Source organism: Mixophyes fleayi, chromosome 6 (assembly GCF_038048845.1).
Source record: "Mixophyes fleayi isolate aMixFle1 chromosome 6, aMixFle1.hap1, whole genome shotgun sequence".
Classification (NCBI taxonomy): Eukaryota; Metazoa; Chordata; class Amphibia; order Anura; family Limnodynastidae; genus Mixophyes; species Mixophyes fleayi.
This window is the reverse complement of record NC_134407.1, coordinates 125,487,540-125,631,718: the sequence shown is the minus strand read 5'-3', so window position 1 is coordinate 125,631,718 and position 144,179 is coordinate 125,487,540. Positions and strand designations below refer to the sequence as shown.

Genomic DNA, 144,179 nt, shown 5'->3' with positions numbered 1-144,179 from the left:
TGGCAGAGGAGGGTGACAGGGAGCAGAGGAGGGTGACAGAGAGCAGAAGAGGAGGGTAGATGGCAGAGGAGGGGGACAGATGGCAGAGGAGGGGGACAGATGGCAGAGGAGGGTGACAGATGGCAAAGGAGGGCAGAGGAGGGGCGCAGATGGCAGAGGAGGGGCGCAGATGGCAGAGGAGGGGCGACAGAGAGCAGAGGAGGGGCGACAGAGAGCAGAGGAGGAGGGCAGATGGCAGAGGAGGGTGACAGAGAGCAGAGGAGGGTGACAGAGAGCAGAGGAGGGTGACAGAGAGAAGAGGAGGGGGACAGAGAGCAGAGGAGGGGGACAGAGAGCAGAGGAGGAGGGCAGATGGCAGAAGAGGAGGGCAGATGGCAGAGGAGGGGGACAGAGAGCAGAGGAGGATGGCAGAGGAAGGGCGACAGAGAGCATAGGAGGGTGACAGAGAGCAGAGGAGGAGGGCAGATGGCAGAGGGTGACAGATGGCAGAGGAGGGGGACAGAGGGCAGAGGAGGGTGACAGAGAGCAGAGGAGGGTGACAGAGAGCAGAGTAGGGTGACAGAGAGCAGAGGAGGAGGGCGCAGAGGGCAGAGGAGGGGGACATGCGGATGAGATACGGTTTATAGCGGCGGCTCCCAGGGGTGCCGCGGCACTGTCACTGGGGTGCCGCGGGCCAGCCCTAGAAAAAAGAAAGCAAACAGAAGCTTACCAATCCGCGCGGTGCTAGGACCCAGCAGCCTCCTCTCTCCCGCAGCTGTCACTGAATATCGACGTCAGTGACAGCTGCGCGAGAGAGGAGGCTGCAGGGTCCTAGCGCCGCGCGGATTAGTAAGTTTCTGTTTGCTTTCTTTTTTTCTATAGCTGGCGCCTGGCGCGGGGCAGAGGAGGGGGACGGAGGGCAGAGGGCAGAGAGCAGAAGAGGGGGACAGAGAGCAGAGGAGGAGGGCAGATGGCAGAGGAGGGCAGAGAGCAGAGGAGGGGGACAGAGGGCAGATGAGGAGGGCAGATGGCAGAGGAGGGGGACAGATGGCAGAGGAGGGGGACAGATGGCAGAGGAGGAGGGCAGATGGCAGAGGAGGGTGACAGATGGCAGAGGAGGGGCGCAGATGGCAGAGGAGGGGAGATGGCAGAGGAGGAGGGAAGATGGCAGAGGAGGGGCGCAGATGGCAGAGGAGGGGCGCAGATGGCAGAGGAGGGTGACAGGGAGCAGAGGAGGGTGACAGAGAGCAGAAGAGGAGGGTAGATGGCAGAGGAGGGGGACAGATGGCAGAGGAGGGGGACAGATGGCAGAGGAGGGTGACAGATGGCAAAGGAGAGCAGAGGAGGGGCGCAGATGGCAGAGGAGGGGCGCAGATGGCAGAGGAGGGGCGACAGAGAGCAGAGGAGGGGCGACAGAGAGCAGAGGAGGAGGGCAGATGGCAGAGGAGGGTGACAGAGAGCAGAGGAGGGTGACAGAGAGCAGAGGAGGGTGACAGAGAGAAGAGGAGGGGGACAGAGAGCAGAGGAGGGGGACAGAGAGCAGAGGAGGAGGGCAGATGGCAGAAGAGGAGGGCAGATGGCAGAGGAGGGGGACAGAGAGCAGAGGAGGATGGCAGAGGAGGGGCGACAGAGAGCATAGGAGGGTGACAGAGAGCAGAGGAGGAGGGCAGATGGCAGAGGAGGGTGACAGATGGCAGAGGAGGGGGACAGAGGGCAGAGGAGGGTGACAGAGAGCAGAGGAGGGTGACAGAGAGCAGAGTAGGGTGACAGAGAGCAGAGGAGGAGGGCGCAGAGGGCAGAGGAGGGGGACATGCGGATGAGATGCGGTTTATACCGACGGCTCCCAGGGGTGCCGCGGCGCTGTCACTGGGGTGCCGCGGGCCAGCCCTAGAAAAAAGAAAGCAAACAGAAGCTTACCAATCCGCGCGGTGCTAGGACCCAGCAGCCTCCTCTCTCCCGCAGCTGTCACTGAATATCGACGTCAGTGACAGCTGCGCGAGAGAGGAGGCTGCAGGGTCCTAGCGCTGCGCGGATTAGTAAGTTTCTGTTTGCTTTCTTTTTTTCTATAGCTGGCGCCTGGCGCGGGGCAGAGGAGGGGGACGGAGGGCAGAGGGCAGAGAGCAGAAGAGGGGGACAGAGAGCAGAGGAGGAGGGCAGATGGCAGAGGAGGGCAGAGAGCAGAGGAAGGGGACAGAGGGCAGAGGAGGAGGGCAGATGGCAGAGGAGGGGGACAGATGGCAGAGGAGGGGGACAGATGGCAGAGGAGGAGGGCAGATGGCAGAGGAGGGTGACAGATGGCAGAGGAGGGGCGCAGATGGCAGAGGAGGGGAGATGGCAGAGGAGGAGGGAAGATGGCAGAGGAGGGGCGCAGATGGCAGAGGAGGGGCGCAGATGGAAGAGGAGGGTGACAGGGAGCAGAGGAGGGTGACAGAGAGCAGAGGAGGAGGGCAGATGGCAGAGGAGGGGGACAGATGGCAGAGGAGGGGGACAGATAACAGAGGAGGGTGACAGATGGCAGAGGAGGGCAGAGGAGGGGCGCAGATGGCAGAGGAGGGGCGCAGATGGCAGAGGAGGGGCGACAGAGAGCAGAGGAGGGGCGACAGAGAGCAGAGGAGGAGGGCAGATGGCAGAGGAGGGTGACAGAGAGCAGAGGAGGGTGACAGAGAGCAGAGGAGGGTGACAGAGAGAAGAGGAGGGGGACAAAGAGCAGAGGAGGGGGACAGAGAGCAGAGGAGGAGGGCAGATGGCAGAAGAGGAGGGCAGATGGCAGAGGAGGGGCGACAGAGAGCAGAGGAGGGTGACAGAGAGCAGAGGAGGAGGGCAGATGGCAGAGGAGGGTGACAGATGGCAGAGGAGAGGGACAGAGGGCAGAGGAGGGTGACAGAGAGCAGAGGAGGGTGACAGAGAGCAGAGGAGGAGGGCGCAGAGGGCAGAGGAGGGGGACAGAGGGCAGAGGAGGGGGACAGAGGGCAGAGGAGGAGGGCAGATGGCAAAGGAGGGGCGCAGATGGCAGAGGAGGGTGACAGAGAGCAGAGGAGGGTGACAGAGAGCAGAGGAGGAGGGCAGAGGGCAGAGGAGGGGTACAGAGGGCAGAGGAGGGGGACAGAGGGCAGAGGAGGGAGACAGAGAGCAGAGGAGGGTGACAGAGAGCAGAGGAGGAGGGCAGATGGCAGAGGAGGGGCGACAGAGAGCAGAGGAGGGGCGACAGAGAGCAGAGGAGGAGGGCAGATGGCAGAGGAGGGTGACAGAGAGCAGAGGAGGGTGACAGAGAGCAGAGGAGGGTGACAGAGAGAAGAGGAGGGGGACAAAGAGCAGAGGAGGGGGACAGAGAGCAGAGGAGGAGGGCAGATTGCAGAAGAGGAGGGCAGATGGCAGAGGAGGGGCGACAGAGAGCAGAGGAGGGTGACAGAGAGCAGAGGAGGAGGGCAGATGGCAGAGGAGGGTGACAGATGGCAGAGGAGAGGGACAGAGGGCAGAGGAGGGTGACAGAGAGCAGAGGAGGGTGACAGAGAGCAGAGGAGGAGGGCACAGAGGGCAGAGGAGGGGGACAGATGGCAGAGGAGCGGGTCAGATGGCAGAGGAGGGGGTCAGATGGCAGAGGAGGGGGACAGATGGCAGAGGAGGGGGACAGTTGGCAGAGGAGGAGGGCAGATGGCAGAGGAGGGTGACGGCGTGAGAGAGGGCAGAGGAGGGTGACGGCGTGAGAGAGGGCAGAGGAGGGTGACAGCGTGACAGAGAGCAGAGGAGGGGACAGAGGGGGCAACGTGAGAGAGGGCAGTGTGCCTGGTTGCAGAGGGGGCAGTGTGCCTGGTTGCAGAGGGGGCAGTGTGCCTGGTTGCAGAGGGGGCAGTGTGCCTGGATGCAGAGGGAAAAGAGTGTCTGGATGCAGAGGGGCATTTTTGCATACAACTAAATAAGTATTTCTGTCGTAACCTAAATACTTATTACAATTTTTTTACCCAACTACTTCTAAAACAGGACTGCTTAGTAATTATTTTGGAAGAGTGCCTTGACTTTGTTTGAGAATAAGCTGCAACTTGTATTTTACACCTTTATATTGGGTGTTATAGTACAGCATTTGTTTCCTGGTTTATTCTCCACTGGTGTTTCCGGTCCTACTGTGGGTTCTTGTGTGATCCCAATATTATACCAATATACTACACTATTGTGCGTCTCTTCCTCCATTTTTCTTTTATAGGTCATTTCCATGCTATACCGCTTGGTAAAAAGGATTGGCAGCCACCTGCACATGGGGAGTGTTTATTGAGAAGAAGATAGACTTTATACTGGACTATTGGTGATTTGTTACAAGTGCCATTTGTTGTATCGTGTAATTTTTAAATATATATATATATATATATATATATATATATATATAAAAAAATATATATATATATATATATATATATATATATATATATATATATATATATATACATTGTCACGGGCACTAGGAGTCTTTACCCAGGGATCACCAGGTGATAGGCTTACCAGAGCAGTATAGGTGGTAATATGGTACTCTGGTAGCAGGGTGATCACGGAACAGGAAATAGCAGATGATGAGATGCTCAGGAAAGTCTATGACTAGCAGCACTGGCAATATGGAGGTAGTAATACACGAGGAACTGTATGGACAAAGGACACGTGAAGGTAGTCAGTGGTCTGCGTTAGCAAGTTGTACCACTGCTATGTGAGAGGATACTGGAACAGGTGAAACTGGAAACAGGGATCAGTGGTCTGCCACTAGCAAGTTGTACCACTGAATATATATGTGGGGAGGTGCACGGGGAGAGACTGCAACACAAGATATACACGGGCACCTTGACTTTGATCCACAGTAATATGCACAATATAAATGTATAGATGACTGAACAACACTGCCAATATAGAAAGTCTCTTGAAGTAATCCAGCACGAGATAACACAGTCAAGGATGGCAATAGACTCAGCGGATAGCACACTCCAGAGGAGAACCAACACAGTCCAGCAAGGTATGCAATACACAGCACAGTCAATGAGAAGTATGCATACCGTGGTTCAGGAGAAGGCAGTCAGACAGGAGTGCAGAGATACCTGAACGGCAGGAGGCCGGCAGGATGTGAAGTCCCTGGATGGGTGAAGCGGTGGTCTAGTAGGTGCAGCGCACAGGTAGGTAGACCAGCAGGGAACACAGGAAAGCGTGGAGAGCGGATCAGCAGTAGATGGATGAGTAGCGCTGAGGAGTAGCAGCAGCGGGTCTCTGCGGGAACACGGAGGTAGCCAATAGCAACCAGCAGGTGCAGTAACGATGGCACACGGGAGAGCAGAGTTGAACTGGAACTGTTGATCACGGAGAGTAGCGGGTAGCAATAGTGGCAGAAGACTCAAGGAAACACGGGAGAGTTGACAAGGACTGAAGACTGAAGCGCATAGAGGCAGCGGATAGGAATCAGCCAAACAGTCACGATGAGACACAGACGGGTTGCAGGTTGAAGACTGTAGTGCACGGAGGCAGCGGATAGGAATCAGCTAGCAGTCACGATGATGAAACACAGACGAGTTGCAGGTTGAAGACTGTAGTGCACGGAGGCAGCGGATAGGAATCAGCTAGCAGTCACGATGATGAAACACAGACGAGTTGCAGGTTGAAGCCTGTAGTGCACGGAGGCAGCGGATAGGAATCAGCTGGCAGTCACAATCATGAACAGGTGAGTGGATGTGAATGAAAGACTGTAGTGCACGGAGACAGCGGATAGGCATCAGCTAACAGTCCCAATGATACATGGTAGAGTTGAAGTGGTTAGAAGACTGTAGTGCACGGAGGCAGCGGATAGGAATCAGCTCACAGTCACGATGATACAGTAGATGGTAGAAGTGGTATGGGAACCACAGTAGTAGAAGTGGTTTGGAAACCACAGAGGTAGAAGTGGTTTGGAAACCACAGAAATCAGCTGGGCTGAATAAACGAGGAAACACAGGAACACCTTCAGAGACTCATGGGGAATGAGACTCCAAGATCATGCAACGTGGTGTTGACCACAGGTGCTTAATATAGGGAGGTTGCCTGATCTGCCAATTAAGTTAAAGGAACATACACTGAAGGTTTAGAAAGGGCTGCGCATGCGCAGACCCTCAGGATGGAGGACGGCCACGGTTCCTAAATGTCCGGGAAGAAGCACTCACAGTCCGGTGAGTGACAGTACCCCCCCTTTTAAAGGTGGGCACAGAACGCCTGGAACCGGGCTTGTCCGGATTTTTGGAATAAAACTTCTTCAGAAGGGCAGGAGCATTAAGATCTTCAGCTTTGATCCATGAACGCTCTTCAGGACCAAAGCCCTTCCAATGAACGAGGAAACGGAGGACTCCTCGCGAAATTTTTGCATCCAATACCTCAGTAATCTCGAAATCCTCCTCCTGATGAACTTGAACTGGCTGCGGTGCTGAGGGAGGAGCCGAGAAACGGTTGATAATGAGAGGTTTGAGCAAGGACACATGGAAGGCATTGGAAATCCGAAGATTCTTAGGAAGAAGAAGTTTAACACATACTGGATTGATAACTTGAATGATCCTATATGGACCAATAAAACGAGGGGCGAATTTCATAGATGGAACCTTCAAACGAATATTTTTGGTAGATAACCAGACATGATCTCCAATTTTTAGTGGTGGAATAGCCCGCCTCTTCTTATCTGCGAAAGACTTATATTTGTTAGATGTCTTCTTTAAACAGGTTTTGACCTGAGACCAGATATTTTTGAAGGTCTGACAAGCAGTCTCCACAGCAGGAACTTGGGTGGGCGGGAGGGCAGGAAATTCCGGAAAAGACGGATGGTGACCGTAGACCACAAAGAATGGAGTTTTGGATGATGACTCATGGTACATGTTGTTATGGGCGAATTCAGCCCAAGGGAGCAATTCTACCCAGTTGTCTTGGTTGGCTGAAGAGAACATCCTAATAAAAGTCTCAAGATCTTGATTGACTCGTTCCGTTTGTCCGTTAGATTGCGGATGGTAAGACGATGAGAGTGCTAATCGTATGCCCAAGGTTTTACAAAGGGACCGCCAGAATCTGGAAACGAATTGTACTCCTCTATCTGACACAATCTCAGACGGACATCCATGGATGCGGAAGATTTCTTTAATGAAATGTTCAGCCAGAGTAGACGAGGAAGGTAAACCGGACAGAGGGACGAAATGAGCCATCTTCGAAAATCTGTCTACCACTACCCAAATAGTATTGTGATTCTTACTAGGTGGCAAATCAGTAACGAAATCCATACTAATATGGGTCCAAGGCTTGGACGGAATGGGTAGTGGTCGCAGCAACCCTGCTGGAGTTCTGCGGGAGGATTTGAACTGAGAACATAAATCACAGGAAGCAATAAACTCTTTGACGTCTCTCCTCATTGAAGGCCACCAGTAACTTCGAGAGAGAATCTCAAAGGTCTTATGTTCACCGGCGTGTCCAGAAAAACGAGAGGCATGGAACCACGAAAGGATTTTCCTCCTCAGAGTAGGAGGCACGAGGGTCTTCCCAAATGGTAGCGTTTTGGTGGATGAAGCAGCCAGAGAAATACATTTGGGGTCTAGAATAGCATGGTTGGGAACCTCTTCTACATCAGAGGACGTCACAAAAGCTCGAGATAGAGCGTCAGCTTTCTTGTTCTTAGCGGCTGGTTTGAAGGTTATAATTAATTCAAAACGGGAAAAGAAAAGAGACCATCTTGCTTGACGAGGGTTCAAGCATTGAGCAGATTGCAAATATGACAAGTTCTTATGATCCGTGAAGATCGTCACCGGATGGCGAGCTCCTTCCAACAAGTATCTCCATTCCTCTAAAGCAGCTTTGATGGCCAGCAACTCCTTGTCCCCGATAGTATAATTTTTCTCTGCGGGCAGAAGACCCCGAGAGTAGAAGGCACAAGGATGTAATTTTTGTTGCTCCGAGCGTTGGGAGAGAATGGCTCCTAAGCCCACATTAGAGGCATCTACTTCTAGGAAGAAGGGGAGTGTCACATCAGGCTGTCGAAGAATGGGAGCAGACGAGAAGGACTCTTTGAGAATTTGAAAGGCTTGGAGAGCCTCAGATGACCATTGCTTAGTATTAGCCCCTTTCCGAGTTAGGGCCACAATAGGAGATGCAATGGATGAAAAGTCTTGAATGAAGCGTCTATAGTAATTGGCAAAACCTAAAAAACGCTGGATGGCACGAAGAGTAGTTGGCTGAGGCCAATGTAGTACAGCATTTACTTTGTCTGGATCCATCTTCAGGCCAACTCCGGAAACTATATACCCCAAGAATGGAATCTGGGGTAACTCGAATGAACATTTTTCCAATTTACAGAACAATGAGTTTTTCCGTAGTCTGGAGAGGACCTCTGCCACATGTTGGTGATGAGAAGGCAGGTCCTGTGAGAAGATCAATATGTCGTCCAAGTAGACAACGACACATACATATAATAAGTCCCGAAAGATCTCATTGATGAAACCCTGGAAAACAGCGGGGGCATTACACAGCCCGAAGGGCATTACTAAATATTCGTAATGCCCATCTCTGGTGTTGAACGCGGTCTTCCATTCGTCACCGGAACGGATTCTAATTAAATTGTAGGCACCACGAAGATCCAACTTAGTAAATATCCGGGCTCCCTTGATGCGATCAAATAGCTCAGTGATCAGCGGAATGGGATACCGATTCTTGATAGTAATGGCGTTGAGTCCACGAAAATCTATACAAGGGCGTAATGATCCATCCTTCTTTTTGACGAAGAAGAACCCAGCTCCAGCGGGAGAGGTGGAAGGTCGAATGAACCCACGCTGGAGATTCTCCTGTATGTACTCAGATGTAGCTTGAGTTTCAGGTAACGAGAGAGGATAGACCCGACCCCTGGGAGGAGTCTTGCCAGGTAGAAGGTCGATCGGACAATCCCAAGAACGATGAGGAGGAAGACGTTCAGACTGAGCTTTATCAAACACATCGGCAAATGAAGCATACTGAGGAGGGAGTCCCGGGGAGGAAGATGAGATGGAAGATTGCTGTACTTTAAGAGGAATAACTTGAGAAAGACAACGATGGTGACATTCAGACCCCCAAGACGTAACTTGAGGGGTGCGCCAGTCAATCTGGGGAGAGTGACACTGAAGCCATGGAAGGCCTAAGACAATCGGACTTGTCGTAACTGGAAGAATTAAAAACGAAATTTCTTCATGGTGTAGTACACCAATCTGAAGGGTTACTGGATACGTACTCTGGGTGATGAGACCATTGATGAGACGTGATCCATCTATAGCCGTCACAGTAATGGGTGTTTTTAAAGTGATCACTGGTAGGGACCATTGATTCACTAGTGATTTAGAAATGAAATTTCCTGCTGCTCCGGAATCAATCAATGCCTGTGACTCAAAGGATTTGGTAGCAAAGGAGATCGTAACATCAAAAGCGCAGACTTTAGATTTCATGGACAATGGAGAGGACTCCAGGGACCCTAACTTCACCTCTCCAGAACTAGTTAGGGCCTGGCATTTCCCAATCTCTTAGGGCAAGAGCTGAGCATATGCGTGGAATCAGCACAATAGATACAGAGTCTATTCTTTACTCTTCGTTTCCTCTCCTCTGAAGATAATTTGGAACGTCCTATCTCCATGGGAATCACAGAGGATGGAGCTGGACGAAATTGAGGGTTTGAACGAAGAGGTGCTTTGACAGCCGTTGTTTTCTCAGACTCTCTTTCACGAAATCTCATATCTACACGATGGCAAAGAGAGATCAAATCTTCTAGTGACGAAGGAAGCTCTTGGGTAGTCAGTGCATCTTTAATTTTATCGGAGAGCCCCTGCCAGAAGGCGGCAACTAATGCTTCAGTGTTCCACTGAAGTTCAGAGGCTAAGATCCTAAATTGAATGACATACTGTCCTACTGTATGGGAGCTTTGTCGCAAACGAAGAATGCTGGAAGCAGCGGAGGTCACACGACCTGGTTCATCGAACACACTTCGGAACGTGGAAATGAATTTGGCACTATCTTGTAGAATTGGATCGTTTCTTTCCCACAGAGGGGAGGCCCAAGCCAGGGCTTGTCCAGAAAACAATGAAATAAGATAGGCCACTCTGGAACGATGGGTAGAAAAATTTTGAGGTTGGAGTTCAAAATGGACTGAGCATTGGTTAAGGAAACCTCTACAAGTTTTGGGGTCCCCGTCATATTTTAACGGAGTAGGCAGGTGAAGCGTAGGAGCTGTAGACACCTGGGATGGCACTGGGGAAACGGAGGAAAGCACAGGAGCTTCAATATTAGCTGTAACAGTCTGTCCAGATGTTCCTTGGGAGGTTAACGATTGGTAACATTGAAGTAACAGCTGTTGGCGAGCATCCTGTTGCTCCACACGGCTGACCAGATGCTGCAGCATCTCTTTAGCGGTAGGTTCCGTATCTGGGTCTGTCATGGCCTGATCTTACTGTCACGGGCACTAGGAGTCTTTACCCAGGGATCACCAGGTGATAGGCTTACCAGAGCAGTATAGGTGGTAATATGGTACTCTGGTAGCAGGGTGATCACGGAACAGGAAATAGCAGATGATGAGATGCTCAGGAAAGTCTATGACTAGCAGCACTGGCAATATGGAGGTAGTAATACACGAGGAACTGTATGGACAAAGGACACGTGAAGGTAGTCAGTGGTCTGCGGTAGCAAATTGTACCACTGCTATAGTGAGGAGGAATGTCCAACAGAAACGAGGGGGTGATGAGAGTCAGCGGTCTGCGGATAGCAAGTTGTACCGCTGTCTGAGTGAAGGAATAGAATCCAAGTGGAGGTATCCGGGGAGTCAGTGGTCTGCGTTAGCAAGTTGTACCACTGCTATGTGAGAGGATACTGGAACAGGTGAAACTGGAAACAGGGATCAGTGGTCTGCCACTAGCAAGTTGTACCACTGAATATATATGTGGGGAGGTGCACGGGGAGAGACTGCAACACAAGATATACACGGGCACCTTGACTTTGATCCACAGTAATATGCACAATATAAATGTATAGATGACTGAACAACACTGCCAATATAGAAAGTCTCTTGAAGTAATCCAGCACGAGATAACACAGTCAAGGATGGCAATAGACTCAGCGGATAGCACACTCCAGAGGAGAACCAACACAGTCCAGCAAGGTATGCAATACACAGCACAGTCAATGAGAAGTATGCATACCGTGGTTCAGGAGAAGGCAGTCAGACAGGAGTGCAGAGATACCTGAACGGCAGGAGGCCGGCAGGATGTGAAGTCCCTGGATGGGTGAAGCGGTGGTCTAGTAGGTGCAGCGCACAGGTAGGTAGACCAGCAGGGAACACAGGAAAGCGTGGAGAGCGGATCAGCAGTAGATGGATGAGTAGCGCTGAGGAGTAGCAGCAGCGGGTCTCTGCGGGAACACGGAGGTAGCCAATAGCAACCAGCAGGTGCAGTAACGATGGCACATGGGAGAGCAGAGTTGAACTGGAACTGTTGATCACGGAGAGTAGCGGGTAGCAATAGTGGCAGAAGACTCAAGGAAACACGGGAGAGTTGACAAGGACTGAAGACTGAAGCGCATAGAGGCAGCGGATAGGAATCAGCCAAACAGTCACGATGAAACACAGACGGGTTGCAGGTTGAAGACTGTAGTGCACGGAGGCAGCGGAGAGGAATCAGCTAGCAGTCACGATGATGAAACACAGACGAGTTGCAGGTTGAAGACTGTAGTGCACGGAGGCAGCGGATAGGAATCAGCTAGCAGTCACGATGATGAAACACAGACGAGTTGCAGGTTGAAGCCTGTAGTGCACGGAGGCAGCGGATAGGAATCAGCTGGCAGTCACAATCATGAACAGGTGAGTGGATGTGAATGAAAGACTGTAGTGCACGGAGACAGCGGATAGGCATCAGCTAACAGTCCCAATGATACATGGTAGAGTTGAAGTGGTTAGAAGACTGTAGTGCACGGAGGCAGCGGATAGGAATCAGCTCACAGTCACGATGATACAGTAGATGGTAGAAGTGGTATGGGAACCACAGTAGTAGAAGTGGTTTGGAAACCACAGAGGTAGAAGTGGTTTGGAAACCACAGAAATCAGCTGGGCTGAATAAACGAGGAAACACAGGAACACCTTCAGAGACTCATGGGGAATGAGACTCCAAGATCAGGCAACGTGGTGTTGACCACAGGTGCTTAATATAGGGAGGTTGCCTGATCTGCCAATTAAGTTAAAGGAACATACACTGAAGGTTTAGAAAGGGCTGCGCATGCGCAGACCCTCAGGATGGAGGACGGCCACGGTTCCTAAATGTCCGGGAAGAAGCACTCACAGTCCGGTGAGTGACATACATGTATATATGTATATGCAAACATATATATATATATACATATATATATATATATATATATATATATATATATATATTCTGTTTTTTGGGGGAGAGCGTAACTGCTGTATAGGAGGATTTAGGACTTGGTGTATGTTTTATTAGACAGCTATTGGGGCTGAGGAGTGCCTTTGATTGGTGACAACATTGAGAAACTTATAGTTTTTTTACAATTTGGTAAAATATGCCCCATTTTAAAGATAGTGGATTTCACAGAATTTCATAACGTTGCGCATGTCAGATAGAGGTGTGTGCTGGGTGTACTCAGAGTGGCTTCACTTGCGAGTACAAATATAGCTTTGTTTTCCCCCACATAACGATTTAGTTTTGTAAACTGCAGATAAATTAGACATCTTTGTTGACTGTAGATAGGCTAATTAGTGTTTTGGGTCTTAGGGGGGGCACATTGTATCATTATTGGCCCTGGCAGTGCTCTCATTTAAAAGTTTAATACCTCAGAGCGGTGTCAGAGGCGGCTGTTAGGGAATCCATGTTAAACCTCCCGTCCCCTCAGTGAGGTCAGATAATTTATTCATTGCACTGAGCTGGGGGCGAGAGATTTAAAACTGCTTCTATGCTGCTAAAACACTTATCATAGGGAATAGGAGCTGGATAGAGTTGCTGGTTATAGCGTAAGAAAAACACATTAAATACCTAAGCAATGTTGCCAGCTTAAGTTAAATATAACCACATAATTATCTAACACCATGAGAAAATGAGGCATACTACATTTCTGGCTCCGAGGACAGTGGCAGGTGGGGAGTTTGACTGGGGAGGTACACCTGTCAAACCATAACGCAGGTGTCCTAAGGCGAGCTCAGGGAGGACAGAAACCTCCCATGGAGCAGAAGGGCATTTCTGCCCTTCTGGAGCATTTCTGGCAAGGCAATGCAAGGCAAGGAGGAAGCATAGAACCCAAAAAAAATTCCCGTCCAAACTAGCTCTTCTACAGCATTATGTACATGGTCCTGTGTTAATCCTTGACTAATGCCTATGGTCAGCCTAGCACTCAGGGGCGGTGCAAGGGTTCTCGGCGCCCTAGGCAAGCCGCCCCCGCCCGCGCCCCCCGAACACACTAAATAAAAAAAAAATTAGATTTCACTTACCTTTTCTTCCTCTAGCTGCTCCTCGCGATGCATGCTGAGAGGGAAGAGGAGGGGGGAATAACTTTATTCACACTGTCTGTCAGTGACAGACAGTGTGATACCTCAGAGGCGCCGGACAGACTATCACATGATCACTGACTGACGTCAGTGATCATGCGGACATTAAAAAACAGCGGCGGCCGCCCCGCCGCCGCTGCTGTGCATCTCTCTCGTGCCGCTGAACCGCTGACTAGATTAGAAAATCTAGTCAGCGGCGCCCTGCAGGTCCCGGCGCCCTAGGCAACTGCCTAAGGTTGCCTAATGGGAGCGCCGGGCCTGCTAGCACTACTTGTGAAGTATTGCCACTATAATTTACATGATGACCCGAGCCCCCGCATTCTCCCTGCACTGTCCTGGGTAGTCCTCACAGCAGTCCGCGCTCTGGCGGCAGTAGGTATTGCAGTAACATGTGATAGTCCCAGTTGAACTGACAGCGCTACAAGCATTATTCCTTCCCGGACAACACCTGACATGTCTGCGTCTAGCAGAAACACACTGACCACCCAGAAATGGAGCAGAGCAGCAGCCACAACCCAGAACTCCAGAGCTGCATTCTGGGACATCCAGAATCAGGAGGTGACGATGAGGTAAATATGGTGACACAGGGACCTGTACATTGGACAGTCAGCTTATGGATAGATGATATAAGAATCTAAGCTGGCCAGGGTTAAGTGTGTGCCGATCATTTATATGATTTCTAGATTCGGAGTATAGGGCAGATGGTATAGATAGCAGTGCCTGTACTCCTGAGTTACAGATCTGGTCATACAAGGTCAGTGCTGTCTGACCGCCACCGCTGTACAGCTGAACAAACAACATCTCTTCTGGGAGGTTACGTATATAGCCGACAGAGTGCTCTTTAGAACCCCTTTGTCCAGCCCAGCACTCTGATTGATGTCCTAAATGACCAGCCCTGTGACTCCCACCGTCTCCCAGTGTAAAACAAAATCTGGTTTAGAAGAGATAAGTATTGTATTCAGACAAGAATGTTTGTTCCTGATATATTAGACTGGTTAAAGATGAGCCCTTCATTTGTGTGTCTGGAAGGAGCATACATGCTGTCAAATTACTCTGCAGAAACTTCTGCCACTGTGGGCCAGCTGGGAATAGATTATTATATATTATTTATGCTGTTGGGGTGGTTATGTGAGAAGAGATAATAGGGATGATAGAGATTATTGAGGTGCATGCATCAGACAATAAAATTAAGAAACATATACATGTATGTGAGAGTATATATTGTAAATTACATATATTTCATTACAACTGATACTATATGTTGCTTGGAACAGTATGTAAAGTTTATTAAAAGTAAATATTGATGGGATCTATACATAGTTGTTTAAAACAAAAACGAATCCACATTTTTAAATTTATCAAATTACAATTTAGAATGCAATTATTTGCTGTGCTCTACCTGCTTTAAACTTTGTTCAGATCATACCTGAGCTTTTTGAATGGACTCATCATAGACCATCAAACCCACATATATTTCTGTGTTAGGAGGTGAGTGGACGTAGCCTGTGAAATCGTCCACGGGTAAAGTCTCTAGCGGTAGTGTTGTGCTGCGAAGCGTTGAGAAATAGTCTGTTCTCACAATGGGTGCTAAGCAAATGCTAGAGATGGTTAATGAGGTGCTGCCTAAGGAAGGATCGATTGGTTCGGCGAGGTTTCTTATGTTTAAGAAATATGGTGCGTACGCAACACGTGGCAAGGGAGAGCGTGCACAGCGAAAGTAGGCATGGCGCAAAGCGCGCACACAACTGAAGTGAGCGTTGCAAAGCGTGGAGGACTGAGCGCAAGCGTGCCGGCTCTGCAAAATGCGGTTGGGGTCGTAAGTACAGTCGATACCAAAAATGTTAAAAATGTAACCAGTAACCTGTATGTTGTATTAAGTCATGTTAAGTGTAGTGTTCCAGAAGAAGAAAATGAACCCACCGTCATTTCAACCATTGCCCATGCCAGTAACATGCGAGAGGCATCACACGGACATGGAAAAGGAACGTTCCCACCAGCAGGGGCAGCGGCTGAAATTGGTGAGAATAATATAGAAATTAATAGAAAGGGGAACATTCATTGTACTGCAACAGTAATTCCAGCAAGTAGTCCAGAATATAGTGATTTAGTAGGTTTACATCCTGTCCGCACAACAGCAGTTCCCAATGGAAAGGCGGACAAAGATGATGTAGTTCCCATAACACATGTAGAAATGCATTGTCCATGGACTAGATCTGAGATGTTTTCAATTATATCTGATTTCCCTGATCCTAGAAAAGATTTGGCCAAGTGTCAGAAGTTTATTAGATATTTTGGTAACTAATAAAAATTGGTGATTTGTGTTAAGGGCCTGTCTTCCTCTCAATACTGATATACAAAAGTGCATGTTTTTATATTTTTTTCACCATTAGACAGACATGTACTGGATACTGTTATATTTGAAGAAAGTGTTATAGAGATAGACCCCTTTGCCCTGCTCACTTAGCCAAGTAGCTAAATGTGTGGGATTGAAAATGGCATGTGAGTTGGCAGAGGGAAAATCAATTGATATACATTGGTCTTGTCACTCACCGGACCGTGAGTGCCTCTGTGCTGGTGTGTGGTTCTCTATCCTTCCTGCCGGCGCCTGTCCTGAGCCGCGGCCGTCCGCCATCTTGATGGACTGCGCATGCGCAGCATCCATGAACTCTTATGACCTTGCTTTCAACCTAATTGGTGGATCAATCACCTCTCCCTATTTAAGGCACCTGTGGCCATGGTATCGTTGCCTGATCTTGAGTCTCATTCCCTGTGAGTCTCTGAAGGTGTCTCCTGTGCCCTGCTCGTATCTTCAGCTGTCTGCTGGATTACCTGCTCTGCTCATCGGCGGTTCCCATACCCGCTACTGACTCCTGTGTCCTGCTCGTGTCTTCAGCTGTCTGCTGGATTACCTGCTCTGCTCACCTGCGGTTCCCATACCCGCTACAGTCTCTCAGCTCTCCTGCTGTGCCTGCATATCCTCGTTGGACAAGCTTCTCTACTCAGCAGCGGTATGCATACTTGTTATTGACTATCAGCTGTTATCCTGCATATCCGCTTTGGACAAGCTTCTCTACTCAGCAGCGGTATCCATATCCGCTATAGACTATTAGCCGTTACGCTGCATATCTGTTTGAACAAGCTTCTCTACTCAGCAGCGATATGCATACTTGTTATTGACTATCAGTTGTTATCCTGCATATCCGCTTTGGACAAGCCTCTCTACTCAGCAGCGGTATACATACCCGCTATAGACTATTCGCTGGGACGCTGCATATCTGTTTGGGACTAGCTCCTTTGCTCTCCAATTGTATTTATACAGTTATAGACTCTTATCACTCCTCCACTTATCCGCACTTGGACAAGTCCTCACCTCATCACAGCAGTGGTACAACTTGCTATACGCAGACCACTGACTCTCCCGCTACCTACCTACACCTGGACAAGTCTTCCCTTCACAGCAGTGGTACAACTTGCTATACACAGACCACTGACTCTCCCGCTACCTACCTGCACCTGGACAAGTCTTCTCATCACAGCAGTGGTACAACTTGCTATCCGCAGACCACTGACTCTCCCGTTACCTTCCTTCACCTGTTCACGTCCACTCTCCTCTCCTACCAGTACAGCTGCAAGTCGCTGACTCTCCTACCAGTATAGCTGCAAGTCACTGACTCTTATCTATTCCATTGGCATTCTCTCTCCATCTGCTGTTATATACGTTCCTACTGCCCAGAGGTCCGCTGTTTAAACCTCGCCCCTCTGGTAAGCATTGTCAGTACAAAAGTAGGACATTACATGGAGGACTTGTGACAGTGACACAGTTACCAACTGAAGTAGCTGTAAGTTAAGTTCACACTTACACACATAACTGTACATGACTGTCACACCAGGGTGGTCATAGCTGTCAAATAGACAGCAGAGTTTTACGTGACAGCTGACAAATCTATGTTTTGTTTTGTTTTTCATTGTATTGTTTTAAATTGCGCGCACACACACACACACACACACACACACAAATTAGTTAATTATGAGATTTGTGTTACCTGAAGAATAAACAGTCTGGAAGGTGAAGGCAGGTGGTCAGGAGTCTTCTGGACCCTGGAGAGATGGACAAGGTTGACCAGTAGCTCCCAGAGTGTATCTTCCAGACCTAACAGAGGCAGTACATGGTCTGGTTCAGCTGGGTACAGAAGATATGTGCAAGCGGGTAAGAGTATTTTGGGATGCACCAGACGTTTCTTCTCAAGCTAGTAGGAAGGCAATGTCCTGTCTTGATTGAGAGAGTGTCAGGAAGACGATACCAATAGAGACATCCCATACCCCTCCTACAGATGGACTTTCTCCAGGTAAAACAAATCCACGTCATTCAATTACCACCTTGCAGGATCCTCAAGTATGCACTGGTGTACCGATGAAATATATCTGGGTAAAGGTGTATTGAAATGTTTCTAATGTATTGCTGTGTCATGCTCAGGACTTTTGCTATTTGATGTGGTATCCCTAGAGTTATAAAAGATGATAGGTTATTCATGTTATTGGTAATAACTGTATAATGTATGAGCAGTCATAGTGAGTTACATACTTTTGATTAGCCACAAACCAGTGGGAAAATAAAGTAACGGTACTAGCTAGAACGAACTGAATAGAATGAGGGTTGAAACTTAATTGGAGTGGCTGGTAGTTTTGGCCACTAGTCCTCCCCACTATCAAAATCACTCCTAAACTGCCTCTTAACCTGTTGTCTTTTGAAATGTTTTTGACTTTTTTTGTGATGAGTTTGTAACGGAGAAACTGTTCTAGACCTGGAGAGGAAAAACAAATATTGAGACAGCAACCGAGAACCTTCGAAACACTGTCTCCCGAGGTGTTACACTAACGGTTATGATGTTGGACTGGGAGAGTGTCACGAGCCGCGGCGGTAAGCCGCATCCTGGTGTGATCTAGCAGCCAGGCGCGTGCTCTATTTCTATGCTCTGTTTTTATTCTTTGGGATTATCCTTGTTGCATAGATGCAGGAGGGTGTAGGGACATCCTCCAACTCCAGGGGGAGCTCTCATATTATTTAAACTGGTTCATTTATATTTTTATACATGCTTCCTGTTTAGGTTATTACATATGCCAGTTCTAGCTAGTGATTAATTAGCAGCCTCCTGAGGCTGATTGTCAGCCCTGTTCTCCTCTGTCCTGATTGGCTCTCAGTACTATTTAAGGCAGTGAGGTCTGAGCTTCACTGCCGGTTATAGTTCAGTGCTCCTGTGCCTAGCCTGCTCCTGTGCCTCAGTGGTGTATTACCTTTGGAATTCTGAATACCCGTGTATGACCCCTTGCCTGTTTACTGGATTTTGCTGTCTCGCTTGTGTCCCTGATCTTTTGGCCTGTACCCCGGATTCTGCTGACCTGCTCGTGACACTGACCTTTTGGCGTGTTTCTGACTATCCCTTTCTGCAAGTGACCCCTGACCTCGAAACGTTATCTGGAAATACGGTCTGCCATAACACTCCGTTCCTGGGTTCTCCGCAAGCCAGTGCCCATCTCACGACCCTCCGTTGTCTGCGGCCAAGTCTGTCCCCACCACTAGGGGCAACAGTGAACACCAGACTTTCGGAGTAGACTCCGGGTTTTGTGGTACTGGCTGCTGGGGTTCCTAACATTATAACCGGCCAGTGAAACTGGGACACGCTTCCCATGGATGAAAGCGGAACAAACCTTTCTCCAGCTCAGGTTTTGGCGGGCAAAATTCAAACATTGTCTCAGATGGTCCAGGGTCTGTCACATAGGTTGTCTGCGCAAGAGGAATCTGCCAGAACCTCACAAGTCCAGCAAGCTCCCAAATTGAATCTACCGGATCGGTTCTCCGGAAATAGAACCTTATTCCGCAACTTTAAGGAAAGTTGTAAGTTGTATTTTCGCCTCAGGCCTCGGTCTTCAGGATCGGAAATCCAAAGGGTCGGCATTATTATATCTCTCCTGGAGGGTGACCCGCAATCCTGGGCATTTAGCCTGGCACCCACAAGTCCTCCTCTCCAAACTGTGGATGCGTTCTTTGATGCCCTAGGACTCCTGTATGATGATCCTGATAGAGTAGCCTCGGCTGAGACACACCTCAGGGCCCTGAAACAGGGTCGCCGCACGGCGGAGGAATACTGCGCGGAGTTCAGGCGCTGGTCCACAGACAGCGAGTGGAATGACTCGGCACTCCGTAGTCAGTTCGGTTTGGGCCTTTCTGAACAAATAAAAGATTCTCTGGTACAATATCCAGTACCAACTACACTGGAGAATCTCATGCAGCTGGTCATCAAAATTGACCGCAGATTCAAAGAAAGGAAGGCCGAGAAGGACACCTATTTTCCCTCAAGTTCTTTCTTTGTTCCTCCTGCTGCACATTATGAAGCAGCTGAGCCCATGCAGCTGGGTGCGTACCGTCTCACTTCCGAAGAAAAAACCCGGAGACATACCTTAGGCCTTTGTCTGTATTGTGGCCACAGGGGCCACCTCCTTCGTGCTTGTCCAAACAAAGCAGACAAATCGGGAAAAGAGCAAGCCTAGAGAATGTGGAAGAGGTTCGTCTAGGGTTACAAATCATATCTTCCAAAAACGCACTCCTGGTTCCGGCAGTTATCTCCTTTGGAGCACAATCCGCTCCTGTCTCGGCCTTCCTAGATAGTGGCGCCGCTGGAAACTTCCTGGATCTAGACCTGGCTCATTCCTTGGGGATACCCATCATCAAGCTTGAATCACCCATCACTGTCTGTGGTTTGGATGGAGGTCCTCTACCAGGTGGGAAAGTGTGTTCTCGGACGCCACTATTACAACTAACCGTGGGGGCGCTACATTCCGAAGCCTTGTCTTTTTTCCTTATTAGGTGCTCTTCCGTTCCTGTGATCCTGGGACATTCTTGGCTACAGCTCCACAATCCGGTCATTGATTGGAACAAGGGAGACATTATCCACTGGAGTCCATCTTGTTCTTCGTCCTGTTTGTCTACGCCTGTTCGTTTGCTCCAGGTCTCCTTGGATCAGCTGCCGGCACCTTACCATGAGTTTCAAGATGTATTCTCTAAACAGGCAGCTGAGACGTTACCTCCCCATCGTGATTACGATTGTGCTATTGACCTTGTCCCTGACTCTAAACTTCCTAAGGGGAGACTGTACTCTCTCTTGATTCCAGAAACTCAGGCCATGGAGGAGTACATTAAAGAAAATCTGAAAAAAGGCTTCATTAGACCTTCCAGATCCCTGGTAGGAGCCAGTTTCTTCTTTGTGTCTAAGAAGGACGGCTCACTTAGACCCTGTATTGATTTTCGTGGGTTAAATAAGATAATTATCAGGAATACCTACCCACTTCCACTCATATCGGTCCTGTTTGATCAACTTAGAAGTGCCTCCATATTCACCAAGATTGATCTACGAGGAGCGTATAACCTTATACGCATCAAGAGCGGAGATGAATGGAAGACCGCATTCAATACCTATACAGGCCACTATGAGTACCTGATCATGCCTTTTGGTCTATGCAACGCACCTGCTGTCTTCCAGGATTTAATTAATGATGTGCTACAAGAATTCCTGGGGCACTTTGTCGTAGTATACCTGGATGATATCCTCATATATTCTTCATCCTTGGAACAGCACTGTCTCCATGTGAAACAGGTCCTTACTAAACTTTGACAACATCAACTCTTCGCCAAGTTAGAGAAGTGCGAGTTCGATGTCCAAAAAGTCTCGTTTTTAGGATATATTATTTCTCCGGAGGGTTTTTTATGGATCTCAGCAAGGTTCAAGCAGTCTTAGATTGGGTATGCCCAACCAATCTGAAGGCCCTACAAAGATTCTTGGGCTTTGCGAATTATTAAATTATTAATGCAGATTTATTAATTCCTTCTCCGATATTGTGGCTCCTCTTACGGCCCTAACTCAGAAAGGGGCTGATGCTACTAATTGGACCTCGGATGCTATTGCCTCTTTTGAAGCCCTGAAGTCTGCATTTGCCTCCGCTCCAGTCTTAAGACATCCCAATCCTGAATTGTCGTTTGTCGTCGAAGTGGATGCCTCTGATAGAGGTGCTGGTGCCGTCTTATCCCAGAAGGATCCCAGGCATCATAAACTGCACCCATGTGCTTATTTCTCACGAAAATTCTCGGCTGCTGAGAGAAATTATAATGTAGGTAACTGGGAACTTTTGGCTATTAAATGGGCATTTGAGGAATGGCGACATTGACTGGAGGTGCTGTTCATGTCATCTCTGTGCTCACAGACCACAAAAACTTGCTGTTTATTGAATCGACCAAACGTCTTAACTCCAGACAGGCACGTTGGGCCTTGTTCTTTACTCGCTTTAACTTTACTATTTCGTACAGGCCATGTTCAAAAAATGTTAAAGCGGATTCACTCTCCCGCAGCTTTGTGTCCTCTCATGCTCCTTCCATTATGCCGCTTCCTATTGTGCCCTCATCCACCATTCATTCAGGATTGACCCAGGATCTGGGTGCTGTTCTCCAAAGGTTCCAAAGAATCGCTCCTTCTGAGACTCCGTCAGGTAAATTTTTTGTACCAGTCCACCTCAGGAAGGCTGTACTGTCTGAGGCTCATAACAACAAGGTTGCTGGACATCCTGGGACATTCAAGACCACTGAAAGCCTCCTACGCACAGTTTGGTGGCCCTCCTTGACCGCTAATGTTAAAGAATTTGTTCTCTCATGTAAAGAGTGTGCTAAAACCAAGACTCCCAGAAATTCTCTATCGGGTCTACTCATGCCGTTACCCGTTCCTAGTAAACCTTGGTCGCATTTATCGATGGATTTTATTGTAGATTTACCTTGGTCATCCGGTCACAATACGATCTGGGTGGTGGTTGATCGTTTTAGTAAAATGGCTCACTTTATCGCTTTGGCAGGGCTACCCAACGCTCAAACTCTCGCATCATTATCATTATCATCATCATCTCCACGGTTTGCCCGAAGATATTGTCTCTGATCGTGGCTCTCAATTCATTTCTCAGTTCTGGAGATCCTTCTGCAATCACCTTGGCATCAACATCAGTCTATCCTCTGCTTACCACCCACAGTCAAATGGACAAACAGAGAGAGTCAACCAGTCATTAGAACAATTTCTGCGATTCTACATTTCCAAGTTCCATAACAATTGGTCGTCTTTACTCCCCTGGGCCGAATTCGCCTACAATAACTCTTGCCATTTTTCCACCTGCACATCTCCCTTCTTTTGCAACTACGGCCTTCATCCCAGGTCTAATTCTTTTGCTGTTATCAACCCCTCTGCATCTCCTGGGGTACGTCAAACAGCTTCTCATCTCAGAATCATCTGGAAAAAATTCCATGCTGCCTTGCTTCAGGCCTCTGCCCGGTCCAAATTGTTTGCAGATCGTCATCGCAGGAACTGTTCTCTTAAGGTGGGAGACAAAGTCTGGCTGTCCATCCGGCTCAAACAACCCTGCAGAAAATTGGGACCTAGGTTCATTGGACCCTTTTCTATTATTAAAAAAGTCAATCCTGTTGCCTTCAGGTTGAAGATTCCATCTTCCTTGAGAATGCCTAATACGTTTCACTGTTCCCTCCTGAAACCTGTTGTCTTGTCCTCTAAGTTTGAGACTGCTGAACAACCCAAACCTCGACCAGTTAACTTGCATGGTTCCAAGGAATTTATTGTAGAGAAAATTCTTGACTGCAAGAGGGTTCAGGGTCAAACCCATTCTCTTCTACATTGGCGGGGCTACGGCCCAGAAGAACGTTCTTGGGTTCCCCAGAGACGCCTACATGCCAACAAACTTCTCAAGGAATTCTTTAAACGGTTCCCTGGGAAACCGGGATGTCGGGGTTCCTTGACCCCTCCTCAAGTGGGGGCTACTGTCACGAGCCGCGGGGGTAAGCCGCATTCTGGTGTGATCTAGCAGCCAGGCGCGTGCTCTATTTCTATGCTCTGTTTTTATTCTTTGGGATTATCCTTGTTGCATAGATGCAGGAGGGTGTAGTGACATCCTCCAACTCCAGGGGGAGTTTTCATATTATTTAAACTGGTTCATTTATATTTTTATATATGCTTCCTGGTTAGGTTATTACATATGCCAGTTCTAGCTAGCGATTAATTAGCAGCCTCCTGAGGCTGATTGTCAGCCCTGTTCTCCTCTGTCCTGATTGGCTCTCAGTACTATTTAAGGAAGTGAGGTCTGAGCTTCACTGCCGGTTATAGTTCAGTACTCCTGTACCTAGCCTGCTCCTGTGCCTCAGTGGTGTATTACCTTTGGAATTCTGAATAACCGTGTATGACCCCTTGCCTGTTTACTGGATTTTGCTGTCTTGCTTGTATCCCTGATCTTTTGGCCTGTACCCTGGATTCTGCTGACCTGCTCGTGACCCTGACCTTTTGGCATGTTTTTGACTATCCCTTTCTGCAAGTGACCCCTGACCTCGGCTCGTTATCTGGAAATACGGTCTGCCATAACACTCCGTTCCTGGGTTCTCCGCAAGCCAGTGCCCATCTCACAACCCTCCGTTGTCTGCGGCCAAGTCTGTCCCCACCACTAGGGGCAACAGTGAACACCAGACTTTCGGAGTAGACTCCGGGTTTTGTGGTACTGGCTGCTGGTGTTCCTAACAGAGACTAAGTTGTGGAACTGTAATTTCCTATGCTCAGGTTGTTTGACAGACAGGTACCAAGTGTTGATGACCAGCATCATGTCCTTAGGGGTAGCAGAGCGACACTTGTACCCATTCCATCCACTACAGAGAAGTCGACAGCCGAAGAAGGTTCCAATTACACTCGTGAATCTGTTCTGGGAAACCCCAAATGCAGTTAACAACACCTGAGCCGAAGACTTGTGCAAAGACAGTTGTTCTGCATGAAGTAGTAGTTTTTCCTGTTTTTCCTGTTCTGTGTTTGTCTCTCTCATTCTTTTTTCAGGACAGTCAATTCTTTCAATTATGAACGAGTGACAGAGAATGGTTCAGGTAGTTCATATTGAGGAGTTGGGGATGAAGGCGAAGGTGTTAGCACAATCAGTCCAGCCAATTTCTCTATTCAATTCAGGGGTAGAAGGAAAATTTGGAAACCTGGGAGCTTGGAGAAAGTGCGGGGGGCTATTGTCAGAGGAGTATTACGTCCGTAAGTACGTTGACCCCATAGTTGAAGAGAGGTGCATCCAGAGATGCCAGTCCAGTAATATTCGGACTTGAGCAGGCATCCTTGAGAATGATTATCATTCTTGGGTGGGTAAGGTTGTAGACCAAGTAGTGCTGGGTGTGCTCTCAAATGCCTCAGAGATTATATCAAGTAGGACTAGTTCTCTTTCCTCTAAATATTTCTGAGGTACCCTAATTATGGGGTGGGAGATCACTAGGGAAAATGTAAGACAGCTAGGTCCCTTAGTTTGGAGTCTCCCAATATTTGGCAGGCCAATCTCTGTTTCACGTACAAAGAAACTTGAGTATTGGGAAACTGGGAAGAACGAACAGACAATAGCCCGCCCCACAAGTGTTGATGAAAAGAACTGTTGACATTATTAGAGTGTATATACTAACTCAAGCTGAAGAAGATTGTATCTGACATTGTTGATAGACATAGGATGATGTTATTGGTGAACATGCATTATTTAAATGTTGTCTGAGCTAAAAGACATGCTTTTGACAGATGAACATGTTAGGAATGAAGAATTCTTGTAGGATATTCTATATTGTTGATACATGCTCTATCGCACCCTTGTAGGGCATACAAAAGGTTATCTCCAAGCTCCAGAGGTATATGTTCTATAGTTAAAGAAAAATTGTTTCTAGGATTATGACTCTCTTTCATGGTAACCTGTCTGAGATCTACAGACAGCGTGGTCATACACAAAGGGGGACTTACATTACAGAGCAATGAAACGTGGTACTGAGATCCTGCATATAAAATCTTTAAGGTGATAGTTTAGTGTATTATCAAAGGGTGGAGCTGTCAAAGTCGTATAATTGGATGAAAGAAAGTATATTGATTAATATTGTTTTACCGTGCGATTGCGATCAGCACGCCATGTGTTACATGTCATGGCGCAATCGCACGATAAAGTACGCACGCATACACTCGCACTTTCACATTCATTTATATATATATTTCATGTTTATAATGGTTCCACTCCACAGTCGTTTAGGAGCAGATGTTGTTTGGTTTATATTTATATATTATAAGGTTAAATGTACACTTTAGTGATATTTTAAGTTCAGGTCACGGGAAGCATGTCATGTTTGGTATCATTCTAATCCCCTATTTTTCCGCAGTTGTCCGGTTCATTCCCCGAAAGTATCGCACATTGTGTGCGCTAGTTATCGATGATAGGGAATAAATGATTGGACTGATATTGTCTATGTAATGCTAATAGACCAGTTTGAACCAGTTCTTGATGGGAAAACTAAGTATGCATCATCTGGAGAGCAGACCCTCACCCTTGCAATGCTGAACTGACCTATGGACTGTTTGAATTGACCTATGGACTGCTCCTGGAGCCTGAACCTATGGAAACTTGCCAAGTCACCTTTATTGTCTTCACTGTATCACTAAATATATATATATACAGCTCCCTGGAACCAGCTAAACAGTCACACTGACCCCAGTCTTCTGGACTGAAGGACTGTCTAGCTTTATCCAGCAGAGAGCGCAGCGGGTGCAGCATATGTATGTATGTATCAGGTATTGGCTGTGCTGTACTTAATTATTGAACTGCTAAACTTTTGCTTTTGTTAAATAAATTGATTGTGCTTTGGAACCACACAAATCGCATAGACAATGCTTATTGGAAAACGTTGAAATTACTTTAATAATACATACATACATACATACATACATATTGCATGGCACCACTGCCTGCCAGAACATTCATGCATAGATACTGCACACCACCACTGCCTGCCAGAACATATATATATATATATATATATACATACTGCATGCCACTGCTTCCTACCACAATATATATACATACTGCCTGCCACAACATATATACATACATACTGCATGCCACAACATATATACCTATTGCATGGCACCACTGCCTGCCAGAACAGACATACATACTGCAAGTCACCACTGCCTGCCACAACTCACATACACATTGTATGGCAATTGGTCAATCGAAATTTAATAGGTACAATCGAAAGTGTGGAAAATCTGTTAAAGTGTAAAACCAGGAAATGTAAATTGGAGTTTGGCTGTATTATTTTAAACATGAAATTACATTAGAAATAGGTCAAATTACTTTTAATGGAGTATTTCACACCATTTTACTCTGAAGTCTTACCACTCGGCTAATGAATTTAGATTGTAGTGTTCTCTATTTTTCATATGTTTGATGTGCTTTCCATGAATAAATGTGTAGATGTGTATCTTTCTGTTTAAAATGTAATACTTCACAAAAGAACTATTATAAGGGTATACTGCACACTTGGATTTGTTTTTGGCTCTAGTTCATACCATATTTATTATGAGAAAGGTAGAAAAAAAAAGCTACATTTCCGTGGCCTTTCCTCTTTTGTACTTCACGCGCCTGTAATTAAATCAATTTTGAGTGGCTCTTAATGATCATCTGACACTGTTTAATTGTTTTGTATAACATATAATTATTAGTATCTGACAAGGTGATAAGACCCCTGAAACTTTGTGTCATTCAACCTGCTTCACAGAACTAGAGCTTGTAGCACATCCTAGTGTGCATAATACCCTCATTATTAGGATTGTCTTATCTGAGGTAAAATAGAGAAACCATCTGAGGACAGCAAAAAAATTTAAATACGATACATATGTATGTGTCATGATTATGGCCTAATCAGGAGTTAAGAATGTAAAATATGAATGTAGTCATAAGCACTCTTACAGATATGATTTTTTTGTAACTTGTCAACTCTCTCTGTGTGCAGGTGCACCAGTGGTTAACTGTGATAAAAATCCTGTAGCAAATTGCATAGTGCCTATATTCTAAATAATCAGAGCAACAAGCTTCATCAAATGTGTCAACTATAAGTTGTAGTCAGAGAATTTAGGCAAATAACATGACTTCCTAAGGTTTTATAGTTTATAATGCTGTGTGATATGTATTTGTGCAGAAAACGATAGATATCACTACTAAAATTGTGTGTGAATACAGAGCATACATACTACATGCCACCACTACCAGCCAGAACAGACATACATACATACTGCACACCACTACTGCCTGCCAAAACATACATACATGCTGCACACCACCACTGCCTGCCAAAACATACATACATACTGCACGCCACCACTGCCTGCCAAAACATGCATACTGCAAACCACCACTGCCTGCCAAAACATACATACATACTGCACGTCACTACTGCTTGCCAAAACATACCTACATACATATATACTGGACTCCACCACTGCCTGCCAGAACATAAGTATGTACATAAGTATGTAACATAAGTATGTATGTACTGCAACCTTCTCCTTACTGGCCTCCCCCACTCTCATCTCGCTCCCCTTCGATCTGTACTTAACACAGCTGCTAGACTTATCTTCCTTTCTCGCCGCTCCTCTTCTGTCTCTCCCCTCTACCAAGCGCTTCACTGGCTCCCATTCCCCTACAGAATACTGTTTAAGCTCCTCACTGTCACATACAAGGCCCTCGCCAACTCCACTGCTCCCTACATCTCCAACCTCATCTCTATTCACGCTCCATCCCGTTCTCTCCAGTCTGCCAATGACCGTTGCCTATCCTCCCCTCTGATTACCTCCTCCCACGCGCGTATCCAAGACTTCTCCCACGCTGCCCCCCTCCACTGGAACAAGCTCCCTCCCTCCATCATAACATCCCCCAATCTGTCCAGTTTCAAACGGGCTTTAAAAACCCATCTCTTTCTCAAAGCCTTCCAGTCTCCCACTTAACTTCCTACCTTTTCTTCTCCCTCTCCCCCTTCTTCCCCCTCCCTTGAATTTGCCTCCGTTCCCCCTTCTCTCCCTCTCACCCCTGTGTCTCTCTGTCTGTCTACCCCTCCCCTTAGATTATACGCTCCCTTGAGCAGGGCCATCTCTCCTCCTGTTTCCTCCACTTCTAACTCTGCTCTCTAGCTACCTATACCCCACCCCTCTGGGGGTCTCTCCGTCATCCGCACCCTCCCTCTTGGGCTCCGGCGTTTGCGGATCTCCCCTCCCCCCTCTCTCTAGCTGTGCTTTGAGCTTATTGAGTTACTGTGCTTATTGTTTACTGTACTGTGCCGTCTCACCTCGTATTGTAATTGTTTGTCCCTGTACGGCGCTACGGACACCTAGTGGCACCCTATAAATAAAAATTAATAATAATAATACAGTCATGGCCTGAAGTTTTGAGAATGACACAAGTATTGGTTTTCACAAAGTTTGCTGCTTCAGTGTTTTTAGACCATTTTGTCAGATGGTTCTGTGATATACGGAAGTAAAATTACAAGCTTTTTATAAGTGTCAAAGGCTTTCATTGACAATTACATTAAATTTATGCAAAGAGTCAATATTTGCAGCGTTGACCCTTATTTTTGAAGACCTCTGCAATTCGTCCTGGCATGCTGCCAATCAACTTCTGAGCCACATACTGACTGATAGCCACCCATTCTTGCCTAATCAATGCTTGGAGTTTGTCAGAATTTATGGGGCTTTGTTTGTCCACCTGCCTCTTGAGGATTGACCACAAGTTCTCAATGGGATTAAGGTCTGGGGAGTTTCCTGGCCATGGACCCAAAATATTGATGTTTTGATTCCCGAGCCACTTGGTTATCACTTTTGCCTTATGGCAAGGTGCTCCATCATGCTGGAAAAGGCATTGTTCTGTACCCCACCACAACCTGTCAGAACATACGAAGATACCTCACCATTGCCTACTAGAACAGACATACATGTTGCATCCCACCACTGCCTGACAGAAAATACATACATACTGTATGACACCACTGCCTGCCAGAAGATACATACATACTGTACGCCACCACTGCTTGCCAGAACATACATACCTACTGCACCTGACCACTGCCTGCCAATACATACATACTTCACCACTGCCTGCCTTAACATACATACTTCACCACTGCCTGTCTTAACATGCATACAGCACCACTGCCTGCCATATATACTGCACCCCACTACTGCCGACCAAAACATACATACTGCACCCTACCACTGCCAGCCAGAACATACAAACATACATACTGTACGCCACCCCTACCTACCAGAACATACATACAGAACGCACCACTTTCTGCCAGAGCAAACATACTTATAGCACTCCACCACTACCTGCCAGAAGAAACATACATACTGCACCCCACCACTGCCTGCCATATCATACATACTGAACCTCACCACTGCCTGCCAGAACATATATACAGACTGCACCAATTCCTGCCAGAGCAAACATACATAATTCACCACTACCTGCCAGAACATACATACATACATACATACTGCACCCCACCACTGCCTGCCAGAACATACATACATTCTGTACCCCACCACAACCTGCCAGAACATACGTAGATACCTCACCATTGCCTACTAGAACAGACATACATGTTGCATCCCACCACTGCCTGGCAGAACATATATACATGTGTGATATGTGACAAAAGCTGGTGCACAGGGGGTCATGGCCGGATTAAGGGAGGGGCACATGCCCCGGGCCCCCCTCTCTTCAAGGGCCCCCCGCCGCCCGCATACCCTCACCTGCTGCTAGCAGCCGCGGTGCTTCTGACAGAGAGTGGATGCATGCGTCAGTGGGGACCCCGCCGGCCGCCGCATCTGACAGCTGTCAGTTGTTGTCTGACAGATGTCAGTTGTTGTCTGACAGCTGTCAGATGCGGCGGCCGGCGGGGTCCCCACTGATGCATGCATCCACTCTCTGTCAGCAGCACCGCGGCTGCTGGACCATCTAAAATGGGCGAAATGGAGCTGCTGCGCATGTGCAGCAGCTCCCCCTTCACATGAAGGAGAGTCCCCATAGAACAAAAAGAAAATCATATATAAATAAATATGCCATTCACTATGAAGGGTCTTCTTAAACAAGTATATACATATTATTATTTATTTTATCTATATACATATTTATATTATTGAACCATAACTGATAAAATAAATAATGATATGTATATACATATTTAAGAAGACCCTTTATAGCTTGATTATTACTTGACTGTTTGATTAAATATGTAGCCACCTACAGCAGTAAGAGTGTGTATATGTGTGTGTGTATATATATATATATATATATATATATATATATATCAGGCTACATTTGACATATTTAATCAAGCAATAAAGTAATAATCCTGCTATGAAGGGTCTTCTTCAATATGTATATACATATTATTATTTATTTTAGCAGTTATGTGTCAATAAATATACATTGAACATTAATATTAGACTGGTAGCGCCAATGCCCGATTTTATATATATATATATATATATATATATATATAAATATATATATATACACATACATACAGACACACATAAATATGTTTATATAAATAAATAAATAATCTAGATAAATAATCTAATTAAAGCTTTAATATAAGTGGCAGGATTCGATAATTACTTTAATAATGATTAATAAAATAGAGGGTCCTACATGATATATACTACATAGCTGCACACACACACACACACATACACACACACATATATATATATATATATATATATATATATATATATATATATATATATATAGACATATATAGTCAAAATTGGTGTTATGTTATCAATGTTTATTTTTTATGTTAGTTTTAATGTGTGGTATCATTGCTAGTTTTAATGTGCATTATCAATGGTATTTTTAAAGTGCGGTATCAATGCTAGTTTTAGCGTGCAGTATCAGTGCTAGTTTTAGCTTGCGGTATCAGTGCTAGTTTTAGCTTGCGGTATCAGTGCTAGTTTTAGCTTGCGGTATTATTGCTAGTTTTAGTGTACGTTATCATTGCTATTTTTAATGTGCGGTTTCAATGCTAGTTTTAATGTGTGGTGTCAATACCCCTTTTAATGTGGGCCTTTGATGATTGTTTTAATGTACAGTATTTTAGTTTGTGGAAGCAATGATTTGGCTTATGCAGACAACCTAGGCGAGCCCTCTGGGAGAGCTGTAAGTGATGTAATGCAGGATGTGTCAATGCCTATAGCCTTATACCCAATGGCGTTATTTTACATGCGTTTTATACAGAAGTGCTTGTACAATTTACAAGTACCTGTACTAATATTAATATATATATCACGCCCGACATTCAGTGAGCAGTGGCAAGGAGAGAGGATGCTGGGTCCCAGGCTCCGCCGAATTGGTAAGAAGAAAGAAGAAAAGACCGAAGATATAGAAGAAAGAAGGTCAAGTATGGTAAGTAAAGAAATGGAGGGGAATGGTGATAGGAAACGGGAATGGTGATAGGAAACGGGAATGGTGATAGGAAACAACAATGGAGGGGCATAAGAATGAAGGAGGGGGCAGAGTGAGGATGCAGAGGGGCACAGAGTGTGTGGAGGCGATGCAGGGGCACAAAGTGTGTGGAGATGATGCAGGGGCACAGAGTGTGGCGATGCAGGGGCACAGAGTGTGTGGAGATGATGCAGGGGCACACAGTGTGTGGAGATGATGCATGGGCACAGAGTGTGTGGAGGCGATGCAGGGGCACAGAGTGTGTGGAGGCGATGCAGGGGCACAGAGTGTGTGGAGGCGATGCAGGGGCACAGAGTGTGTGTATGATGATGCAGGGGCACAGAGAGTGTGGAGATGATGCAGGGGCACAGAGTGTGTGGATGCGATGCAGGGGCACAGTGTGTGGAGGCGATGCAGGGGCACAGAGTGTGTGGAGGCGATGCAGGGGCACAGAGTGTGTGGAGGCGATGCAGGGGCACAGAGTGTGTGGAGGCGATGCAGGGGCACAGAGTGTGTGGAGGCGATGCAGGGGCACAGATTGTGTGGATGTGATGCAGGGGCACAGAGTGTGGAGGCGATGCAGGGGCACAGAGTGTGTGGAGGCGATGCAGGGGCACACAGTGTGTGGAGGCGATGCAGAGGCACACAGTGTGTGGATGCAGAGGGGCACAGAGTGTGTGGAGGCGATGCAGGGGTACAGAGTGTGTGGATGATGATGCAGGGGCACAGAGTGTGTGGATGACTCTAAGGATGCCGCAAACTGCAAAAGTTTGGGAACCACTGCCTTAATTTTAGATCTTAGGGGCCCCCCTGTCTTAAGTGCCCTGGGCCCCCCAAAGCCTTAATCCAGCTCTGCAGGGGGTGATGTTTGAAAGAAATGTTGATGCGAAGAGAGTGACAAGTGAAAATAGAGCTTGTGCGCAGGAAAGTTACATGTGAAAGTAAAGCTGATAAGAATGGGCTGTCATGTGAGAGAGACTGGTACTCAGGAAGTGACGTGGAAAAAAAGCTGGTACACTTGGTGGTGGCATATGTGCATGCGATCACAAAGCAGGTGGGCAGTGGGGTATGTGCGAGAGAAAGACATGCACTGGAAATGCAGAGTATTAGGTTTAGAGGAAATCTGATGAAAAATTAATTTACCAAAATGTTAGTAGACAGGTGGGATAGGCATTCAACGGAGGTGGTATAGGGTAATATAAAAGAGCAATTTTAACACGCTTGTTTATTAGGGATTAAAAAAATAGTGGAAACTAGATGGGCCAAGTGATTCTTAACTGCAATGAAATTCTAGGTTTATTAATATTTTCACTTGCAAAAAAACATGAAATTCCATAGACAAAAAGCCTTACGGTTTAACATGTCCGATTAAGGTTTCTTACACTTATACACAATTTAAAATTTAAGAAAACGTTTGAAACTCTTCCACTCAAACTTCAGGTCTTGCTCTATCTACACTCAATGTACAATTGTCTGCATTCAGTGTGCTTCTAGATACCAAGTTAGCTTCAAAAGATTTGATCTCCTTAGATTACCCTATTACCACCCTCTACACAGCTAACACAAGACAACGACCCTCTGACAAACATTGCCACACACACAGCCCACTCAGTACTTTTACCTTTGCATTCTAGCTGGTCGATTGTGCAATATGATGTAGCACATGCCCTTGTGTTTCAAACTCCCATTGTCCTATAGATTGTAAGCTTGCAATCTTCCAAGCAGTGAAGAGGATTAATTTCTCTGTTAGGGCTTCAGTGTCTCCATGGGACCTCAATTGAGTGATCACTAACCTGATGTTTAACCACTTTGAACTAGTGCAAGAAGTTTCTTAGAGATGGATGACACTAAAGATGTATAATTACAAGAGCTGTGGTACAAGGAGGTTGTACTGTCATCCTTCTGTCCACAGACTAGTAATGAAAAGGAGACACAACTGCACTTATTGGACTTAAGGGCAATTTCCATTTATTTACCCAGGAGGATTTAGGTACACAGAACACTTGTCCTTTCTAAGCAAACCGTTTCCAGACGTATAACAGAGGAATTACACACATGCAGCCTGATTTAGACAGATTTGGCATCCTGAATGTATGCATATAATTGCAACCTTATGTATGTATTTTAAGATACGTCCAACAGAAACTGGAGCGTTATTTCTTCATCAGGCGTTCAAATACATCTAGCATATACTTACTCCAATTCCAACAAAACTGTGGAGATGTACCTACAGTAGATGCACCTGAAGGACAAATACAGCTGATATAGAGTGCCACGTATATGTGCAAGGTATTTAGAGTTGAGCATAACTTGCATTTCTTATTAAGGAACACTCACTGTAAATACACTATTCTCCTTTGTGTATATGACACTTCATTACATGATATTGAGCACAAATACGGGTAATGTTAAATTAACAGTATTTAAGATTTGTGTACTGCAACTACCATTAACAATTAACACTGTTTACCTGTGTGTATTAATACATTACAAATCTGTATAACTTGTGTTCTGTGCCTTTCCACTTAATAACTAACACAGTAAATACAATCATTTATATTTATATTCCCTACATTAACAGTGTGAATGGGTTCTGTATTGTGAATTTCCTATAAAGGGCTCACCGTGTATGTCCCCATGACCTTCACAACAACCTTAAAATTCTTAACCATTTATATCAAATAAACACACGGAGTCATGTAAAAGTTTGCTAAAAAATGGAGGACATATTTTATTATTATATTAGTATTAAACTAAACCTATGGTGGCGGAGAAAGGGCACTGCGGGACAGCTCCCAAGCTGATATAACCAGATGACGTGTGAACTGGCGAAACCGCCGTACATCCACTAACCATGGGGAACACATCCCAAACTATCATGCGCTGAATTGGCGTCAGAGTGACTGCCCCCCTTCTAAACTCACGCTGCCCCCCCGCACTGAGCCGGACAGGGGACCCTCCTCACCGAAGGACCAAAAAGGTGTTACTGATGCCTCTAAGGGGACAGTGACCTGCTGCCAACTACCTTTAGCGCCCACTAATCAGCCGCTGAACGCAGTGCCTTCCTAGCCCGCCACCAACTAACCGAGAACAGCCGACACTCCCCCGAAGATCCTATCAACGAATAGACCCATTCCTTCCTCCGTTAAGTGCATGCCGTCCCCTCTAAACAACCGCTGTGACCCCACCCCTATTCCCGGGTGATCAACAACTATCCCACCTAACGACCGCACAATCTTCCGAATAGCACTATTCAATTTTCTAACCATCATCGTCATTGTTTTAACGGGGATAACTGTTCTCCACACTAGCCGGGGAATTAGTGCCGATCAGCCAATGATGATGTCCGGCCAAGTCACATGAATCCGACACAGGTCCTTCCGAATCTCAATAATGAGCTCCAAAGATTTTCCCTTTCCGCAGGTCATTACCTCCCGCATGCACTATCAAAATGTCTGGTGGGTTGTGTTGATTAATGAGCCGCACCAACCATGGCATAAGATCAGGCCAACCTAAGCCCCGTCTACCCCACCATCTTATCTCAGTGCCGTTGTGATTTGGGATTAACTTTGCCCTAGGGTAGCCAGCGGCCCAGAAAACGAAGGAGTGACCTATGATCCACACACGCTTAGCCGAAACACCTTCATCTGTAGGTAGAAAACCAGTGTCAGAACAGTATACCCATATGTTTGAAGACAGGTTAAGTTTAGATAAAAGCTTCCGAGAAGGATAGTGCATTCCAATCGATCACACAGGAAGGGGTAAGGGAAGGAGACACATAGGGGGAGCAGATAATGGTATAGAAGGAGTCGTTGCAGCGCTACTGGGTTTTCTGTTAACCAAAAATACAGAGAAAAAAGATTTGCTATTTTATAACTTAAAGATGACAAGCTATTCCAAATTCACCATCAAAAAATACATTAAAATAATAAAGAATCAAATAAAATACAGAAGACTTGACTGGGCATTTAAGCAACTACTGACTTCAAATGGTAGTCGTATTCTTCACACGCTAAATGAGATTTTTCAAGTTGAAAATCCCATTGCGCCCTCGCGTAAAAGCGAGGAGCGGAGGAGCCCAGGGTAGCCCACCAACTGGAGGGAGTAGATGGGGTGGGGGAGGGGGACGTGGGGTTGGTTGGGGTAACCAGAAAAGAATGGAAAATAGAAGAAAAGAAAAACTGTGAGGATGAAAAACAACACTTTATTAGGCATAACATCATTCAACAATCAACACCGTCAATCCTAACATATGACTTGTATGCAGTGGATTTCCATCGGCACAGAGCTTTAATGGTCTCCGTAGATGACCTGGCTATGGCGGCTGATGTAGCTGCCCCAATCCTGAAAGAGTGGGTGCCGTACAATGAACTGTCCAAATTAAGGGACTGCAGCGCCCGCTTCATAATGGTTGCAAACTGATATTTTGTTGTACCGTCACTGTGACTAAGAAACAAACAGGCCTCGGGTCTTACATTTACAAATTGCGATGTTAATCTAATTAGGCAAATCTGATTATTCTGTTGTGATGTTAATTGCACCCATGTACCTTTACCGCTCTGGTCAGTTTTTTACCTACATTTTTTACAAGCAAAGGTCCTATCACGGAAAATGACATGTTCCGCTCGTAAACCAGACTCGTAATGCCCCCTAGATCTAACCACTAGCTCCGTAACCCGAAAAGCTCCAAAAAACGCAATGGAAAAAGCTGTACTAAATAAAAGTCTTTCGTAATCGTCTGCTGTGATCTGCCCTAAATTCCTTAGCAGCCTGTCTAGGATGTTGATGGTAATTGGCATTCTAGCATCCGCATGTGTAGGCCGCACCTTCGCCCAACCTTTTAGAGCCTTGCTGACATCAGGTGACCCGTGTAGTTGTGCCATAAATGAGATCCCTGCCAGGGTAGAGAACATGCTGGTTTTGGAATCCCGTCTCAAGAACCTATCCCACATGAAAGCCAACATAGCGTCTCTCTGACCTGCTTCCGATTGCTCTCTCTGGCTGATGAAATGTGACCACTGCTTCCAGGCCGTCTGATATGTTTGCAGGGTGCAGGGTGGAGGGAGCTACAGCCTGTACCATGAGCCGTACCATGATCTGCCAAACACAAGAGGGACACGGAATGCCAACACTATCTGCCTGGGGGGCCAAGCTACGAAACTTGCTCCATAGGAAGCGAGACAACGCGTCGGCCAACCTATTCTATACTCCTGGAACATGCTTTGCTTTTAATGATATATCATTATGCAGACAGCGAAGAATAAGGTGACGCAGCAGAGATATCGCGTGATGAGCCGTGGCACTCTGTTTGTTAATGGATTGAACCACTCCCAGATTGTCGCACCAAAAGACTATGTGTTTAACCCGCAATGCGGGTGCCCACAGCTCCATTGCCACCACAATCGGAAATAGTTCAAGGACCAGCAAGTTCTTAGTAACGCCTGCCCTATGCCAACTATCCGGCCACCGTTCTGCGCACCAATGCCTGTCCAAAATAAGCCCCAAAGCCACATGCTCCGGACGCATCCGTAAATAGGTTAATTCTGAAGTTTGCTACAGGTGGGGATGGCCAAATTTGCCTGCCGTTAAATTCCCTGAGGAAGATAAGCCAGATCTGCAAATCTTCCCTGATCTCTATGGATAAACGAATAGCCGCGTGCGGCCTACTCCTACCCACGGTGGCTCTCTGTAATTTCCTGCAGAACAATCTCCCCATGGGAATCACCCGGCAGGCAAAATTGAACCGACCCAATAAGGACTGAACCTCTCTCAATGAACTTGAGCTGGCACCTAACACTGCCACAATGGCGTCATACATTTTACTGACTTTGTCGGCAGGGAGTCTGCAGAGCCCTGCTAATGTATCGATCTCAATGCCTAGGAATTACATACGCACAGTGGGGCCCTCTGTTTTGTCCACTGCAATGGGGACACCTAGAACCCTAAATAAGGCCTGGATGGAAAACAAAGTATCTTGACAACATGTGGAATCCGGTGGTCCGATAACCAAGAAGTCATCGAGAGTGCGCAATCCACGTGCACTCCGTTCCCGCCTGGATACACCAGTGGAAGAAACTGCTAAACTTTTCGAATAGCGCACAAGAAATCGAACAACCCATAGGTGGACAGCGATCGATATAGTATCCACCGCGATGTCGAAAACCCATGTATTGATACAAATCCGGGTGAAGGGGCAACAGCCGGAACGCCGATTTAATATCAATTTTAGCTAACAGGGACCCCTTCCCACATTCTTGCACCAGTGCCAGTGCGGACTCGAATGACTGGTAACTAACCGAACTAAGGGAAGTGTCAATGGCGTTGTTTACAGATTGGCCAGCGCGGTAGGAAAGGTGTTGAATAAGCCTGAATTTACCCTCCGCCTTCTTGGGGACTACCCCTACCCCGGGGGGAGAAAACCAGATTGGGAATGGGAGGTTGGTGAAATGGTCCTACCATGCTGCCCAAACTAAATTTTTTCCCTATCTTCTCATCAAAACTTCGGGGAGGGCGAGTGCTGATTTTAAATTAACCGGAACTGCTGTGGATATGTTGCCCTGAACTGGAAGCCTAAAGCCAAAGTGAAAACTGTCATGAAGCAGCGCAGCGGTGTCCCTATCATTGAACATTGAGAGCCATTTGTCCAATTCCGCCACATTAATTGGCGATGGACCCTTGACCAGGCATAGTTGCATTTGCGCCTCTTCCCCTACCCCCACTACCGCGGGACCGGACGCATTCTGCGGCTGGGTGATGTCCGCCGCACGACGCACAGGTGTGCCTAAATCTGCAGGCTGCTCCTCCCTGACAAGCTCCTGCATTGAAGTTGTAGCATCTTCCTTTCGCGGAGAGGGCGGTTTGAGCCCTCCCCAGCCATTGAAACCTCCGGCCTGTGCCGCCATCCGCCACTTGGCTACTTGCCCTCATCAATTCTAACCAGGTATCAATGTCTTTTGATCCCAGTGGCAATTTCTCCCGCCCACTCATGCGCTTCCTGAACAGCTCGTCGTACGCTCTCCAAATGACTGGGCCGTCTTTTACGAACATCCCGCTAATATGGTGCATATACCTCCAAACCTTCGCCTGCATTAACCCACCTGGTAAACGACCAGTATCTCTCCTTTCCCATGCCTGATCTCTTGCACGCTGCCACCAAGACTTTTTTTTATCCTCGCCGGTCAGTGCAAACATGTCAACATACTTTCCCCGCTCGGTCTAATACCATGAGTTACCTCTATATTTTCCACCTGACCTAAACCGCTTCTTACCATTGAATCCTCCGGGCTCCCTGACCTTGTTGCTTGCTTACTACGTTTTCCTAATAACTCATTCTCCAATATTCTGATCAGCTTCCTAGGTCTATCCTCTGAGTCCGACGACTCACCGCTAGTAGTGTACAATGGCGAACCTAGCTGCTGTCATTGGTGCGTAATTAAAGTAGAAGACTCACCCACGGGCACTGGATTCCCTGCACCGGAGGCCGTGTCCTCACTCGTCCCTGCCGCAGGTGCACCCCCGCAACTGGCTGAAGCGACCTGTCTGCCTGAACTGACCGGAGTCGACTCCTCGATGTCCTTTGAAGGCCTCCGTCCCCGTGTGTGTGACCTGGGCCGATCCTGGCTGCTCGCCATCGCCTCCTGTACCTCAACCCCTGGTTCTGAAAAAGAATATGGGAGAGCTGTGCCCTAGAAGAGTAATCGCGTCGCCATCGCCGCCGCGCCAATATCCTGACCACTGAGGTCCCGATGCCTCGCTGAATAGCGGCCTAAACCGGAGTACCCCTTAGCCTCCTCGCACCGTTGCGGGGCGGCGCTGACGTACCCTGCCCGGTACAGTTCCCCTATATAACCGCTCGGGGGAACGCCCTCTCTCGATGGTAGTGACCATTTTGATGTATTACCGCTGCTAGCGTGGTTATAATCAATCACTATGTTATCTTGCACATCACCTTGACTCGCAAAGCCACCGCCCTGTACAGCACCCACCGGGGAGTATACCCGCCGTGACCGATATGTCCTGTCCGTTGGCGGCGACAAGGCTTGACGATAGAAAGAGCGCCTCAAAGGCGACTCACCACTTACCCCAACACTGCTTGCGCCCCCGCTGTTCCCCGTGTCCACCCCCAGGCGTTGCTGTTCGCTCGTGGACCATGGCAACGCAGCTGACTGTGACCAAGACTGATACCGTCCCCTTCTCGCTGGCAGGGGATCCCCCCTAAATTGAGCCCCCCACAATGAGCCGCTACTACTGTGTGGCAAAAAGGGGCTTGGAGGAAAGTGCAGCTGATGCAAAGCTGGGGGATTGTTAGTAACTGCACCCCAACTGAATGAAGCTGCGGGGGGAGTCTGGGGGCACTCTGTAAAACTCCCCATGGCACCCAATCCACCCACCCCCTCTAGTATGCTGCCGCTATAGAGTCCCCCCTCCCCCCGGAGCTAGCTTCAGGGGGGTCATGCATATTCCCTGCGCTGTCAGCGCCTCGTTAGCCACATCTGGAGCCGCTAAATACATGGCCTCTCTCTCCCCACTGACTCTGGCGCAGGAAAGCACTGTTCCCCGCGACGGAGCCCTGGTCCTGCGCATGCGCAGTCCGGACGTCGGCTCAGGCAGAGCCGCCCGGCCGCGCGCTGCTCGTCTGCCCCTGACCCCTCCTGCCCCGCCAACACGAAAGGAGCTGCCTGGCCTAATGAACCCTGGCGGGACCCGCCGAGCCCCTGCCCGACGAGCAGGGTCCTTACTATGATGTTGGGCAAAATGGTGCCCAGCGCTGGAGGGGGAGGTGGACCTAAACCGCTGGGCGGACATGTGAGCGTTTAGGACAGGGCATATCTCAGGTCTATGGAAGCAGGGGGAGATGAGGAAGAGAAATAAGGGATATAAGGGGGGCAAAAGGGGGGAAGAAAGACAGGACAAAGGAAAGCTGAATGAAGGGGAGAGGGGGGGGGGAGGGGAGAGGGTGAATGAAGGAATAAAAAAAGGAAGGAAAAGGCAGTTACACGGAGGTACAGGCTTTAAAAATATCTCACACAATAACAGTACTATACAATGCAATATGAGAGAAAATTAGCAGTGAAAGAAAAAACAGTATGGATACTTATCCCTGTTCGATTCCCCAGCTGCAGGCTGCACTGGATCTCTGGATCTCGTGCTGAAGAGCGAGGCAACCAGGAAGTGCCATCTGCTATATTCAAACCAGGACCCTCCCACAGGAGCTACCATTGGTCGGGCCCCACCTGATGTTAACCCTTCAACTAAGTGTTTAGCCTGTTACAAACCCTGTCGCCCTTTAAGTGCATTCACCCTAAAAGCCTCACTTATCATTAGTAACTAAGCTGTAAAAATGCAATTATGTCTTGTGTATTAATACTAGAGATGTTCACTGACTCCCGTGATTTGGTTTTGGATCTGTATTTCTTAGAAAAAAATAGCTAAAATATGCTAAAATCACATAATTTTGCTCTTTTTTTGTTCCTACATTATTATTAACATCAATAACACTAATTTCCATTCATTCCCAGCCAATTTTGAACACCTCACAGGTCACAATAATATATATATATTTTTTTTTTGTTCTTTATTTTTCAATGCGAGTAAACAAAAGGTATTACACAGTTGCGCATAAGAAAAAACCACTAGAAAGAGTATAAAGCCAATACATGACATTTGAATCAAATGGACAACCACTTATTTTATACGTTAACGTGTCTTACTATGCAAAAATTTTGAATTTAGTAATAAAACACAAACTCAAGAACACTCCCCAAAGAGCAGGGAGACATAAAGAGGACATCAAGAAGATAGGGGGGAAGAGGGACACATAAGGAGAACGGGGGAAAGGGGGGGAGGAGCTAACAAGAGCTAAGCAGATGAGGAGCATACAATCTTAAATTCGTCTGAGTTTTTAAACTCAATCCAGGAAAACCACGTGGCCAAAAACTCCGCAGATTTATCATTGGCTGAAAGAATAATGTCCTCCATAGACATATAGTAGTCAATTCTATTGAACCAGACCATAATCGAAGAAGGCGTTTGGGATCTCCAACTAGTGGGTACTACTGCCCTGGCTGCATTTTTGAGATGTTATATTTTAGAGATTTTTTATATTTGGAGGGTTGAATCGAGGAGAATGAAAGAAGCCAGAAGCCGGGGTCTTTGGGTACCTCATGCCCCACAATAATACTGGATAGTCTAATGACTTCGATCCAAAATGGAACGATAAGTGGACACTCCCACCAGATGTATATTAATGATCCCGGGAAGCGGAAGCATCTCCAGCAGGAGGAGGATACCTGGGAGTTGAATTTGTGTAACATTGTGGGGCATCTATACCACCTGGTCAAAAGTTTATAGTGAGTTTCTATCACAGAGATGCTTAACGAACAGGAGTGTGTATTTATAAATATTTTTTGCCATGAGGCTGGAGTTATATGTGGAGCTAGGTCTAGTTCCCATGACCCGCCAAATGGAGGCGGAGCACTGCACTGATCCTCTATCAAAATTTTGTAAATCTCAGATATGATATGGACTGGAGCAGATTTGGATAAGCAGAGGTTTTCAAATGGGGTTGGAGATCTGTTAAGAGATCTGGTACCTCCAATAGAACTAATGTAATGTAAAACCTGAACATATTTCCAGTATTCAGTAGAGGGTAGAGAAAAAGATGCCTGAAGGTCCATGAAAGAAAGAGGTCTACCACTCACCACCAGCTGGCCGAGGCCCTTGATTCCCGCTCGAGACCACTCTAAAGACAGTACCCGATAGACCCGGCGGAAATTCTGGATTGAACACGAAGGGGGTGATAGGTGATGGATAGATTGAGAAGCTTTTTCCAAAACGGATTTTCTTCCAAGCCTTTAGGGTTGGACTAATAGTTGGGTGTTGGATTCTGGGTATCTTAGATAGCCATGGTAAAACATTCAGCGGGGTTGTATTAAATTCGTTTTCAATAACCACCCATTGTTTAAAATCACCACCCCTGGTCCAATCCACAATCCTGCTGAGATAGACTGCCTGAAGGTAACACTGGAACATCGGTAACTGCGCCCCGCCTTGATGTTTTCGCCTATAAAGGATAGCATGTTTGAATCGGGGTCTCCTAAGTCGCGTATCATATGTTGGAGACTATCAATGAATCTCTGAGGAATTACAATCGGAAGTGCTTGCATAATGTAGAGAATTTTGGGAAGAACATTCATTTTTAGGAGGAGAGAGGCTGCTCTCTCCTATGGCGGCCTCTCTTTCACCCACTCCACAGGCCAAACGAGCGGCCAGGTGGGGGAGTGGGCCTCCTCCTATCCCCTAACTGCACCTTTTGGGTCATACCCACTTTACCTTCCCTCTCCTTCTCCTCCTTTGAAGTCCACTCCATTCGGCTCTTCTCCCCCATCAACCTCCGCATCTCCGTCATCTACCGTCCCCCTGGTCCTACCTCTCTTTTTCTTGACAACTTCGTCGCCTGGCTGCCCCACGATCTTTCCTCTGACCTGCCCTCCATCATACTGGGTGACTTTAACATCCCTATTGACAACCGTTCTGACCCAGCCACCATCAAACTTCTCACTCTTTCCTCCTCCCTTGGCCTCACTCCGTGGACCTCCTCCCCCACCCACTGTCTTGGTCACTCCCTCGACCTCGTCTTCTCTCACCTCTGTGATCTCTCTGACTTCTCCAACTCTCCCTTCCCTCTCTCTGACCACCATCTCCTCTCCTTCACTCTATCCTCCGCCCCTGCTCCCACCCCACCTATAGCCACCCTCACCAGGCGCAACCTTGACGCCATCGACCCCATCTCCTTCTTCTCCTCTCTGGATACTTTCCTATCACCCCTTCTCTCTCTGGCCTGCCCTGATTAGGCATCCTCTCTCTACAACTTATCTCTCGCTACTGCCCTGGACACCGTTGCCCCGGGCCTCTTCTATCCGCCGTTGTCGCCTTATTCCCCAACCCTGGCACTCCAAACTCACCCGCTCCCTCCAAAAGTGCTCTCGCACAGCTGAACGACTCTGGAGGAAATCGTGCTCCCTGGCTGACTTCCTTCACTTCAAATTTATCCTCTCCTCTTTCTGCTCTGCCCTGTCCCACGCTAAACAATCCTTCTTTAAGTCCCTTATCTCTTCTCAGTCCTTTAATCCCTGCCGCCTCTTTGCCACATTCAACTCACTCCTCTCCCCCCCTCCCACTGTTCCACCCTCCCTCTCTGCTTCTGACTTTGCCTCCTTTTTCTCTTCCAAAATTGAAGTCATCAGACGGAACATCTCCTCCTCCCACTGCTCTCCCGCCCCCCTCACCAAGTCACCTCCCGCCATTAACCAGCTGTGGTCATCCTTCATCCCCACTTCAGGTGAAGAAGTTCGCTCCCTTATTCTCTCCTCTCCACCCTCTACCTGTCCTCTTGATCCCATCCCCTCCCACCTCCTTCGCTCTCTCTCTCCTACTGCCTGCTCTTACCTCGCTCACCTCTTCAACCTATCACTCTCCTCAGGCGTTGTCCCATCCTCACTCAAACACGCTCTTATCTCCCCTATCCTCAAGAAACCCAATCTTGATTCCACCTCTCTTGCTAACTACCGCCCTATCTCTCTTCTCCCTTATGCCTCCAAATTACTTGAGCGGATTGTCTGCAGCCGCCTCACCAGACACCTCTCTGACAACTCACTCCTTGACCCTCTCCAATCCGGCTACTGCCCCCTCCCCTCCACTCCACCGAAACAGCCCTGGCTAAAGTTACTAATGATCTCCTATCAGCCAAATCCAAGGGTCACTACTCCATACTCATCCTCCTCGACCTCTCCGCGGCCTTCGACACCGTGGACCACCCCCTCCTGCTGCATACTCTTCTCTCTCTCGGCCTCTCTAGCCCTGTTCATGCCTGGTTCACCTCATGGCCCTTTACTCTTTTCGCTCTATACTTCCTCCCTTGGAGCTCTCATCTCTTCGTTCGGTCTTCAGTATCACCTATATGCTGATGATATTCAACTCTACATCTCTTCTCCTGATCTTTCATCCTCCCTCCTCTCTCGTGTAACTGACTGCCTCTCAGCCATCTCCTCCTGGATGTCTTCACGCTTTCTTAAAATTAACATCTCCAAAACTGAACTCATTGTCTTTTCCCCACCCAGACTCCCTTTCCACCATGACCTCTCTATAATTGTTATCAACTCCACTATCTCCTCTGTCACCCAACTCCGCTGCCTAGGAGTCACTCTTGACTCCTCTTTCTCTTTTGCCCCCCACATTCAATCCCTTGCCAAAGCCTGTCGCTTCCAACTCCGTAACATTGCCCGCATCCGTCCTTTCCTCTCTCAAGATGCCACCAAAACTGTCATCCATGCTCTCATCATCTCCCGTCTCGACTACTGCAACCTCCTCTTTACTGGCCTCCCCTGCTCCCACCTCGCCCCCCTCCGCTCTATACTCAATGCAGCTGCGAGACTCATCTTTCTCTCACGCCGCTCCTCCTCTGCCTCCCCTCTTTGTCTTGCCTTACACTGGCTTCCCTTCCCCTACAGAATCCTTTTCAAACTCCTCACCACCACTTACAAGGCTCTCTCCCAGTCTACTGCCCCTTATATCTCTAACCTCCTTTCCATTCACACTCCCGCCCGCTCCCTGCGCTCAGCCAATGATCGTCGTCTCTCCTCCACTCTGATTACCTCGTCTCACTCTAGAGTACAAGACTTCTCCCGAGCTGCCCCCCTTCACTGGAACGACCTCCCTCGCTCCATCCGTCTCTCACCCAATCTGTGCTCCTTCAAGCGGGCTCTTAAAACTCACCTGTTCCTTAAGGCCTACCAACAATCCACTTAACCTCTCACCCTTCTGTTTCTCCCCTGGCTCCTTTTTACTCTCCCCTTTGCTTCACTGGCTCCCTCTTGTGCCTGATTTTGTCTACCCTCCCTTAGGATGTAAGCTCGTATGAGCAGGGCCCCTCTCCCCTCCTGTCTCCACACCTGTTCTTCCACTTCGTCTTTACAGTATTTGCCTGCCTGGAGTTTCTGAAGTTCTGCTACTTTGTGTTTATTGTTCTGTATTGTTTTACCCTGTATAGTCTACTGTTGGTACCATGTACAGCGCTGCGGATACCTTGTGGCGCCTAACAAATAAACGATAATAATAATAATAATAATAATGATATTCATTTTGCCCAACCACGAGAATTTAGAGGATGACCAAATTGCCAAGTCCCTTTTAATTTTAGATATAAGAGGTGGTAAATTCAATTGGAATAGTTGGTCATCGGACCTTGCAAAAGATACCCAAAGATAGCGAATGTGCGAAGACTGCCATTTAAAAGGGAAAGCTGACTTGAGGCCCTTTATCGTTTGCTCTGATGCTGAAATATTGAGTGCATTTGACTTTGAGAAATTTATTTTACAGTTGGAGAGAGTACCGAATTTGGAAAATTCTGACATCAGATTGGGTAGTGATGTAATGGGGTTTGTAATAATCGCAAGCAAGTCATCAGCAAATAAAGCCAAATGGTAGTTCTCTTTGCCGATCTGGAGACCTGTGATATTAGGGTTGGATCGGATCGCTCTGGCTAAAGCTTCCATACAAAGAACGAATATCAGTGGAGATAGTGGACAGCCTTGACGAATGCCATTAAAGATGACAAAGGGGTCAGATAAGATGCCATTTGCCCTAACCTTAGCAGTGGGAAATTTATACAATGCCATCATTTTTTGGAAACAGGAGGGGCCAAGTCCCATATGGAGAAGCACCCCCTTCATGAAGCCCCAGTCCACCCTGTCAAACGCCTTCTCAGCGTCAGTTTACAGGAGGACCGTGGGAAGGTTAACAGAGGAGGCATAATGTATTAGATTAACAATTTTGGTGGTGTTCTCTTTTGCTTCTCTACCTGGTATGAATCCTACCTGATCATTAGTAATTAATTCCGGGAGAAATTTCTTTAATCTATTTGAAATGATTTTCGCATAAAGTTTAATATCTACCTTCAAAAGAGAAATTGGTCGGTAACTAGGGCATAATGCTGGATCCTTGCCCTTTTTAGGGATAACTGTTATATGCGCCTCAAGTGACTGTGGCGTAAATCCCTTTGTGTCCGACACTTCATTGAAAGCATCAAACAGAATAGGACATAGCTTTTCCATAAATGTTTTGTAATATGATATGGAAAACCTGTCTGGGCCAGGACTTTTTCCAAGGGGGGAAGATTTAATAGCTTCCTTTAGTTCTGTAAGAGAGAAGGGAGAGTCCAGGAGATCTTTTGCCTCCTGTGAGATTTTGGGGAAATCAATACCTCGTAGATAATCTCCTATTGCTTTCTCGGCCAGGGCACTATCGCTTTCAGAAACTTGGGATCGGATGTGATACAGATTAGCATAATAGGAACGGAAAGCTTCCGCGATAGCCTTATCTGTGTGCCTAGTGGTGCCTCCGGTGTCCTGGATGCTATGTATATAGGAGCGGTTACGTTGGGAACGTAAGGCTCTGCGAGAAAGTGACTCGGCTTATCCCCCCATTGGTAAAATTTGTTTTTACAGCACCGCCAAGCCTTTTTCATGCGATCATTTAGCAGAGAATTTAATGTTGATCGCTTATTATGTAGTTCCACCTGGGTCTCCGGGGATAAAGTGCTCTTATGGTTGGTTTCTAAATTCTGAATGTCAGATAAGAGTGCTTTATGGACCTCATCTTTCTGCTTCTTAAGAAATGAACCTAGTTGGATACATTTCCCCCGTAATACACACTTGTGGGCTTCCCAAACTGACAATTTGGACGTCTCTCCATTGTCGTTAATAGACAAATATTCATCAATCGCATCGTTCAATTGTGAATTACAATATGGATCTTGCATCAGCAATTCATTGAGTCTCCAAGACCACTGCCTGGGGGGAGGAGAGACCAACCTAATAGACAAATAAATTGGGGCGTGGTCCGAATCAGTTATTTGACCTATCCAGGAGTCATCAACAAGGTCTAAATATTTATGTTTTATAAAAAGGTAGTCTATGCACGAGTAGGAGGAGTGCGGGTATGAGAAGAAAGTATAATCTCTTTCTGAGGGCAGAAATATTCTCCAGGCATCGGCCAGCTGGTGATCATGAAACTCCCTCCTAACTTTACGGGCGTCTCGAAGAGAAGACCTAGGAGCTCCAGTCGAGGAGTCAATTTGGGGAAGAAAGGACCAATTCAGGTTTCCGCCTAAAACTACCACTCCTTTTAATTGGTCTTCGATCTGTGTTAAAATTTTTGTAAAGAAAGCAACCTGAGAGTTGTTAGGGGCATATATGTTTACTAGAGAGAATTGATGGTCAAAAATCTTAACTTTAATAAGCAGGACCTTACCTTCCACTATCACCGAAGTGGAGATATCAGAAAGGCGTAGGTGTTTTGCAAAAAGAATCGCGACCCCCCTAGATTTAGATAACGGGTAATTGCTAAAGAAACCTGTGGGGTAATAGTGGTTAGAGAGCGAAGGAGCATTATTCTTTTTAAAATGGGTTTCCTGGACAAATGCGATATCTACCTTGTCTATATGTAATGTATGTAAAAGGCGTGAGCGTTTCTGTGGGACATTTAGACCTCTAACATTGGTAGAAATAAATTTCAACTTATCCATTGAAGAAGAGAACGGCGACGTCGGACCCATCCATAACGTCTGGAATATCTAGGAACGGACCAAGGGGCAGGTTTCAAAGTATCCGACTTGTAGGCACTAAAAGAGCTCCAAGAGAGGGGAAAGATAGGGTAAGACAGAAGGGAAGGGGAAGAGAGAGAAAAAAGGAAATAACAAAATACATACAAAAAAAGAGAGATCAATAACAATCGATACAAAAAAGGTAACATTTTAAGTAACCGTCACAAAGACCAGGGGGGGCAGTAACCCCTGGGCAAATCTAACAGGACGGAGAAACCAAGGGTGTGCTGGGGATGTCGGGAATCCCCCGACCAGGAATAAGGAGCTGGACTAGAATAATTAGTTTGAACTACAAATGATGTATCAAAGTGAACCAAGGGATTTTATAGGGAATGGTTCATACGTGGTCTTCTGTGGACCGAACCAAACATTTAACATTAACAGTATTAGTGGTAGTATTAATATGTGTAACAGGGAGAATGGAATTGTGCATATGTTTATTATTAGACGTGTCCAGTAATAGTATAGCAAATGGGAACAAAGGAAAATGATAAGTTACGTGACAATCCTAACAAGGAACAGTAAGCGCAATCTGCATCAGACAATGAAGGTATATAATAGAAAGAGGTAAACAAAACAAGCAAAACTTCAAGTTCAGGTCCCACTCTGAGCACCGACTGAATTCATTGGGCGTGGTCTTCTGTTGTTTCTTGAGACCTTCTGCCAACTCTCCCTATTAGATGTAGGAAATGGGAGTTGCGTTGTGGCAAGATTGTCCCAATCTGGAATCTGCAATTTAGGCAGGTTAAGGTTTTCACAAAAAGTTCCAACATCCGAGTGGCTGTGGAGATACACTGTTTTCCCTTCATGGTTGACCTGAATACTCAACGGAAATCCCCAACGGAACCGAATGGACCGCTGTTTGAGCTCATCCGCAAGGGGTTTCAAAACTCGTCTTTGCTGTAACGTATACCAAGACAAGTCCTGAAATATTTGAATTTCATGGCCGTTGAAATCTATGCCAGACACTCCTCTTGCCTTCCTGAGGATCGCTTCTTTAACTGAGAAGTAATGCAACATGCATATAATGCCGCGCGGATTATCAGGTTGAGAGCTTTTGGGTTATAGGACTCTGTGCGCCCTGTCGAAGATGATTTGATTGTCCGTATCCGCTTCCAAAAGCTCGTTAAATATCTTGGTAAGAGTGCCCATGATCCCAGGGGAGGGATATCTTCTGGAACACCTCTTATTCTCAAATTGTTGCGACGGCCTCTATTGTCAAGGTCGTCCAATCTTCTACGAAATTCACCGAATTGTTGAGTGACCATACTCTGGAGATTGTCAATTTGCGAATCAACCATTTCTGAGTGATCCTCTATGGAAACAATTTTTTCTGACATCTGAGAAAGTTCTGACTTAATTGAAGCAATTTGAGAATGTAAGGTCTCTTGTATCCGAGAATCAAGAGCTTGGAAGTTCGTTTCAGTTGGAAGTGTTTTTAGATGGGATAAGATTTCCCCTAAGTCCCCTTTCTCTGGTATGGTGACAGAAGATATAGACGTTGTGGATTGTGGTGAAACTGAAGAATCTCGAGCAGGCGATTGTGATGTTGACAGTGAGGGTGTTGTAGAAGCGTTAGAAGCAAAGAGTTGTTGGAAAGCACCTCGCGGAGTGGAATCTCTAGTTTTCTTCTGCGCTTTTTGTGCAGGAGTTTTTTTGTCTCTCCCCATTTAGCCAACAGTTACATACATATCATCATCCTTGGATACAAGTGTTGTCCCATATGAAAAGACCTGGTCAGGAGACTCCCGAGTCCGCACCCCGGGGGGCGTTCGCTAGCCAGACATATTCAGGATTACATCAGCATGGATATGCTTGTGGTGATAATTAGGTTCAAGATGATGGTTTGCCAGGAAATCAGATTATAAGAAAGGCCTAAGAAAATCAGGCTGAATTTCCTGCTTGAGACACTAGGTGGCAGGGTTGCTCTTAGTAATGCTGGATTACAAACAATGAGATACTTAAAACTTCACGGTCTAATATGACCTGATAGTGTTTATTCAGTAGTAGAGATATAAAATTTCTGTTAAAGATGTTCACACAGCAAAATGTTGTAGCTTCTGTGAGTGTTGGGGATTGACTTTGTAGGTCTTCCTCTTAGAGGCTGGGACCTCACTTCAAATTATCCACTTAACCCCTCTTTCAAAAACACCAGCCATTAATGTAATCAGCTAGAAGTGTAGATGAAATAAAACTCACGGTTGTCTGGAAGCCTCAAGAGTGTTGGATCTCTGGGGTTTTTTGTCAGGAGATCCAGACCTCAGTCAGACCTCACCCAGCATTCCCGGAAATCAGGGCAGCCGGTAGAGAAGCAGGACAATGGAGGACCGCACTTCCGGCGCTGCAAATACTGATAATTGATTGCAGTTGCTGGTTCCTCAGTACTCCCTTCGGCTGAAGCAGGATTCCCTCCAAGGCACAATTCGCCTGACACGGACCCCGGGATGTCTGCAAGTGGTAATGTGCGCAGTAACCCTCCGGCGCTTGTCACTTCTGACACTATCAGGTATGGCCAGGTTAATAAATATTTACCGAGTGCGCTGTATCTTCGCTGAGTACAGCGCTCCCTCTTTTTGTCACTTCCCTATATTGTGTCCTGGGTCGCGGAGGCAGGCAGTCAGGTTTTCCCTGTTGCCCAAGCCGGCTGGAACAACGGGTTAATGGTGCGCTCCTTTCGCGCCAAAACTTGTTCTGCGCTGTGTCCGCGCCAAGCAGCTACCCGGGAGGGCCTCTTTTGTCTCTTTTCCCTTCACCAGGGGTCTGTGGACAGGATGGGTGACTCTGGGGAGTTCTCACAGGGGGCTAGCTCCGCGAACGGGACAGAATAGTTAACATCCGACAGGAGCCGATCTCAGGAGCCGCCGTCCATGTTGGCTGCCAAGCCATGCCCCCCAGGTCACAATAATATTTTCATACACTTTCGGACAAAGACTGCAGCAAGCTGGCTGGAAGCTAAGTGACAGAGCAACGACACAAGCACACGGCAGTTCATAACACACCTAGGAAACATTGCCACACAGCAGTGACAGAAAAGAAAAGTGGTGCAAGATGGAATTGTCCTTGGGCTCTTCCACCCACCCTTATGTAAGATATTGAAAAGGACATGTACAGATTAACAAAGCAAGTGCTCCAGCAACAAGGAGCGCAACTTTTATGGCTGAAGTGTTTGGATTGTATGGGCCTCCACAAAACAAGCTAACAATGGGCTTAAGGCACCTAAGCAAACAATGCTGTTAATGAACTCTACTGTGTCAAGTCATGCACCAGTGGAAGCAGTTCTTGCCAGTGATAAAAAGAAGGCCTTTGTCATGCCTGGGCATAAGACTAAAAAATCCAACTTTATGTGTGGAATTATTTTTACACAAATCCTGACAACAGTTGTCTAGCCATTTGTAGCATAGTAAAGCCACCTTCAGTAGAGGTAGGGACCTTAACCATCTAGGAACCTCATCCATGTTACGCCATTTGAAGCGAGCTCATGGAAAGCTTTTGTGAAAATCAGAAACTTATGCTAAGAAATAACAACAAGCAGTCCACCATCACCTACCTCCCTTCTCTCAGCTAGATCGCAGCACCTGCAATCTACACCCCCAATAACTTCATCATCAGTATCCTCACAAGTGATCAGAGTAAGTCCTGCATCCAAGTTTCTAAGGCGAGACGACTCCTCCCCTATCCAGGACTCCTCAGAAGAATCCTTGAGCGTTAGGCCCACTGCTGCTCTTGCTGCTGGGGGTGGATCTTCAACCCAGAAGCAGATCAAGAAGAAGACTACTAGTAGTTTACAACAATTGACTGTTAAACAATCCTTTGCAAGAGGAAGAAAGTATGGCAACTGTCAACCAGTCGCACAGCGGATCCCAGGCGCCATGGCGACTATACTGGTATTTGATCTGCGTCCAATATCCACCATTAATGCAGCCGGAATAAGATGCTTAATTGAGGTTCTGTGTCCCCACTACCAAACTCCATCTCAACACTATTTTACTAGACAAGCAATTCCTCACCTGCACCAGGAGGTTACAAAAAAGAAAATTATTGGGCTACAAAATGCCATTCTACCCACTGTACACTTAACCACAGATATGAAGATAAGCGGAACTGGGAAAAGTAAAGATTATATGATTGTGACAGCCCACTGGGTTGGTAAATCGCCTTCAGCAGCAACAACAGCAGAAGCATCTAACAAACAAAGCCTGATCTTTCAGAGGCAGCCTACTCTGTGTATCATCTGCTTCACTAAGAAGCATATTATTATTATTAATATCGTAGATTTGTAAGGCACCACAATGCTCCACAGCGTTGTACAGTAGGGAAGACAAGGACATACATAAAACAGGACATACGCAAAACAATACTGCTTATTAGAGAGCTTACATTCTAAAGGGAAGAGGACACAGCTGAAACAAGAGGAGCGAGTGTGGCTTAGAGTGGAGATTGGGATAGTTGTGAGGGTGCATTAGTGTGAAAAGTGTTATCGAGGATAAGGTCACCTCTAAAAAGAGATGTGTTTTCAAAGAGCATATAAATATTTGAAGGCTGTGGGAAAGTCTGATTGAGCGTGGTAGGGAAGTGGGGAGTAGCACGGGAGAAGTCTTGTAGGCGGGAGTGAGAGGTGGTTATCAGAGACGAGACAAGGCGCAGGTCAGAGGTAACACCGCTGACAACCTGTTTGGAAAACTAAGTGATGTCATTGCAACATGGCTTATCCTGCTTGGACTCTCCTGAGGATATGTGATTTTTGATAATGCCACCAATATTGTTAGAGCATTACAGCAGGGGGAATTCCATCGCATTCCCTGTTTTGCTGACACAATCAGCTTGGTGGTACAGAACTTTTTAAAAAATGACAGTGACAAGGAGGAGATGCTGTCTGTGTGCCGAAATATTTCGGTTAATTTTCAGCATTCGGCAATAGCATGTAGGAGAATGCAGCAGCTGCAAGAAGAATATAATTTGAGTGGGAAATATTAAAGTAATTTTATCGTTTTCTATTAAGCATTGTCTAAGCGATTTCTTGTGTTTCCAAAGCACAAACAATTTGTTTAGCAGATGCAAAAGTTTTAGCAATTCAATACATAATTATAATACAGTACAGCCGATACCAAAGATACATACATACCGCTGTGCCCGCCTGCGCTAGCTGCGCTCCGCTGGTACAAGCTACAGCACTTCACTCCAGAATACTGTGGTCAGAGAATGACTGGGCTAGTACCAGCAAAGCTGTATTTTATACGTTCAGTGTTTCAGAGAAAACAATGCAGATGATGTGGCTTGCTTCTATTGGTCCAGGCTTCAGGAAGGTCCAGTGTACTGCAGGTCATAGGTCAGTTCAAACCAAAATATCCAAAGGTGGGGGTCATCTCTCCAGGGGATGTGCTCCGAAATTCCAGCCAAGAATCCAGTTTCAACTAGTCTATTTGCATTTTACAGTCTGTATCACTTTAAGCATTTCATCATCATCAACATTTATTTATATAGTGCCAGCAAATTTCGTAGCACTTTACAATTGGGAACAAACATTAATAAGACAATACTGGGTAGTACATACAGACAGAGAGGTAAGAGAACCCTGCTTGCAAGCTTACAATCTATAGGACAATGGGAGTTTGAAACACAAGAGCATGTGCTACATCATATTGCACAATGGACCAGCTAGAATGCAAAGGTAAAAGTATTGACTGGGCTGTGTGTGTGGCAATGTTGGTCAGAGGGTTGTTGTCTTGCGTTAGCTGTGTAGAGGGTGGTAATACGGTAATCTAGGGAGATTAAGATGGTGGTTGAGGAATATCATAAGCTTGTCTGAAGAGGTGGGTTTTCAGAGAACGCTTGAAGCTTTGAAGACTAGAGGAAAGTCTTACTGTGCGAAGGAGGGAATTCCACAAAGTGGGTGCAGCCCGGAAAAAGTCCTGCAACCGGGAATGGGAGGATGTGATGAGAGTGGAAGAGAGACATAGATCTTGTGCAGAACGGAGGTGTCGAGTAGGGAGGTATTTCGAGACCAGTGAGGAGATGTATCTCGGTGCAATTTTGTTGATGGCCTTGTATGTTAGTAGAAGAATTTTATATTGGATTCGTTGAAATACAGGCAGCCAATGTAGAGACTGACAGAGTGGCTCAGCGGAGGAAAAATGGTTAGTAAGGAAAATCAATCTAGCCGCTGCGTGCAAAATAGATTGTAGGGGTTCGAGTCTGACTTTGGGAAGACCAGTAAGGAGGGAATTGCAATAGTCGATGCCGGAGATTATGAGTGCATGAATTAATGTTTTTGCAGTGTCTTGTGTGAGATATGTGCGTATTCTGGAAATGTTCTTTAGGTGTATGTAACATGATTTATATATAGAGCTGATGTGGGGAATAAACGACAGTTGTTAGTCAAGGATTACACTTAGGCAACAAGCTTGCGGGGTGGGATTTATAGTCATGTTATCAACAGAAATAGAAATGCCAGGCATGAAGCTTTTGGTTTTGGGTGGAAATATTATTAATTCAGTTTTTGAAAGATTGAGTTTGAGTTGGCGAGAAGACATCCAAGATGAAATGGCAGAAAGACAGACACTAACGCGAGACAACACAGATGGTGAAAGATCAGGAGAGGATAGATAGATTTGTGTATCATCCACATAAGAATGATACTGAAATCCAAAGGAGCTTATTAGTTTTCCAAGAGAAATGGTGTAGATAGAGAATAGCAGAGGACCTAGGACTGAGCCTTGTGGTACTTCTACTGATAAAGAAAGCGGAGCAGAGGTGGATCCAGAGAAATTAACACTGACAGAGCGATTAGATAGGTAGGATGAGAACCAGGATAGGACAGTGCCTTCACGACCTAGGGATTGTAGCGTTTGTATGAGGAGAGAATGGTCAACAGTGTCAAATGCAGCAGAGAGATCCAGGAGAATTAGAAGAGAGTAATGGTTATTACTTTTTGCTGTGATCAAATCATTGACAACCTTGGTCAGCGCAGTCTCTGTGGAGTGTTGAGAGCGAAAGCCTGACTGAAGAGGATCCAAAAGGTTGTTTGCTGTAAGAAAGTGGGTGAGGCGTGTGTAGGCAATTCTCTCGAGAAGCTTGGAGGGGCATGGGAGCTGAGAGATGGGGCGGTAATTTGCGAGAGAGTTAGGGTCAGAATTTAGTTTTTTTAAAATGGGAGTAATCACTGCATGCTTGAATAGTGATGGAAAAATACCAGTAGAAAGAGAGAGATTACAGATTTTAGATAGAGGGGGAAGGAGCACAGGAGACGGGGACATACCAATTTGTGAGGGAATATATCAAAAGGACAGGAGGTAGAATAGGAAGATGAGAAGAGAGTAGAAACTTCCTCTTCATTTGTGGAATCAAATGAAGAGAGAGTGGCAGAGGGTGCTACAAAGAAATTGAGCCGAGTGCTTGTCAATGAAGATGATATCATTCAAGTCTGATCTTATCAATTTTGTCCTTGAAACAGCAAGCAAGATCCTGGGCACTGAGAGTAGTTGGAGGATTTGGGGCAGGAGGATTCAGAAGAGAGTTAAATGTGTTAAAGAGGCATTTGGGGTTTGAAGCCTGAGCATAGAGGAGATATTGGAAGTAGGTTTGTTTAGCAGTGTCCAGAGCATTTCTATAGGAGTGGTAGATATCAGTATATGTGATGAAATCATTAGAGGTACAAGATTTACGCCAGTGACATTCTGCTTTACGAGAAAGTTTTTGTAGAGTTCGTGTTACTGTAGTGTGCCACGGTTGGCAACGAAGTCTACGCAAAGTATGTAGTGTCGCTGGAACCACTTGATCCAGGGCAGTTGCCTGGGTCTGGTGAAAATGGGGTTCTGCCCGATCATGGGAGGAGAATGTAGAAATTGGGGAGAGAAGGTGTTGGAGAGAGGTGGAAAACTGTTGAAGATCAATAGAGTTGAAATTCCTGCATTTGTGAGTAGGCTTGGAAGAGTTTGACACTAGGGAGAGTAAAGAACTGGGGGTGAGCGAGTAGCTAATAAAGTGATGATCCGAGAAGGGGAAAGGAGTGTTAAGGAAATGAGAAACTGAGCATAGTCTAGAGAAAACAAGATCAAGACAGTGGCCATCCTGATGAGTAGCGGATTCAATCCACTGGGAGAGGTCAAGTGTAGAGGTTAGAGAGAGTAGTTTGTAAGCAGCATTGGAACGTGGATTAAAAAATAGGGATGTTGAAATCACCCATGATGATAGTGGGGATGTCAGAGGATAAGGAGTGAGGGAGCCATGCAGAGAAGTGTTCAAGAAATTGTTTGTGTGGACCAGGGGGGCAATAGATGACAGCAACACGCATAGAGAACGGGTTAAAAATCCTAACAGCATGTACTTCAAAAGATGTGAATGTGAGTGATGGGACATCTGGTAGAACTGTGAACGTTCACTGTGGGGAGAGAAGTAGTCCAACCCCCTCCTTCTCTGCCTCCTGGTCTGGGGGTGTGGGTGAAATGGAGACCACCATGTGAAAGGGCTGTAGGTGAGGCAGTGTCTGAATGTGTGAGCCATGTTTCTGTTATTGTTAGAAGGTTGAGGTTGTTTGAGAGGAAGAGATCATGTACGGAGGTAAGTTTGTTACAAATAGAGTGTGCATTCCAAAGGGCACATTTAAAGGACTTTGGAAGAGAGGGAAGACAGGTGATGTGTTTGAGGTTTGCCAGATTTCTTTAGTGTTCAGATATATGTGTGTGGGAGAATTGAGGGGAACCTGGATTAGGTGATATATCACCAGCTAATAGAAGCAGGGAGGAAGAAAGGTAGGAAAGATGATTGTAAGATGTGTGTCTTTTTAGTTTCTGGCGGCAGGGTGAGGCTGTTAAAGTTATTTAATTTAAATAGGAAAAGAGTTCATGAGTGTTCACTAGAGGTGAGTGAAGTAATGAAGGGGCAATGTGGACAGAGGTGTGTGTTGCAGGATGGGTGAGGGATGATATAGTCCTAAAGATAATGCCATGAAAAGAGATAAAGAAAAATATTTTGGCAAGCATTGGGATTATTAGTCAAATAGCAAAAATGAGGAATTAAAGGAATTACCTAGTTGCAATGTCCAGTGTAATCAGATAAATAGTGCAGAGCTAGGCTGCAGCAAATGTAGTGTATTCCTAGATGTCTGGATAGTATAGAGTAATGATGTGGGGAACCATGTGGGGGAGTGGGTGGAAGTGTTGAATGGAGAGTAATAAAGAGCAGGTAATTGAATAACTGAGTTTTTGCAGAGTCATGAGAGAGGAGAGTGGTTGAAAGACAGTATAATTTCTTCCTACTTGTGATGGGAGACAAAGCTTAAATAGGATTGAAAGTACAGTGCTGAGGTAGGGAACTGAAATGACTGTAGCATGGGTAGGGAGTGGTTCAGCAAGTAGTACAGCAGTCTGATTAAACAGAGTGGATTTTGCAGCGAAAACAAACTGACAAATTAAACAAACTTTCATGAGATGAAAAGAAAATAAGATCAGAGTCCAAAACAGTCCTCATGCTGCATATAGCTTGTAGCCAGGGAGAGTTGAAAACATCAGAGGTAGAATATGGAGTTTCAGGTGAATACTGACTGTTGTCCTTGTGTAGCTGTGTTAATAGGCAGAATGTTCTCCTGTTTCCTCCTGTGTAACTCCGGTATAACTCTGAATTATGCTATTTACATTTTTAACACTTGTAACTGACACACTTAGAACTAGACACACACTAACTATGCAAGCATTTATTCCCTAACATTGCTAACTAGAGTATGCAATGTGCGATCTCTTCGGTGTATGAACCGGGCAACTGCTGATGAATAGGGGATTAAAATGATAATAAACATGACACAGTTCCTGCAACCTGAACCTTAAATATCACTAAGGTGTACATATAATATATATATTACTATAAACTAAATACCATCTGCTCATAAATCACTATGGAATGGAACCCTTATAAATATGAAATATATAAATAACTAAATGTGAGAGTGCGAGTGTATGCATGCGTATTTTACCGTGTTATCGGGCCGTGCCACGTGTTACGTTGCGTACTGATCGCAATTGCACGGTAAAACAATATTAACCAATATACTTTCGTTCATCCAATTATACGACTTCGACACAATGTACTTTAGTTCAGCGAAGTAGTCACCAGTGAAGAGTGTGCAGACACTGTTAGCTTGAGTCAAGTGATTCCCCTAATTAGAATTTTTGAGAAGCAGCTAGAGAAATTGAAGGAGGAATTGAAAAAAAGCAAATCCGCTAACTGTATTGGAATTGTAGATTAAGTACTTAATTTGCATCGCCAGGGTGAGCTAACAGAATCTTAAAATTGGATCACTACATTGTGGCAACTGTGCTTGATCATAGGTTTAAGAGCTATGTCTTCTCTTTCTTTCCAATTGACCCAGATCTCAAGATATGCAATGAGCTAATGGTCAGCAGCCTGACAGCTAAAGTGGTATATGACACAACGACGTCTCCTCCTTCAGTTTCTCTGGAAACTGCTTCTAGAAAAAAAATAAGCTTTTCCAAGACACCCAGTGGTGATGCAGATGAGTCAGCATAACATTTTGACATTTGGACTGGTCTGAAATGATTGCCCAAAAATCATGACAGCTCTGTCATAAAATGCACTACAATTTCCATGAGGAAGGCCATTACCGGCAATTACATCAAAGTACACAGACTTCTGTGATGGTGGATTCCAGCGGGATGAATTAGTATTGTTTGAGGATGATGTACAAACTGATGAGAGTGAATATGATGACAGTGTAGATTGCAGGTGCTGAAATCTAGCTGAAAGAAGGGAGCTAGCTGATGTTGTCATGCTTGGTAATATTTTGGGTAGAATGGCATCTTGGCAATTTTTTTTTTCTACTGTAAACTTTCACCTTTATTAGAGAGGTTTTTTTTTTTTAAAAAAAAAAGGTACAAGCTTTTTATTTACATTTTTGTTTCCCTAACTTAAAACCACTATACAAATGAACATAGACCTCACATGAGTTAGAGGGACTAGCATCATCATGACTGAGACTGGAAAGTGACAAGAACAATGCCACCCCTTCTGTTCTGTATGAGCTATGGCACATTAGAATGTCACTGGAGACGTTTAAGAACACTGACAGCCCTATTATTGCAATTTCTGTTTCAGCACTGAACCCTGCCACCTCTCCTGTTTCTGAGTGAGCTATGGTACAGTAAAATGTAACTGCAGATTTAGACCAAGTCTGCCAGCCCTAGTATTTCTATTTCAGCAATGACAATTAGCAATGGAGCAATGGAGCTCTACTCTTTGAGTAAAACCTATATAACACCGTACAATTTGACTGCAAATTCAGAAGACCAAACCTGCCAGCCGTAGTATTTGTATTTCAGCAATGACAATTAGCAATGGAGCAATGGAGTTCTCCTCTTTGTGTGTAACTTATATAACACCGTACAATTTGACTGCAAATTCAAAAGACCAAGCCTGTCAGCCCTAGTATTTGTATTTCAGCAATAACAATTAGCAATGGAGCAATGGAGCTCTTCTCTTTGTGTGTTACCCATATAACACAGTACAATGTAACTGCATATTTACACCAAGCCTGCCAGCCCCAGTATTTGTTTTTCAGCAATGACAATTAGCAATGGAGCTCTCCTGAATGTCACTGCAGACTTTGAAAAACACTGCTATCCCCTCCTGTTTTTATTCTACCTGTGATGCTGCCCAACTGCTCTACAGACTACCAAGAACTGTGCTACCCCTTCTGTGTCCCGCTGTGGATCCCCGGGGAGGGCGGGACTTATATAATCCAAAATCGCGAGATCCGTGGTTCGACGACGTAACAAAGACGTTTTGCCATGTTTTCAATTCCAAGGATGCGTGAAAGCACCGCGCCAGCTTGGCTCGGTACTCAGATCTGCTAAGTTCGGGTGTGTTCGGTTCTTGGGAAATCGAGCGTGAGCATCTCTAGTGTATAGTCATGGGCAAAAAATTTTTATGTCAGATGTTGCTATGGTAAACTGAAGAAAAATTACAAGCATTTCATAAGTGTCAAAGGCTTTTATTGACAATTACTTTAAGTTTATGCAAAAAGTCAATATTTGCAGTGTTGACCCTTCTTTTGGAAGACCTCTGCACTTTGCCCTGGCATGCTGTCAATCAACTTCTGGGCCACATATTGACTAATGGTCTGCCCATTCTTGCCTAATCAATGCTTGGAGTTTGCCAGAATTTGTGGGTTTTGCTTGTCCACCCGCCTTTTGAGGATCGACCACAAGTTCTCAATGGGATTAAGGTCTTGAGAGTCTCCTGGCAATGGACAGAAAAGTTTGATGTTTTGATCCCCGAACCAAATACTTATCACTTTTGCTTTATAGCAAGGTGCTCCATCATGCTGGAAAAGGCACTGTTCACCACCAAACTGTTCTTGGGTGGTTGGGTGAAGATGCTCTTGGATGATGTTTTGGTATTCTTATTCATGGCTGTGTTCTTAGGCAGTATTGTGAGTGAGTCCACTCCCTTGGCTGAGAAGCAACCCCACACATGAATGGCCTCAGGATGCTTTACTGTTGGCATAAAACAGGACTGATGGTAGCGCACACCTTTCCTTCTCCAGACAACCATTATTCCATTCTTCCAGATGCCCCAAACAATCTGAAAGGAGATTCATTAGAGAAAATGACTTTACCCCAGTCCTCAGCAGTCCAATCTCTGTTCCTTTTGCAGAATATCAGTCTGTCCCTTTATTTTTTTCCTGGAGAGAAGTGGCTTCTTTTCTGCCCTTCTTGACACCAGGCCATCCTCCAATGTCTTCGCCTCACTTTGCGTGCAGATGTACTCACACCTGTCTGCTGCCATTCCTGAGAAAGCTCTGCACTGATGGTGCCCTGATCCAGCAGCTGAATCAACTTTAGGAGATGGTCCTGGTGCTTGTTCAACATTCTTGGGCACCCTAAAGTCTGTTTTACAACTATTGAACCTCTCTCCTTGACGTTCCTGATGATCCGATAAATGGTTGATTTCGGTGCAATCTTACTAGCAGCAATATACTTGCCTGTGAAGCCCTTTTTGTGCAAAGCAATGATGACTGCATGTGTTTCCTTGCAGATAACCATGGTTAACAGAGGAAGAACAGAGATTTCAAGCACCACCACCCTTTTAAAGCTTCCAGTCTGTTTTCCTAACTCAATCAGCATGACAGAGTGAGCTCCAGCCTTGTCCTTGTCAACACTCTCACATGTGTGTCACGGTTGGCTTACTGGAAATAGATCCCTAGGCTCTGCTGAACATGGCTAGGCCCACCCAAAAGGTAGGTGGTTTTCACCAGGAACCCCCGCGGCACCAAACCTGCTGGTCGCAGAATAAGTACTCTGCAGTGTAACAATGAGAGAACAGGAGCTATCACATTGGTGTACTCAGGAGTAGATAGTAGAGGTACTGGAACAGCAAAAGTTCCACACTGGGCATGAGCTGAAAGCAGACTGGAGTAGTGGAGTTAACTCGGGCCAACAGCTGATGAGTCACAGCCGTAGTAACAGCTCTGGGAGGCAGCAGTGAGAGAATAGAGGCTGTCACGATGAAGTACTTTGGAGATGGTAATAGATGTACTGGAGTAGCTAAGGTTCAACACGGCCACAGGCTGAGAGCAGGCGGAATAGCGGAGGTAACTCTAAATAACAGCTGATGAGTCACAGGTGTAGTAGCGGCTCTGAGTGCTAGCGATGAGAGAACTGGAGCTGTCATGATGAAGTAAACTGGAGATGGTAAGGGAGGTACTGGAGCAGCGATAGTTCAGCACAGGGCACGACCTGAGAGCAGGCTGGAATAGCGGAGGTAACTCAGAATAACAGCTGATGAGTCACAGGTGAACTAGCGGCTCTGAGTTGTAGCGATGAGAGAACCGGAGCTGTCACGATGAAGTACACTGGAGATGGTAAGAGAGGTACTGGAGCAGCGATAGTTCAACTCAGGCCACGAACTGAGAGCAGGCTGGAATAGACGCAAACAACAAGGAGAACAGGAACCAGAAACACAGGCTGCAGGAAGTAAGCTTGAAGAACAGGCATCAGACAGGTGAATCCAGGAGGTTTAAATAGTGCTCCAGAAATGCTTAGCCAATGAAAAGTGGGAGGAGACCCTGAAGTGCAATAGACTTGCACCTGCGCAGATCTGATAATAGCTGAATGAATGAATAGTGTCTGACGCTGAAACATGGCAGTTTCCAGATCAATGAGATGCAGGTAACGAGACAGATACCCGTGTGCGGGACCGGAGCTTTACACTGTGTTAACGAGAGAATCACTGACATGATGTCAGCTGGTCCTTTAGTGGCAGGGCTGAACTGAAATGCGGTGAAAATGTTGTTCTTGGGATAAAGTTCATTGTCGTGGCAAAGAGGAACTTTGAAATTCATTTCAATTCATCTGATCAATCTTCATGACATTCTGGAGTATGTGCAAATTTCCATCATAAAAAGTTTGGCAGCAGACTTTGTGAAAAATAATATTGGTGTCATTCTCAAAACTTTTGGCCATGACTGTATTTATACATACTGTATATATACACACACCACAGCACAGTGCACATGCCACTTTAACACAATGTATAGATGTATAGATGTCAGCTGGCATTAGTCCAGTAAAGGCTCTTGAACAGTTTCATTTGATTCCTGGCCCTATAATCTCTCACTTCTTTGTGTTAAAAGAGGAAGAGTTGAGCTCAGTGCAGGAGGAATTCTGGAAATCCCAGAAACTCTTTTACTTTAAGGGGAATATGTTACAGATAGCCTACCAACCATCTACTTAACCCCCATCTCCTCCCTTTAGCTCGTCCTCCCTTCTCTCCTCTTGCCTCAACTAGCTCCTCTTGTGCCTGATCTGTTTACCCTCCCTTAGGGCCCCCTCCCCTCCTGTCTCCATACCTGTTCTTCCGCTCCGTCTTTACTGCATATGACTGGCCGGAGTTTCTGAAGTATTGGTACTTTTTGTTCATTGTTCTGTATGGTTTCACCTTGTATAGTCTACTGTTAGTACTGTGTGCGGCGCTGCGGATACCTTGTGGCGCCTAACAAATAAATGATCATAATAATAATTATAATACAGATCAATTATATACAATAACATACTCAGGGGTACTTTTACTAATCTGCGGGTTTGAAAAAGTAGAGATGTTGTTTATAGCAACCAATTAGATTCTAGCTGGCATTCTGTAGAATGTGCAAATTTAATGATAGCTAGAATCTATGGCAACATCTCCATTTTTTTTTCAAACCTGCAGTTTAGCAAATATACCCCTCAATGTCTTAATGTCATCCTGTAGTCTACCTGCTATTTATCGCAATTATTGGGGGAAAAAACACACCTAAATGGCCCATGGGGTGAAATGCTGCTTCAATTGTTAATCAACACTAGTGGTGGGTCAGCAGACACATGATTAATTATCATCAAGGTTCCTTGCCAGCCCCATTTTGCTCCAACAAACAGGCAATTCTCTGTATATCGCAAACCTAAATGAAGAGTCATTCTCTAAAGCAACTGCTTAATACACTGTGATTCAAAGCTTAAAAATATTGATCATATACAGCGCTTCATACAATTGCAGCAAGAAAAATGCCTTCAAAAACTGTCCAGAAGTTTATAAATAAATAATGATATAAATAGGGAGAAAGACAATTTCTGCGCTATTGGTTCTCAGTCACTCAGAACTTCTAACCACTCGAATATTCCGTCAATGATGTAAAATCACAAGAATATGTCCCCGATCAATCTACTGTCCACTTCACCAGCGCGTTTAGACTGTAATGAGTCTTTCTCAAGGTGTGAGTTCCGGAACTTTGCAATCTTTCCATGCGATTTTTTCTCAATTATCCGGTACGGGTAACCGAATCTCCTGCTGTATTTGGATGTTTTAAATAAATGTTCTAACATACTACACTAGATATCTTATTTTTCTCCTTATGAACATTGTCCGCTGTTTAATTGCGATTTGTGAGAGGCAATTGAAGCATCTATCCTGCTTATTATAATCTGATGACTAACATATGTGGAACGTGGGCGGATAAGATCTGAACCTCCGTTACAAGTACCTGCTACACAAACGCGGGTTTATATGAATTGTAAGTTCACGTCCTATTGTGGGGATTTAAAATCCTGAAGTCATGAACTATTTACATTGATTATGGTATTGTGATACTATTAATACACTGTGATCATAAATGTTTGAAAAATATGACAGGCATTCCAGATGGTAACCTGGCAACAGAACAGTGTAGAACATTTTTTCTGAAATGTTTCTCCAATCGCTTTAGTAAATATGGAAATTAATATATTCCGTATCCCAAAACCTATTTATTGTCTTTCTTGTCAGAGGAACACTCAAACACCTATTTCAATGGTAATAACAAATATAATGCCAAATATCCACAGGACAAAACTTCTCCCTCTCTTTGTGCTTAAAGTGTAGCCCCAAAGTACACATGCATTACACCTATGACATCCCATGTGCAAGTCTTTTGGCACTGCCCACAGTCCCACTCCGGTTATGTGAAACCCAGTAGTCACGTTCTCACTGCATTCACCCTGTAACAAACTTTCCAGCCGTGCTCTTTAGAAATGCGCTTATTGGTAGATCCACACACAGGTGGGGCCACTAATGTCAGACCAGCTCCATAGACTATAATTTCGGTTTCGGACCTGTATTGTGTCCCATTAGGACCCTGTCCTAAATACTGTATGTGATATATGATGTGAAAAAAGGCAGGCACTGGGCACATCTAATCAATGTTAATCCTATTTGGAAGCCCCTTTCATATGGTGCAAGGGAGCTTACCTACTATTTTAAATATCCATGGGGGTAGTAACCATTTGTAATACAATGTATGTTGTTTCTGTGAATGTGTGATACCCAACTTCAGTGTCTGTTTAAGCAGATTTTAAAAAGGAGGAGGGAGGGTTTCATATCTAGTTCTTAATTTTAAACTTGGCGTTTAATTACATTGTTGTTGATAAGTATACCGAATATGAAATATGGAATTGGGAATTTGTACAAAATTATATTAAACATTTTTATTAGTATATATTGTGGAGACCTGACTTACATGGCATTGTGACCTGGCCAACAGAATTCAGAGCGACTATAAGGCTAAAGAGGAAAACATGGCATATTATATGACTATTTCTTGTATTTAGAGACATGCACTTACATCTTGGCAGAGTTACTGATAAAAATATTTACAAAGTACATTTTACTGATCAGAGTTACAAACACTACACTACAAACACCACTTTATTCCAAACCATTCCATCAGTTAGTCTGTATGGTAGATTATGGTGTATCAAGAGTCCAAAAATATGGCATAGATACATGGGGTAGGATTAAGAAAACATAGGTACTGCATACCAGAAGTCTGGCAATGTTGGCTTTGCTGCCATTGGGGCCACAATGCTGTGTATTTTCTTGTTTACCAACCATTCATTATATATGGTTATTTATTAAAATAGTATTGTTAATTTTGGACACTGGATTACTAGATCATGTAGTCTATATTTCCCTTTAAAGATAAAGCATTGTAGTATTGGACTACATATTGTTAAAAAAAATCTATTTATAAGATTTCTGGAGCTGAACAATATAACAGGAGAGTATAACGGTAAAAAATGGTTGCCAACATATTGTAGGGCTATGCTGGAGATATAATACTGCTTTCCCCCCTCAGATTTACATGTGGCAGATTAATTATGTTCCTGTTGCTCTTGTAGTAGCTTGCTGTTTGAAAATCCTTTACCTTCCATCTACTTAATATAATGTACAATGTGATCTCTTGCTCCTTGGCCAAATGACTACAACTGCCAAATCTCAAGTCATGTTTAAACATTTTGGCTCCTGTAGGAAAGAGGTTGTTCTTAGGAAAACAGGTTACTTCAGGTTCTATTGGTAAGAAAACATTTGCTGGGGTAGGGCATGTCCTAGATTAACTTTAAATGTCAGTGTACAGATAAAGCTATCAAGTATTTGTGTGCTACATGAAAAGCAGCCAGTATTTTCCTTACATGCAAAATAATAAACTAATTTGCACCCCTTGCAACGTAACATGGTTTTGTGATATGAGAAATTCAGTTTTATTTCTCGCTTCATATTTATGCACTCATGTGACTCTGGGCGAGGAGTTTTAAAATTCCCTGCACTTTATAAGATCAGGTTGCTAACACCTGCTTCTGGCTCCCGCTGTGCTTCTTTTGGTTACCTAGGTCCTTGTGCATTATTCCTGGCTTATCTGACTACGATTCCTGCTTAACCCTTTACCACGCTTCAGTGTATCCGACCTGGCTCATTCTTTGACCACGACTCCTGGCTTATCACTAGTTCTTCACTTTCTCTGTGTACCAAACTCGGCATCTTCACTGACCTCGCTTCCAGGATTATCCTTTGTACTGAGTTCCTGTGTGTTTCCTGAGTATTGGAATCAACTCCTCTCCTATCCTCTCACTGATAGTTTCCTGTTTGCAGTAGTCCTTTGGGTTATTTGCCATTTCCTTGTGGATCATTTGGGACGCAGTGTATTCACTCTGCAGTTCCGGATTACCTCTCCCGTGTATCCAGTAGCATCCATCCATCTACCTCTGTTACATTAGGATGCTAACCTAAGGGCTGAGAAATGCGGTCTCTAGGCTGCAAAATCTATCCAACTGCCTTGCGGCAGTTCTTGGTGAAGAATGGGGGAGTCCGTTAGACTCCGTGCTTTGGGAAGGCCTGCATAAATCCTGATTGATAGTCACCCTCTGTGACCGTAACACCATTTGACAATAGATTTAATAGTCTGCCTTTAGTTTCTTCACATTATTCCCTTGCTTCTTCTCTAATCCCCTTTTTATAATTATCACTGCGTCTTGTTCCACTAAGCATACTTTTTTTTACGCATTAAATTATCCCCTACTCTTCAAGGCTTCAAGCTTACCCTTAAAACACAGTTTTTTATTCAAACCTATGATCCCTCCTCCTAACTCCTTTGTCTCTGCTATTACCTCTATTCCCACATTTGGGCCCACCCTATTTGTGTCTTCCCCTATCCTTTACGATGTATGGCCTGTTTCCCTAGCCCTGTGTTCTTGAGTCCAGACCTACTTCTCAAAGGACATTACCATCACTCTTACTGACTGTCCTGTAAATAATTTGATCTGCATTACCAAGTTATATGTGAGTAAATTGTTAATTAGTAGATATCTGGTCTTTGTATAATTATGTTAGGTTTAATAATGTATTCTGTAATGTATTGTAAACTACTGTAAATGTCATGTATGGCGCTGTTTACCTTTTGTGTCACCTTATAAATAGAGATGAGCGGCTTCGGATTTCTGAAATCCGAACACCCCCGAACAGTGCAGATCCGAGCCGGATCCGAGCACTGTTCGGGGATTCCCGCCCGACGCAAAACTCAGAACGAGGCAAAGTATCATCATCCCGCCGTCGGATCTTGCGAGATCCGGATTCCTATTATTCCCCGCTCCACTGCAAGTGAACAAGTGAATTGTTTTAATTTTACATATGCACATCAATGCTTCTGGTTCCCTCTCCCATTTTGGATAATGAGACTGAGGAGAGAAGCTAGGCTCTGGAGGAAAAAGCTGACTTTTAGAGTCTAGATTTGTCCAACTTTCCCGTTGTATGGACGAAGTCCACGGGCAGGGTACCCAGGAGAAACAGGTAAGAGTTTAAAATGGTAAACAAATGACAGAATATTGTTGTGTGGACACACGGGTCTTTAGTATCAGTGGTAAAGGAGGATCATCCATAGAAGGATACTGTAGGTATCAGAGAAATGTGGGGACATCATCTGTTATAACTTTCATCCATGCATTATTATTATTATTATTATTATTATTAATTTTTATTTATAGGGCGCCACTAGGTTTCCGTAGCGCCGTACAGGCACAGACAGAAACACGATACAGGGTGAGACAGCACGGTACAGTTAACAAAAAGCACAGTATCTCAGAAGCTCAATGTACAGCTAGATGAGAGGTGAGAGCCCCCAGCGGGGTAGAGAAGGGGGTAGAAGGGTAGGAGGACCTCACGGAAGAGACAAGGAGCTGGAGAGCAGAGTTAAGGTGGTGGAGAACAGAAGGAGAGGAGACCCTGCTCGAAGGAGTGTACAATCTAAGGGGAGGGTAGGACGGATAGACACGCAGTGGTAGGAGGAGGGAATGGGGAGAAGGGAGGCTGAGACGGAGAGGAGGGGAGAGGAGAAAGAAAAGGAGGGAGGCAAGAGGGGGACAGGAGTGAGGGCAGGAGTAGGAGGGGGTTAGGGGGACACCGGGAGGAGGTCAATTAGGTGGGGGACTGGAGGGCTTTAAGGAAAAGGTGGGTTTTTAAGGCCCGTTTGAAGCTGGACAAGTTGGGGGAAGTTCTGATGGAGCGGGGGAGCTGGTTCCAGTGGAGAGGGGCAGCGCGGGAGAAGTCTTGGATGTGAGCATGGGAGGAGGTAACCAGGGGGGAAGAGAGGCGGCGGTCGTTAGCCAAACGCAGAGGGCGGGATGGAGCGTAAATGGAGATTAGGTTGGAGAGGTAGGGAGCAGTGGAGTTGGAGAGGGCCTTGAAAGTAAGAGTGAGGAGCTTGAACATGATTCTGTAGGGGATGGGGAGCCAGTGGAGGGATTGGTAGAGGGGGGAGACAGAAGAGGAGCGGCGAGAAAGGAAAATGAGCCGAGCAGCAGCATTGAGTACGGAGCGAAGGGGAGTGAGATGAGAGCGGGGGAGGCCAGTAAGGAGGAGGTTACAGTAGTCCAAGCGGGAGATAATAAGAGAGTGGACAAGAGCTTTAATGGCATCTTGGGAGAGGAAGGGCCGAATGCGTGCGATGTTGCGCAGCTGGAAGCGGCAGGATTTAGTGAGAGAGAGGATATGAGGGGCAAAGGAGAGAGAGGAGTCCAGGGTGACGCTGAGACAGCGAAGTTGAGAAACAGGGGAAATAGAGGAGTTGAGAACGGTGATAGAAAGGTCGGAAAGGGAGGGGGAATGAGCAGGGGGAAAGACAATAAGTTTGGTTTTAGTGAGATTAAGTTTGAGGAATCTAGAGGACATACAGGAGGAGATGGCGGAGAGGTAGGCGGACACCCTGGAGAGGAGGGAGGGAGAGAGATCGGGAGAGGAAAGGTAGAGTTGCATAAAGGTGGTACTTGAGACCAAAGGAGCTGATGAGTTCACCCAGGGAAGAGGTGTAAAGAGAGAAAAGTAGGGGTCCAAGAACAGAGCCTTGGGAGACCCATACTGGAAGGGAGGAGGGGGGGAGATAGATCCAGAGGTGGAGACGGAGAAGGTACGGTCAGCAAGGTAAGAGGTGAACCAGGACAAGGCGTTGCCGGAGAGGCTAAAGGAATGAAGGGTGTGGAGCAAGAGCGGGGTGTCAATAGTGTCAAAGGCTGCTGAGAGATCCAAGAGAATGAGAAGGGAGAAGTGGCCCCTAGCTTTGGCAGAGAGGAGATTGTTGGTGACTATAGCCAGGGCAGTTTCAGTGGAGTGGAGGGGGCGAAAGCCAGATTGAAGAGGATCAAGGAGGGAGTGATCAGAGAGGTAGGTGGAGAGGCGGCTGCAGATGAGCCTCTCAAGTATTTTGGAGGCAAATGGGAGAAGAGAGATGGGGCGATAGTTGGAGAGAGAGGTGGGGTCGAGATGAGCTTTCTTAAGAATGGGGGATGCAAGAGCATGTTTGAAGGAGGAGGGGAAGATGCCGGTGGAGAGGGAGAGGTTGAAGAGGTGGGCGAGGTGGGAGCAGGTGGCGGCGGAAAGGGAGCGAAGGAGGTGGGAGGGGATGGGGTCCAAGGGACAGGAAGATGGAGGAGAGGATGAAATGAGAGAGTGGACTTCATCTCCCGTAGTGGGGCGGAAGGAGAAGAGGGAGTGGTGGCTAGAGGGAGAGTGAGGGAGGGTGGGGGGGCGGGCGGCGGAGGGGAGGAGGAGATTTCAAGACGGATGGCCTCGATTTTAGAGGAGAAGAAGGAGGCAAAGTCAGTGGCGGTCAGGAAGGAGGGGAGAGGAAGGGCGGGGGGGGACAGGAGGGTGTTGAAGGTGGCGAAGAGGCGGTGGGGGTTGGAGGACTGGGAGGAGATAAGGGATTTAAAGAAAGATTGTTTGGCGAGAGAGAGAGCTAAGCCATAGGAAGTGAGGATGAACTTGAAGTGGAGAAAATCAGCCAGGGAACGGGATTTTCTCCAGTGACGTTCAGCCGTACGGGAGCATTTTTGGAGGGAGCGGGTGAATTTGGAGTGCCAAGGTTGGGGTTTGGAGCAACAGGGTTTGACAGAGAGGGTGGGGGTGATGGCATCAAGAGCAGAGGTGGGAGGAAAGGGGAGAAAGGAGAGTGTCAAGAGTAGAGGACAGAGTAGCAGGATCGAGGGCGTCAAGGTTGCGCCTGGAGTGAGTAGAAGTGGGCATGGAAAGGGGAGCGGGAGTGGAGGACAGAGAGAAAGAGAGATAGAGGAAAGCGAGAGATTGAGAAGTCAGAGAGATTACAAAGGTAGGAGAAGACTAGGTCGAGGGAGTGACCAAGCCAGTGGTTAGAGGAGGAGGTCCATTGAGTGAGGCCAAGGAAGGAGGAGAGGGTGAGCAGTTTAATGGACGCAGGGTCAGTGGGGTTGTCGATAGGGAAGTTAAAGTCGCCAAGGATGATGGAGGGGAGGTCAGAGGAGAGGTGGTGAGGAAGCCAGGCGGCGAAGTTGTCGATGAAGAGGGAGGTGGGACCAGGGGGGCGGTAGATGACAGTGACACGGAGGTGGATGGGGTAGAAGAGACGGATAGTGTGGGCTTCAAAAGAGGAGAAGGAAAGGGAGGGTTCAGGGGGGATGACACGAAAGGTACAGGCGGGGGAAAGGAGGAAGCCCACACCACCGCCTGGACGGGCTCCGGGTCTGGCGGAGTGGGTGAAGGAGAGGCCACGATAGGAGAGGGCAGCGGGGGAGACAGTGTCAGAGTCGGAGTGCCAGGTTTCCGTAATGGCAAGAAGGTTAAAAGAGTTAGACAAGAAGAGATCATGGATGGCGGTGAGTTTGTTGCGGACAGATCTGGCATTCCACAGGGCACAGGAGAAGGGGAAGGAGGGAAGAGGAGAGATAGGGATGAGGTTGGCAAGGTGGGCAGAGTGCTGGGGAGAGCGGGGGCACGAGGGTGAGGTGTAGCCCCGGGAGAGGATGGGAGTGACACGTGGACAGGCGGCCATAGTGAGGGGAGAGAGAGACGCAGAGGAGAGAGGGCAGGGAGGAGCGAGGGAGTGAAACAGAGAACAATGGAGTGAATAACAGAGAATAATGGAGACAAAATAATGGAGAGAATTACAGTGGAAAGTGGAGACAAAAACAGTCAGTAATGAGGCTTAAAAGTGGAAGGGAGAAAGTTGTGGCAAAGAAAACAAGGCAGGAGGGCATAAGGAAAACAGTGAACAATGGAGTGAGTAGCAGTGAATAGTGGGGACAAAATAATGGAGTGAATTACAGTGGATAATGGAGACAAAAGTGAATTACAGAGGATAATGGAGACGATTAAATTGGATAATTGGATAATGGAGAAAAAAGGGAATTACATTGGATAATGGAGGCAAATGGATAATGGAGACAAAGCAGTGAGTAATGGAGACAATGAAAAGCAGTAGGTAGCAGAAGGTAATAGGAAAATAAAAGTGGAGGCAATAAAAGAAGCCAATAAAACAGGGAAATAGAACAGAAAACAGGCAATAAGACAGGAAAATAAGACAGGAAAACAGGCAATAAACAGGAAAATAAAAGTGGAGGCAATAAAAACAGGCAATAAATGGCAGTTAGAAAAGGGTGCCTAAGCGTGGCTCGGAGCTAGCCGGAGTGGCAAGCCAGGCCAGGGGATGAATCCAAGATTCCAGGGAACAGTCAGGGAAAAAGCCAGTAGTATAGTCCAGGGGAACAATAGAGCAGACCATGGACGGTACCTGGAGTGCATGGGTGAGAGATAGTGGAGAGCCAGGAGACATCGGAGGAGGGGGGCAGCATCTGTGGACATCAGAGAAGGCAACGGAGACAGTCCCGGGCGAGGATGGAGGGTCCGTGGGGCAGCAGAGAGAGCGATGAAAACAGTCCGGGCGTGGGTGGAGGAAGCACGGAGGGTGGCTTGCAGAGTGGAGAGGCAGGCAGACCCGAAGATGGCAGGCGGCAGGAGCGGAGCTCAGCTGAAGCGAGCAGAAGGCAGAGCGGGGACCAAGGATGGAGTCGGGGGCCCACGTGGAAGAGGCCTCCGACGGAACCAGCGGAGGGAACACTGGAATCTTCAAGGCAGGTCGAGGTCCAGCCAGCTGAAGACGTGGCAGACTCTGAGCAGGGGTGAGCCGAAGCAGGCAACAAGGCCGGAGCCGGGGACCGGAAGTAGGCCCGAGTGTGGAGGTGGTCGGCACCCGAGACCGGGGATGGATGCATGTTATCAGAATTTCTATTCTATGCCATATTATTGGCAGGCACACAAAAACTTCTATGCATTGCATAAAGTGAAAAAATATATAGTGTGCCATGAAAACTCTACATAAATATCTATAGTGGCAATGATGCAGCCTACCAGGGAAACAGAGTATATCAGCAGGCTGCTTTGTCTAGCCCAGATTACATTTCACTTGGTGGAACATATTTATAACATACTATTGAGATACAGCCATACTGATAAACTCCTATCTCACAGTACATTTACTGCAGATATTAACACTGCGAATGCCTCACCTCACAGTTGCTTTTTCCCCATCTCTAGTGAATTCCGATCACAACTTCCAGCTTAATAACTGCTACTGAATATGTTTTATAATTAACTGTATGGAATATTAAATAATAAATTATACAGCATTTCCATATATTTTCTCCTTAAGGAATTAAACTGGTATCACCGATCATTTTTAACAATTACTCAATAAACTGTACCAGTATACACTATAAAGGCAGATGTAGACTTGTGATAAATACTTCTATTCAGAGGGGAGTCACTCCAGTGACATGCCGAATGACATTAATGAATGTGGGAGATGAGTCATGTAACATTTTTAGCCAATAAAAGTTCCTACCCTCACTACTTAATCACTTTGTTCTAAGGCACTGTTAAAGAGTGCTGCTTATGGTCATCTATACGATCATACATATCACATGTGACAGCTGCTACTGTTTATAAGCGATGACAAGTTTAGTGAAAGCACTTAAAGGATTAGAGCAGGGTTGTCCAGCCCGCGGCCCGCGGGCCGCATGCGGCCCAGCACGCCTGTAAACGTGGCCCAGAAGGAGCTTTGGTTGTGGCAAGGGGGCAGCACTATTAATGGGAAAAAAAATCCTGCAAAATAAAGAAAAGAAAATACTTACCTTGCGGTCACGCGGTCACGTCATTTGGTACTCCCTCCCTTGTCTCCTCCTCCGTGCGGTGCTCGCAGTGAATGTCGGGCGTGATGTCCTCACGCCCAACATCCATTGCGGAGCGCAGCACAGAGGAGACACCCGCGCGAGAAACACAATCAGCAGCACAGAATTGGAGAAAAGAAAAGAAGATGACAGGAGAACAAGCCGATTAAAAGGTAAGTTGAGGGGGATTTTTTTTTATTATTTCAAGGGACGCTGACCAGTGAATAAAAGTCACCTGGTCCTGGAGCATCATGGACCTTATCTCCCTGCTACATACTTCTACTTGTAATACTAATGGGGCATTATATATTATTCTCTTTGGCCCATTATAAGTTGTTATCCCTTAACTAACATAGTGGTGTAATTAGCAAAACAGGTCACAATTTGGGGTGACAGTGATATATGTCAGGTACCGCAGGCCTGGTCAGGGCACCCTGATATACAATGCCTGGCATAAATGCACTTTATTGATATTGCATAGAAACAATACAAAAAGTGATTATAGTATAATAACTAGAGAGGATTTTTTGAACAGGGCGATTGAAAGGTAAGTATAGGGGGATTTGAAAAAAAAGTGATATATATATATATATATATATATATATATATATATATGTCACTTTTTTTCTCATATATATATATATATATATATATATATATATATATATGTTAACTATGTTTTCTATGGTTTTTTGGATGATCAGCTATCGTTATTGTTAGTGTATCTTATGTGCGGCCCAAACCAACTCGTCGTCTTCCAATGTGGCCCAGGGAAGCTAAAAGGTTGGACACCCCTGGATTAGAGAGTGTGTATACTGTGGATTTGAGCAGTTTTGTGCTTTTTTAAAAAAAAATCAGAACCCAAAACCCAAAATCAGAACCAAAACCTTGAGGGGGGTGTTTTGGCAAAACCCATTCGAACCCAAAACCTGAAGGTAATCAGAACCCAAAACCCAAAACACCAAAAGTGGCCGGTGCACATCCCTGCTTATAAATAAAAGATGGTAATAATGATAATAATAATCTTTTACCTACATCTTTTTCGTCATGCTTTACCTCAAAGCCAATTTCTCTACTATTGTAAATTGCTTAAAAATCATTACTGTTGTTGATCTAATCCAGCTATGTTCTTTATCAAATTCATTGTGAATTTTTATTGTAGTTTTGTAAGGTGCTACAGTGCTCGCAGTGCTTTACAGTAGGGATAACATACATAAAACTGGGATATACAAGATAAGCAAAATAAATGCAGACATGAAAACAAATGCTATGGAGGTCCCTGCTTATTAGAGGTTGCATTTTGAGTGGAATAATGCACAGCTGAAACAAGAGAAGCAAGTGTGGCTCAGAGAAGAGATTGGGACAGTCGAGAGGGTGTATTAGTGTCTGTGTTATCATCGGGAATAAAGTAAACTCTAAGGGCTAGATTTACTAAGCTGCGGGTTTGAAAAAGTGGGGATGTTGCCTATAGTAACCAATCAGATTCTAGCTGTCATTTTGTAGAAGGTACTAAATGAATGAAAGCTAGAATCTGATTGGTTGCTATAGGCAACATCCCCACTTTTTCAAACCCGCAGCTTAGTAAATGTAGCCCTAAGAATGAGATGGGGTTTTAGACAGCATATAAAGATTTGAAGACTGTGGAAAACCCTGATTGGGTGTGATAGGGAATTCTATAAGTGGGTAGTAGCACAAGAAAAGTCTTGTAGGCAGGAGTGAGAGGTGGTTACCAGAGGCGAGACAAGATACAGGTCAGAGGTAGGGTTAAGAGAATGAAAAGGAGAGTATTTTGATATGAGATTTGAGATGTATGAAGAGGTGGTGGTGTTTATAGGTAAGGGTGAGTAATTTGAACTGGAAGACACAGGGAGCCAGTGTAGGGATTTGCAAAATGGCGCAGCAGATTTGGAGAGGTGAGAGAGGAAGATCAGTCTTGCAGAAGCATTTAGGATGGACTGAAGTCGGGATACATGGGTGTTGGGAACGCCAGATAGCAGGAGGAGTTAATGAGTGAATGGATAAGATTTTAGGTTGCACATTGGGTAAGAAAAGGGCGAATTCTGGCAATGTTTCTAAGATGGAGTCGAGAGGACTGGGAGAGAGTCTGGATGTGAGGAATACAGCAGAGGGTTGGGAGACTGAGGAATTTGTGGTGTTACAGACAGTGATGGAGATTTATGGGAGGTGGTGACACTGGGAAGAGGAAGGATGATAGGTACTGTTTTGGACATGTTGAGCTTTAGGTAGCATGGGACATCCATGTGAAGATAGTAGAAACACAGTTCAGAGGTCAGGGAAGAGATATAGATATGGGTGCAGAGGTGGTACTAGAGCCCAAATGAGAAAATGCTTTCGCCAAAAGAAAAAGTTGTGATGAAATGTAGTATATCTAATGACTGATTGTTATTTGCTGTTGTATTTATCTATAACACTGTGAATATTTTATGTAACCTTTCAAAGTGTTTTTTGTTAACTGACCTGAGACTGACCTAGGCAAGTGTCAATGGTCTTGTGAAAGTAGTCAGGCCCAGAGACAGATAAGATCTCTGAGTAGTTTGTGTATGCAGAGGAGTTAGACTTAGCCAGGCCAAATGAGCAGAGGTGAGAACTCAGGTATTGTGAAATGCCAGGTCTCAGGACATATATAATTCACTTCGAAAGCCCTGTGTCATTTTGGGCATCCATCTAACTTAGGGGGAAAAAAAATCCTAAGGTGGGGGGTGAAGAGCCAACAAGAAATGGTTTAAAAATCCCTTGTATCAGTAGTACAGTGGACATTTTCATGAGGGAGTCAAGACTGAATTGTCTCATCCTTCTCAATTGTGTTCCCTCACATATCAGTTCTTAACTAGCGATGTTAACTGAACCCCGTGTTCTAGTTTTGGTTTTGGATCTGGATTAACTACGTGTTTTGGTTTTGCCAAAACCGCCCTTGCGTGTTTTTGTTTTGTATCCTTATTTTTTTCTAAAATCCCTATTTTATTGCTAAAATCACATAATTTTGCTCTTTTTTTCCTACATTATTATTAACCTCAATAACACTAATTTCAAGTCAATTTTGAGCTCACAGGTCACAATATTATTTTCATACACTTTCAAACAAAGAATGCAGCGACCTGGCTGGATGCTAAGCAACAAAGCAATGACACAAACACACGGCGGTTCATAGCACATTTAGGAAATACTGCCAGACAGCAGTGGCAGAAAAGAAAAGTAGTGCAAGATGGAATTGTCCTTGGGCCCTCCCACCCACCCTTATGTAAGATATTGAAAAGGACAGTTTAACAAAGCAAACACTCCAGCGACAAGCAGTGCCACTTTTGTGGCTGAAGTGCTTGGTTTGTTTGGGCACCCACAAAACAAGCTAACAATGGGCTTAAGGCACCTAAGCAAACAGTGCTGTTATTGAACTCTACTGTGGCAAGTCATGCACCAGTGGAAGCAGTTCTTGCAAATGATAATAAGAAGACCAAAAAATCCACCTCTGATGTGTGGAATTATTTTTACACAAATACGACAACAGTCATCTAGCCATTTGTAGCATTGCAAAGCAACAGTCAGTAGAGGTTTCTAAGGCGAGATGACTCTTCCCCTATCCAGGACTCCTCAGAAGAATCCTTGAGTGTTAGGCCCACTGCTGCTGCTCCTGATGCTTGGGGTGGATCTTCAACCCAGAAGCAGACCAAGAAGAAGACTACTAGTAGTTTACAACAATTGACTGTTAAACAATCCTTTGCAAGAGGAAGCAAGTATGAAAGCTGTCATCCAGTCGCAAAGCTGATCACAGACGCCAGGCGACTATGCTAGTATTAGATCTGCGTCCAATATCCACTATTAATGCAGCTGGTTTTAAACAGTTACTTGAGATTTTCTGTCCCCATTACCAAATTCAATCACGACACCATTTTACTAGAAAGCTATTCCTCACCTCTGCCAGAAGGTTTGTAAAAATGTAATTATTGGGCTACAAAATGCCATTCTACCCACTGTACACTTAACCACAGATATGTGGACAAGCGGAACTGGGCAAACTAAAGATTATATGATTGTGACAGCACTGGGTTGGTGATTCGCCTTCACCAGCAGGCACAGCAGCAGCATGTACCCAAGAACGTCACATTTTTCAGAGGCAGGCTACTCTGTGTATCATCTGCTTCACTAAGAGATATATTATTATGATTATTATTATTATTATTATTATCGTAGATTTGTAAGGCACCACAGTGCTCCACAGCGTCATACAGTAGGGAAGACAAGGACATACATAAAACAGGACATACGTAAAACAAGAACAGACAAGGCAGACAAAATGAATGGAGACATGAAAACAAAGGGTATGGAGGACCCTGCTCATTAGACATACATTCTAAAGTGAAGAGGGCACAGCTGAAACAAGAGGAGCGAGTGTGGCTCAGCATGGAGATTGGGATAGTTGTGAGAGTGAATCAGTGTGAATAGTGTGCATAGTGTTATCGAGGATAAGTTCACCTTTAAAAAAGAGATGGGTTTTCAAAGAGCATCTAAAGATTTGAAGACTGTGGGAGAGTCTGATTGAGCATGGTAGGGAATTCCATAAGTGGGGAGCAGCACGGGAGAAGTCTTGAAGGCAGGAGAGGTGGTTATCAGAGACGAGACAAGGAGCAAGTCAGAGGTAATACCGCTGCCAACCTGTTTGGAAAACTAAGGGATATCATTGCAACATGGCTTATCCTGCTTAGACTCTCCTGAGGATATGTGATTTCTGATAACGCCACCAATATTGTTAGAGCATTACAGCGGGGGGGAATTCCATCACATTCTCTGTTTTGCTCACACAATCAACTTGGTGGTACAGAACTTTTTAAAAAATGACAATGACATGCAGGAGATGCTGTCTGTGTCCCAAAATATTTAGGGTCATTTTCGACATTCTGCAACAGCATGTAGGAGAATGTAGCAGCTGCACGAATAATAGAATTTAGGGGGAATGTAGTTTAGTCCAGCAAAGTGGAGAATACTTTCTGTGTTGTGCAAGGTGCTGAAACCACTCTAAGTAGTCACCTGTGAAGAGAGTGCAGACACTGTTAGCTTGAGTCAAGTGATTCCCATAATTAGACTTTTTTGACAAGCAGCAAGAGAAATTGAAGAAGCAAATGAAGCAAAGCAATTCCACTTATTATGTTGGACTTATAGATGAAGCACTTTATTCGCTTCGCCAGGATCCAAGAGTCATCAACATCTTGAAATCCGATTATTACAGTTTGGCAACTGTGCTTGATCCTAGGTTTAAGAGCTATGTCTTCTCTTTCTTTCCAACTGACCCAGATCTTAAGAGATGCAATAAGCTCCTGGTCAGCAAGTTGACAGATCAAGTGGTTCATGACACAATGACGTCTCCTCCTTCAGTTTCTCTGGCAACTGCTGCTCTGAAAAAACTTAGCTTTCCCAGGACACCCAGTGGTGATGCAGATGAGTCAGCACAACATTTAGACATTTGCTCTGCTCTAAAAGAATTGCCCAAAAATCGTGACAGCTCTGCCATAAAATGAACTACAAATTCCATGAGGAAGGTCATTATTGGCAATTACATCAAAGTACTTCTGTGATGGTGGATTCCAGCGAGGATGAATTAATATTGTTTGAGGAAGATGTACACAATGATGAACACAGTGTACCTGATGCTGGTATGCCTGGTAATATTTTGGGTAGAATGGTATCTTGGCAATTTTATATTTTTCTACAGTAAACTTTCACCTTTTTTACAGAGAATTTTTTTGCTTTAAAAGGGTACAAGCTTTTTATTTACATTTTTGTTTCCCTGACTTAAAACCTCTATGCACTTGAACATAGGCTTTAGCACATGAGGTAGAGGGATTAGTATCATCATGACTGAGACTGGAGAGTGACAACAACAATGTCACCCCTCCTGTTTCTGTATAAGCTATAACACAATACAATGCCACTGGAGACTTTGAAGAACACTGACAGCCCTATTATTACAATTTTTGTTTCAGCACTGAACCCTGCCACCTTTCCTGTATCTGAGTGAGCTATGGTACAGTAAAATGTAACTACAGATTTAGACCAAGCCAGCCAGCCCTATAATTTCTATTTCAGCAATGACTCTTAGCACTCCTCTTTGTCTGTTACCTATATAACGCAGTAGAATTTGCCTGCAAATTCAGAAAAAAAGCCTGCAAGGACTAGTATTTGTAATTCAGCAATGACAATTAGCAATGGAGCAATGGAGCTCTCTTATTTGGGTGTATATAACACTGTACACTTTTTGGTGCAAATTCAGAAGGAAAGCCTGCAAGGACTACTATTTGTATTTCAGCAATGACAATTAGCAATGCAGCTCTCCTTTTTGTGTTACTTATATAACACTGTAGAATTTTACTGCAGAATTACACCAAACCTGACAGCACTAGTTTTTTTATTTTTATGCAATGACAATTACCAATGAAGCTGACTTTTTTGTATGTTACCTATATAACACAGTAGAATTGGACTGCAGAATTACATCAACCCTGTAAGCACTATTATTTGTATTTTTCTGCAATGAAATTTAACACTGGGTCTCTCCTGTTACCTATATAACACAGTAGAATTGGACTGCAGAAATACACCAACCCTGCCAGCAGCACTAATATTTGTATTTTTCTGCAATGAGTTTTAACACTGGAGCGATGGAGCTCTCCTGAATGTCACTGATAACTTTGTTTAACACTGCTACCACCCTCCTCTTACAATTCTCTAACTTTTCCTGCCCAACTGCTCTACACTCCATGCTACCCCTTCTGTATTCCTCTCTCAAATGGCACTAGATCACCGCGGAGGGCGGTATTTATAGATTCCAAAACTCGCGAGATTCGAGATCTGACGACGTCACAATGACGTTTTGCCTCGTTTTCGAATCCGAAAAAGCGCAAAAGTTACTCAGATCTCCTAGGTTCGGGTGTGTTCGGTTTCCGAGTAACCGAGCCTGAGCATCTCTAGTTCCTATGTTTTGGTGCATAGTTGAGTCACTTGGCCTTGTTTTCACATGGAAGGTTGGCTTATTGGCCGCAATTCTTCCATGAAGACCACTTCTGGCTAGACTTCTCTGAACAGTAGATGGGTGTACCTGAATCCCACTGTTTTTTTCCAGTTCTGAGCCGAAGGGCATGTGTGGTTTTGTGTTGATTAACCCTTTCACAACCACATGTCACAAGGTGGGTCCTATGACACAATACTATAAAATTTGGGCACTGAAACATAAAGGAGTAAAGGTTAATTCTGTAAACAAGCAAGGTAGCAAATTCTGGTATCATTCCAAAAAATACTAAAAGTTAACCATAGAGCACACATCAGCAAGTTATTTTCCCCATTGCCTTACTCAGATTACTAAATCTGGAGGCAGGAACACAAATAATTAATCCAGGGTTTTCTATTTCATAAGCCTACAAGTTTTTTTTTTTATTGAATTGCTTTCTTCACTGGACATTAATTAATCTAATCTGTGATCCCTATTACTAACAGTGGTGGATTATAACACAGACCGATACCAAAGCGACCTATTGTGGATTTGCATTTGATAGAGGTAGCGTGAAACTAATGTCCTGTGCATGTCATAATCTGTTTGCTCAGTTTATACTGTTCTGCACATGTCATTCAGTGTGTTTTGTCCTGTGTCTTGAATCCTGCATGTCATTCTACGTGCAATGTCCTGTGCATATTATCGTGGCTGTTTGTCCTTTGTTCAATGCCATGTGCATTTTAAATTTGTCATGTCATCCTGGGTGTCGTGCATGGTATTCTGTGTATTTAATCCTAGGTGTGTCCTGTGTAGGTCATACTTTCTGCTGGGTCCTGAGCAGGTCATCTTATGTGTGATGTCGTCTGCATATTATCCTGTGTGAGATGTCCTGTATGTCATCCTGTGTACATGGTCCTGTACATCCTGTGTGTGATGTCAATTGTATCGTCTGTGTCCTGCCCCTGCATATGGCACCATTCTAGGTCTTCTGTCCTGTGCTTATCACCCTGGGTGTTCTGTCCTGTATGTGGAATCCAGGGCATATCCTCTTCTGTGTGATGTTCTGTACATAATATCCTGTATCTTCTGTCTTGTGTGCGGTGTTCTTACATATTGTTTCGGGTTGGGTGTGTAATCACGATTGACTAAACCCCGACAGAACTAAGAACGCCAGTGGAATAGCGACTGTTTACAAAAGAAACATGGAACTATTGAGGTGTTTTAACATCCCGGCAGCTGCATGGATGTCACTTTTAATAGCTTTATCACAATTGTTTCATCCGAGATCTTTCGCCTTGTGTGTGGCATTGTCTTCTATAAGAATATACTTCTCTTAAATTAGGTGAGCAGCACATTTATTGATTTGACATCACTTGTTGAAAAACAGTATCCACTATATTGTATTCATTTGTATTCATTTCTTTATTGTGGACCATTGTGCACCAAGTGATATATTTTTTTTTTTTACATTTTATTTGTAACCCAAGTGATATTTTCTAGCTGTTTCAACATATATGGAAAGATGCTGGAGGCCTTCTGAATCCCTGAGAGATGCGAATTTGGACTAACATTCACCACAACTTAATGGTGTGGCGAAGATCACTCCTACATTTTCAATATTAAGTGCATGTCATATTGAATGTGACGTCATGTGCATATCATCTGTTTTATATCCTGTGTATTTTATCCTGTGTATGGTTTTTTGTGTTTGATGACCTGTGAGGGTCATCCTTTGCTCATCATCTCATCTTGTGTGTTCTATTTTGTGTGCAATGTCCTGTCGTTGTCATCATGTGTGTCCTATATTCCATATCTCATCCTGTGTATAATGTCCTGCGCTATCATATTGTGTGTTCTGTCCTGTATACGATATCCTATACATATTATACAACGTAGTATCATGTGTGTGCAATACTGTGCTTGTCATCCTGTATGGTATCCAGTACTTTTTTTCCTGTATGTGACAAAATACATCAGTGGAGGCTTGCAGTGTTGCATATTGTGTTGCCCCGCTAACCAGTACATGATGATGTGATTTACGTCATCACACATTGGTGGATAGGGCAACTCGTGTTTCACACAGTCCTGTCCAACCTGACTTTGTACACCTGCCTTCTGCATCTACCAGATGGCAGGTGTACAAAGTCAGCAATTATGGTGTGTGGCATCCTGTGCGTGTCATCAGATACAAGGTGACCATCTAGATGGATAGCTACTCTAATAATTCCTTTAACATGGTAACATACCTCTCTGTTGCACCTGCATGAGGTCACATTGTTGTGGTATATAGGTATTCACAATTTGATCAAAATGTGCACTAAAATGTTTACTTCAGACATTACAATTGACATTATTGAGTCTAATACACATATGTTTATTGTCATAAGGATGTCTTTAGTGTCTAAAGTGTGCTGCTGCATTTATGTTCTGTATTACAGTGAATTGGTAGAGTTCAAATAGTGCTTAAATGCATTTTGCCACTGATGGTCAGGGGCGGATTGGTGATAGGCCTTACCGTAGAAGCAGAATGACACATGGGACGAGCACCACATGACAGGTGCCGTCCCATGTCTGCAAGTGATTGAAGATAGGAGAGCAGACTCGAGTGCAGCATGGCTTAAACAATGTAATTGTGAGGGGAAGGGGGCTGCTAATCTATTTTACTATACTATGGGGGGGTCTGCTAAACTATTATACCATACTAAGCGGGGCTGCTAATCTATTTTACTATACTATGGGGGGGGGTGCTAAACTATTAGCTATACTTTGGGGGACTGCTAATCAATTTGACTATACTATGGAGGGAGGCTGTTAATCTATTTTACTATACTATGAGGGGTTGTAAACTATTTCACTATACTATGGGGGGGCGCTAAACTATTTTCCTATACTATGGGGGCTTCTAATCTATTTTACTATACTATGGGGGGCTTATAAACTACTTTACTACACTATGGGGGAGGGGAGGGCTGCTATACTACACTACTATACTGTGTGAGGAAATGGGAGGGTTTGAGGGGAGGGCTGCTATACTATGTGAGGGAAGGAGTGGAGGACTGCTATACCACTATAATATGTGAGGGAAGGATGGGGGGCTGCAATACCACTATACTATGTGAAGGACGGATGGGAGGGGGACTGCTATACCACTATACTATGTGAGGGAAGGATGGGGGGGCTGCTATACCACTGTACTATGTGAGAGAAGGAGGGGGTGGGGCTGCTATACCACTATACTCTGTGTGGGAAGGAGGGGAGGGCTGCTATACTATGTGAGAGAAGGAGTGGAGGACTGCTATACCACTATAATATGTGAGGGAAGGAGGGGGGCTGCTATACCTCTATACTATGTGAGGAAATGATGGGTGGCTGCTATACTACTATACTATGTGAGGGAAGGAGGAGTGGGCTACTATACTATGTGAGGGAAGGATGGAGGGGTGCTGTACCACTACACTATGTGATAGAATTGGAGGGGGTCTGCTATACTATACTATGTGAAGGAAGGAGGGGGGCTGCTATACCACTACACTATGTGATGGAATTGGAGGGGTGCTACTATACTATACTATGTGAAGGAAGGAGGGGAGGCTGCTATACCACTATGCTATGTGAGGGAAGAGGGGGGCTGCTATACCACTATTCTATGTGATGGACGGATGGAAGGGGTACTGCTATTCCACTATACTATGTGAGAGAAGGAGATGGTGGGGCTGCTATACCACTGTACTATGTGAGAGAAGGAGGGGGTGGGGCTGCTTTACCACTATACTCTGCGAGGGAAGGAGGGGAGGGCTGCTATATTATGTGAGGGAAGGAGTGGAGGACTGCTATACCACTATAATATGTGAGGGAAGGAGGGGAGGGCTGCTATACCACTATAATATGTGAGGGAAGGAGGGGAGGGCTGCTATACCATTATACTATGTGAGGGAAGGAGGGGAGGACTACTATACCACTATAATATGTGAGGAAAGGAGGGGAGGGCTGCTATACCAATATACTATGTGAGGGAAGGAATGGGGTGCTATACCACTACACTATGTGAGGGAAGGAGGAGGGCTGCTATACTACTGTACTATGTGAGGGTAGGATGGGGGGCTGCTATACCACTATACAAAGTGAGGGAATGATGGGGAGCTTCTATACTATAATGTGTGAGGGAAGTGAGTGGGGGGGTCTTAATATTAATTTTGATGTCGAGGAATGTTATTCCTCTAATGGTGGAGTGTAGGTGGGGGCTAATTATTTAATGGGTGCTATTTTATTTGTGGGGTGATGGCAGGGATATTTAATAGTGGGGTTATTAATTTAAGATAGTGTGATGGGACCTTAAACTTAATCTTTGGGTGGTATGGGGACTATTAATTGAATGTGGGAATGTTTGGGGAGAGTGAGATCTATTTGTTAAAAATGACTTATTTAATGGCAGTGATGGTTGCAGGATTTAGGTATATTTATTAAACCTAAATGCTATTAATTTATTACTGGGCTGTGGGTCTCTACTGTAATTTGTGTGGGAGGTAGGCTATTAATTTAATGGTGGACTATGGATCGGAGCTAATTATTTAATGGTGTTTGATATTAATTTATTTGTTGGTTGATGGTGGGGCTATTAATTTAAGGTGAAGTGATGGGACCTTTAATATAATGCTGGGGTGGCTTGGGGATACTAATTGAATGTGAAGGAGGGATATTTATTAAATGTGAGTGCAAATTATTTAATGTCAGGGATGGTTGTGGAAATGGTTACATTTATTAATCGTAAATGCTATTAATTTATTGCTAGGGCTGTTTGGTGGGAGGGAGATAGATTTACTTTTTAAATGTGGATATTATTATTTTAATATGGGGCTGGAGGGAGGCCTATTTATTAAATGTGGGTGCTATTGATTTAATGCAGGGCTGGTTGGAGTTTTCTAAATTTCATATACCCATATTTTCCCCCTTAATAGGGCCCCCAACATTCCAGGAGCCAGACAAGCAGCAAGTGAGCTAAATACACCAGCAGCCACAGGTGGTGAAAGTGACAAGAAGAGGTAGGAGAGAGCAGGACCATCTGCATTCTGTCCTGAATCTAGTGGGACAGTCCCGAATTTGGGTGACTATCTCACTTAGTCAGCATTTGGTCCGACTACAAGGACACTTGGGAAATATGTCCCGCTTCGCACTGTACTGCTCGTGAAGACAGAGCTGCATGCCCAACAGTAGAGGTCACAGTTTTGCCTGTGTATTTGTCTAAAATGTATCTAATATAATATCCCCCTCCTGTTTTAAGTGCCCCAGGACCCCCAGAGCCTTATTTCAGCTCTGGTGATACTTTAGCGGTCCTTGCATTGATTCTATTGCCTGTCTTCTACCTTGCATTGGTCCCATTCTCAGATCACTTTGTTAAACATACGGCCGGTCCCTGTTCCACTGACAATATCACCAATCCTACCTCATTTGTACTTAATATATCACCAGCAAACCCTTACATATAGCTCTCCCCTTCACTTATGCCATTGTCAGTCCCCAGTGTACTGATCCCATTGCCAACACTCCCTGCGCTGTTATTATTTAAAACAACCCCCAATCACTGGGCACATTTAGGGCTCATACACAATTGTTGCAATAGAAGTGTTTTGTTGCAGATGCTAGAAGCATTTCACTTTTGTGGTGATCGCACCTTTGGACTGGTAGTTTGCAACTCATGATGTCAAGAATAGATGCAACAGTGTGGTGAGGTGCCAATACGCAACTCTGGCAGACTATTAAATATGATTGTGCCAACATGTTTCATAATGGTTAAACTTATTAAACAAAGTCATATATGTTTCTATGAAGGGAATATTGGAAGGATGTATTGGTAGGCAACTAAACCGTTTGGAGCACACAGGTATTAACGAGTCGCAGAGAATGCAAAAGCATTCATGTATTTTTATAACAAAGGACTGGCAGCTTTTGCCCTGCATTGTTTTAGAAATGACCTGCTGTGTCTTGAGTCATCACATCTAGGTTTTCCTAAATGGCACTAAAACCACATGCCAGTAAATCTAAATCCCACTTACTTTTGTGTTGATCCCACCTACAATTGATTTGGCTTGATTTGGCTCCACCCACATGAGGCCAATTTTTTTAAAAAAATTTTAGGCCAGTTTTAAAATCCCAATCTGCCCCTCCTGATGGTAGAGGTATTTGCCAAGACCCCTTACTTAAATCCAATATAAACACAAACAGGGGCAGATTGGGAACATAAAGTGGCCCTAGAACAAATTCTGGAAGTGACCTCATGTGAGCGGGTCCAAATAGACTGTAGGCAGGATTAGCACACAGTTATATCTAGCCACATCGGTGGTAGGCAAGGCTTATGCAACACGCAATGGTAGGCGAAGTCATATCAACACAAGGTGGAACTAAGACATAAAAAGGTTGCTGATCAGAAGGTACAAGGTGGACTAGCTGACCTGTCCTGGTTTAGTTGATCTGTGGGCTAATAATACATCTTCTTTATAAATACATGCATACATAGAGATCTGACTGGTGGTTTGCATATTTGTATATATACATATATAAACATACACACACACAAAAACATGGATACTCTGCACTCACCAAAGACACAAGTAATGCTGTTCTAAATACTTTTCTATATTAAAATCAGGGAATATTAGTATCATCATCATCATAATCATTTATTTATATAGCGCCAGCAAATTCCGTAGCGCTTTACAATTAGGAACAAACATTAATAAAACAATACTGGATAATACATACAGACAGAGAGGTAAGAGAACCCTGCACGCAAGCTTAAAATCTATTTCAAAATATGTTAAGCTGACATGCCTACGCCAATATCTTCCTCTTCTGGACAGTCCTAACATGCTAAAATACTATGCTTTTTTATATGGGCTAAAGGTTTACCTGCACACAACTTTCAAAGGCAAGCCTTTCCCAAGCACTAGCAGCCATGGGAGACCTGGAACTCATCTGACAAAAGTTGGAAATAATTAATGTAAAGAACTAAAGAATAGGGTGCAAGTGATTGGGACTTACATTGTATAAACAAAATGGTGTTGATACTCTCCACTCACCAAATACACAATTAAAACTGTTCTAAGTACTTTTCAATATTAAAAGCAGGGAATGATAGTTCCACATATTGGAATATATGTTAAGCTGACCAACTCACACAAAAGTCATCCCCTTCTGGCCAGTCCTAACACGATCAAATGATATGCTTTTTTAGCTTAACATATATTTTGATATATAGAACTAACATTCCCTGTTTCAGCTCCCCTGAGCCCCCCCTTTTAGTTTTCTTTGAAGTCCACTATACCTGTCTCTTCTACCCCACCCCATCCATCTCCGTATTTCAGTCATCTACTGCCCCCTAGTCCCACTTCCCAATTTTTTAGAAATTTTACAGTCTGGCTTCTCCACTATCTCACCTCACACCCCTCCACCATCATCCTAGTGGTACTAGCCGCGGCGGTGCCCAGCTGCCGTGACTCACTCACCCGCGTCCCATGACGACCGGGACATCACTTCCGGCCATGACCCGGCCGTTGCCAAGGCAACGGTCGGACGCTCTCTTCAGTGCCGCGTCCCGGCAATGAGAGTAAGCTGGGCGCGTGCGCACATCAGTCCCACTAGCCTGTGGGCTAATTAATGTAGTTAGTCAAATTATGCAGGGGACTGTGTATTGTCAGAGCCAGGCTCTGATTGGCTGCTCACTGTATTTAAGGCAATGAGGTCTGCTGCCTCATTGGCGGTTATAGCATCCAGTTACCTGTTAGCTTAATCTGCTCCTGCTCCTGCTCCTGCCTTGTATTGGTGAAAACCTGTTGGACTGTTACCCGTGTATGATCCTTGGCCTGGATTTGGACTTTTCTTGTGTATCTCGTGACCCTGACCTCTGGCTTGAATACCGACCTCCCTGTCTGCTCGTGACCCCTGACCTCGGCTTGTTTATTGGTACTGTTATCTGCTGCCGGCCCCTGACCTCTGCTCAGACTCCACTCCGCTTGCCTGGGTTCTCCCCAGCCGGTACACACTTCACGACCCTCTGTCAGTCTGCAGCCCAACCTGTCCCCCACCTTAAGGGGCTCCAGTGAACACCTGACTGGCAGAGTAGACTCCGGGTTGTGTTGTGCTGGCTGGAGGGGTTCCTAACACCTAGGTGACTTTAACATCCCTATTGACAACCCCACTGACCCACCATCCATCAAACTTCTTGCCCTTTCTTCCTCCTTTGGCCTTTTACAATTGACCTCTTCCCCCACCCACTGTCTCAGTTCCTCCCTTGATCCTTGTTTTCTCCCGTCAATGTGCTTTTTCTTACTTCTATAACTCTCCTTTCCCACTCTCTGACCACAATTTTCTTTCCTTCAATCTGAACCCACCCTTACTAGATGCAATCCTAGTGCTCTTGATACTGCTATTTTTGTCCTCTCCTTTCCCCTCTATCCACCCAGGCTGCCCCAACCTGGTGGCCTCCCTCTACAATCACACCCTCATCACCATTCTTGACTCTGCTGCCCCCGCCTCTTCTGTCCACCTTCGCCATTCTAATCCCGATCCTTGGCACTCCAAATGTACCTGTTTTCTTCTAAAAATGTACATGTACTGCTAAATGCCATTGGAGGAAATCTCATTCCTTGGCAGATTTCCTTCATTTCAAGTTAATTCTCTCATCATACAGTACCGCCCTCTCCCTTGCTAAACAATCAATGCTCCTTCATTTCTTCACAGTCTCCATTACCATTAGTTTTTGCCACTTTCAACACACTGATTTTCCATCCTCCGCCTCCTCCCCTCCCATCCTCCTTTACTGCCACTGACTTTGCCTCCTTTTTTCACTTCCAAAGTTGAGGCCATCAGACACAAAACCTCCTTCTTCCTTCACTCTTCTGCCACTCCACCCTACTCTCCCTCCAGCCATCATCATCATCAGCAGCAGCAGCTATTTATATCACCATTTGTGCTACTTCTACCCCACTGCGTGCTCCACCTTGTTCCCCTCTTCATCTGTCCCACTCCACTGGCATCTTCCTTTCATCCTTTAAATATGCCCTTGTCTCACCTATTCTTAAAAAACCCTATCTTGATCCCAGTTGCCTCTCCGCCACCTCCTCCTGGATGTATTTTTGCTTTCTCAATCGTAAAATGTCTAAATCTGAACTCATTGTCTTCCCTCCATCAATAGTTTGCTCCTCTCCTGATTTCTTTATAACTGTCGATAACACCACTATCAACTCTGTTCCCCAACTCCCCTTACAAGAACCTTTCTCTCCCAGCATCCCACTTTGCTCTTCTTCCATCTACACTTAATGCTGTAGCTAGACTTATCTTCCTCTCTTGCCACTCCACATCTGCCTTCCCTCTCTGCAAAGACTTACACTGGCTCCCTTTCCCCTACAGAATCCTCTTCAATCTCCTCTTCCTTACATAAAAGGTACAACTCTACTACGCTCTACTACACCCTACATCTCCAATCTCAGCTCCATACACACTCACTCCTGTCCTCTCCAGTCAGCCAATGATCACTGCTTTTCCTCCCCTCTGGTAACCACATCTCAAATGGCTATTGAAAATTCACTTGTTCATAAAAACCTTCCGGTCCCCCGCAAACCATTTCACCATGTAGTTTACTTCACCCTCTTTTGTCCTACATGTCTCCAACTCTTGCCCTCAGATCCCCTTAGACTGGCTCATCCCCATGTGTCAACCATTTGTCTGCCCCTTTTCCTTTAGATCGTAAGCTCTAGTGAGCAGGGGTCTCTTCCCTCCTCTTCTCACTACCTATAGCTTTTGCTCACCAACTACACTGCACACCTCCTCTTTGGCCTCTCTGCCCCCTGACTTCCTCCTCCATTGTCTTCACATCTGTTTCAGTGGCTCTAAACCTGGCAGTTGTGCTCACATTAATGGGTACAGGTTTCATTTTGCACTGGATATATCCCTTGCCTCAATTACGCATCCAGGCTATCAGTAGCTGTGTTGAGAGTTGTGGTGTTGTTTATTTATTCTATTGTAGTGTTATACAATTTACTGTCTTGTTGTTTGATTTCTGTATGACACCGCGGACCACATGTGGTGCCCTATAAATAAGGGTTATTAATAATAATAATAATAATAATAATAATAATAAGATAATTAAAACAAAACCTTATGGTGGTCTTATTTTTCTAGTGTACCAGGAACATTGGATGTCCAGGGGCTCATAGATGCTTCTATTATACCTAAGGCTAGCATCTCCTCTAACTACTTTCAGATACACTTCTGAGTCTATTTTATGATGCTGGTGACACCTGAGTCCACATCATTAAGTTAGTCTGCCCTGGCTTTCAACTGAACAATTCCAGCACTGTATGCAGCTGGTATTGTTTTGAGACACTACTCTCCCACGGTAACATATTTAACTTCTAAATATTTCTTAGCTACCTAGAAGAAGTCAGGAAGTGTGCAAGGAATCGTAAAATTGTATTCTCCAGCAGGCTCCTACTTACAGCGCCCCCTTAAGACCACCAGTAATAGTGCCGCATACACAAATGACGTCATTGTGTGTCGGACAGTGAATGTGTACAAATTGTTAGAAGACAGCTTTTTGAACAGTCGCCTACCTCAACATGTCGCGGATGTCACTTTCGGAATAACTGCGTCGGGGTAAGTAGTGTCGGTGTATGGTAAGTCATTAAAATGACTACCACCGTTTTTTTCATGTAGCACACAAATACTTGATAGCTTATTTATACACTGAAATTTAAAGTTGATATTTGTGTGCTACATCAAAAAACTGCTAGTATTTAACTTATGTGCAAAATAATAAACTAATTTACACCCCTTGCATTGTAACATGGCTTGTCCAGAAAACTTGAGTAAGAAAACTTACTCAAGTTTTTGCCTAAGATCCTTAATGAATCAGGCCCTATGTGTTTACAAGAAATTTCAATGTGGTGGGTAAAGTGGACTTGTACAATTCTCACATTCTCAGATTCTAGTCTTTTAAAATATAAGGGTATAAAAAAGGCAATACTATTTAAATAAAGTATCTGTTTAAGGCTGCAAACTTTAGCAATTATTCAGACAAATTACATGATTTTAAATCTATCCTGCCTTACAGATGTTAGTTGTCTTGTACTTCTTCAAATCATACTTTCTTAAATCCATCTTATGAGAATGGTGTCCATGTGTATGCAGTTGGAATATATACAATTGTTGTGTTGTCTCTAATGAAGCAATGTAAGTGTAACAGATTGAACAAACAATTGAATACCAATACCATCCTTGATATCAAAAGTGCACCCTCTTTTTGATTGCTTGCACCTTGTGAAATCTAACATGTTTTATTTTGTTTATAGAATGCTTTTCTTGACTTGTTCCTCAAAACTTGTCAGTCTGAGAAGACTACTGATCCGCAGCTTCCCAGAGTCACTAAAGGTAAGTAAGTAAGTCTTCATATGCCTAGAGCTACATTGCATGTATTGTAAGTTTTTCAGGGGAGGCTGGCAAATTCTACACTGGGCACAAGCGCACTTAAATGGCCCACATTAAAGTCGCATCAGGAACCTTGTTTATGAAATCTGGCTTTCATGAGAAGGAATGCAAAGTCAGCAACATCTGATGAGCTGGTAGCTCCAATCTTATGGTATTATCATAGAACTCTGATGGGGGTTAGCAGGATAAAGAAATGCCAGCAGGTGTATTTATGAACGGATGATAGGGCGTAAATCTGGTGAAAACGCCTGTAGTCCAGCTCTTAGGGGAAGTTTTAAAATGCTGTCATTGCCTAAGCGATATCTCTTTCAGACAATATATGAGTTATTGTTATTGTACTGGGTTAATATCAAGTCATCAGCCAAATTCTTGATTCACCACAGCAATACATGTGAACAGCAAACCAGAGTTATGCACAAAGTTCAGGGTATATTGGTTTCTTCAGTGGAGAGGTGTAAGTAACCCCTTCCCAAACACCAGCCAAAATTAGACCGAATTTGAGCCCTTAAATATGCCCAAACTCCACCCCTATGAGGAATGGGTGGGACTTCTTCCTGAATCCCAGGAGGTTAATTTGTGGTAGTTTCTCACTCTGCCATAGTTATAGGGGACAATTCAATTTGGCTGCATTATTCTTGGAATAACGAGTCCTGCGCACTACTACAGTTACTATGGTACTATGCTACAGTTACTATTTTACTATGGTTAAAAGTGTACAGTATTACCATTAGTACAGTAATTTTAACGCTGATTTTTGCACGCAGCCCTCGGGGTCACAAGCTAAAATCCAAGTTAAAATTACCTTATTAATGGTAATACAATTAGCGCTGCGTTATTCTTACACTAACGTGGCCGAATTGAATCGGCCCCATAGACTGTTTTCTGATAAATTGGCCATCATTCAGCAGAATTTCACATCAACATAAAGGTGTGACTTAAGAAAGAAACCTTGTACAATATTAAAGGACTCATTTAGTGGTTGATGCATTTGCTCCCATATTGTGCGTAGCTAAATGTGCACGCACATTTATGGGCATATATTCAGTTGGACACATTTGACAATGCGTCAAGCTGTAAAACAGTAACATCTGCGCCAGACGTATAAGTGTGTATTTTTACGCCCCATAATAACATAGAGATGTGGCTTGTCAATGTTAAAATGCTGAAGTCCATTACCCTGCTTGCACACACTATAATAATTTAATGAGGTTGTCACAAACACGCTCCCAGCTGCCGTGACTTTGGGGTATTCGCTGTATGAGGTCACACACGATTTCAGCCCGCAGTCTCTCTCTACCTATCACACAGGTTATAGACCTACGTAATCGCCCCAAACACAGCGCTCTCACACCCCCAGACACTTCAGATTCTGCCACCACCTATTGGATACGGGCAATAGGACCCCAATATACTGTCCCACACTGGCACACAGGCTTTTAGTTCCACAAACTAGCAAGACCCACACCAGCACACACAGGGTTAACTCTTCACACCTCAAGACTGTTACACAAGTGTAAATGCAAGCACACACAGCTTGTTAATCAAATGTATCAACAAATCACACACTGGCATTCCAAGGGTTAACTTGGTCGAGCAATCTGTCTCTTCTAATAGGCTAATGGATTTGTTAGTGTATCAATGATGCAACTTATTAAATTATAGATTTAATATACAAAAAATACAGGGCATTCAGATATAAAGAAAAATAATGAATAAACAATTAGTAGACTGACATAACAAGCAAACACAGTTTAAAATAAACAGGTATAACAGTACAGAGCATAACTCACTTATAAACTCTATGCCTGGGGCATGCAAGGAAGATGGACAGTCCTTCAATTAGATTGATTCCCCAAGAAGCTAACAATTTTTCCCTTCAACACACAGGTTTTTAAGCCAAATTAAGTGGGATGGTCTTCACAGGGGCAGTGTTTAATTCTAATAGGGGGTAGGGCTGTCCCCTGGGTGTCACTCTACTTTGCTCACAAATATTCCCAGAGTCTTGACCTGTGGGTAATTCTTCACAGATATATCTCAGAGAAAAAACACCTCCCTCAATAAACCGGTCATAATCTCCGCACATTTAAATACCAAACATAATGGAATTATGAGAATGTGAGATACCTTTTCCAAAGATATGTGATTTTAGCTGTTCCCTGATACCACCGAACCTGTCATTCACAACCCTGGTGTGATTTCTGCTCCTCAGTTTGGAGAAACTCATGCTGCCTACCAGGATCTCCAGCTGTGACCGGCCCCACACCATCTACTCAAGTGTCCCAAAACTCTTTGAAGCCAAGACAAGTGACATGGTTATCTCCTCACACTGGGATGTGCAAAGCCATTGAGTACATTTGCATAAGACTCAATGTCTCCAAACTTAACAGCTCAATTTATCCTTGGATTCATTTGAGATAACCTATTTACACTGTAGTTATGATTTATCCCTTATAAATAACTTCAAGCTCTCTGTTCATGACAAAGGTATCATATACACATGAGACAATAGTAGATTACATGAAATATAAACATTTGTTATTTTCCCCTTTAAAAATCAAATGGGAATCTTCTTTCCTGCAGTAGTCCAAATGGAAGTGTCAAGTAATGAGAATAAACCTAACCAACTTCATATAATATAGTCACAGCATTAATGATTTAATTACTGTCAGCTGGAGGGGTCAATAAACAAACAACCAATCAGAGTGTGCTAGAAAGTGCTGCTGATAGGCATCATCAACATTATGTTTAGTTATACTTGCCCTCTAAGCACCTGCTAGAGATGTGCTTTCTAAAAGGTGTATATGCTGATGGGTCCAGGTCTAATTGAGTCACAAATGTTTGATCACTCCCTTACTTTACTCAGCCTCTCTCCGACCTCGTTCTGCCTCTCCAGGCATAAGGAGATGCAAGTCATTGGTATGCAAAAACATATGTACGAACATGTGTACGCACATTTGGTGCACATGTGATGTACGTAAATGTGTATTAGAGATGTGCACCGGCCACTTTTCGCGTTTTGGGTTCTGATTACCTTCAGGTTTTGGGTTCTAATGGGTTTTGCCAAAACACTCCCCTCAAGGTTTTGGGTTTTGGGTTCTGATTTATTTTTTAAAAAGCATAAAACTGCTAAAATCCAGATTATTGTTTTTTTTCCCACTCCTGCGCTATTATTAAGCTCAATAACATTCATTTCCACTCATTTCCAGTCTATTCTGAACACCTCACACCTCACAATATTGTTTTTAGGCCAAAAGGTTGCACCGAGGTAGCTGGATGACTAAGCTAAGCGACACAAGTGGGTGGCACAAACACGTGGCCCATCTAGGAGTGGCACTGCAGTGGCAGACAGGATGGCAGTTTGAAAAACTATGCCCCAAAGAGCACATAATGGCAAAAAAAGAGGTGCAAGATGGAATTGTCCTTGGGCCCTCCCACCCACCCTTATGTTGGGGAAATAGGACATGCGCACTTTAACAAACCAATCATATCAGCAACAGGGCCTACAAAACTGTGGCTGAAATGATTGGTTCATTTGGACCCCCACAAAATGAGCTGGCAAAGAAAAAAAAGAGGTGCTATTGGAATTGTCCTTGGGCCCTCCCACCCACCCTAAAGTTGCGAAAAAAGGACATGCACACTTTAACAAACCAATCATTTCAGCGACAGGGCCTACCAAACTACTGTGGCTGATATGATTGGTTTGTTTGGGCCCCCACACAAAAAAAGCAATTCATCTCTCCCTGTACAAAGTAAACTGGCTCTACTGAGGCAAAATGTCGTCCTCATCCTCATCCTCTGATTCCTCGCCCCCTTCAGTGTGTACTTCCTCAACCTCACACATTATCAATTCGTCCATGCTGGACTCCACAATCACAGGTCCCTCTGTAGTCTCTGGAGGGCATTGCTGGTCTTCATTGAAGAATTGATAATTCATCTTGATGAACATCATCTTCTCCACATTTTGCGGAAGCAACCTCCTTCGCCGCTCACTGACCAGGTTCCCCGCTGCACTAAAAACTCTTTCGGAGTACACACTGGAGGGGGGACAACTCAGGTAAAATAGAGCCAGTTTGTACAGGGGCTTCCAAACTACCTTTTTTTCCTGCCAGTACAAGTAAGGACTGTCTGACATGTCTACTTGGATGCTGTCACCAAAGTAATCCTCCACCATTTTTTCAATGGTGACAGCATCCAATGCAGCACAGTAGACATGTCAGCAATCGTTGGCAGGTCCTTCAGTCCGGACCAGATGTTCAAATTTGCTCCTGCCTGCTCTGCATCCCCGCCAGCGGGTCATTTAGGAAATCTCAGCTGTTTCCTCGCAGCCACAGGTGTGGAAGAAAATGAAGGAGGAGCTGTTGCCATGTCACGGTCCTCTTCAGATGACAATCTCCTGATCAGCAGGTCTTTGCACCGCTGTAGACTTGTGTCCGCCGGAAACAGAGACACAACATACGCTTTAAACCGAGGATCGAGCACGGTGGCCATAATGTATTCCTCTGACTTTAAAAGACTGACCACCCTCGGATCCTGGCAAAGCGTACAAAGGGCTTCATCCACAAGAGCTACATGCTTTGTGGAATCGCAATACTTTACCAGCTCCTCCCTCACTTTCTCCAGCTGCTTCTGCATCAGCCTGATCAGGGGAATGACCTGACTCAAGCTGGCAATGTCGGAACTGACTTCTTGTGTGGCAAGTTCAAACGGCTGGAGAACCTTGCACAACACGGAAATCAGTCTCCACTGCGCTTGACTCAGGCGTATCCCCACTCCTTTGCCTATGTCGTAGGTGGCTGTGTAGGCTTGAATGGCCTTTTGCTGCTCATCCATCCTCTGCAGCATATAGAGGGTGGAGTTCCAGCGCGTCACAACCTCTTGTTTGAGGTGATAGCAGGGCAGGTTCAGGCATTTTTGATGGTGCTCCAGTCTTCGGTAGGCAGTGGCAGAATTGCGAAAGTGTCCCGCAATTTTGCAGGCCACCGCAAGCATATCCTGCACACCCCTGTCACTTTTAAGATAATGCTGCACCACCAAATTTATTGTGTGGGCAAAACATGGCACGTGCTGGAAATTGCCCATATGTAATGCCCGCACAATGTTACTGGCGTTGTCCGACACCACAAATCCCCAGGAGAGTCTAAGTGGGGTAAGCCACTACGAGATGATTTCCCTCAGTTTCTCTAAGAAGTTGTCGGCGTTGTGCCTCTTACTGAAACCGGTGATACACAACGTTGCCTGCCTTGGAACGAGCAGGCATTTCGGAGATGCTGCTACTGATGCTGCTGCTGCTGTTGCTGCGGAAAGCGATGCATCTACCCAGTGGGCTGTTACAGTCATATAGTCCTTAGTTTGCCCTGAACCACTTGTCCACATGTCCATGGTTAAGTGGACAGAGGGTACAACTGCATTTTTCAGAGCACTGAGGACACTTTTTAGTACTTCTCTGTACATCCCAGGTATCGCCTGCCTAGTGAAGTGGAATCTAGACGGGATTTGGTACCGGGGACACAATACCTCCATCAACCGTCTAAATCCCACTCCGCTGACGGCGGACGCACGTCTAACACCAACATAGCTGTCAAGGCCGCAGTTATCCGCTTTGCCATAGGATGACTGCTGTCGTACTTTGTGCTAATGGCAAATGACTGTTGTACGGTCAATTGCTTAGTGAAAGACCAAGCGGTCTTACGACTTCCCCTCTGAGATGACCAACTCCCAGCAGCAACAGCAGCAGCGGCAGTAGTAGGCGTTCCGCTGCAGGATCCTCCGGAAGAATCCAGGATTGAAGAGGACTCAGTCATGCCAGTGACATGGCCTGCAGGACTATCTCCGATCAGGACCGAGGAGGAAATTGACGAGGAGGGTGTTGCTGGTGTGGATACAACGGCACCAAGGGATTTAGGTGTCCCTGGACTGCTGACGGTCCTAGCCACAGTTCCTGAACTAAACACAGAATTATGAATGGTCATCAGGTGACGTATAAGGGAGGATGTCCCTAGGTGGCCAAGATCCTTACCCCTGCTTATTGCAGCTTTACATAAGGTACATATGGCAATACATTTGTTGTCCGTATTGGGATAGAAATAATTCCAGACCGAAGAGGTGGATTTATTGGTCTTCTGCCCAGGCATGACGATGGGCTTTTTCATCCCATGGACAACAACTGTTTCCCCCTCTGGTGCCTCATTTAAGAAAACCACATGAGCATCCTCCTCGTCAACTTCCTCCTCAGCGCCAGCTACATCAATATCCTCCTCCTGGTGTACAACATTGACACCTTCATTATCAAAAGCTGGAACTGCACTGTGGGTGATCCTTCCAGCATATGCAGAGGGCGTTCTGCAAATGGTGGAAGGTCAGGCATCGCAACCACCAACACACTTGGACTCTGCTTGGGGATTTGTGATGCCATGTCTTTAGAAGGCAGAGTTGTTTGCTGCGTTTTTGATGACAGCTTAACTCTCTTAACTCTCTTAAATTTTCTAGAGTGGGGGGGAGGAGGAGGGATTAGATCGTTGTGTGAAGCTGAACCACTAGTCATGAACACGGGCCAGAGCCTAAGCCATTCCTTGCCACTCCGTGTCGTAAATGGCATATTGGCAAGTTTACGTTTCTTCTCAGATGATTTTAATTTCTTTTTTTTGATCATTTTAGTGACCTTTGGCTTTTTGGATTTTACATGCCCTCTACTATGACATTGGGCATCGGCCTTGGCAGACGACGTTGATGGCATTTCATTGTCTATGTCATGAGTAGTGGCAGCAGCTTCAGCATTAGGAGGAAGTGGTTCTTGATCTTTCCCTACTTTATCCTCCAAATTTTTGTTCTCCATTATATGCAGCACAAGAGAGCGTACCCCTAAACCACACACACTCTGCAAAGCCTTTAAAAATTATATGCGGCACAGGAGAGTACCACTGGACTGGAGTTATACGGCTGTACCACTGGACTTATACGGCAGGATCAGTGGACTTATACAGCAGTACCACTGGACTTATACGGCAGGATCAGTGGACTTATACAACAGTACCACTGGACTTATACGGCAGGATCAGTGGACTTATACAGCAGTACCACTGGACATATACGGCAGGATCAGTGGACTTATACAGCAGTACCACTGGACATATACGGCAGGATCAGTGGACTTATACAGCAGTACCACTGAACTTATACGGCAGGATCAGTGGACTTATACAGCAGTACCACTGGACTTATGCGGCAGGATCAGTGGACTTATACGGCAGGATCAGTGGACTTATACAACAGTACCACTGGACATATGTGGCAGGATCAGTGGTTATCTTCTCACACTGGGATGAGCAAAGCCATCAAATACATTTACATCAGACTCTCTGTCTTCACATTTTACACTTTAACAGCTCAATTTGTCCATGGATTCATTTGATATAACTTATTTACACTGCAGTTATGATTTATCCCTTATAAATAACTGCAAGCTCTCTATGTTCACGACATGGTACTATTCTCTTGCATACATAATGAATAAGAAGAGATACTGAGAATTACATTTAGCATACAGAACAAAAATATACTGTGCAACTTTTCCTACAAAACAAGAACAGACATGAGAATTGTATACAGTATGCAAACCAAGAGAATTTGTCCAGAGAAAAAAACAAGACACTAAGGGGGGTATTCAATTGTTAGCGAAATCCCCGGAAAAACGAGCGCTCAAAATATATTAGCGTTAATACGGTAATATGCAGTACCACTGGACTTATACGGCAGGATCAGTGGACTTATACAAGAGTACCACTGGACTTATACGGCAGGATCAGTGGACTTATACAACAGTACCACTGGACTTATACGGCAGGATCAGTGACTTTATACAGCAGTACCAGTGGACTTATACGGCAGGATCAGTGGACTTATACAGCAGTACCACTGGACTTATACGGCCGGATCAGTGGACTTATACAGCAGTACCACTGGACTTATACGGCAGGATCAGTGGACTTATACAGCAGTACCACTGGACATATATGGCAGGATCAGTGGACTTATACAGCAGTACCACTGGATTATACGGCAGGATAAGTGGACTTATACAACAGTACCACTAGACTTATACGGCAGGATCAGTGGACTTATACAACAGTACCACTGGACTTATACGGCAGGATCAGTGACCTTATACAGCAGTACCAGTGGACTTTTACGGCAGGATCAGTGGACTTATACGGCAGTACCACTGGACTTATACGGCAGGATCAGTGGACTTATACGGCAGTACTACTGGATTTATACGGCAGGATCAGTGGACTTATACGGCAGTACCACTGGACTTATACAACAGTACCACTGGACTTATACGGCAGGATCAGTGGACTCATACAGCAGTACCACTGGACTTATACGGCAGGATCAGTGGACTTATACGGCAGTACTACTGGATTTATACGGCAGGATCAGTGGACTTATACGGCAGTACCACTGGACTTATACAACAGTACCACTGGACTTATACGGCAGGATCGGTGGACTTATACAACAGTACCACTGGACTTATACGGCAGGATCAGTGGACTTATACAACAGTACCACTGGACTTATATGGCAGGATCAGTGGACTTATACAGCAGTACCACTGGACTTATACGGCAGGATCAGTGGACTTATACAGCAGTACCACTGGACTTATAAGGCAGGATCAGTGGACTTATACGGCAGGATCAGTGGACTTATACAACAGTACCACTGGACTTATACGGCAGTATCACTGGACTTATACAGCAGTACCACTGAACTGAGCAGTACAGCAACACAGGACTGAGCAGGACAGAGCACAGGACAGCACCACTGGACTCAGCAGGACAGAGCACAGGACAGCACCACTGGACTCAGCAGGACAGCACCACTGGACTCAGCAGGACAGAGCACAGGGCAGCACCACTGGACTCAGCAGGACAGAGCACAGGACAGAACCACTGGACTCAGCAGGACAGAGGACACCACCACACACCCTCCCTCTTCCCTCTCCAATGCCCGAGTGAAGATGGCGGCGGGAAGCAGGGAATAATAGGAATCCGGATCTCGCAAGATCCGACGGCGGGATGATGACGTTTTGCCTCGTTCTGAGTTTTGCGTCGGGCGGGAATCCCCGAATAGTGCTCGGATCGGCACTGTTCGGGGGTGTTCGGATTGTTGAAATCCAAACCCGCTCACCCCTAATGTGTATCTCATGCAAATAAAAAAGTATGTCAAGCTCTAAATGAGCCCCTAAATCTTAAAGGAAATTGCATACTGGTCCAATTCATTAGTGTGATTGTACAGTCGGTGGACCTGATTCATTAAGGAATGTAAAGCATAAAAAATTTGTAAATTTGCATCTTAGCAAAACCATGTTACATTGGAAGGAGTGCAAATTTAAAATGTGGGGACAGTGTTACCTTAAGTGCAAAATAATAAACTAATTTCCACCCATTGCATGGTAACATGGTTTGTCCAGGAGCAAATTTACTTGTTTTTTTGCTTTGCTCTCCTTAATGAATGTGTTCAATAATCATCCAAAAAGACACTAATTCGATCTCTCAGATGTTTCATTTTTTCATTATTGTTCCAGCTTTTACATCTGAAAACCTTTAATTTAGTATGTGTTTTCTAGAACTTAAAGCCTTGATGAGCCTAGATTAATAAACACATGTAATATATATTCATACCTACCAACATATGGGTAGGTGACATCGGGGCAGGGGTCATGGCCATGGCATGGCAGGGTGCAGGGCCACGGCACTGTTGAACAAACACCTACCTAATTTCCCAGAGCTCTCAAATAAGGACTGTCCTGCCTAAATTGGGGTGATTGGGAGGTATTGTAACAAGGAAGGTAGGCATCCTAGGTTTCTGTTTTTTAAAAATATGCAATATTGTTTAAAAAATATGCACCAGTGTACAAATTTCAGATTTTTAAACTCCACCCATCTCTTATAAGTTCAAGAAAGGCAAAATGGGTCACTTGTCCTTCTACTCCCCTAGCCAGCCTAATCTTGCATTTAGACGTAAGAAACATAATTTTATAACATGTCATAATCATCGGAATGTACATTATTTAGGTGTAGTTACATGTGTCCCTTTTATTTGCTGGAAATATAGGTGTCTATAAAATACATGTACAGAAGGGTCCATTTACCCCTAATCTGTCTGTTAATACCCGGGGGTAAATGTATCATACCTCGATTTGTACAAGTCGCCGGAAATCGGCGAGATGACAGCTTAAATTTAAAGCGGCGCTGCCTTGTAAAGGCAAGTTTCCCTTTACAAGGCAGCGCCGCTTTAAATTTAAGCTGTCATCTCGCCAATTTCCGGCGACTTGTACAAATCGGGGTATGATACAATTACCCCCCGGTCTTGTTTTATTTCTGTGTTTTTCCAATTGTAAGGCGCTGCAGAATATATGTATATAATAATATAGCAAAATGTTTCCTACCTGAACACATTCTCACTGTGCCCATCATGCAGGTATGTGGGGCTTTGCATCATATCATCCATGACAACCCTTTCAGACTACAGGTTCTGGTGGATCAGTGGCCAGAATTCACTTCTGTCATATGTCGCCCCCCATTTGAGGTGAGTTAAAAAAGGGAGAAGTTTGTATGAATGGTTAACTAATTCAGTACTTACACATCCTGTAATACAGAATGAGCACGGAATCAGTAGATTTCTTTCAAATATTGGTAGTTATATTCATTTATTTTTAAACATGTATGTTCTATAATTTAGACAGGACCCTGGAATCTCCATGAATTAAAATTGATTTAGTGTTTAGAGATTAGGGGAAGTTAGAAATTAAACATTAGGCTTTTTAAGTGCACAATGCTAGTATTTTGTGGACCTATGTAACATTTCCCTAAAAGACAGTGGCAAGTTAAAATTACCGTTGGCCCAAACTCCATATTATATTTTCATGTTTAAACACACACTGAAACACTTAATTCTGTAATATCCACTGTGGATTGCTTCTTAGTATGCACAGAAAGCTTCATGCTTCAGCACCAAGAACCGCTTCCATTGGAACATGCAGCAAGCCCATCACATGACCCAAGTAACAGAGAGCAGGTTTACTGTGGTAAATGACCAAATTACCATAACCTTCTGTGGGAATTTGGTCTTTTACAATGTTCACCTTTTCATATATACTTTGCCTTGCAGGTCTACAACTTTACTGTACAGCATAAGAAGGGGGGTGGGGTATGGGAAGCTGATGGTCTTTTTATCATCAGGTGGAGCCAGAGTCTACTCCAAGAAAGAGGTAGCCCAGCAAAGGACTCCAGGGTTAACCAACTAAAGATTAAATCCTGGAGTACCTCTAGAAGAAAAAGAGGTGTGCGGACACATATGCTGCTCATTCAGATCAGGACACATCTCCAACTTTGAATATGGATGGATATAAGCATTTTTTGATTGCAAGGGAATGTATTTATGGTTTTTTGTCTAATTGTATATGTATGTGCAGATGTCTGACTACATCAGTGATGGCCAAACTGATATAATTCAAGGGCCAAATGTGCACCCTCCAAACTTCAAAAGCGCTGCATATATATGGGCAGCACAGTGGCTAAGTGGTTAGCAATTCTGCCTCACAGCGCTGGGGTCCTGAGTTCAATTCTCGACCATGGCCTTATCTGTGTGGAGTTTGCATGTTTTCCCTCTGTTTGCGTGGGTTTCCTCTGGGTGCTCCAGTTTCCTCCCACACTCCAAAAACATGCTAGTAGGTTAGTTGGCTGCTATCAAAAATTGATTCTAGTCTCTCTCGATCTCTGTTTGTGTGTGTTAGGAAATTTAGACTGTAATGGGGCAGAGACTGATGTGAATGAGTTCTCCGTACAGTGCTGCGGAATCAGTGGCGCTATATATATAAGTGGTGATAGTGATGATGATGATGATGATGATGATAATGATGATGATGATATTATCCTTAATTTTAAGAATGAAAAAACAGCTCCAAAATGACCTTGACAACCCCAGTCACTCATCCCATACCCGCACATCCCCATAACTTTCTACATAATGCCAACACATGCCACTCACAGTTCCCCATATACCACACAGACCTTCCCACATGCCACATGTCTTGTGCAGTAGAGCTGAGCAGACCTACACGCAAACTCATCAACCCAAGTATCTTCAGATCTGTTGCTTGTTAAATCGGTTGTGCGTACACCTGAATTATGTGCATTCTGAAACAAACACACATTGCGCTCAGTATGCATGTCTTGATGAATCAGGCCCGTAGAGTTAACTATCTGAATGGCCCTGCATCATGTAAAGAAGATGGTAGCAGTATTTCCAGCTATCCTATTGGGGTACTTTGAATCAAAGGATTCCAGATGAGACCACGTCTGCACAAAGAAGTATCACAGTGATTCTCTAACAAAGTAGAGAAATGCACAGCTTTGATTGATGGACTCAAACAAGGAGCAGGGTCAGTGAATTCAGTCATACTTGCCTACTTTTTAGACCTTCCCTCTGGGACAGGTGAAAGGATGTGATGATGCAATTTGAGTCATCATCGGGCCATCCCCTACCATGCAATGATGAAATTCACATTACCGTGCTACTGGGAACGGACTATGATGATGTACATTACGTTAAGGCCTCGTCCACTTCCAACAGAAGTGATGTGGGATCTGGGAAGATGATCTACTCTCCCAGGAGTCTGGTTGGAAATTCAAGAGAGTAGGCAAGTATGCCTACAGTATAACAGATGACTGCATTCTCAGCTTTTTGACCTATATGTTATTCCATCAGGACATCAGATATGGGAGGAGCTTCAGCTGTCTATAGTGATTTAGGGAGGTAACATAGATACAATGAAATTTTAATTTCAACAATGTATTTTGTCTCCATGATTTAGATTTGAAAATTTCACTTTGGGTTCTTAGTGATCCTTTAAAGACTCTCTATCTTTCTGTAGGAAATGACAGACCCCTTGGATCCTTACACCAACACATACTTTGTCTTCAGTAAAGACCCACAGAGCCTGCACCACATGTTGCAAGATCCCCAGACTGTAAAATGGAACCAGGAGTTACAGATCCAAGGTGAGAGGAAAAATTACAAAAGTTATTACAGAGAGAAAGGAATTTTGACTATGGACTTGAAAACATGACGTCAGCTTTCCTGGTACCCCAAAAATAAGATCTAGGTAAAAAATTATTTGCTAGAAAAGATGTGCTATCAATACATTTAGTGGAGATCTTTAAAAAAAAATGTTTAAATCATTGCCTTACAAAGCATCCAACTTCCTCTCTCCAACAAGTATGGGGCTTCTGCATCTTTGTAAATGGTTTCTTTATCTGTTTATTTATTTATCAGTGTTGTCTGGTTTTCCACTCACATGCTCCATGTATGTTTCAATTACAGTAGCTGATTTTATTTGGTAGCCTATCTATATGTGCATATGTTTCTCTTTTCTCTACTTCTCTTACAGAACATTCACAGAATACAACAAAGTTTATTATTATATTGTACTTTGGTCCCACCAAGCAAAGTCATAGTCAGGGCCCAGTTTTAAATGAAAAAAGTGCATAGCATGGCTTTCACAAAGTACACGCAGGCTCTCATTTATAATTAAAACTAATAAAAAGAAGCAAAAAAGATCTTTAAAGCTGCTCTCATCTGGGAAGTTTGATTGGTCTATTTGATCAATTTGACCAATCTGACCAATTACTGTACCGTTTATGGGCAAAGTATACAATTGTATCAGAGCTGATTTGTGTATGGTGAAAAACCGAGTCAAGCAATAACTGCCACTTCCATATGTGTGGAGTATTCATTCAACCAAGTATTGCAGGTAGGTGAATGTGCACACTGTCTGCATACCAATCTGGCTATTCAGTGCACATCCTGAACAACCAGAGCAATGCAATTGTGCCACCCATGTGGTTCACTGGTCAATATAAAACTAAATATGGAGAAAATAGATCATACTTACCAACTCTCCCGGTATGTCCGGGAGACTCACGCATTTCGGGTGGGTCTCCCGGACTCCCGGGAGAGTGTGGCAATCTCCCGCATCTGTCCGAATTAGGGCCAAAATGCTGCGGTTTGGCCCCGCCCCCCTGTCAAATGATGCGATTTGCGTCATTATGCCAAAATGGCACAATTTCAGAGCCCCGCCTCCCGCACGCTCACCTGCCACAGAGAGTCTCCCGGACACCAACTGAAAAAAGTTGGTAAGTATGAAATAGATGGGAAGTAGGTAGGGGAGAGTTCTCCAAGCTCTTGGTATTGCTTGGTGTGTCTTGTTTAAGCAATGGTATCTTGTCATGATTGTGAGGATACTGGGTTATTTTTCAGCTCTTTTACTGTTGGTTTGCCCAGAGGCAGTTTTATGTACCAGACTGGCACATATGATACAAAATCACCTAGGCTAATAGTTGTTAAAGTAAAACCGTACTTTGTTGTAATTGAACATCACTTGTTTAAATCACTTTTACAGAACAAGTACCAACGGGTTTACCACACCACAACCTAGCATAGAAGCCTAATAGACAATAGGAGAGAAAGCGCAGGACAAATAGTATAGATGTTATATAAAAAAAAAAACAACACTGGACTAGTATGCAAAAGTAATGTTTACAGCTCTTTCAGGAAAAAAATGCAGGGAGGCGAAAGACTACTGGGGCAGATAAAAACTTACCCTAACACTATCCCTAGATGTCAGAGTGGTCCGCTTGTGAAGATAGGCTGTAGGTTCCAACTTGGCTGTAAACTCCGATGGTGGAACACATGTGGACCACAAACCAGAGGTGGATGGATCGCAGTTTGAGAAAAAAGAAAGAAGATGAGGGGGTGTATAGCAATGGTATAACCCTACGCGTTTCATCAGCTGAACGGACTTTTTCAAGGATGGGCTTGTAGCTGACACTGAGGTTACAAATACTCTCTGCAGCCTTCAATAAAAAAACAAAACAAAAACTTTATTAGGAAAAAACTTTATTAATAAAAAACTTTATTAATAAAAACTTTATTAATAAAAAACGTACAAGGACATGAAAAGACATGTAGCTTGTCAGTCAGTAGATTGCTTTCAATTCATTTGAAAAAAAAATTATACAATAGGTTAAAAAAGAGAAAAGGATGTTTATATCAAAAGGTATTGATAGAAATAGTTTTAAAAATTATTATAAAAATGAACTGAGTTCAAAATCAAGATTTAGACCAGAAGGCGCCAGTCTTTTAAGTTGGAAGATCCATTTAGATTCTATTTGTGAAATGTATTTTGTAAAATCTCCTCCTCTCCAGCTTTATTTGACTTTTTGTATGCCAGCAAAAATATGTCCTTTTGGGTTAGATTTATGGTGTAATAAATAGTGATTTGATACACTGTGAGTGGTCAGACCTTTTTTAATATTGTTGATATGTTCCATTATTCTGACTTTCAGTTTTCTTTTTGTCTGACCTATATATTGGAGTCCACAAATGCACTCCAATATATATATAGCACCCTCCGTATTGCAGTTTAAATTAGATTTGATAGACAAAGTTTTTTGGTTGCTATTGGAGGTAATGCTAGTGATAGGTTTTGCAGCATATACATTGATTACAGTAAAAAAAAAACTGGAGTAAGTCTGTTGTTCGCCGTGTCATTGGAGACTGGGATATAGCTACTGGTGAGGAGGTTTCGAAGATTATCTGCTTTTTTGTAGATAATTCTGGGCTTATCTGGTACAATGGAATTGATTTCCTTGTCCATCTTAAGAATATGCCAATGTTTCTTGAAGGACATTTCCAATGGTAAGGTATTACTGTTAAACTTTGTAATGAATGACAGGTTCATATTCGAAAAATGGTTTGGGAGGTTTGTGGTTAAGGAGGTCTTTTTGTTCTAATGGTTTCCACCTTTTAAAGCTTGATGTACCATTTTTTCATTATACTCTCTCTCTAGAAAACGTTCCTTCAGTTCTTTACTTTGTTTCAAGAAAACATCTTTGTATGTACAGTTTCGACGAATTCTTTTAAATTGACCACTCGGGATGTTTTTTATCCACCTAGGGTGGTGATTGCTATTTGCCAGTAGAAAATTATTCGTATCAACTGGTTTGACAAAGGTTTTTGTTTGTAGAGAGTCATGTTCAATATAGATTTCTAGGTCTAGAAAATTAACTCGTTCCCGACTGGTGTTAGATGCGAATTCTAAATTGAGACTATTGTCGTTAACATAGACAATACATTTCTGAAAGTCTTCGTTGGAGCCATCCCAAATAAAGAACACGTCGTCTATATATCTGTACCACATAATAAGATTTTTCGAGAATGGGTTGTTATTCCAGATATAGTCATCCTCCCATTTGGCGACGAACAGATTCACGTAACTGGGTGCAAAACGTGTTCCCATAGCGGTTGCTTTAAGTTGTTTATAATAATTTCCATCGAACCAAAAGTAGTTATGTTGTATAATAAATTCAATAGCACTGAGGATAAAATTTGTTTGTTCATTTTCCAGCTGTGTGTGGGTACAAAGATAATGGTAAGTATGGGCACATTCGTCCGTATGGTCTATGATGGTGTACAGTGACTTAACTTCACATGTTCCTAGAGTATAGGAATTCCTCCATGTGGTTTGGTTAAGTGCCTGCAAAATATTAGTGGAGTCTTTAAGGTAGCTACGTTGAAGGGTAACTAAAGGCTGTAAGAATGTATCGATGTATCCTGATAGGTTATAGGTAATGGATTGAATTCCAGAAATAATAGGGCGGCCTGGAGGGTTGTGGAGGGTCCCCTTGAAGTTTTTCATACATTTGAGTGTCTGATAATAGATTGTAGGCCTCTTTGATGTAGTTTTCTCTATCCCTAATTACAATCCCCCCACCTTCTTTCAGCTGGTTTTATGATAATGTCTTTATTGTTTTTAATTTCCTTCAATGTTTGTATTTTTTCTTTAGACATATTAGTCTTGGCTTTAGACTGGGAGGATGGGAATGATTCAATGTCTTTTTCAACCAGCATTTGAAATGTTTCTATAAATGGACCTTTCATCTGATTAGGGGAAAAAATGTTTGATGGTTTACATGAAGTGTGAGTGTATTTGTTATTGGGATCGTTAAGTTGGGATACAATAGGATTCCTCATAAAGTGTTTTTTCCAGACAAAGTTATCGTATGAATTTATGTGTATCGATAAACATTTAAAATGTATCTGGCTTGGACTGTGGGCCCTAAAACAGTGAGTGTTTACCACTATTAAATCTCCCATTTAATTAAATGAAATCTTAGTGTTTTTCTCCTAAATACTCCTCAGTATAACTCCTAAAATAACTCCACAGCTCCTTACATCTGTGATCGGCCAATAATAAGCTCCTCTCTTCCCCTCTGATTACCCCTTCTCACGCACGTATCCAAGACTTCTCCCGTGCTATCCCCCTCCATTGGAAGAAGCTCCCTTGCTCCATCAGAACATCCCCCAATCTGTCCAGTTTCAAACGGACATTAAAAGCCCACATTTTCTTAAAAGCCTTTCAGTCACCCGCTTAAATACCCACCTTGTCGGCTACTTCTCCCTGTCACAGATTAAGGGTATTTGCTTACTGATTTTTGCACTACTCACCAAAGAGGTGCGGAGTCTAACGTGTTCCTGGTCTTCACCAGGGACCCCCGCAAGGAAGTGCGGTCTTAGCTGCGGGAACACGCAGGTCGCGGTCCTCCAAGGGAGTAATCAGTGAAGCAGTAGATGAAAGCGGTGTCGTACACGCCGTGTCCAAACCGTGAATTCAGGAGATGTCCAAGAAAAAATTCAAAGCCGTAGTCAGGGTAGCCGGGTCGGGGTCAGAAGCACAGGAGGAAGAATCAAATATCAAGCTGAAGTCAAGTTCACAGGGAGCACAGAACAGGAGTAGTAAGTAACAAGCCGGGTAATACACAGGAAGCGCTGGAAACGGTACACAGGAACGCTGGAGCTAGGATGAGACCTAATACTCTGGCACTCTATGTGCCAGAGTGAGGCTTTTATACAGCTGCAGTCCAATCATTGGCGGTGGTGACGCTAAACACCACCGCCGGAGTTACTAGGAAGCGTTCCGTTGCCTAGCAACGGAACGCGCGACCGCTGACCCGGAAGTACGCCCGGTTGCCTGGCAACCGAGCGCTCTGTCACAGAAGCAGACGTCCGTCTCTGTGCGGCAGACATAGCACGGAGACGGCGTCTGACAGTACCTCCTCCCCTACTTTGTTGGATAGATCTTTGTTCGAGAAACTGTTTCAATAGCCGTGGGGCATGGAGATCTTCTTTTTGCACCCAGGATCTCTCTTCTGGCCCTAAGCCTTTCCAATGTACTAAGAATTGGTGTCGTCCATGGAGGATACGGAAATCCAGGATGCGACTTACTTCAAATTCTTCACCTTCCGTAGTACGTACAGGAACTGGACGATGAGGCGACTGATGAAATTTGGCAACCGAGCGCTCTGTCACAGAAGCAGACGTCCGTCTCTGTGCGGCAGACATAGCACGGAGACGGCGTCTGACACTCCCTCTCATCCCTTCCTCCCCCTTCCTGACTCTGTCTCCATTTCACCTGTTTCTCTGTTTCTCCCTTGTGGCTCTCAGTCTGTCTACTCCTCCCTTTAGATTGTACGCTTTTAAGCAGGACCTTCTCTCCTCCTGTTTCCACCACGTTTAACTTTGCTCTCCAGCAACTCAGCCCACCTCCTCTTGGACCTTCTGCCCTCTGACTCCTCTCGCTTTTCTCTGCACCTCTCAGTGGTTCTTGGCATGTCATCCGTGCTCAATCTTTTGGCCTCAGGTTACTAGCTTTTGCTTATTATCCCTCACCCTCACCCTTTCTCTCTAGCTGTGCTTTGAGCTTCTGGAGTTATAGTGCTTATTGTTAATTGTACCGTTCTGTTTCACCTTGTACTGTGCTATTGTTTGTCATTGTACGACACTACGGACACTTTGTGGCACCCTATAAATAAACATTAATAATATTAATAATAAGTATAGCCTCATTTATTGCTTGAATTTATCCTGAGAGTGAGGGGATATCAGGAATGTGTTTATTACATGTGACACACTTTGTGTGCATTTTACTTAAAGTTCACCTAAAGTTTGCCTAAACATTTGCTTCTTCACTGACATGCAACTGGAAGGCACATAATGTGTCTCATTAAAAGTATTGCGAGAGACTCAGCCACTGCACAATTTGAAATGATGTGTAACTCTCGGACACAGCGCATACCTGCGGGGGGATATGAAGATGAATCCAGGAGATAATTAACATGAAACGTGAAGTTTCCAGCATGCCCAAGCTGCCAGTACTCAGGATGTGTTGCCAGAACTTGCAAATATTGTGGCGTGGATAACAGAAGGAGAAATTGGGCAGAGTGGCCAAGGAGGAGGTAGGTACAGCTACTGTGGAGTTGGCTGACATACCCTGAGGAATCACTGTTCTTGCACAGCTGCTGAGCCTGCTGGAGAAGAGAAAACATACAGTGAGTGTGAGTACTTTGTGCTTGAGAGCCCTAGTGGTTTATTTACTAAATGGCGGTTCTGAAGAACTGCCGATTCCTGGCACATTTAAGTAATTTTTAAAACTGTTCTTTTATTAAAGACATGGCCCCTCAGGTTTTGTCTTTAATAAAATTGCCGTTTGAAGAAAATGACTTCAAAGTATACAGACATAAAGAAAGGCAGACGCATTATATAGAACAGTTAAAGGGATAAGCAGGCAAATAAAACAATTATACAGCTACATTTAGGCAAGGAAGCAGTACAGGTATACAGATAATTAGGCATATATACAGATAGGCAGAAAAATACTTATATACATGCAGAGATGGATAGAACTGGAACAGAATGCAGACAGAGAAATACAGTATGATAGCCAAACTGATAAGTAAAGGAAGAATAGGACAGGCAACCACAAGCATATAAAACTGGGTCAGGCTGACAGATGTAGACAAGGCAAAACAATAAATAAAGCAGACAGCAGCAACCAGTGAATCTCCAGCTGTTGTTCCAGCATGTCCATGTAGCTGAAGCCGAGAGCCATAGGTTGCATGTGGTTTTTCAATGAGGAAATAATCTCTTCCGACTACATCACTGTAGGCTAAGCACAAAATAAAAAGGGGATGAGCAGAGTTGGAGCAATTACTACATGCATGGGGTAAAGGCAGGGCCCATAGAGGCTTGTTTCTCTGGTGGGCCAATGGGACACTTTCAAAAGTGAACTTTAATTTGCTGGAATTTTTAAAGAAGTACAAGCTTAATGCTGTAACTAAGCTCGGGTTGCTTTCTATTACCTGTTGCCCTTTTCAGTGCAATTTTGTTTACTGTTGAACTGTGTGTCTAGAATTGCCACCTCTTCAGTTTTTAACTGCACGGTTCAGATTTACATACCTCTGCCTAATTTTTGATACAGTGCCTGGGTCTTACAAGTCCTCATACCAAGAGATTTTTATTGTCCAGAACGGTCCACACGAATAGCACAACCAGTGGAGAGACAAGGTGGATGGACAAGGCCTCCACACTGCATCTATCCCTCTAGGCCTCCACCCATATATATGGATTAATTGTTTACTGCATACCAGTGCAGACATTTTTTACTTCTGTGTGCTGTGATGGACATGGGACACATCACTGATGGTCAGGTGCAAATTTCACATTGGAAACTCAATTCTCTTGCTGATACTCAAAAGCAGAAAGAGTGATTGTATAGCCTAAGCCTTTAGGTCCACAAGAAAGCTGTTTTTTTCTACATAACATTCATTCTGGTCCTGAATTCAATAAAGTGACTGGGAGGCTATAAATTCTGGGAACCAATTCTAATGGTTCCCAGTAGGTTTCCAGGAGAAGGGGAAGTTTGGCATATATTTTTGACGCGCAGGCTGGTAGTGAATACTGTATGGGACACAGGATGGTGCTACACAATTTGAGGGCAGAGGCTGGTGGCATTTAATATAGGGATACAGGCTGTTGTTTGTGTGCACAGGTTTTTATATAATGTAACACCCCTTCACTCTGACCCTGAGAAGGGTGTTGCAGATATAGAGTGTGTGTGTTGCTCACTCTCTCTTTTGATGATGCAGTGCCTTCACCCAAATCTTCTCTGCTGCACTCTGTTGGGACTTGGAACACCCCCTTGAATCCACACAGACCTCTCAGGAATAACTTGACACTGCATATAAATAAAAAATCACTGTGGTGCATTTATTAAGAGGGAATGGTATTGGAAACATAGATTTGAATTTCACCGGTGGCAGGATGTGAACAGTTTGAAATGTTCAAAATGCAATATACAGTTTAATCACAAATACAGCTCTCAATCGTTATAGCAATGCAACTCAGTCAGAAGACTCTCAAACCCGCAACTTGTCGATCACGTTGTTATCTATGAGAAGCCTTGCAATATTCATATATGTATATTCACAAAACAAAATACCCTCTGGCGCTTAATAGGCTAGTACAATCTACACACTCGGGGGGATCTGTTCTCCCCCAGCTATGCCAACCCATGGGCGATGTTGAGGATGTCCTCATGTGGGGAGGCTAGTTCGGTCCTCTATGGTCATTATAAAGATGATTTGTTTATTATTTGGAAAGGTGGGGAAGCGTGAGCACTGGAATTTGTTAATTTTTTAAATGGCAATAATTATAATTTGAAATTAATTTATAAGTATCACGCTATGCATACTGAGTTTCTGGATGTCTCCCTGTCGGTCATGGGCAATACCATATCCACTTCAAATTACTTTAAAAAAGTTGATTGCAGTAACTATCTACATTTTTCAAGTGCTTATTATTTTAAGTGGAAGAAAGGGATCCAGAAAGGGGCAGTTTATACGGCTCCGACGGATTTGCTCCAATGAGGATATATTTTTGGAAAATGAGAAAAAAAAATTTTTGATCGGGGTTACCCAATTAAATTGGTAGATCAAGCACTCAGGGAAGTCAAATTAATGAATAGAAGTACTTTACTGACACCTAAAATAGTGACTATGAATCTGAAAAAGATTGAAAAAAACATCACTAATCCATTAAATACCATAGAAGAAAATAATGATGTTATTACTAATTCTGAATGGACTTTTGTCTCAAAATATAGTAAAGCCTCAATAAATGTCAAGAGAATTATTGCTTCTAAATATGTAATTTTGAAACAAGATCCATTGTTAAAAACCTTGTTACCTGAAAAATCAATGGTGATTTTTAAAAAAGCCAATAATCTGAAAGATTTACAAGGCCTTAGTTTTTTAAAATCTAAAACAAACACTTGGAAATTCAATATTCTGGGAAACCAAGGAACAGATGAGATGAGTTCTGAGTGGTTTTCCGCTACCCCAAGTGGTTGCTATAAATGTGGTAGTCAACGATGCATTACATGTAAACATATAACCAATAGGTTTCATTCTGTTACATCTGGCGATAAATAATTTAAGATAAAAGAATTTATTAATTGTACCTTTACCTTTGTAATTTACCTGTTGAAGTGCAGTTGTAATCTGCTATACATAGGCAGAACAACAAGAACATTAAAAATAAGGTTAAATGAACATAAACGTGATATTTTAAATGGTTTTAGGGCACATAGGGCTAGATTTACTAAGCTGCGGGTTTGAAAAAGTGGGGATGTTGCCTATAGCAACAAATCAGATTCTAGCTGTCATTTATTTAGTACCTTCTACAAAATGACAGCTAGAATCTGATTGGTTGCTATAGGCAACATCCCCACTTTTTCAAACCCGCAGCTTAGTAAATCTGGCCCATAGTGTCTCTCAACACTATGTGCTCAAACATAATTGTAACCAAGACTGTTTATTTAAAATATAAATAATGAAATAAATGAAAAACAGAAAGAAATTAAGTGCTCCATAAAAACTTGATCAGACCCTTTGGAGGGGAGGGAATATATTGCCTGATAAAACAAGGTTTGAGTTCATTATTTATTCATTCCACAAGCTTTCTCACTGAACAAATATATCTAATCCCTATTGTTTATATTATCATACACTAACTTTCTAAATGTATATGATACAATATTGTTCATATATATATATATATATATATATATATATATATATATACAAGTTAACTCGTGCATGATACTCATTCATTCTAGTCAAATCAAGCTACTTAAGGTGTTAAAAAGGTTCTTGTCATGCATTTGGGCCTAGCCCAGGCCTCCTCAGGAGAAGAGCGTTACTTCCCGACGCAAGCGCCCTTTTTTAACGTGGTTTTGTCCACATGTCACCACCTCATCATTTTTCTCCATCTCCTCATCCTTCATCTTCATCGCCACATCCTTCATCAAGCTACTTAAGGTGTTAAAAACTCCCCACTGTCACCCCCGGCAACCACCAACCACTCCCAACTGTCACTTCTCCTTCAAGAAATATATAGGTCAGTGTATAACTCTGCCCAGCAGGTGGCGCTGCAGCTTGTTTTTTTTTTCCCACACACACCACTAGGCATTTATATAGTAGATATATATATATATATATATATATATATATATAATCATCATTTATTTATATAGCGCCAGCAAATTCCGTAGCGCTTTACAATTGGGAACAAATATTAATAAGACAATACTGGGTAATACATACATACAGAGAGGTAAGAGAACCCTGCTGGCAAGCTTACAATCTATAGGACAATATATATATAATATATATTATATATATATATATATATATATATATATATATATATATATATATATATATATATATAAATCCTATATCTGTATATATATATGTCAATATACCTATATGTGTATATATACATATATATATATACATATATATATATATATATATATATATATATATATCTCAATATACCTATATATATATATATATATATATATATATATATATATATACAAGTTAACCCGTGCATGATACTCATGCATTCTAGTCAAATCAAGCTACTTAAGGTATGTATCTGTTTAGTCAGTTATTTGATGTCTAGATTAGACTGATTTTTATTCATACTAACCAGGTTAGCATATTGTGTCTAGTATCCCTTAAGGGATTTGGATTGTGGTTTATCTGAGCATCGTCAGTATTTTACTATTAATGTACTTTTTGTATGGGGAATATGCTAACTAAAATTATATGCTTCCCATGCTTTATATGTTATTTTAATTACCTTTGGTATGTTCATGATTTAAATAGCGCTGTGCACTTTGTTTATATTATTGTTCTGTATTCCGGAAATGATGTAAGACTCGGAGCTAAACCGAAAGTGACATATCGCAAATGGGCGGAAGTGATGTGGATACCGGGCGTTAATGGAGGCCAAGGAGATCCGGCCAGTCTTTGGGGAAAATGAAACCTCCGGATATCACTGATTGGTAGTAGGGACTATAAAAAACGGGGAATCATGTCCCAAACAACACTTACCCTTTTGATAAAGTCTATTGTGGACGAAACGCGTCAAGGAGGCAGTGCTCTTTTCTGTGTGTTCCAGCCAGCAGTGGAGAGGGAGTCTTTATCCTACTTTCGGTTTATGCTTGGACTAATTGGGAACTTTCTACCAAAGATAAGCCTGCTTATATTTTATTCAATGTACGGGCAATTTATTTGTCTTATTGGAATGTGCCATGTCTATTAAATTTTACTATTTTCTATAAAATTATGCACTTGTCATGAATGTACTACACTATTGTGTTGTTATTTCCATTTGAGCCCTAGTGTGAAATCCACTCAGAGGCAAGTTCTGGATTCCAGTGGAATATCATAAAGATGGGAAATTTATCATCTATATTCTGGTACGGGGCCAATTTGGAATAATTATTCTTACACTAATTAATTGGTGATAATACACTATGTTTGGCGCTTCTCTCTTTTATATATATATATATATATATATATATATATATATATATATATATATATATATATATACAAGTTAACCCGTGCATGATACTCATGCATTCTAGTCAAATCAAGATACTTAAGGTCTTAAAAAGGTTCTTGTCATGCATTTGGGCCTAGCCCAGGCCTCCTCAGGGGAAGATCGTTACTTCCCGACGCAAGCGCCCTTTTTAATGTGTGTTCATGAGGTAAAATTACCTCACGAAAATGAGTTTGACCCCTCAACTCGTAAATTTAGCCTTTACTACCCCTCCCACGGGGGGAAGGAGGGATGATGGAGGTTAACTGACTTGACTATTCTAATTTTTTTGTCAAATAATGTCAGTATACCAAATTTCAGGTCAATTGGATGAGCCCTTTCTGAGAAAATAGTTTTTTCCACACACACACACTAACGCACGCCTCTACACATGTGTGTTCATGAGGCAAAATTACCTCACGAAAATGAGTTTGAGCCCTACCAAATTTGAATTTTTTTCCCACACACACTAAGAATTTAGTAGGTCAGTGTATAACTCTGCCCAGCAGGTGGCGCTGCAACTTGGGGTTTTTTTCCACACACACACACACACAGACAGACAGACGCCACTAAGCATTTATATATTAGATAATGATAAGAATTTAGTAGGTCAGTGTAGTATATAACTCCGCCCAGCAGGTGGCGCTGCAGCTTGAGCACTCTGTTACCCGGTAGTTTTTTACACACACACACACACTAACACACGCCATTAGGCTTTTATATATTAGATATATATATATATATATATATATATATCTATAATATAAATGTCTAGTGGTGTGTGTTAGTCTGTCTGTGTGTGTGTGAAAAAAAAAAAACCAAGCTGCAGCGCCACCTGCTGGGCAGAGTTATACACTGACCTATATATTTCTTGAAGGAGAAGTGACAGTTGGGAGTGGTTGGTGGTTGCCGGGGGTGACAGTGGGGAGTTTTTAACACCTTAAGTAGCTTGATTTGACTAGAATGCATGAGTATCATGCACGGGTTAACTGACCTACTAAATTCTTAGTGTGTGTGTAAAAAAACCCTCAAAAAGGGCTGAAATTTGGTATACTGACATTATTGACGAGTTGAGGGGTCAAACTCATTTTCGTGAGGTAATTTTACCTCATGAACACACATGTGTACAGTGGCGGATCCAGGGGGGTGCGATCGGGGCAATCGCCCCCCCCTAGCAGGGGTTTGCTGCCGACGGCTGCACAGTATGTGCAGGTCCGTTTGGCAGTGACAGTGTACTGCCCGGCTGCTCTGATTGTGTTTTAAACACAATCAGAGCAGCCGGGCAGCACACTGTCCCTGCCTGTCACTGCCGAGCGGACCTGCACATACTGTACAGCCCCCGGCAGCCTCAGAAGTCGGAAAGGGGGCGGGGCCTAAATCGCCCCGCCCTAACATCCCCCCGGGGAACAAACATTTTCTAGATCCGCCCCTGCATGTGTAGCGGCGATTGTTAGTGTCTGTGGAAAAAACAATTTTCTCAGAAAGGGCTCATCCGAATGACCTGAAATTTGGTATACTGACATTATTTGTCAAAAAAATGCACGAGTATAATGCACGGGTTAACTTGTATATAAATATATATATATATATATATATATATATATATACATATATACATATATATATTAGGGATGTGCACCGGCGACTTTTGAGGTCTCGTGTTTTGTGTTTTGGATCCGGATTTTCGTTATTTTTGAGGTTCGGATTTGTCTCGCAAAACACTTGACGAAAGGTCTCGGTTCGGATTTAAGGTATTGGATTCGGATTTTTTTTGAAAAAAACATAAAAAGTTTAAAAATCAAGTTTTTGGGCTTATTTTCACTCCTAGGCTATTATTAACCTCAATAACATTCAATAACAAGCATTTCCACTAATTTACAGTGTATTCTGAACACCTCACAATATAGTTATTAGTCCAAAACGTTGCAAAAAGGTATCTTTCTGGACTGCGTAGAGGAGTGGGTCACCACAATATCTTAAAAACCCTGAACTTTTATGATTCGCACCAATAATTGTACCTGGACTGCGTAGAGGAGTGGGTCACCACAATATATTAAAAACCCTGAACTTTTATGAATCGCACCAATAAATGTACCTGGACTGCGTAGAGGAGTGGGTCACCACAATATATTAAAAACCCAGAACTTTTATGAATCGCACCAATAAATGTACCTGGACTGCGTAGAGGAGTGGGTCACCACAATATATTAAAAACCCTGAACTTTTATGAATCGCACCAATAAATGTACCTGGACTGCGTAGAGGAGTGGGTCACCACAATATATTAAAAACCCTGAACTTTTATGAATCGCACCAATAATTGTACCTGGACTGCGTAGAGGAGTGGGTCACCACAATATCTTAAAAACCCTGAACTTTTATGAATCGCACCAATAAATGTACCTGGACTGCGTAGAGGAGTGGGTCACCACAATATATATAATAAGAAAACCATCAACTTGTTTGATTCGCACCAATAAATGTACCTGGACTGCGTAGAGGAGTGGGTCACCACAATATATTAAAAACCCTGAACTTTTATGAATCGCACCAATAATTGTACCTGGACTGCGTAGAGGAGTGGGCACTGGGCACCACAATAAAATATATAAAAAACCTTCAACAGGTCTGCATTACACTACACATACGGCTGCTCCTCCATCCTCTCCATCATATACATGTTGGAGTTTTAGCGTGTGACAACCTCTTGTTTTTGATAATGTCAGTGCATTTAGAATATTTTTCAATTTGCCCCACACCACTGAATGTACTTTATCTATGATACGCATCTATCTATCTTGACTGCGTAGTGTGGTGGCCCCGGTACACAATTTGGTACCGAGGCCACAATATAATTAAAAAACCCTCCACGTGTCAGAATTCCACCAAACAAGTATCTGGACTGCGTAGTGGGGTGGCCCCGGTACCCAACTTGATACCGGGGCCACAATAAAATAAATACACCCTCCACGTGTCAGAATTCCACCAAACAAGTATCTGGACTGCGTAGTGGGGTGGCCCCGGTACCCAACTTGATACCGGGGCCACAATACCTCCTCCAAACATGCTACAGACAATTCGTCATTGAGATCCCATTAAGTATGTTAAAGACAGACAGGGTCCAAGTGTTATTAGTTGACTTTGTAAAGAAAAAAACTGTCCCTGTTGTACATAGTCGTGCAATGAAGACTTACTTTTTCATTTAAAGGCACGATCTTTCAAGTGTAGTGTTTGTAAGTCTAAGTCATATTATACTTTTGGTAAAATTGGTTTTTTTTGTTCCTCTTTATGTTAATTAATTAGTAATAGAATTAAAGTAGGAAATAGAATTAAATAGAATTAAAGTAGGAAATAGAGTGGTATAGAGTTGTAGTGTGGTATAGATAGAGTGGTCCACACAATATAATAATAAAACCCTCAACTGGTCTGAATTCCACCAAACAAGTATCTTGACTGCGTAGTGTGGTGGCCCCGGTACACAATTTGGTACCGAGGCCACAATATAATTAAAAAACCCTCCACGTGTCGGAATTCCACCAAACAAGTATCTGGACTGCATAGTGGGGTGGCCCCGGTACCCAATTTGATACCGGGGCCACAATACCTCCTCAAAACATGCTCCAGACAATTCGTCATTGACAGACCCCAGACAGACAGGGTCGTAGTGTTATTGTTTGACTTTGTAAACCCAAAAAAATGTCCCTGTTGCACTTGCACATAGTCGTGCAATGAAGACTGACTTTTTCATTTAAAGGCACGATCTTTCAAGTGTAGTGTTTGTAAGTCTAAGTCATATTATACTTTTGGTAAAATTGGTTTTTTTTTGTTCCTCTTTATGGTAATTAATTAGTAATAGAATTAAAGTAGGAAATAGAATTAAATAGAATTAAAGTAGGAAATAGAGTGGTATAGAGTTGTAGTGTGGTATAGATAGAGTGGTCCACACAATATAATAATAAAACCCTCAACTGGTCTGAATTCCACCAAACAAGTATCTTGACTGCGTAGTGTGGTGGCCCCGGTACACAATTTGGTACCGAGGCCACAATATAATTTAAAAACCCTCCACGTGTCGGAATTCCACCAAACAAGTATCTGGACTGCATAGTGGGGTGGCCCCGGTACCCAATTTGATACCGGGGCCACATTACCTCCTCCAATTTCCAAGTGTAGTGTTTATAACATCTTAACACTACACTAATTCTAGCACGTCAACACCTCTTGTTTTAAATAATGACAGGGCATTTAACTTTTGATTTAATTTATTGAATTTGTTGGCATTTTCTTTTACTTTTTGAACATGGCAAACGACTGTTGAATGGTCACATAATGCCAAAAAAAAAGTTGCAAGATGGAATTGTCCTTGGGCCCTCCCACCCACCCTTATGTTGTTGAAATAGGACATGCACACTTTAACAAACCAATCATTTCAGCGACAGGGCCTACCAAACAACTGTGGCTGAAATGATTGGTTTGTTTGGGCCCCCACACCAATAAAACAATTCATCTCTCCCTGTACAAACTAAACAGGCTCTACTGAGGAAAGATGTCGTCCTTATCCTCAACCTCTGATTCCTCTCCCCCTACAGTGTGTACTTCCTCCTCCTCACACATTATCAATTCGTCCCCACTGGACTCCACAACCACAGTCCCTCTGTACTGTCTGGAGGGCAGTGCTGTACTTCATTGAGGAATTGATTATTCATTTTTATAAACATCATTTTTTCAACGTTGTGAGGAAGCAACCTCCTTCGCCGCTCACTGACCAGGTTCCCCGCTGCACTAAAAACTCTTTCCGAGTACACACTGGAGGGGGGACAACTCAGTTAAAAAATAGAGCCAGTTTGTACAGGGGCTTCCAAACTGCCTTTTGGAGTTCTACCACGTCACTACCTCTAGTTAATTTAGATTGCAAGGCTTGTAAATATAAATACTTTGAAGATAAAAAAAAGCAGGCTGCACAGTCTGTGGAGCTAGAAAGTGAAATTAAATGGACCACGTTACTTTGGTGGCTATCTATGCCCCCCCCCCGCCCTACACTTGTAGTTGAATATAAATAAAGCAGCCTGCATAGACTGTAGAACTAGCAATTCAAATATACAAAGAAATGGACAAAGGCAGTTTGGTATCTGTCTGCATCAGATCCCCTCTCCACTAGGAGTAAAACAGAAAACTTTTCAGCCGTTATATAATCTAGAATATAAATAGAAATTGAGAAATGCAATTTGGTATCTGTCTGCATCATAATCATCAACATCCTCCTCAGCGCCAGCTACATCAATATCCTCCTCCCAGTGCACAACATTCACACCTTCATTAGCCAAATCTGTAACTGGACTGTGGGTGATCCTTCCAGCATATGCAGAGGGCGTGCTGCAAATGCTGGATGGAGTCACCTCTTCCCGTACAGTGATGGGAAGGTCAGGGTTCACAACCAACAACACCCTTGGACTCGCCTTGGGGATTTGTGATGTCATCTGTTTAGAAGGCAGAGTTCTTTGCTGTTTTGTTGTTGTTGCTGACAGCATAACTCTCTTAAATTTTTTGTAGGGGGGGGGAGGAGGGCTTTGATCCTTGGGTGAAGTTGGACCACTAGTCATGAACACGGGACAGGGCCTAAGCCGTTCCTTGCCACTACTTGTCGTAATTGGCATATTGCCAACTTTACGTTTCTCCTCAGATGATTTTAAGTTTCTTTTTTTGCTGTTTTTTGAGAACTTGGGCTTTTTGGATTTTACATGCCCTGTACTAGGAGATTGGGCATCGTGCTTGCCAGACGACGTTGATGGCATTTCATCGTCTATGTCATGACTAGTGGCAGCAGCTTCAGCATTAGGAGGAAGTGGGTCTTGATCTTTCCCTACTTTATCCTCCAAATTTTTGCTCTCCATTATATGTAGCACAAGATACTGCAGAATGTGTGAACTTGGTAATATTGCAGTACCAATGGACTTATAATGCTGGATTGGTTTTGCAAATTTGGTTATAATTATTATATTTTTTATTTTTTTTTAATTTTTTATTATTTTTTACTTTTTTTTTATTTTTTAAAAACTTGGGAATAATGGGGAAATAACTATGCCCTTAGAAGCACAGAGCACAGCACACAGCACCACTGGACTGAACAGGACACGGCACAGGACCCAGCAGCACTACGGAACTCAGCAGGACAGAGCACAGGACACAGCACCACTGGACTGATACTGCAGAATGTGTAAACTTTGTAATATTGCAGTACCACTGGACTTTTACTGCTGAATGTGTGAACTTGGTAATATTGCAGTACCAATAGGCTTATACTGCAGGATTGGTTGTGAAAATTTTGTGGTAATTAAAAAATATTAAAGTAGTTTTTGGTATTTTTTAAAAAAACTTTTTTTTATTTTTTTAAACACAGGGGAATATTGGGGAAATAACTATGCCCTTAGAAGCACAGAGCACAGGACACAGCACCACTGGACTGAACAGGACACAGCACAGGACCCAGCAGCACCACTGACCTCAGAAGGACAGAGCACAGCACACAGCACCACTGGACTGATACTGCAGAACACAGCACAGCACAGCACAGCACAGCACAGCACAGCACAGCACAGAACTAAACAGCACAGAACTAAACAGCACAGAACTAAACAGCACAGAACTAAACAGCACAGAACTAAACAGCACAGAACTAAACAGCACAGAGGACCACCTAACACACCCTCCCTCTACCCTGATCAATGCCCGAGTGAAGATGGCGGCGACTAGCAGGGAATTTATAGGATCCGAGTATCGCGAGATCCGACAACGGGATTATGAGTCAGAGCCTCAGTTTCACTTTTGAATTTGGCGCCAATACCCGGATCTGTCTCGGATCCGACTCGGATCCGCAACGTTCGGGTGGGCTCGGATTTCAGAAATCCGAGCGCGCTCATCCCTAATATATATCTATATAAATCTCATATAGTGAGTGTACAGTGGGTAGAGTGGCATTTTGTATCCCAATTATTATTTTTTTGTAACCTCCTGGTACAGATGAGGAATTGCTTGTCTAGTAAAATGGTGTTAAGGAGGAATTTGGTAACGGGGACATAGGACCTCAATTCACTGTCTTATTCCTGCTGCATTAATGGTGGATATTAGATGCAGATCTAATACTAGTATAGTCACCATGGCGCCCGCTGTGCGACTGCGTGGCAGCTGCCATGCTTGCATCCACTTGCAAAGGATTGTTTAACAGTCAATTGTTCTAAACTCCGAGTAGTCTTCTTATTAGTCTGTTTCTAGGTTGAAAATCCAACCCCAGCAGCAGGAGCAGCAGCAGTGTGCCTAACGCTCAAGGATTCTTCTGAGGAGTCCTGGCTAGGGGAGGAGTCATTTAGCCTTAGCAACTTGGATGCAGGACTAACTCCGATCACCTGTGATGATATTGACGATGAAGGTGTTGGGGGTGTAGATTGCAGGGATCTAGCTGAGAGATGGGAGGGAGCTGTTGCTGGACTGCTTGTTGTTATTTTTTAGCATAAGTTTTTGCTTTTCCCAAGAGCTTTACATGAACTCACTTCAAATGTCGTAAAATGGATGAGGTTCCCAGATGGTTAAGGTCCCTACCTCTACTGGCTGTGGCTTTACAATGCTACAAATGGCAATACAACTGTTGTCAGGAGTTTGGTAAAAATAATTCCACACATAAGAGGTGGATTTTTTGCTTTTATGTCCAGGCATGACAATGACCTTCTTCTTATCACTGGCAAGAACTGCTTCCACTGGTGCATGACTTGCCGCAGTAGAGTTCATTTACAGCACTGTTTGCTTAGGTGCCTTAAGCCCATTGTATCTTGTTTTGTGGGGGCCCTAACAAACCAAGCACTTCAGCCATAAAATGTGCACTCCATGTCGCTGGAGCACTTGCTTTGTTAAACTGTACATGTTTTTTTCATTATCTTACATAAAGGTGGGTGGGAGGGACGAAGGACAATTCCATCTTGCAGCACTTTATGATTTAGATTATGTTATGAGCGATTTATAATGCTACTAGTTTAGTTGACATTTGGTTCATCCTTTTCATGTTTGCTATATGTTTACATCTCTATGGCAACCCTTACCGGAAGTGAGGTGTCGTTAATACAGAAATTTTCCTAGTTTATTCTATGGGGTTTTATATAGGTATTTAGAAGGTATTAGATGATGGTTGGTACGATCTAATTATTTTATCTCTGGCAATGTGCTGTAGGCTGTTACTGGTCTTATATATGCAATGTCATAGTGATTGTGAAGCTATCTCCATGGTAAACATGAACGGAAAGTTGCATGCGATCTGTGGGGACGGAAATATCTGGAGGTGATTGGCTATTTGGAAAGGAGGCCTCGGTATTTGTATCAGCAAATATGGAAGCAGGGTATGATCTCTTGAGAAAGTCTTTTTGGAGGATGAAACGCGTCAAGGAGATACTGTGGCTTCCTTGCCCTCTGTTTGGTACCTGAAGCGTGGTTGTGTATCCGGCCGGAATTTCACTCTGGTGATACTCGTTTTTCATGTGGACAGATAAGCTGTTTTAAATTTGATATCATGTACGGGCATTATTATGCTTTTTAGCCGCAACCTAGGTGGTTGTTATATTATCTAACATTAAAACCTTTTATGAATTATGAGTCCTAGTATGACTCATTATTAGACTGTATTACTCTATTGTGTCCCTTTCTTTGAGCTGCAGTGCATTTTCGCTTCTTGAAGTCGGGAAGAGGAGCCTGCTGAACACTGCTAATAAGCCTTTGATAAGCTGATATTTCTCTTCATTCTGGTGCGGGCATAATATACTAGTGGATATATTCACTTACCCGCGAGAACTGAATTACGCTATGTGTGGCACCCCTTTTCATTTTGTGTTTTGAATCTTAGGTGTGACACTCGCAAACAGGTGTCTTGATTTGGGAGCAGCCCTCGTTCATCCTAAGTATACGTTTGATGTCTCTTCATTATTAGTAGCACCTTTAAAGCTTAAAATGTGTTTTATATATATATATATATATATATATATATATATATATATATATATATATATATGTATATATATATATGTATATATATACATATATGTATATATATATATATATATATATATATATATATATATATATATATATATAACAACAGATATTGAGCAACCAATGGACTTATGTTTTTATCCTATTGAGCAACCAATGGATTTATGTTTTTATCCTACTCCTCCTTTCCTCAAAAGACTCTCCACCATCTCTTTGTTAATGTTCACAATCTCTATAGCCAAAATTGAGATTGAGTAGAAATTATATTTAGAATTAAATAGTAATCACATGTCCATATACCATTTAATTTTGTGTCCATGTTCACTTATTATTATGGGAGTCATATGTATCCTCCCAATTTATTAGTACATTTATTAACATGTTTAAATCATCATTATCACGAGTATCACTCATTGCTTACATGGAAAGAAAATTCATAGAAGTGAGAAGCATGAGAAACAAAAGGTTATAGTCCAGTACTTGTTTACAGCAATCCATCGCCATTTGACAGAGGGACAGAGCAGGGTGTAGTCACAGGCTGATTACAGCAGGGACAGAGAATATACCTTATTCTTCATCCAATTGTGATAAAAATTGTGATAACAATTGTGATAACAATTCTGATTACAATTCTGATAACAATTGATAGAGAAGAGAGGAGGATAGAGGAGTCTTTTTTTTCAATATTTGGCACCACAGGTGCTTTGGGGTGTCCCCCATTCTTTTGCATTAATATTTCTGGCTGTCAAAGTCCTATTTGTCAGCAGTCTCAAAAAATAATATTTAGCGCTCCCAAGTGCTTTTGGGGTGTCCCCCATTCTTTTGCATTAATTTTTCTGGCTGTCAAAAGTCATATTTGTCAGCAGTATCTAAAACAATTTGTAGCACTACAAGTGCTTTGGGCTCAGAATGAATTCAAAGCAGTCCACATATGAGCAGAATGAGCAACCAGGTTCTTTCACCAGTCCTGATGGTAGTGTTCCCAGTACGTCATCTGGGAAAGGCGATGTCAAACTACACAGTCTTTTTAAATCAGTCAAAAAAAACACACGCCCAAAAAAAAATTACCGTGTTGAAAGGAAAAAGAAGTGTAACTGAGGAAAAGTTAAGTGGCGATAAAAAAAAAATTGCCAACATGCCATTCTACACACGCAGTGGCAAAGAGAGAATGAGGCCTTCACCTTTCTTTATTAGTGGCAGATCCAAAAATGTTACTGAGCCTACAAGTAGTGCACAACTACTGTTACGCGTCAAAGCCGAGCTGCAAGATAACAGTAAGACATTAGATGATGATGTTTACTCTGAATCATAAATGACACCAATCCCTGTGGAGAGTCCATCCAACAGTAAGATGTTTAATCATGAGCATTCTGTTAGTGTACCCATAAAGAGGGGCTCTTTCAGCAGTTCTGCTGATGTATGCCTGAACAGCCCGAGTGTAGCCGGTGACACACAAATTGAGGATGCCACTTTGGAATTAGAAGAGGGGGAGATTTGTGCAGGCGACGAGGGCGCTAATGATGATGTTGATGATTATGATTTCAGACAGATACCAAATTGCCACTCTCAATTTCTATTTATATTCTATATTATATAACGGCTGAATAGTTTTCTATTTTACTCCTAGTGGAAAGGAGATCTGATGCAGACAGATACCAAACTGCCTTTGCCCATTTCTTTGTATATTCTAATTCTACAGTCTATGCAGGCTGCTTTTTTTTTCTATTTTACTACAAGTGGATGGGGGGGCTGATGCAGACAGATGCCAAACTGCATTTGTACATTTATTTTTATATTTTAGTTCTACAGTCTATGCAGGCTGTTTTTGTTCTATTTTACTACAAGTGGATGGGGGGAGGGGGGGCTGATGCAGACAGATGCCAAACTGCCTTTGTCCATTTCTTTTTATATTCTAGTTCTACAGTCTATGCAGGCTGCTTTTGTTCTATTTTACTACAAGTGGATGGGGGGGGGGGTTGATGCAGACAGATACCAAACTGCCTTGGTCCATTTATTTTTATTTTCTAATTCTACAGTCAATGCAAACTGTTTTTGTTCTATTTTACTACAAGTGGATGGGGGGGGGGGGGGGGCTGATGCAGACAGATACCAAACTACCTTGGTCCATTTATTTTTACTTTCTAATTCTACAGTCTATGCAGGCTGCTTTTTTTCTATTCAACTACAAGTGGAGGGCAGGGGGGGGGGGCATAGATAGCCACCAAACTACCTTGGTCCATTTCTTTTTACTTTCTAATTCTACAGTCTATGCAGGCTGCTTTTTTTCTATTCAACTACAAGTGGAGGGTGTAATATACACCCAAAGTCGATGGCTGCATTGCCAATAGGCTAAGATGAAGAGGAAGACAACCAGGTTTGTGTGCAGAAATAAGGACGGCCTATCAGGGATTAAACTGTTTTCTTCCTAATTTATTAGCTTTAGAATTACCTTACTTATCCAAGAAACAGGTGGAGCACTAAATTAGGTTATTTTATGCCCCAAAACATTGATTTTTAAACAAAATTGCAAAAAAAAAACCAAACAAAACCAAAACACGCAAGGGCGGTTTGTCAAAGCCAAAACCAAAACACAATGGTAATCCAGATCCAAAACCAAAACCAAAACCAAAACACGGGGGTCAGTGAGCATCTCTAAAGCAAATGTACATATGTCTCACTCTAACTCAGACCCATGGTGTTTATGAATATATTTTTACTTTTGCTACAGTACTTTCTTAATAAAAAAATATTTTATCAACTTAAATAACTTTATTCCTATTAATGAATTCTTAATATTCCTATTACAGGATGTCAACCAGAGTTGGGGAAGGTGCTTCAAGAGGTTAGTTCCACTTATGGAAGCGACATGCATACAACAAGCAACCTGTTATACATGAGGGATGGGATGAAGTGAGAAGAAATGGAACACAGCACAATAAGGTACAACAAACCATAAAAGACCATTCAAGAATATACTAATGTGCAAAAGAAATGTATACAGAATTATGTCACAAACAAATCGTGCCATTTACAAATGTCGCCCTCCCATCTTTAATATCCACCTAGTTGTGTTTTCCATCATGTAGTGAATGCCATTATTTTTGCATGTATTTTGTACTGTAAAATGTGCAACTGTTTCTATATACATATTGTAGCAACTAATTGCCATTTGCCTTTATTGCATTACTGCAAGAACCAGAAAATGTATATTTTAATTAGAGATGGGCGGGCTCGGTTCCCCGAGATCTGAACCCGCCCGAACTTTGCCTATCCGAGTACCGAGCCGAGCAGGCTCGGTACTTTCCCGCCCATTCGGAATCGAAATCGAAGCAAAAAGTTATTGTGACGTCGTCGGATCTCGGGGCTCGGTTCTCACAATATTTGAAATGCATAAATACCCGCCTCCACAGCAATCCATCGTCATTTGACAGAGGGAGAGAGCAGAGAGCAGGCTGTATTAGAGCAGGGACAGAGAAATAATTGTATACCTTATTCTTTCAATTATTATTTCAATTCTGCTACCAATTCTATTAGCAATTGTTAGAGCAGGAAGAGAGGAGGATAGAGGAGGCATTTTTTTTCAATATTTTGCACTACAAGTGCTTTGGGGTGTCCCATATTCCCCAGTGTGAAACAATAATTTTTCTGGCTGCCAAAAGTCATATTAAGCAGCAGTATCTATACAATATTTTGCACTACAAGTGTTTTGGGGTGTCCCATATTCCCAGTGTGAAACAATAATTTTTCAGGCTGCAAAAAGTCATATTTTGTAGCACTATCTATTGAATATTTTGCACTACAAGTGTTTTGGCCTCATTAAAATGGATTCAAAGCAGTCCACATATGAGCAGGATCAGTAAGCAGTACGTCATCTGGTAAAGCCTATGTAAAAGTACATAGTCTTTTTAAATCAGGGAAAAAACACACACAAATTTTTTTTTACCGTGTTGAATCGAAAAAGAAGTGTAACTGAGGAAAAGTTAACTGCCGGAAAAAAAAAATTGCCAACATGGCATTCTACACACGCAGTGGCAAAGAAAGAATGAGGCCTTCGCCTTTCTCTATTAGTGGCAGATCAAGAAATGTTACTGAGCCTTCTTCTTGTACGGTTACTCGTGACCAAGCAAAACCAAGTAATTTGGAGTCTAAAAGTGGTGCACAACTACTGTTACGCGTGAAAGGCGAGCTGCAAGAAAATAGTAAGGCATTAGAGGATAATGTATGCTCAGAATCAGAAATGACACCAATCCCTGTGGAGAGTCCATCCACCAGTGGTATGTGTAATCGTGAGCATTCTGTTAGGGTACCCATAAAGAAGGGCCCTTTCAGCAGTTCTGCTGATGTGTGCCTTAACAGCCCGAGTGTAGCCGGTGATACACCAATTGAGGATGCCACTTTGGAATTAGAAGAGGATGATGGGCAGATTTGTGTAGGCGACGAGGGCGCTAATGATGATGTTGATGAGGATGATGCAGACAGATGACAAATTGCCTTTCTCAATTTCTATTTATATTCTACAGTCTATAATGGCTGAATAGTTTTCTATTTTACTCCTAGTGGAGAGGGGGTCGGATGCAGACAGATACCAAACTGCCTTTGCCCATTTCCTTTTATTTTCTAATTCTACAGTCTATGCAGGCTGCTTTTTTTCTATTTAACCACAAGTGGAAGGGGAGGGGGGGGGGGGGGGTCATAGACAGCCACCAAACTACCTTGGTCCATTTATTTTTATATTGTTCAGTATATGCAGGCTGCTTTTTTTTCTATTTAACTACAAGTGGAGGGGGGGGGGGTCATAGACAGCCACCAAACTACCTTGGTCCATTTATTTTTATATTGTTCAGTCTATGCAGGCTGCTTTTTTTTCTATTTAACTACAAGTGGAGGGGGGGGGGCTATAGAGACTGACCCCAAACTTTTGCCAAAACCAAAACACGCAAGTAATCCAGATCCAAAACCAAAACACGGGGGTCAATGACCATCTCTAATTTTAATTGCAACGATGAAAAAAATTATAATCTGATTTAAAAGTATAGCACATGGAATGGAAATATTTATGCAGGTCTAACCCTTTGGAAGCTTTTATATATGTGCTCATGCTTGAAATGCGTAATCTGTTTGTACACCATTTGACCATGTAGAGAGATGTACCTCAGGTGAGTTTGCCCTGACCCTATCTGGCTCCCATAGGCAACTTTAAATATACTGTCATCATCATCAACTTGGACTCAGTCTGTTGGGCATACAAAGATATACCGTATTTCCCCATGTATAAGACGCACCTTTTTCACAAAAATTTTGAGTCTAAAACCTGGGTGCGTCTTATACAGGGGTAGCGGGTATGCAGGAGGGCAGCGTTACAGGGGCAGCGAAGGGGGGGGATCAAGGGGGAGCGGGACAGCATTACAGTGGCAGCGGAGGGAATCCAGCAGGCGGGGGACAGGCAGAGAGGGGCAGCGGGGATCCAGCAGGCGGGGGACAGGCAGAGAGTGGCAGCGGGGATCCAGCAGGCGGAGGACAGGCAGAGTGGCAGCTGGGATCCAGCAGGCAGGGAACAGGCAGAGTGGCAGCGGGGATCCAGCAGGCGGGGGATAGGCAGAGTGGCAGCGGGGATCCAGGCAGGGCTGGATTAACCCAATGGGCTTTCTGGGCTACAGCCAAGGGGCCTCGGGCAGCTGGGGGGCCCTAACAAGGATTTTTATGAGTTCTGTCACTTTTTTTTCTTCTTTCAATTATGCCGGCTTCTTCATCGGGTCTGGGGTGGCCCTGCCCCCGACTGTCACTCTATGCAACTATTTCCATTAGCTGCCCTGCTGTCACTAGTGCGGTTGTGGTGCGCTTCTTAGTGAGGAGGACTTGTGAGAGTGAGACCATGACATCTCTATGTCATAGTTTCACGAGATCTCCTCACCAAGCAGCGCACCGCGCACTGTGCCAGCACTAGTGACAGCAGGGCAAGAAGAATAAAGGTGTCGCCTGCAGCGAAGAGGGGAGAGAGAGGGACCAGAAGACTTAATTCGTAAGTAGGTGCTCGGGAACGGGGGAGGGGGGGGGGTGGTTTTGGTGCATGTACATGTTAATCAACACAAACTTCACATTATCAATTGATATTACTCGTAAATGTATTACAGGTTTTTCATTGACTTCCCATTATAAGTTTAGCCAGTTTTATAGATGGTATTAAATTGATTTTCAAATGATTTGCTCTGGTAAAAATATAGCTAGCTTGTCCTGGAAGAATAGGTAAAAGGATGGTGTCAAGATTAAGTAACTTTAATTTTTTTGTATAAATACATATTATTCTTCTACGACCCTGATGATATTCAGATACAAAATTTAATTTTATAGTAGGTTCACTAATATCTGGAATATGGACAGACTGGCTATTTTATTGGATGCTGCCCACCAATTTTATCCACCACTAACTTGATAGCCTTAAGAAAATTGCGACTGTATCCTTTCTCTAAAAAAACAAACGGCTCGTCTATTGTAATTGTCTGAATTAGTACATGTAAGCATTAACAGATTTGAAGTGCATATAAATAAATACTTTATGGTTGTCTATATTAAATACAATATTAAGATCTAGGAATATTTTCTTTCTGTATAGCTGATGAATTGCCTTTCCATAAATCAAAACATCATTGTTGTATCTACACCATAGGTACATCTAATTAGAGAAGGGATTGATGCCCTAAATTAATTTTTCAAATCTACCAATAAAAGATAGATCCATATTTAAAATACTAATTTTCTAAAATAAATTGAGAACATAGAATAATAAACAGTATTTGATTATCTAGCACATAGGTGTTGGTAAGGGACCATAGTACAGTTTGTAAACACTAATCATGACGTAAAACATTGTAGATGTAAATGGGGGCCTCACAGTACCCCTAGCCCAGGGGCCTACAATGTCTTAATCCGGCCCTGGATCCAGGAGGAAGGGGACAGAGGCACAATGGCAGCGGGGGGGCAATTGCTGCTCTGATCACAATCACAGCAGTCGGCCCTTACTCTCCCTGCCTTTTTTGACAGCTACTGTAATATTTTTTTTTCAAATTTTGGGGCCAAAATTAAGGTGCGTCTTATACATGGGAGCACCTTATATATGGGGAAATACGGTATCTTCTAATAAATGTATAATAAAGATATATGTAAGTCAAAATTGGAAGCCTCTCTATGTGGCATGCCTGACTTACATCTCCACGCCCTCCTGTACTGATGACCCGTGATCCCACTGTTCAAACGCAAATAAAATATGCACAATGCAAAATATGAGTCCAGTTTTTACATCCAACACTAAAACACGCCCATAGTTTGCAGACATGAATATCTATTTCTGCCAATACTACCAATTGAAGGTATATGAAGGTATATGCAAGTGAACTCATTTTACAGTGTAAAATGAATCACAATAATGTCACATTTTGACCACACATTGTCCATTTCAGGAATATTGTAGCAATTTGTCTGCATTGTTAAAAAATTAAGCTTTTAGAACCCCCCCCTCTAGAATTGTTGTTTTACTTCTTACCTGGGCCAGTATATTTCAAGGGCAATTTGATTTTCAATAATTTACATCCATAATGGCTCATACACTCAACACATATATGTTACTACACTACTTTCAGTGAAAGGGATGGTATCCATGATACATTTGATTTGACTGATTTCCTAGTCTGTGATTTCTGACTAGAATATCTTGCAAAGAGAAACCATCATGAAATATGTGACCAAGAAAAAATATATCAGGCGCTATATATTTGTAACAAAAATAAACCTGGAGGAAAACTGCAGCTGGATATGGGCAAGGTAGCACCCACAACGATTGAAACAAACATAAAAACAACCAGCACAAAGAATGTCGCCAGATAAAAAGCAAAATGGAAATAAAAAATAACAGATGGAAGAATCAAACCGGCATGTAAACCAAATGAATATATTTATTTGAGCAAAAAAAGCAAGGCTCTAGTAGATAGGAGTATTTCAAATATGTATATACTAGCACATAAAACTAGTGTAACATAGATACTAAAATATACACCATAAAATATCAGACAAATATTGCCTATATAATGTAAATTGAGATAGACCAAGAATATGACAAAGATATGACCAATGGTGTGGCGCCAGATGGCACTATATAGATCCAGACCATAAAACACGCCAAAATACTATGAAGGACTTAGGGAATTGACTCTCAATAGTACAAATGTCCATAGACCAAAAGCAATAATAAGGTCAAAGTAAATATAGGAATCCAATGGAATTCCTGGCATTTTTTATTTACATTTAGCTTTTCATCATGAAATGTGTAACTGAAATATGGTGTGGACAATGTTAATTGATCCATTTTCTGTTTGGATTGTATTAAAACTGTCAATTACTAAAGTAAAAAAAAAAGTTTTAGCCTAAAATTTCTTCGTTGTCCTCCGTAAGTCAAACAAAGTTTTTCTTTTCTTATTAATTCCATTGTAGGTCTAGGGAGATATTACAGGTTGTTTTGTTAGGCTGCTTAGAAAGAATGTCATGGATCACAGCAGCTTTATATGACGCAGAGGCTTTACAAGGCCTCATTGTAATACTGGTGTAAGCTTGAGAAATACGTATTGTGTGGCTATATACAAACACATATCTTATTTAATGCTATTGGCATGTTTAGTATACATTTCATGTAGAAAATATATTCAATGCCCACAAGAGATTAAACAAAATTATTCTGGGTATGTATGTATCGTTTAGTGTGCAGTGTGTTACAGCATGCAAGACAAAGAGATTAGGTGCAAAAGGACATTCATATATCCCAGTACAAGAGTAAAGAGGTCCATACCAGGAAGAGTCTAATTATGAGGACACATACACAAATAGATGGGTAGGTAAAAATGCTAGACATCCAGAAAAGCTGACAACACCTAAAGATAAAATAAAAGGAGTTGTGACTGGGCTTTGCAACAGTCCTATCCATCAATACTATATGATTTCCGATCAAGACTGAAGACAGATGTTAATGTAGATCAAGAATGTTGAAGAAACAGAGAAAGAGCAGTCAGATAGAAAGCTTTAAGGTGTGAAAGTGAAAGGGCTGTACACAGTGCCGTAACTAGACATTTTAGTGCCTTGGGCGAGACATGGCATCGGCAACCACCATCTAAGTGGGAGTGACATGTCACATTTGCCAAGTGGGTGTGGCCAACCTAATGTGGGAGTGTGGCTAACACTTTACTGAAAGAATTCTGTTACACATATTTGCAAATACAATGGTGAGATTGAAATAAATTAACAACCGTTTCTCTGCCCTGATGACCATTTAAAGCATGCAAAAATATATACAGCAAGGTATTCTAATATTTCATGCACATAATACTCAAATAAGAACGATAAAAGAGTAAAAATAAAAAATAAAAGGAGAGAGAGAGACGAAAAAAACTAATAAACCGAATATGGTAAAAAAAACTCAAAAGAGACAGTGTTGTTTAGTGCTGTGTTTTCAAATATTTAACTGTTACTGGTAGTCAGGTGAAGGATGGAAAGCTAGAATGACATAAAGAAGAAGTGAAAAGGTGTGAAATTATAAGCAAGGGTGTTTTATCACAGCAATGCAAGGTTATTATTATTTTTTTGGGTAGCTTACAATTGGGCAGAAGTTATTATGCAAGAGGAGTTTGTAGGTCCACTAGGTAAGTGTGCCACATGCAGCAAGACAAGACGTGTAAATCATAATAGTCAACCAGGATTTAAAAAAAAAAAAAAAGGTAACATTTCTGTTCATCGGAAAAGAGAGATGTGAAAATGAAAAGGATGTAAACAGAGTAAAACAAAAACATTGAATGTCAGCTGTACCTTTATCAGCTCCAGTAATAAGTGCAGAGACACTTGTTCAACTCAGAAGCTAGAGCACATATAAATAAAACCTTTGAATGATAAGTATTCATACTGCCCTGTTATTAATAAAACAGGAAAAATATTGCCTCATAAATCAAAAACAATTAGGATTTCTTTCACAACTTTTTTTGGGTGCAGAGATGCAATTACAAGAACTCCACACAAAGCTTAAAAACATTTTGGCTGGAGACAGAAAGCACATTTACCTTGCATGTGTTGTTTGAGAGAGAGAGAGAGAGAGAGAGAGAGGGGGAGAGGGAGAAACTTCAGCCTTTTACTTCCTGTCAGTTCCACTGCAGAAGTTAAAGGCTGTAGATACAGAGCCAGGTAGCGGGCGCCCCCTTGGGCTTGCGCCCTGGGCGATGGCACCGCCCGCATCTGTCTAGTTATGGCTCTGACTGTAGAGAAATGGGGCAGAAGGTTAATTGGCAGCTGACAATTAACCCTAGTCTGTGTATGTGTTAGGGAATTTAGATTGTAAGCTCCAATGGGGCAGGGACTGATGTGAGTTACAAATATTCTGTTTACAGTGCTTCAAAATTAGTGGCGCTATATAAATAGATGATAATTTGTAGGAAAGTGCAATTGACTATAAAAGGATTTTGTAGGTAATACAGTGATTGTCACTAAGCCATGAGGGTGACTGAGCTGACATAAATTTTGGATAGAGTGGTATTAGCTGCTTAGAGTAGGATGGACAGGTGAAAGGAAGATGCTGCAATAGTTCAAGGCATGAAAACATACATGAGGATATTGGTGGTGGGTTTGTATAGAAAATTATTTCGGCAATATTATAGTTGAAAAAGGTATGTTTCATACTGAGAGTTAAAGCTACACTACTACCTGGTTAAAGGTGGTAGTGCATACTTGCCAACTCTACCTGAATGTCAGGAAGACTACCAGAAATAGGGGTGATCTCCCTCACTCCCTGAAGAGTCTGGCATTCTCCCTGATGCTGAGCCAGTACAAGACGTGGTTGGCTTTGACATCTGTGGCATGATGACACAGTTCAGAAATTGTGTCCTATGTCCATGTATTGATGCCTATGGAGGTGGCCATTTTCATGGAGACCAAGATTTAATCAAAGACTGACAGGTAAGACAACATGACTTCAGTAATGGAGACAGAAATGTAAAAGACACTTCAGTCTCTAGAGATTCATTGGCTGCTTTTCTTTAATGCATAGTTGCCTACTCTCCCGGAATGTCTGGGAGACTCCAGCATTTCTGGGAGACCTCCCAGGCTCCCGGGAGAGCAGGGCAACCTCCCGGTTCTCGCCCCGGCAATAGATAAGTGGCGGGGTTTAAGGACTCAAATATTGTGTCATCTTAGCTCCGCCTCGGTGCCAAAATGATGTGAATCGTCAAGCCCCGCCCCCTCACGCCCACCTCCCCCGGATCTCCCTGAAGCCAACAAGGAAAAGTTGGCAAGTATGTGGTATTGCATGCCTCTTCCCCTTGCCGGAGCCCTGAGGGCTGCTACATGCAGTGCCATTTCCCATGGCTCTGCCAGTTCTGTAATATAGAAACGATAAATTAATTTTGCTAGCCAACTTAAAAATACTACGATGGGGGGTTGTGAGTGGGAGGGACAATCTGTTGATTAAAGCTTTGGAAAAGATAGTCTTTTACAGGTAGGTAGAAAGCAAGAGAGAAAAATACCAGATGTAAATGGACATTTAAAGGTGAAGCTCTGAAAGAATTGTGGTCAAGAGAGCATGTCAGCAGAGAGGAGAAGAGAGGTTCCTACAGTTTAAATTATCATGAGTCCAGTGTCAGGAGAGTAGAAATCTCTTTTGATATATTTTGATTTTGAAATGGGTGGCAATGAACTGTGAGGGATGTGTGGAAGAAAATGACATGGCAGAGGGAGAGAGGAATAATAGATATAAAGAGAGGTGACATAGGCTAGACCGGGCATTATATGTGTCCTGTTACATGTGTATGAATTTAACCAATAACATGGATTTATACTGCAGCATGTGATTATAGAGGGACATACCAGTAAATAAATAGGTAAGGCTAAATTTCCATAGTGGAAAAGGAAAGGGGTTTGCACTAAAAAAAAATAATGCCATGGCATCAGTGATACTGTAGAGGGTTCCAAACATGTCTAGTTGAAAAAAGAAGCAAAGAACAGAAAAATGGACTAGGTGATGATTGATTGGCGGCAGTGGGAGGTTTAACTATAAAGGTAGAGAGTGAAAGGTTTCTGATGAAGACCGGGTAAAAACCTTTATCGTCTCTCCTTCTTTACTCATACAGTTTAGATGAGTTGCAGTTTACCCCACTCTTAACCCATGAAGCTGCCCTTATTCATGGTCAGTCAGTGTTTCGCAACACAGGCTTGGACCTCATTTAGTAGATCGCTGCATCCAGAACTTCCCTACCATCTGTGTCCAAAAAAAAAGGAGTGAATCAGCCCATTGCCTGGTTAGTGCCTGAGCACTCTGCAGAGATACATATGGGCTACACTGAGCCAGCCTACAGGAATATGGGGCTTGCCCGTATAATACTTTTGAAGTTTGCAGCTGTCAATAACAGGAGAGGGGCACCTTTATATGCTCATGCCGTTCCTAGTAATAAGACAAGTCAAGCTGCAATGAAAAAGGCAGGATTCCGACTCAGTGGCAGATGGTTATTGTGGAGCTTCCAGCAGCAAAAATTAAATGCTAAATACTAAATACTTAAAGAAGCACACAAAACAAAATATATTTTTTTGGCTCTAGTAAAGAAAGGTATATTGTCTATCATGTAATTTGCTGCAATTCGATTATTAAAGGTGAAAATGTTCACCATCCCAGTCTGGATACACCATTTCCTACATTCATATTCAACACTTGTGATAACATGAATGTTATATATTTTCTTGCGTGTCCCTGTGGTTTATGCTTTGTTGGCCAGACCAACCAGAAAAACAAAACCTGTCCAGCTGAACATAAAATTCAAATTAAAAAATGTTAACCTGTATTTTATTGACACTAGCACTAAGGCTGTTACCTTTCTAGAAAAGCACTTTTTTTAAACATAGATAATATAGCACAGTTACAGTGGTACATTTTACAATGTTCTTTTTTCCAATTTTATACTAGTATTAATGTCTCATGATATCAATTTGGCATATACTATCATACATTTAACAATAAAGTAAATTTATTATTTGCGGATTGCCGTATCTTGTGATTTAGAATAGATGTGTCTCTCTTCATTAAGTGGCAGGATATAAAAATACAGGGAGAATGTTTCCCTTGAGTTTAAGTTTCGCTCTCATGTTGAACATGATCTTCAATCCTTGGTGGTCAATTGGTAAGTTGATGCAATATGTAGGATAATGGTAATATACCATCATCATCTATTTATTTATTTAGTGCCACTATTTCTGCAGCACTGTAGCACTGTATATCGGATATTATTCCCAATAATTTGGAACAAGGTTCTATATATCAAGCACATAATATATGAAGAAACACATGACACCACTTTGACTTGGTAAAAGCAATAAATTATTACAAATCCTTGATAACGAAACATATAAATCCACATCTATATACATGATCTATATAAATTTTGAACAATTAAATTAGCTATATTACATAGTATCTCTATAATACAATTAGGACATTAAGTCAATTCTTGCCATACCAATATATTAATTATTATGATACCTCTGTGCTAGGCTATCAGCTACTTGATAAACCTTTAGAACCAGGCTAGTAAAGGTCTTTACCTATAGCAGCTGCCTTTCCCGTAGAACTGAACTTGTTCGGAGGTACTCGGATGCCATCAGGACTTAACTCTAGAGTAATAAAAGCTTATCAGAATTACGATAGCGCATAATAGAGGATAACTGGAATATAAAGGGCAGGTACCAAAGATGGTCCAATGGTTGTGAGTCCATAGCAAGTAGGATAACGAGCAAGCAAGCCAGAGGTCAGGACAGGTAGCAAACAGGGGTAATCCTGTAAACAGGCAGTGATCAGGTCCAAGTAGAGTTCAAGCAGGGTCAAAGTTAAAGCCAAAGGTCACAACAGGAATCAGGTCAAATTCAGAATATCCACAGGATAGAACAGAACAGAGCTGGTCAGCAATTGTGCAGCACACAGATGCTATAACTGGCAGGGAGGCTAAGCCCTCTATGCCTTAAATACATGAAGAAGCCAATCAGAGGTTTGGGGCTCAGCTGTTGCTAACTGCCCCACCAGAATATGCGTAATTAAATTTATGAGTTTGAGCACGAGCCCAGCAGGCACAGATCCAGGGTCGTGGCGCTGATCGCAATGGTGTCCCGATTTCAAAGATGATCTAATAAAGTACAGTAATTTGTTAGTAAATGATTTAAAACTAGTGGACTGGAGTGCCTCTGAGTGAATCATTCTCATCTCCTAGTCTATTTATGGTTTTAATGGTTGTAAAATGAAAAGTTACCTGTTGTACATGAATATTGGATTACAAATATTTATTCCAATTTCATATATTTTGACGTTCTATAATCAGTAATACATGTTGCACGTAACAACCGGAAACTTGTACATTTTGGGTTCATATTCAAATATGTAGCATTACTCTTAGTCCAATATTTTGTTTATCCATCTCCAATCTATGTTTTCTTGTCACTTAAATCTGTTATTGTTGCGCACCTAATCTCCTAATTAATGTATTACATGATAGAGGCAACATAGTAGAATTCCATGACAGATTATCCATTTGATAGTTATTGTGATTTGGTATATTTTATATTTACCAAACACAAATAACACAAATTTACTAAGTGACAATATTAAAAATAATATAAATAATAGATGTATGTATCCTTTGCACATATTGTGTTAGATGTACATAGACTAGGTTTATAATACATATAAATGTAGCCATACTATAACAGATTTATTATATACATTTATTTAAACAAGTTAAAAACAGTAGTGAGCTTATGGGTAAATTTGTTCCCATTCATGTTTATATACAACATAAAATGCTTTCATATGAAATAGAAACTTTGTTTGTTTATCTTGTCATTACTGGTGTTAGTTCATTTTGAGCTTTACATTCTCCACCACATTAATGTTGTGTTTTTTCGGAAGTGTCTTTTGTATTTTCAGCTTTATTTGTTTGGTTGCAAAATATATCTATATCTCTTGAGAAGTCAAATTAATAATAAATATACTCCTATTAGATAGTAATTTGAAAGTAGAAACCTGTTCAACATGATACTTTTTTGCAAGGGTCTAAATCAACATTTTTGCAGTCATGAGACTTAGAAATTCTTTTTAAAGCTCCAGGAAACTAAGTTTGCTGCACCCTTCAGTGCAGTAAATCGTTTATAATCAAATTTGACGACATTGTATTTATCAGTTCTTTTGACAATACTATTGTCTCTGAACGGTAATCATGTTCTGGACATTGACATTTTAGTCAGTTTTGTTTGGACACTATTATTTATAATTGTTTGGCACTTGTTCTAGTTATTATATTTAAATAATCTTTGGACATAATTATGTTTTTTTAACTGGTTCACTAGATACAATCAAATTAATTATGTTTTCAGATATAATCTAGCTATTGAAATTCCATCTGTAATATAAACATGTCAACACAATTATGCACACTTATGCCATTCATGTTTCTTTCAAATCATGTTTTGTTACCAATATGTTTATATCACATTATAAATAAAGATATGGATGTTTTATTTTAAACTGTTGTTCAATTGAAGTCCCCCTTTTTTTTATAGTGTATTAAAGCTCTGTCTCCTGAACTGCTTTACTATTCCTTCTGTATTAATCAATGTGTCTGTTATTAATGTCATTTTTCCTTGTTTTTGCAGTGTGTAGCTTATAACAATACTGTGTTTTTATATTGTAAATTATTCATTTAATGGTTTCACAATGTTTGTTACACATTTTTAGAGCAATGTATAATTTAATTAATGATTGATTAACAATAATAAAAGGTCATCAATGTCGCATTTTAAATATTCACTCTTTACATGTAATTGTTAAACTTATCAATAAGCAAAAATGAATATCAGCAGGGACTGCGCTAATCCTGATTACAGCTGGTCCTCCTAAGGGAACCACACTAATGTTCCTAGATCAAAGTAGTATTAAATATATAGGGATAGGAGTATCACAGCGCAAACATGGGTGTTCACATATGTGTGTATATTGTGTGTTTAACCACCGCATACAAAAACATAATTATATATATTAAATAAAAATATACTCAAATTTTCTGATGATCAGATTCTTCAATCATGTGTTCAGATTCTTTCCTCCAAATTTTCAAATGAATGATGCATAATATAAAAAACAAACAAATATAACATAGCCCTATCCTTGAGAAAGACCTGAATTTGGAGGGTTGAAACTCGTTGGAAAAAAATGGGTTACCAAACTGACAGCTTCTTGGATTCCTGTTATACCATCTATAGTTCCAGTGGAGAGAGATATGAGCTGAACCCCGGGGACTTATAACATACTAAGCCTACATTTTTCTCCTATCTGGTAGGAATCCAATCATATTGTTGTTCCAGTGCTTCCTTTTATATTTTTTACTACTATGATGTGCAATAAATATTTTTATAGTTAACTGTGATGCATCAGAAACTATTTTTTATGCATATTCTCACTTAAGAAGAGTCAAGTATACATCCATGAGTATTTAAAGACAACCTGATATCAAGCTTGTTAAGAATATATATCTTGTAAGTGTTCTCACAGAAGGATATGGTGGTGATGGATTCAGCATTGTAATATAACCAATGTGTTATTAACACTACAGGCGAATATTATTTTTGCCCTCTAGTAAGTGCAATCACATAAGAAAAAAATACACGGATTCAATTGGCTGTAAACATTTGAAGAAGAAACCTCAATTTTATGTTTAATTTTGTTAAACTGTATCACACTATGTTATATTTGTTTGTTTTTTATATTATGCATCATTCATTCGAAAATTTGGAGGAAAGAATCTGAACACATGATTGAAGAATCTGATCATCAGAAAATTTTAGTATATTTTTATTTAATATATATAAATATGTTTTTGTATGCGGTGGTTAAACACACAATATACACACATATGTCAACACCCATGTTTGCGCTGTGATACTCTTATCCCTATATATTTAATACTAATTGTTAAACTTGAAGATGTGATCATGTTCTCTAAAACGTTGTACCTCATACCATCCTGAATAAACATGCTTCTTGTATGTAGTCAATGTTACACCACATTAATACAGGATCTCTGAAATTAGTATATCCATCCTCCCTCTTAATTTTTCTCTGTTCTATCTCTGTTTTCTATATAGTGATTTGCAATTCTCTACGCTCAACCCTGATGAAGCAAACCTCGTTAATGCAGAATGGATGTTTGGTGGTAACAAACACAGTGAACTTTTTGTCAAACAATGTATCCAGAGATTTCCCACAGTGTGTGCCAGAAAAGGAGGTGTGGGGCATCCCATTGCATGGGCATTGAGTGATCAATCTTCAGAATTACGTATGGGGTACACAGAAAGACTCTACAGGAATCAAGGCGTGTTTCGTACGATGATAATTAGGCTGGCTACAGTGATGAATTCCAAGGGAGCCCCACTCTACTGCCATGTGGCTCCGGACAATAAGAGTAGTCAAACAGCTACTCTGGCTGCAGGATTCCCACTGGTTGGCAGATGGCAACAGTGGAAGTTTCAGCCTTTGTGACCTCTATTCTGGTTGTTTATATTTCTTATAAAATTCCATTAAACTCTTAGCAAGGAATATGTCAGAAAAAAAAATGTTTTTAGAAGTGACTTACAATAAACATAGATCTTATTAAATGTATACACAGACTATGTGTTAAACTCAAACTCCATGTCTTATTGTTAATATTGGTCAATGGTAGAAATATTAAGAGAGAGAGAGGGAAAAGGAGAGTGAGATATATATATATATATATATATATAGAGAGAGAGATACACACACACACGCACAAACACACACACACATATGGTGTGGATCCCAACAATGGCCACGTTAAACCTATTGTTACAATGTGAATCTATTTTTAACTGTGTCCT

General features: G+C 43.3%; 1 protein-coding gene across 1 annotated transcript; it reads left to right on the top strand.

Moving 5' to 3' along the window:
• Positions 1 to 81,343: 81,343 nt before the first annotated feature.
• Positions 81,344 to 143,515, top strand: LOC142161565 (putative glycine N-acyltransferase-like protein 1B). Its single transcript, XM_075217292.1, has 6 exons — positions 81,344 to 81,431; positions 92,210 to 92,288; positions 102,831 to 102,938; positions 105,286 to 105,412; positions 129,041 to 129,173; positions 143,430 to 143,515. Exons 2-5 carry the CDS (start codon positions 92,211 to 92,213, stop codon positions 129,145 to 129,147), a joined length of 420 nt encoding a protein of 139 aa, XP_075073393.1. The 5' UTR covers positions 81,344 to 81,431; position 92,210; the 3' UTR covers positions 129,148 to 129,173; positions 143,430 to 143,515.
• The last annotated feature ends 664 nt before the right edge of the window (positions 143,516 to 144,179 follow it).

What these genes read in the sequence shown, in the direction of transcription:
- LOC142161565 (XM_075217292.1), top strand. Translation starts at nt 92,211, where the DNA reads ATGCTTTTCTTGACTTGTTCCTCAAAACTTGTCAGTCTGAGAAGACTA. An exon ending in TATGTCGCCCCCCATTTGAG is followed by an intron (nt 102,939 to 105,285) that starts GTGAGTTAAAAA and finishes ATCTTTCTGTAG; the next exon opens with GAAATGACAGACCCCTTGGA. An exon ending in CCAGGAGTTACAGATCCAAG is followed by an intron (nt 105,413 to 129,040) that starts GTGAGAGGAAAA and finishes TTCCTATTACAG; the next exon opens with GATGTCAACCAGAGTTGGGG.